Raw genomic sequence first — 124,800 nt, forward strand, 5'->3', positions numbered from 1 at the left:
GCGGCCGTGAACATTCTTCAGACAGACACCCTGATTGCTGGAGCTGCGGATTCCGCAGTTGCCGGCATGATGCCGAGCACGGGCGGATCGATCTCGTACTCGCCTGATCGAACTCGATGATCATGTCATGTGGACCAACCGCCCGAGGTGAATGTGTGAGCTTTACTCCTACTACTTGTTGCTAATTCCGTGTAACATTCCGGCTACCATCAAGCAGTTCGCCGTGCCGTGCTAATTAAACCCCCGAACTGCCGAGTTGCGCCCCGTGCTTAAAGACGGCGACTGTGATCTCGACAGCGACGGGCACGGGAGCTGGGAGCTGCGCTGCCGAGACGGCAGCCGGAAATCCCGTTGCCTTGCCCTTTCCAAGCATAAAGCCAGCCAGCCCCCGTGGCCGTGCGGCCACGAGCCCAGGCCGGCGTGCTCGTTCCCAGCTCGCTGTCCGCCCGTCCCTCAGGTTGCCGCGGAGCCGGTGTCCCGGATCAGCCCCGCACGATTTGCACCACCACGAGGCTGGCCTCTCGCTCGAACACGTTTCTTGCCTCACGAACCCATGCCCCCATTACTCTTCTACGTTGAGACCGTTCTGCGATTCGGAGCCTTCACCAACCTCGCGCTTGGCCCCACGGCCGCGGCCGGCCGGTCAGATCGCCTTCGCCGTTTCCGGGTGTTCGGGGACTGCGCCATGAATGGACCTCCGTGCAGCGCACATGCCGTGCCCATGCCTCGAGCGTACGAAGACGCGAGGCGTGCGTGCCCGGGCTCAGCACCAGCAGTCGGTCAGTGAGCAGAGCACGCACCGGTCCTTAAAGGCGACGACAGCGACCCCGCTGCTGAAACCGACCGCCGAGGGCCACCGTCCACATGACCGGGCGTCCCGGCCGCCGGTCCGGGCGTTCCGGCGAGCACGTACTAAGACTGTTCGTCCTTGGCTGTAACAAACTGGACGCGCCTGTACCTGCACTGCTCGATGCTCATGCCCGGTTGCTTTGCTTGCTTCCATACCCTGCCTCGAATTCGCCTGTCAGTCTGTGTCTGTCACGAAGACGAAGCTTAGCTGTACCCGTACTCAGCTTCAGTGCACCGCATGAGGCCCCGAATTAAAGTGCGGTTGACACTCGGCTCAAGCTGGACTCAGCTTCCGTGCTAGTAGAAAAATGAAGTGGGAGAATCTGGGGGTCCGTGGACAGCTCCTCGTTACAGAGTGTTAACGACGGTGCAGGAATTGATTCGAGAGCCTGTACGCTGCAGTCTGATCGGGCCGCGCCTGGTTCAGCTTCCTGCTTTCCCTGTGTCACTCGCATCTGCTTCCATGGGGTCTCGACAGTCACCTGCCGGTGGCCCTTACGAAGGCACAGGGCTCTCGACATTCACCTGCCGGTAGGCGGTAGCCCAAGACGTACAATCAGCATTCAGCAGCAATGCTTGCCAGATTGTTGCGTCCCGGAGACGACGACGGTAGCTCAGATCAGATCTGACAGAACGTTCTGGACGCCATTGAAAGCGTCCTGTGGTCGACGCCTTCAGTCCTTGGCGCAGGCAGCTCGATCATTCACCTCACGGTCCTCGCCACCGCCGCCTGCGCTGGCGGCGTGTCCTGGCCGCGCGACGCGACCGCCACGAAAGCCGATCCAATCATTTGCCCCCAGACCAAAGGAGCCCCGTCCATTGGCCGTGAGGCCACGGGAACGCGCGCTGATCCCCCAGTTCAGCAGTTCAGCTCCCCACCGCGACGGCATCGGATCGGCCTCCCCTGACCCCTCCCGTTCCGACGCATGCGAGCCGCATCGGCCAATAATTCCCCGCGCCGGCAGCGAGCATCCCCGTGGGCGCGCGGGGACGGACGGTCTCGGGCACCCACGGCCCGCGCTGGCTGGGGATGCAGCGGTGACCGGCCTCGGCATCTGATCCGGGCGCGGTGGTCGCGGCCGGATCTTTGCTAGCGTAGCTCGGGTGTTCGTTTCAGGAGGGAGGAGCGGCGAGCAGTCGCCGGCTCGTCGCCGTCGCCCGTCGGTCCTGCACGCGTGCCGGAGTACACGTCCAGCGCATCATTAGGCGCGTCGGTGGGTGCGTGCGTGCGTGACGCTTTGGGTGCGGCGGGTTATCATTGCCAGCGTTTGGTGGAGCGGAGCGGAGCCACAGTTCCTGGCGATGATTACCGTGGATTCGGCTTCGTCTCCGGCCTCCGGGCGGGGTCGGGCTCGCGTTCCGGCGGCCGGCCGGCGTGGGGCGCGTCCCGAGCAGTTACGGAAAGGAGCGGTGGAGCCTCGTCACGTCGTCTCTCCCCGTACGTACGTACAGTAGAGGCGATCACGGGCCGGAGCCATGATGGCGCTGTGCCGCTGGTGTCTCGGTCTGCCTCGATGCATCCATCTCGCACGGCGCATTCGCTACCACGCGAGGCGGCGACATTCCTGGCCAGGTTGGTTTGGTTGGTGCAGGCTTGGATCCGGACAGGAGTAGCTTCGGCAAGTATATTTCACGGGATACAATTTGCTCGGCTTTTCACGGAGGCCTGCCAAACAGACAACCGAACAACACACAGACCGATTGCCATGTTTTGGGTTTCACGCTTCTCTGTCAAGATAGGAGAGAGCTGGTGAGCCGCCGTGTTGGAAAATAGTTCGACGCTGCTTTCGTTCTCCAACCGCAAGGGATAGGCTCCTCATGGGCCCATTTAAGGAATGGCCCGACGATAGCCTGATGGGCTGGGCTGGTGTAGTTAAGGGCTTCGGCTCCAGAACGAACGAGATAAGTCAGCCCACCAGATTATCAATTCCCCCCACCAGCGGCTGTACAGGCCTTCGGATTGAGAACTGCGTCGTATTGCCACGCTGCCACTGCCGCACTGCGTCAGGTTTGAAACATCGTCGCTGCCTCGCTGAAGATAGCATGCTACATCTCTGATGTTAGTGTCCTACAATTTGGAGGAGAGTATTCACAAATATTATCACAACCTGACTGGGGCAAGACAAATCGATGACCCATAGGAATGAGGACATACCCTGCACTTTCAGAAAATCTCATCAAAGTATGCATGAAAAAAAATCAACCAAAAACATAAATGGACCAGTTCAAAAAAAAACATAAATGGACAGATGATGCAAAGAAACGTGCTCATGCAAAATTTGAGAACGACAAAATTTTATGCAAGGAGAAACAAAAAAAGAAAAGCATTTTATTGGGTTGGGTCTTGGGTGTGGATCCAAAACACACACACACACCCCTATTCACATATTGATTTGTCTTCTTTTTCTCATTGCATGTCTTTTTTTATTTTCAAATTTTGCAAGAGCATGTATCTTTACATTATCTACCCTTTATATTTTTGGTTGATTTTTTTGTATGTTTTTGATATTTTTTTGAAGTGGGAGTATGGGTAGGGTGCGAGGCGAGCACAGGTGGCATGGGACTATGCCACTTAAGGTTACCTGCCACCGACGGTACTTAAACTACGGAGTACTCAGCACGAGGAGATGACAATCAATACCTTGCCCACCTCCGCCACCACCTTCTTTGAAATTTCCGCTCGTCTCCACTACTACTCCCCAGTTCCCACCCACACGCACCAGTCGCCATGGATCCCAGCTCCGAAGTCATACTGGACTGCCCGTTCTTCCGCATCTACAGCGACCGGCGCATCGACCGCCTGATCGGCACGACCACTGTGCCGCCCAGCTTCGACGCCAGTACCGGCGTCACGTCGAAGGATGTCGTCATCGACGGCGACACCGGACTCTACGTTCGCCTCTACCTTCCGGAGACGGCCTCCCGGTCCGACGCCGACAGCAAGAAGCTCCCCGTGCTGGTCTACTTCCACGGCGGCGGCTTCGTCGCCCAGTCGGCGGCGTCTCCGATGTACCAGCAGTTCCTCAACTCCCTGTCCGCGAGGGCCGGCCTGCTCGTCGTCTCCGTGAACTACCGCCTCGCGCCCGAGCACCCGCTGCCGGCCGGCTACGAGGACTCGCTCCGCGCGCTCAGGTGGGCGGTCTCTGGTAAAGGGGACCCCTGGCTGTCGCAGCACGGCGACCTCGGCCGCCTCTACCTGGCCGGCGACAGCGCCGGCGGGAACATCGTCCACAACGTCGCGATGATGGCCGCGTCCGAAGGCGAGGCGGCCCCGGGCACGGCGGCGGCGGCGGCGCGGGTCGAGGGTGCGGTCCTGCTCCACGCGGGGTTCGGCGGGAGGGAGCCCATCGACGGCGAGACGCCGGAGTGGGCTGCGTTCTCGGAGAAGCTGTGGGTGTTCGCGTGCCCCGAGGCGACCGACGGCGCGGACGATCCGCGGATGAACCCCTTGGTCGCCGCGGCAACGAGCCTGCGGAACCTTCCGTGCAAGAGGGTCCTCGTCTGCGCGGCGGAGCGTGACTTGCTGCGGCCGAGGGACAGGGCGTACTACGAGGCCCTCGCTGCGAGCGGCTGGAGCGGCAAGGTGGAGTGGTTCGAGTCCAGGGGCCAGGAGCACGCCTTCTTCCTCTTCGAGCCCGGCTGCGATGAGGCCGTGGCGCTCATGGACCGGCTCGTCGCTTTCTTCGCCGGGAATTGAATGCGTCATGCGTGACAACGGCCGCGTTGGTCGAGCTGAATGGAACAACAAGCCAAGATGCAACTGATTGCTGAATTCAATAATCAGAAATTTCTGTTGAATAATTGTGCTCGGAGTCTCAGACTAATATATGTTGTGCTATCGCCTATCGCTTTTGGCTATGTTCGTGGCAGTCAGTTTTCTTCTTCCTTTTTTTTTTTGCGACGAAGTCAGTTTGATCACACAAGATTACAAAGGGCCTCTTTTTTCTATCAAGAGTCAAAATCTAGAGTTACAAAAAAGGATTTGATGTATTCTGGAAATTAAGAAAATTTCAGGCAACTGGTTGCAACACTGAAAATCATCATTCAAAACATCGAAAAATAAGGCCTGCAATATTATGGTGGGAGTTGCCGCATTATGTTTTGTTCTATTCATCTACAATATCAAAGAGCAGCATCTGCAACATAAAAGGAGCAATATATCTAAGTGTAATATCAGAGAACGGCAACTTAATGTCCTGAAAAAAAAAGAATTTTAGGCAACTGAATATAAGAGTGAAAAAGAATCGAGGACCGAAACTCTTCAGTACCCGTGCTCCACATGCACCATTTGGTTCGAGTGTGGCGGACCGTGATGGGTTGATGGGCCTGGCGTGTGCGTTGATGCGCTTAGCTACTAGCTGGTTAGATTTTTTTTAGCCTTAAGCATTGGATATTGTCGGTACATGCAGATAGGGGTACCTCCTGCTAGGGTGTCCAGGTCCTGGGACTTCTCATAATCCACGCTCCCCCTCGCCTCTGGGCCACGTGGCATACGGCCTCCGGGCCTGACTGCTGGAACCACGGTCTCCGGACCCTCCCCGTGCTCCGTGAGGTCCGGGGCCTTTGCACACCCACGTGGGCGGGAGAGCTCTCGGGTAATCCCTGCGGACCCGGCCTCCCCTGGGAGGTCCGGGGCCGCCACGTGTGATGGCCAGACCATCACAGGTCAGCCCGCTCCGGCCGGCCACGGGGGCCCCGGACCCCTCTTTCCCCCGGGAAGGGGTCCGGAGCCGCCATGTGCTGCCCGGCGGGAGGAGCGGGGCTGACCCCGCCGCGTGCCTGCGGCCGGAGGCCCCTTACGGGTCGCCTCTCCACCTACCAGCATTCAATGCGGTAGGTGAGCTGGGCGCGCCAAGATCAAAAGGTGCGGCCTGCCACTGACACACGGGGCAGGTAAGCTGACACCACGGTAAGCCCGCTTGATCTGAAAGCGGCGCGTCGTATCACCGCGCACAGTGCGCGGACTGTGTGCAGTCCCGTCACGGCGCTGCGCGTGTGACGATGGTCTGTAATAGGCGTGCTAAGGCTTGCGATGTAACAGTGCGCATGGCACGAGTCAGCGCTGGCTCGCCCCCTGACTGGAGGTTCGATCCCAACAGTGACAGCACGGCTTCACTGTTGGGCAACGCTGACACCGAACACTGTACAAGACAAGGCTGTACACGGCCGTATCCCGACTATGGATACGCACATCAACTCCCCGATCGAGAGGACTACAGAGAGGAGCTCGAGGAGATGACCTCCATATCTCTTGTAGAACAAGCTCCTGTTGGCCGGACCCACATGTCGGGGTCCCGCTCAGTGTAAGCATCCCCCTTGGACTATAAAAGGGAGAATGCACTCGCTAGAACACGGGATCAAGAACACTCACGCTAGATGTTCTAAGTTCCAGGCTGCATAAGCACAAGCTGTATGCTAAGCTTCATCCAGTCTTCAAGCAAAACAACACCAAAGTGGACGTAGGGTGTTACGCTTCGGCGGCCCGAACCACTCTAAATCTCTGTAGCCTTCCAGCGTTCATCTGTTCGCCGATCGAGCACTCCTAAGCCTCTTCCAAACCCATCCTTAACTAGGATTAGACGGGTGCTTTCCGCCACCCGGCTGGAGAAATCCTCCGACAGATATCATGAGCTATTTAGTGTTGGGCTAGTAATTTATTTTGAGAAGGGGGCCGGAACCCAATTTCACCTCCGCTGTGGTCCGCCGGTGGGTTCAACCATAATCACAGAAAACAGGGTCGGAGGCGGCGTTTGCCTTTCTCGACCAGGGAACATCAACCATAAACAGTCTTTTCCCCTGCTCCAGGCTCCAGCTAGCTAGTCATGGATCCATCCACAAGATTGGTATTCGATTCCCCGCTCCTTTCGCGTTCACGACGATGGCCGTGTGGAGCGCTTCTACGGGACGGAGGCCACCCTGCCCGGCTCTGATACCGTCACCAGGGTCGCCTCCAAGGACGTCGTCGTCGACGGCGCCACCGGCGTCTTTGTCCGCTTCTACATCCCCGACCACCTCCTCACCGCCGAGCATAAGAAGGTGCCCATCCTCGTGTACTTCCACGGCGGCGGCTTCGTGGTCGACTCGGCCGTCTCTCCGGCGTACCACAGGTACCTCAACTCCGTTGCCTCCAAGGCCGGTGTCCTAGCGGTGTCGGTCAACTACCGTCTGGCCCCGGAGCACCCGCTTCCAGCGGCCTACGAGGACTCGTGGGCAGCGCTCCGCTGTGCCGCGTCAGGCGCCGCCGATCCGTGGCTGTCCGACCACGGCGACACCAGACGTGTCTTCTTGGCCGGCGACAGCGGAGGCGCCAACATCGTTCACAACATAGCGATCATGGCAGGTGCCCGCGGTGGTTTGCCTTCCGGGGTCTCCTTGGAGGGGCGATTCTGCTGCATCCTATGTTTTCCGGAGAGGAGCCGGTCGACGGCGAGTCAAGAGAGACGAGGGAGATGACGGAGAAGCTCTGGCCGCTTATCAGTCCGCAGAGCACGGAAGGTCTGGACGATCCGAGGCTGAACCCCATGGCCGACGGAGTGCCGAGCTTGCAGAACCTGGCATGCCGGAAGCTGCTTGTTTGCTCGGCCGAGGGAGATTACTACGCGCGGGCAAGGGCCACGGCATACTACCAGGCCGTGAAGGAGAGCGGGTGGCGCGATTCGATGGAGTGGTTGGAGTCCGTAGGGGAGGAGCATGTGTTCTTCCTCCACAAGCCGGAGTGCGAGGAGTCCTTGGCACTGATGGACAGGTTGGTCGCCTTCCTTGGCGAAGACTGAATGAATCGTTGAAGCCGGTGCATGTTGCAATTCAGTACTCGACTCAGGTGTGATGAAAATTGTTACTTTGTGTTGCGATGTACCTAAACGTCGTAATCGTACTGCAGCTGTAATAAAAGCTGTTCCTTTACTTACAAGTGTAAGCCGAAGCACTACTGATTTGTGTAAGAGCTATTGCAATCAGAAGTTCTTTTGAATGAGGGGTGGAATGAACGGATGTCAGTGCCATGCCGTTGCTTTTTCTTTAATTTGAGTACAGCAAATGTAGCAGGAGTTTGAAAGAAACATCCACTGAAATGGATCCATTCCTAGTTTTATGACTCGAGCTGTCGAAATGTGAGATGAAGGTCTAGGGCTGTGAAGGCAGTGAACCAAAAGAAACAGTGTCCATCGTTTGTAAGCATACAGCTCAAAGTTAAAAAGCAGCAGGTTGCGTGCCTACGGCAGAAGTTCTTCCGGCGGCCTATGACAACTCTTGGACAGCGCTGAATTAGGCCGCGTCAGGTGCTGTCCGTGGCTGTCGGAGCACGGCGACTCCAGCCGTATCTTGTAGGCCGGAGAGAGAGGAGGCGCCAACGTTGTTCACAACATAGTGGTCATGGCAGGTGCTCGCCATGGTTTGCCTTCAGGGGCCCTTGCAGAGGGGGGCAATTCTACTGCATCCTATGTTTGAAGGAAAGGAACCGGCGGACGGCGAGACAAGGAAGACGAGAGAGATCATGGAAAATTCTACTGCATCCTATGTCTTTGGCGCTGAGGGATCAGGTTGTTGCTTTCCTTGGCAGGGACTGAATCAGAGAGGCAGGCCTGAATTGAAATTTGTAGGTGCAATTTCTTTTCCATTTCAATGAAATAAGAACATCTCCTTTGGATTGAAACTGTAATCAAAAGTACTTACTATTCGTAATGCAAGTGTGATAAAGTATGGTTCCTTTCTATCACAAATGTTATCAAAAGTACTAACCGCACTGCAACTCTGATAAAATAGTGCTCCTTTATTTACGAGTCTAAGCATAAGTACTGCCTTTTGTACTGTTAGTGCAATAAAAAAGTTCTTTCTTAACAAAGAGTGGAATGGAAGACTAGTTCGAAAGTGCTAGTCTGTGCAGGTAGTTCAAAAGAAGCATCCACTGAAATGGATCAATTTCTAATTTTATGAGGTGAGCTGTCGAATCGTGAGATGAAGTTACTGGGTCATGAAGCAGAAGGTACATTTATTAGGCGGAATTCAAATTCAAGGAAATTTTAAGCACACGGATCAAACACAGCAGGTTGGTTGCCTACTTTAGAAATTCAGTGCCATGCCAATCTCAAATTCTGAATGCGCATCAGAAATTCAGAACCAGGAGTATTGCTGCCAGATTAGACAGTTTCATTTTTCCTTCCAAATCTTGCAATCTGGCCAACAAAATCAAAATCATTATAACTGTGCCTGTGCGTATCTTTGTTGCTAAATCACACACCAGGTGCCGCCGTGCCGGACGAACAAGCAAATCAATCTCAACAGCGCCTGACAAAGTCGGCCACGACGGCGAGCTCCTTGACGGCGTTGTCACTGCCGTGCTTGGGCAAGAAGAAGACGTGCTCCTCGCCCTTGGTCTCGTAGAACTCGAGCTCCCCGTCCCACCCGCACTTCTTGATCTCCTCCGCGTACGCCCGCGCCCTCTCCACGAACCAGCACTGCTCCGCCGTGGTCACCAGCACGCGGCGGCACCCGAGCTGCCTCCACTCCTCCGGCGCCGCCATCGGGTTGATGTACGGGTGGTCGAGGCCGAACTTCCCGCCGCAGATGAACTCCCACGTGGGGTCGAAAATGGCGCGGTAACCGGGGTCCGTGGGCTCCGCGCCCAGCGGCTCCTTCCCCCAGAAGTACGGGTGCAGGAGCACAATGCCGCTGACCGTGTCGCCGTAGCCATCGATGGGCTCCTTCCGCAGCCGTATCGCGGCGTTGTGCGCCATGTTGGCGCCGGCGCTGTCCCCGGCGAGGACGACGCGGGAGGCGTCGCCGTGCGCGGCGAGCCAAGGCTCGGCCTCGGCGCCGTCCGCGCGGCACGCGGCGACGACCGCCTTGAGGGCCGCGAACGCGTCGTCGTAGGCGGCGGGGAGGCGGTGCTCGGGCGCGAGACGGTAGTCGACGGAGACGACGAGGGCGGGGACCGCGGCGGCGAGGGAGGCGGCGTAGATGTGGTAGAGCGGGGAGGCGGCGGTGTGGACCATGAACGCGCCGCCGTGGAAGAACACGACGACGGGGAGCCTCTTGCCTGGCTCCACCCCGGGCGGGAGGTAGAGGCGGGCGGAGACGCCTGCGGCGGGGTCGAGGACGACGTCCTTGGAAGTGACGCCGTTGGCTGGGTCGCCGTCGGGGGAGGGCGGGACGGTCTCCGTGCCGTCGAAGCGCTCGACGCGGCCGCTCTTGTACATGCGCATCACGCCCTGCAGCTCGAACTCGACCTCGGAGTCGGGGTCCATGGCGGCGCGGGGCTTGAGGAGGTGGCTGCGGATCGGGAGCCGGAGGAGCAGGGCGGCGAGCGCGGCGACGAGGAGTGCCAGGCAGAGCACCCGTCGCGACAGATCGGGCATCTCCTGCAGGTTTCTTCTTGTGGTTGCGGGCTGTGGTTGGTAGAGGGATTAGAGAAGCAAGCGTTGAGCACTGGGTGATTGGGGGGCGTCCTGGATCCGATGCCCTGGGAGCCCGTGACAGCCGTTGGATGAGCCCTTGACCTGCCGGTAGCCATCAGATGAAGCAAGAGCCGCAGGGTTCCAGACTTCCAGAATACAGCAGGTTGGTAACCTACCAGACGGGGCGCCCGGTACTTAGTCCACTGCAGGCGAACAAATATGCTAGGACTAGTATTGAAGGAGCCTGAGGTATTGAGGTTGCAAATATGCTAGGTTGCCCAGTTCCTGCAGTTGCTGCTTTGTGTATCCTCTTCGTAATTTTACGAGCCTTTTCAACTTCACCTCAACCTAATTTTAGAAGCTGTTTAGTTCCGGAGAGTTAAATTTTAGACCTGTCACATCAAAAGAAATTTTATCATTTAGAAGCATTAAATAAAATCCAATTACAAAACTAATTGCAGAATCTTAAGGCTAATTTTCGAGACGAATCTAATAAGGTATATTAATCCATGATTAGCGGATGGTTACTATATTACCACTGTAGCAAATTATAGATTAATTAGGCTCATTAAATTTGTCTCATGAATTAGCGCCTATGTGTGCAAAAAATTATAAACAAATTTTATTTAATACTCCTAAATGGTAAGATTATTTTAGATATGACAGGGCTAAACTTTAGTACGGGACCTTAGCTATACAAGATCATTTGACATAAAAAAGTCCAAAAAATATAGCTCTCAATTTCATGTTTCATTTCCAAACACAAATTCGGATATTTGAAACCCACAATTTCAACTTCAAATTCTCATCTCCGAACATCGAAACTTTGAAATCTTAAACATTTCAACTTAGAGGCGAAAAATTCGAACACAAAATTAGACCAACGACCCTTGGCCCTACTTTATAGAAAGTGAATACTGTTTTGCTGGGGATGCCAGCTTTATAGGAGAAAGTTCGTGAAAATAAAAGATCTACTGCGGCTAAGCCAGCAGAGACAGGGAGAACTACACTCTAAAAACTCCCTCTAAAGCACGAAAAGGAAGCGAAGAGCCACTCAAGCCAGAGCTCCCCTCGCGCCCACTTCAGACTGCCATGACAAGATCCGGGCCTTCAGCTCCTGCACCCCTTGTTCCAATCTCGTCTTGTCCTCCTCCCGGAAAAGTATCAACCACTTCTTCATAAATGAGATAATACGGAGTACAACTACATCAGGGGAGGATACAATAACATTCCTAAAGACTAAGGCATTTCTACATAGCCAGAGGCTCCAAGAAGCACAGCCAAACAAGAAAATAAAAAAGAATATGGTATGTCATCTTGCACTCTCTAAAATTTCCTCTTGAAAGTGTTCCTCACCGGTTGGTATGTTCAACCATCCAGACGCTTCTCTGCAAATGCACCAGGATGTTAGAATTTCAACATGAATTTTGAAAAAAAATGATGCATTTTGATTCGTTCCTGCTTACTACTCCTACGTACTAAATTATTAGCCGTTTTGGATTTTCTAGATTCATAGACTATGTATGCATCTAGATATAGGGTGTCTTCGTTTCCTCCCCTCTAAAGTTTAGACCCGTCACATTAAAGAGAATCTTGCTATTTAGAAGTATTAAATAAAATTTGTTTATAAAACTTTTTGCACAGATGGGTGCTAATTCACAAGACAAATTTAATGAGCCTAATTAATTCATAATTTGCCACAATGATGCTATAGTAATCATCCGCTAATCATGGACTAATATACCTCATTAGATTCGTCTCGCGAATTAGCCCTGGGTTCTGCAATTAGTTTTGTAATTAGACTTTATTTAATACTTCTAAATGATAAGATTCTCTTTGATGTGACACCTCTGAACTTTAGACCCTAGGAAACGAACACACCCATAATATATGTGTAGATGCATAACAAAAATTTTGAATGAGAACATGGGGTAGAACTAATAGTCTAGGGAGTAGAAACCAAGACTTTGATGAGAACATGGAGCAGGGCCACAGTCATTCCTGCTCCTGTCCTCCATGCCACACCAAAAGAGTTTTTCTTAGATTAAAAAATTGTTCAGGCCTCGAACATGGACTACCATTTGTGACAAGGAGGATGGCCAACACGAATACAAGTGCGAACGAGATGACATCACTTGTCTGCCATGCCTTTGACACAACAATATTGATACCCACCCCACATAAATTAGCAAAAATAGAAAAGCAAATATGAAAAACTTGCTCAAATAATTGCCGATCTAGACCACTCCGCAGAACGGTTAAGCTAGCACAAGTTGGTGTCTTTCCCTGTCCCCTTCACCTTGAGATGCCAGCGATCCACTAGGACCACCCCCCCAAGACCACCGAACAAAGGTCTCGTCACATTCCTACTCCCCGTCACCACGCGAATCTGCAATACGCAAGCCACCGCAAGCATCATCCCCAGAAGCAACCTCGCAATTTTGTATTCTATCCGTAGCGGCGGCGGATCAGCGACAGGTGCTCGTTCGTCTACCGAGCCCCGCAAATCTCACTTGTTTTCTCCTCCCCTAGCACTCCAGCTTACTCTTCCGATCCCTGTCAGGGCAGTTAGTCTTCAGCAGGTGGGGGATCATGGTGGCCAAGAGCAAGCGACAGCTCGCCAAGCTCGCGTTGCTCGCGCTCGCCCTGCTCCTCCTCCTCGCCGCCACCTTGCTGTGCGTCTTCTTGATCCCGCGCCACCACCGGAAGCCGCTGCCGCCGGGCCCGCCGCCGGGGAACGCCTCGAACCCCGACGACAGCGTCGTGGCGTTCGACTTCTCCCCGTACCTCATCATGTACAAGAGCGGCCGCGTACACCGGCTGGACGGCACCGCCCGGTGCGCGGCCGGCGTCGACGAGGCCACGGGGGTGGCCTCCAAGGACGTCGTCATCGACGGCGGGACGGGGCTCGCGGCGCGGATGTACCTGCCCCCGGCGCCCGGCGGGGCGAAAGGGAAGAAGGACCCCGGCAGGCTCCCCGTGCTCGTGTTCTACCACGGCGGCGCGTTCGTCATCGAGTCCGCCTTCACGCCGCTGTACCACGCGTACCTGAACGCGGTGGCGGCGAAGGCGCGCGTCGTGGCGGTGTCCGTGGAGTACCGCCTCGCGCCGGAGCACCGGCTGCCGACGGCGTACGACGACTCGTGGCAGGCGCTCAACTGGGTGGCCAGGAACGCCGGGTCCGGGCCGGAGCCGTGGCTGCGGGACCGGGGCAACCTGTCCCGCCTGTTCGTGGCCGGGGACAGCGCCGGCGCCAACATCGCGCACAACATGGCCATGCGCGCGGGCACGGAAGGCGGGCTGGACGGCGGCGCGGCCATCACGGGGCTCCTGCTCCTGGACCCGTACTTTTGGGGCAAGAAGCCCGTGGCCGGGGAGACGACGGACCAGGCGACGCGGCGCCAGTACGAGGCGACGTGGTCGTTCATCTGCGGCGGCCGGTACGGCATCGACGACCCGCTCGTGAACCCGCTGTCCGCGGAGCTGCGGAGGCTGGCGTGCTCGCGCGTGGCGGTGACGTCGTCGGGCCTGGACGACTTCCGTCCGCGCGGCATGGCGTACGCGGCGGCGCTCCGGGACAGCGGGTGGGACGGGGTGGTCGAGCAGTACGAAACGCCCGGCGAGCGGCACGTCTACTTCCTGGACAGGCCCAAGGACCCCAACTCCGTCAAGGAGCTGGCCTTCGTCACCGGCTTCCTGAGCCGGGAGTAGCCATGAGTGGCCTAGCAGCTAGCGAGGCAGATCGCGACATGGGCGTAGGTGCGATCGCGAGGATAGCGCTGCGGTATATGATTGATACTAGTAGAATATTGGCAGAGTAGCATGTTCTTGTTGTTTTCATGTGTTTGGATTTACATAGAGTGTTTAGTTAGACGGACTAAAATCCCTATCACACTGATGGAGGCTAATTTGCGAGACGAATCTATTAAGCATAATTAGTTATGATTTGATAATATGGCACTACAGTAAATATGTGTTAATAATGAATTAATTAGACTTAATACATTCATCTCTTAAATTAGCATTCATCTATGCAACTAGTTTTATAATTATCTTATATTCAATTTTTCTAATTAGCATAAAAAATCAATACAATGAGAATTTAAAAAATTTTAGTCCCGTAACCAAACACCCCGCTCGATTCTTGATGGGTTCTCGAGAGGTGATGATGAGCTCGGTAGATTTGGGGATCTCGCGGTCGGAGCTCCCCCTCCCGTCACCGTGACTCCGTGAGGAAAGGTGCCTGCACTGCGATGCTTTCCGTGCCTGCAGAGGTCAGGAGAATCAGCGGGAGAGTCGTTGCTAGCGTGCTTGTCTGCTTGTGCTTGGGCAGGGAATGCTCCTCCGTTAATGAAGCTTCAGTCAGCAGCACTTGCCAGAATGACAGAATCATGTTCTGGGATCCTGATTGGTCAACCTTTGGCTATTATTTGTGGTACAAGGGATAATACGGTCGATAGACCAACTATAAAGTTTTCCCTCTCAGAAAACCTCGTACCGGGTGAAGCACTTCGGTTGTTCCAGTTGTCACCTCTGCCTGTTAAAAACTCGCGACCAACACGAAGTGCGTCAGCTGTCCTGTTTTGGATGTGTTGACATCTTACTCTCTCCTTTCCTTTTTTGATTTGAAACGAGAACACTCTTACATCTTCAGAGTTCAGACGATCTATAGAAGCGTATTACTAGTACTTAGCTCTGATTATTATGGTAATTCACTTCATCTCGTGTTCAGGTGCAGAGGACGCGATGGGTAGGTAGCTGCCATTGCTTTCGGCTGCAGTAGACGGCGATTCTACGGACCTCATACCTTGCAAAGTTGCACTTTTCCTTCACGGCCATGTAATCCAGGAGGACAACAGGCGTGAACATGGACTTCTCTGGCACTCGCCAAACACAAAATGGAGAAGTACCCAGCAAGGCGAAAGTACGACACGGAGACGACATTTCACCCACCGTGAAATAATTTTTTTCTTTTCCTTTCTTCTTGAGTGGCCTTGGCTATCTGAAAAGGAACCAAGAACCTGTCGAGGATAAGATGCCACACGCACGGCTCTAGTTTGAGCATTTGACTAGGGCTGCTAGTTTGCCTCTTCCTGATGAGGCAATGATTGGCGACTAGCGAACGCCAGGGCATGTCCGAATCAAAGACCATGTCCCAATAGTCGTATGTATTCACTTGCGGGAGGAAAAAAAATTGAATGGACAAAGTTTGGTTTTTGTCAAATGTTCACAAACACCAGTGCGATCCAACATTCTCCTCCTATTGTAACACCAGTAGCAGCACGAATTTCAGCCGCAGCTAGCCCATAATTTTCAGGCACACATGTGTTTTTAATGAATATGCTTACATAGCTCACCTGACAGTTATCATACTGCGACCAGGAAAAGGAACAATGAAGTGACAAATATAACATTGAGGTGCAACAAATATGAGGAAGAGTTTGAAAAAAGTGGAGCCTGTAATCTTCTGTTCGTTGCTTTTTATGCAGCTGACATTACAATGGCAAGTCCACCTTCCATCGTCAGCGCGTATGATCCCAAGACTGACCCAACCCGGAAGCTGCAGAGGTCAAAGGATCCAGGGTGGAAGTATGCCTATTGGTCAAATCTTAGTAACAAAGATGAGGTAGCATGCACCTTATGTGGTGGGTCAGTTCGTGGAGGGATAAAAAGGTCGAAGCAGCATTTAGCAGGAGGCTTTGGAGATGCAAAGATTTGTGAGCAGGTGAGCACTGAAATTAGAAAGGAGATGGCAGCTTACTTGGAGCCAAACAAGAGAAGAAGACCATTGTTCCTTGAGGATGAGGATGGGGAAGCAGAAGTGGTGGAAGTGACAGCAGATGAGGCACAACAAAATGAATCTTCCTAAGCTTCTAAGGTTCAGCCTAGTCCAGGGACAGCGGCCAAAAGAAGGCAAGCAACCTTACCATTCAAGAGCAAGGATGATAGTAAAAGACTGCACAACAAAAGATAACCAAATCTGTTGTTGTGATGATTTGAAAATACCAGAATAAATGGTAGATGAGAGACTTTCAGGATCTTATCAGCTCATAATGAATGCAACAGCAGAAAGCAAGGAGGCTAAACTGTATGGTGGATATGCAGTGGGCCTTGTTCTTCTATGAATGTGGAGTACCTTTTAATGCAGCGGTCGCAAGACAATTTCAGGTTGTAGTTGAGACAATGGCACAGCTTGGTTCATGTTACAAGCCTCCAACACCTTATCAACTTGGGGAGCCATTGCTTAAAGAGGTTGTGAAGTCAACAAATAACATGAAGGGGGAGCATGACCGGGCATGGAAACATTATGGCTGCACACTCATGTCGGATGGCTGGTCTGATAGGAGGGGGCGCCACTTGATTAACTTCCTAGTGAACAGCCCGGGGAGGACGTACTTCTTGGAGAGTGTTGATGCATCAAGTGAAGTACATGATGCAAACATGCTTGCTGATTTGCTAGAGAAAAGAATTGAGGACATTGGAAAAGACAAGGTCATCCAAGTTGTAACAGTAATGGTGCTAACTTCAAGGCAGCGGGCAAACTTCTAATGGAGAGGATTCCTATAATATATTAGAGTCCATGTGCCGCACATTGTTTGGATCTCATGCTGGAAGACATTGGGAACTTAAAGGCATTCAAGTGTGACAACTTTCATCTATAGGCATGGGAGGATCCTTCATGCCATGAGGGAGAAGACATGCGGGGCTGATCTTGTGAGACCTGCAGCAACTCGTTTTGCAACTGCCTTTCTTACCTTGAAGAGTTTGTACAAGCACGAGGATGCTTTGAAGGGTTTATGTGCTAGTGAAAAATGGACAGAGAAGAAATTGGCAAAAACCAAAGCTGGTCTAGATGTGCATGACATTGTGCTCTCTATAGAGTTTTGGAGTAAAGTTGAAGATTGCCTTAGAGCTTCACCACCACTGCTTATTGTGCTTAGGGTGGTTGATGGAGATGAGAAGCCAACAATGCCGGAGGTTCAAGCTTTAATAAATCATGCAAAGGAAAAGATCAAGCTAAGCTTTGTCATCCAAACCAAGAAAAAGTTGCTGGAGAAGATCATTGAGATAATTGATCAATGTTGGGAGAAATAAATGGATCATCGACTCTATGGGGCTGCATTGTAGCTACATCTTCTCATAAAAAAAAGATGATGATGCAACTATTCGACAACTAAGAGGTTTCTTCCTTGATTTATTTGCAAGAATGGTGGAGGATGAGGGACCTAGACAAAAGATCAATGCTCAAGCTATGGATTATGAATATCTTCGAGGAGATGCTTTTTCAAACAAAATGGCCAAACAAAACCTTGAGTCAATGAGTCCTCGTAAGTGCTGTTTTTCAATTTTAATTTCATCAAGTATACATCACAACAATTTAGTTCCAGCAAGTATTTTTTAGTCCTAGCTCCTAATATATGATCCTTTTGTTCTTCTAGTTGTGGTGGTAGAGTTCTGAACGAGTGTTGTTGCAATCTTGTGCCTCGTTTTGGTCAGAACACAGAAAAGTTCTTGATCAAGTTTGGTTCATCAAATGTTCAGAAATAGAAGCGGCCGAAAATTCTCCGCGAATGTATCAGCAACAATCAAAGTTTCGAAAGAAAAAAAAATCCGTATGAGCAAACAACAACAGCGAATTCGCCCGCAGGTTTTCAGGCATATTCGCCGCGAATCATTGAGGATGCAACTGCTGACCCATGATGATTTACAGGTTAACAAATCTGGCAATGGCGTCATCCTGCGCGACGGCGCCGGCGCACGCGAAGTCGACGAGGTGGAAGCAGTGGCCCTGCCCGGCCACCTCCAGCACCTCCACCTCCCCGGCCCACCCGCTGGCCCCGAGCCCCTCGGCGTACGCGCGGCCGCGGTCGCGGACCACGTCCTTCTCCGCGAGGCACACGAGCACGCGCGCGCACGCGAGCCCCTGCAGCCCCGGCGCGCCGGCCGCCAGCGGGTTGACCCAGGGGTCATCCACGCCCGTGGTGCCCGGGCACACCACGCACCACATGGTCGCCACGCTCTGCGCCATCGCGGGGTCGGTCTCCTCCGACGCCACCCTGCCGGCGCCCAGGAAGTAAGGGTGGACGATGACGGCGCTGCTGATTCGGGCGCCGTGCGGGAGGGACTCGGTGCCGGCGCGCATCGCCATGTGGTGCGCGACGTTGGCGCCGGCGCTCTCGCCGCCGACGCTCAGGCGGGAGAAGTCGCCGTGGTCGGCGAGCCAGGGCTCCTCGCCGCCGGATCCGGCGGCGTGGGAGGCCACCCAGCGCAGCGCCTGCCAAGAGTCGTCGTAGGCGGCGGGGAGCGGGTGCTCTGGGGCCAGGCGGTATTCGACGGAGACGACGATGGCGCGGGTCCGCGCGGCAAGGGAGGTGAGGTACGCGTGGAAGACGAAATTGAAGGCGGTATGGAGGCAGAAGCCGCCGCCGTGGAAGTACACGAGGATTGGGAGCTTCGTCCTGCTCCCACCGTCGTCTTCGGTTTCTTTAGCTGCCGGCGGGAGGTAGAGGCGGACGGCGACGTCGGGGGAGATGGCGCGGTCCTTGGAGGCGACGCCCGTGGCGGCGTCCGTGGAGGCCGGGACGGGGTCGGAGCCGAAGTAGCGCTCCACGCGGCCGCTCTTGTAGACGCGAATGAACTGCGCCATCTCGAAGAGGACCTCGTCGTCGCTGGCGCCGGAGTCGGCCATGGTGGGTCGGGGCTCGGGGTGTGGCCTAGGCGAGGGAGATGGAAGTGCGGTTGCCGCAGGATGCACGTCTTCATTCACCTCTAGGCACCGCACCAACGGTTGGTGTGTCAGTGTGTGGGTTGAATGCGAGAGGCGTTGACAGATCAGCGGCCTGGAGTGGTGGTTGGGCCCGATTGAGCAGGGCCCATGTGGCCCACGTTCGATGTGAATGGTTCCAAACGTCAGCTCCGTCACGTGCTCACGGTCACGGGCCACCGGCCACGGCTGCGCGGCGGCGGAAGGGGGCGACGCCGATGGGTCGCCGCCGCACGGTCAAGTAAATCCAAGTCCCGAAGTAGGTAGACTGCTAGAACCAAAGAGGGGGAGAGAGTCTTACAGTTTGCGAGTTCGGCGACCCCTTCTGCGACACAGCTTTCCGATCTCCCAAACGCCATGTCTGACATCGGCGGCGGCGGCGGTGACGAGGTCATCCTCGATGCCCCTGGCTTCATCCGCGTGTACAAGAGCGGCCGCGTCGAGCGCTTCCTACCGGTGGACTTCGCCCCGCCCTCCACCGACGCCGCCACCGGCGTCGCCTCAAAGGACGTCCCCATCCTTCCGGAAGCCGGCGTGTCGGCGCGCATTTACCTCCCGGCGGCCCCCTCCTCCGGAAGCTACAGCGGCAAGCTCCCCGTCCTGGTGCTCTTCCACGGCGGCGGGTTCTGCCTCGGCTCCGCGTTCGACGCCGCGGTGCACGGCCACGCCAACCGGCTCGCCGCGGCGACCGGCGCAATCGTCGTGTCGGTTGATTACCGCCTCGCGCCGGAACACCCGGTCCCCGCGCTCTACGGGGACGCGTGGGCGGCGCTCCAGTGGGTGGCCGCGCACGCCGCGGGCCAGGGGCCCGAGCCCTGGCTGACCGCGCACGCGGACCTCGGGCGCGTCCACGTCGGCGGCGAGAGCGCTGGCGCCAACATCGCGCACCACGCCGCGATGCGCGCCGGCGCCGAGGAGCTGGGCCACGGCGTGAAGCTGAGCTCGCTGGTGCTAATCCACCCCTACTTCCTGGGGGGCGACAGCTCCGAGACGGACGAGATGGGCATGGCGTTGCTCTGCGAGCTCGTCCGGCTGTGGCCGGTGGTGTGCCCGGGCACGAGCGGGTGTGACGACGACCCGTTGATCAACCCGATGGCGGAGGGCGCGCCCAACCTCGCTAGCTTGGGGTGCCGGCGCGTGCTTGTTTGCGTTGGGGGAAACGACCCGATGAGGGGTAGAGGAAGGCTGTATTGTGAGAAGCTGAAGGGAAGTGGTTGGTGCGGGGAGGTGGAGGACTGGGAGGCAGATGGCCAGGGGCACGGTTTCCATCTCTTGTGTCCAACGAGCGCAGAGGCGGAGGCGCAAGTTGGTGTCATTGCTGAGTTTCTAAGCTATGGATGACATCTTCGTTTATCCACTACTTCACACGGCAATGGTGAATTGTTCTTGAATTTGTATCCGATTACATTTTTGGTTCTGTGTTTTGTTTAAGAACATGCTTCGTTTGATGGTTTTCACATAGATGTGTCCAGCCTATACAGACTATATGGGTGCCTTACCTTGGTGTTGAATTATAGTTAGTCTATGATCCTATTCTTATGTACATATGCCGAGGTTTATGAAAGCTTGGGGGGTGTGGGTATCATATTCTCAAATTTTAATACAAATGAGGGTCTAGCCAAAATTAACTGAGCTATATTAAATTTACCTTAAGGCTAATGTTTACCGCCAGAAGTCTCTGATTTGTTATACTTATGCTATCTGTATTTGCTATGCTTGACTTACATTTATTACAAATCATAGTATTGCTAACACTCTCTTCAGTACACCCCCGGTGACCTTGTTGCATGACATGAGCAATCCTAGCACACGTGAGGTTTCTCATGGTAGTGCAATCTTCCCGCACAAATGGGAGAAACATCTTGTAGTCTCACCTGCAATAGTCCTGAAGCAGCCACCTATGATGGATCATGACCCAACAGTTGTAAACGGATCAGTGTATGGTGAATTTCTCTTGGACCAACTTATTTGATGATATGCCTTACATTGATATCTACCTTCAGCTATCCCAGGTGTGCAGTTTTGTTTGCCGTACAAGGCATGCATGATGTCTTGGTCAATCTTTCACTTCCATTTCCTCGTCAATGGGGCTTTGAGCAGTGCTTCCTTGACTTGTCTTTTTTGCTTTCATTGACCAAACACACTTCTTCTCATCTTCCGAAGAGCATGCTGTTTGGGCAAGCAATAAGCTACGTATGAAGAAGTTGTGATATGCATGAATGGAATGGCGTTGGTAGAATTTACAGAGAAATGCTATAGCAACTTGGTCTGTTGTTGCAGTGTCAACAGTGAGTTAGGGTTGACCATGGTGCATATATCTTATCATCTTGGTGTGTTCATTGACTCATGAGGGAAGCAATGTTATCAAAAAAGAACTGCTTGAGAAGTTGACTCCAGTGGTGCCAGTATCCAAATTAGACAGCAAATTGATTTCAAACTAGAATCACTATTCACATACCTAGTAATTATTATACCGAATTTCTTGCATTTGTGAGTTATTTGCAAATCTTATACAATATCTTATAAAGACATGAAATGAAGTTCAATCAGATATGAATGAATTTCCTTTGAAACCATTGCTTGCTTCACTACAATTCGAACATCTTATTGTTAACATGATAGTTTCTCATGATACACAGTGTTGATGTCATGTACCTACCTTTTTCTTGTCCTCAAACCATGTAGCAAGTTCCATTGTCCCATATGAATATTGTTTCACCTAAGTTTGGGCTATTTGTTGTACTAATTTTTAAGTCTTAATGACTTAATCTTTATAAAAAATCACAATGAGTGAGACTAGATAATAGGCTGTCCACTGAGGAAATGGAGTAAATTAGATCTATTTGAATTTTCCTAGCACTGGAGTATTTCTACTAGACACAGAATGTTGCATACTCATCAACTCATGTAACTTTTTGGGGCCAAAAGGGTGCTCTTATGCTAAGTACTGGATCTGCAACATTTACTTTGCACAGTTATAATTCATCATTTTGTTCTTTGCTTCCTTTGAGAAATCAACCATCTATTCTTTCTATCTTTCTTGTCCAAAGAGTCTTGAACCTTAACCATGAGATGATATTCGTAGCCTGTGACCTTCCTTGACATAACCCACATTGAATTTGATTACTTTTAGCCTATGGAAACCTGAAAGTCTACAGCTTGTTCCTCATTAGCCAAGCAAAAAAATTGATGACCTTTTTTGTCAATTCATTTGATGCGGAGAATAGTATATAGTCATTTGTGTATAAAAGGAATGGGCATACCTCACCAATGACGCAACAGCTATACATTTAATAACAAAAGCTGGCATAAATCAAATTTAATCTGCTATTCTGGTTGTTTTCCGATAGCTGCATGATGTTCAAAGTCAATTTCTGCAGCAGCACAGATTCTTCCTGATTTTAACCTGAAATAACTTAATAGCTATACAGACGATCTTGGTATCTTAGTCAATCAGCATGAATTTTGTCACCTTTGACAGTGTTGCATAATTGTCGCAAGCAGCAAGCTGGATCAGGCTGAAAACTTGAAATGGAGCACAAAGGCTTGTTTTCTTTTGGTTTCAAACATGGAACATGCGATCTTGGTATCTTAGTCAATCAGCATGAATTTGGTCACCTTTGACAGGGTGGCATAATTGTCGCAAGCTAGATCAGGTTGGAAACTTGAAATAAAGCGCAAAGGCTTGTTTTCTTTTGGTTTCAAACACGGAGTTGCTACAGTTTCCTTTTCCTAGCAGCGCCTTCAGGGCATTAGTAGATCCCTTTGCTCAAGGGCAACTGAGAAAGGGATTTCTTCCCTACAAAGAGATACGTCTCTCACAAATGCAAACATCTCAGTCATCACAATAAAGAAAGCCACAATTTCCTTTTTAAGAATTCCACATTGTGTGTTTTCTAACAAGAAAAATGCATTTAATATATTAGATTCATTTTTACATCCAAAACAGAGCTTTGTTCAGTCTCAGCAACTTAACTTGTATTCAATATATGTTGTGTAATTTTTAATATTATAAGCACTAAAAAAATTACTTAGCATAGTTCTTAGGTGACTATTTGTGTTTCTTTCAAACACATGATCAAACCACCCTTAACAATATTTCAAACAATTAACTTGTACGCATGCACTTAGGTTAGATGTAGGCACCTTCTCATGGATGGAGTATTTGACAGGTTGTCATCCTGGATACGGTCCCACGTTTAAGTTGCGCATAATGACTAACTCCTGAATGTATATACCTTCTTGGAAACATCTCTTTTCTCTTTATATTTAGCCAGGTCCTGTGCCTGGCTACATCTTGAAATTTCTCATCTTGAAGCCTATTAATACTTGTTCTGTGCACATATACTTCGCCATCCTGATTGTCCTTGGTGGAGTTCAATTGCGTGAAGCCTACACTTAGACTCAGAACATGGAGGAAGAAAAATCAATCCAACCACCAACTTATGGCAACCTTGTAACAATTCTTTCCATCGATGGTGGAGGGATTCGAGGAATCATTCCAGCTGTTGTTCTCGCCTTTCTTGAATCAGAATTGCAGGTAAAGCTGTAACTTTTCAATGTAGTTTCATGTATTGTAAGATTGCCAAGGCAACACTAACATGGTCAGAGATATATGATATGATAGTTTATAACTCCCTGCTGCACATTTAGAGTTAGAATTTTTTTTCACGTGCTAGTTTAAAGTTCAACACATTTAGAATTGAACCAATTCACAAACTATGTCCCCCTTCCAGTCGATATTTCTGGAGAAGCATTGTTAACATAAACCTTAATAGATTATGCCTTTCATATCGGCGTAAATCTTGACAGCCTATCGCAATTTGCATTACAGTCAGAATTAGTACTGCCCTCCTAATTTTCAAACACGCTAAATATTCTCTTCATGGCTTCTCATATAAAACTGTTCTGTTTAATTGATAAAGAAACTTGATGGAGAGGAAGCCCGGTTAGCAGATTACTTCGATGTCATTGCTGGAACCAGCACAGGGGGTCTTGTGACCTCAATGCTGGCTGCACCAAACAAGAAGAATAGACCGCTTTTTGCGGCCAAGGATATTCAAGCATTTTATATGAACCACGCTCCCAAGATTTTCCCACAGAAGAGGTGAATATATACCTTATTGTTTTTGTTAGTTGGATTATAAACTTTTCTTATCAACCTTGTCAATATTTTCTCTCTCTTTCTTTAGGGGTCTGTTTGGTAGGATAATGAGGATATTCCAATCACTGTCAGGACCTTCTTATGATGGTAAATACCTTCATGAAGTTGTCAGAAAGAAGTTAGGAACCACCAGGCTGCGTGAGACTTTAACTGATGTGGTAATACCAACTTTCGACATCAAACGACTGCAACCAGTTATTTTCTCATCCTATGAGGTATGCCCCCCACCCCCGCGGTGTTCCATACCTGTAAATATAGTACATTTGCTATGATACACTGTATAAGTCAGAACCAAATAATTTAACTCCGCAGGAAATGTCCGGTACTCAAAAATAAAATCCAACTGTTTTTAGAATAAAGTTAAGGGTAGAGATGAAGGAATGAATAACAGGGCCATCCATTTATCCTCCATGCTTGTGACAATGAGAATCCTTTTTTCATATCATAGGTTAAGAATGACAAGTGCAACACAATGGATGCTCTACTGTCAGATATTTGTATTAGCACATCAGCTGCTCCAACGTATTTACCTGCACACTACTTTAAGACAGAAGACTACCACGGGAACACCAAGGAGTTCCATCTTATTGATGGAGGAGTTGCTGCCAATAATCCGGTATGATATTTATCAGTAATTATGCATTAGTGAATGTCAGAAATTTTGCAATTCAATCATGATGCAAATTGTTTCACAGTTCTTCTGTCTAAAACTTGCCAAGTATCAACATATTATGTGATTCAGAATTATAATAAGTTTGAACTTTTTAAGGAAACCTGATGCATCTTTCTGTTGTTTAGGCTTTAGTTGCCATCGGAGAAGTAACCAAGCAGATATTCAAGGAAAACCCAGATTTCTTCCCAATAAAACCTATGGATTATGGCCGGTTTTTGGTCATTTCACTAGGCACAGGCTCAGCTAAGTTTGAAGCGAACTACAATGCACAAACGGCTAAATCATGGGGTGTGCTGGGTTGGTTGCTTGGTAGCGGATCCACTCCCTTGGTAGATATTTTCACACAAGCAAGTGCAGATATGGTGGATATCCATATCTCTGCAGTTTTCAAAGCTTTGCATTCTGAACAAAACTATCTGAGGATTCAGGTGAGTACACAAGAAACATTTAGTTTTGCAGAGGTAATAAATTAGCTTTATCTCAAAGAGTGCTGCTTCGAAATAACAGGATGATACTCTACAAGGGACATTGTCCTCAGTTGATGTTGCAACCATGGAAAACATGGAGAAACTTGCCAGTATTGGAGATGCACTACTAAAGAAACCTGTCTCACGGGTAAACTTGGAGACTGGTCATATGGTGCCTGCTTATCATAGCACAGAGATGACCAATGAAGAAGCTCTAAAGAGGTACATCTGCACCTCCTACCAGAATATGAATTGCATTGGTCATTGGAGCAACCAATTCAAATGTACTTAGCAGTTCTAGAATTTGCAGATTTGCGAAGCTACTATCAGATGAAAGGCGAATTCGCTGGGCAAGATCGCCAAAATGAAGAAAGTCCTGTCCCTTGTGTCCATATTCCGAGAACTCCTGATGACTTCATTCATTTAGAAATTAGTTGATATGGTTTGTTGATACAAAGTTCTGCTGTAACACAATGCACTATTGTGCAGGTGGTCATACCGACACTACGCGTTGATGTTATTAGGATCTGCCTGCTTTCTTGGCATGTAAAAAAAAAATGTAAACACACTAATATTGCTTTTGAATAAATATCATCATTTAATTACTTCTACCACTGGTTTGTTAGTATTAATGGTTTTATGTTAGCTAGCGGGCAACAAGTGAAGAAAAGATTCCAGATTGGCCATGCCACTGAAACATTTGGAGCAGATAGATACCCAGCAAGCACTGCTGCATGGAACAAGTACCTGGTACGATTTTGCTTCGCTTTCTTAACCTATCTTTGCTTTGTATAAGCAAGATGAGCTGCTTTTTCAGAAAGGTTGCTCCGCCTTTAGTACTTGTATAGCTTGTGCCGTTGGCCTGGGCGGAAAGACATCAATTCCATTGGACTTGGAGCATAAACAGACTAGACAAATGTATGCAAGGGGTTTATTGGATCAAAGCTGCACATGGCATACTTTCTGAATGGTTAATGTAAGAGGTTCATCTGAGAGTATTTTTCTTCTGCTTCTGATTGAAGTTTCACCTCTTATGTTTGCTAATTATATAATTTCTGTTAACACTCAGGTCGCCGTAATCATGGTATAGAAACGCTATTCCAAGTTGGATTTCATTACCGTTGCAGTAGCCAAGGAGGACAACCTAGCTAGTTGCAAGGGTGCTGGAAGCCTCCATTTTGATATGGATACAAACCGTCCATAGCCTTCCAAAAACAAGGTAACCATGTGATGCTCTCCAAAACACTCATGAGCCCCTAGAACTAGCAGAAACGGACATCTTGTATCCATCACCAACCGAACTCGGGGCACCGAAAGATCTTGCAATCTTATGAAGCGTAGGTCAATCATGCAACTTTAGAAATACAAATCTGCCATAAACACATCTCTAGTCCTTTGTTATTATAGCTTCTCAGATGAGTGGGCAGAGACAGTCGGCATTTGGAATCAGAGTGGTGCTCCCTTTCTTTGGATGGCAGCAAATTATACTGCAATTAAGTACAAACTCAGAGCTCCAGACAGCCGGCCATGGCAGCATTTGGTCACCCCTTGGTGACCCCAGGATTGCATCCGATCGACCATCGTTCTGGAAAAGCGCATTTTGACAAGTATTTCCAGCAATATAGAATGCCGCTCGACAGGACAGGCCTGGACATTTTTTGGGAGCATGTTAGTGGCCTGCGCCGGTTGGGTGACCTAAACCGTTGGTTGGATCCTGAGCTTGTGACTTTACAAACGCCGTCGCCGGCCATGTTGTGATCTATGTTAATTTCCCCTGGGAGCGCAGGTCATAGGCTGGAAGGTTGTGAATGATGAAAAAGTGAGCTCCTAGGTCGAGGGAGCCGGGCCGCCGGCTAATGTGCGCGGCCGGTCAAAAGATGGCTGTGTGATCGACGGAGCAGGATCCAGGCCGGGACACAGATGCCATGGTCGCCTCCTCTGTTTGGTCAGCCGCGAAGATTCCCAGATTGTGCGATGCTAAGATGCAATTGGTGCCAACCCTTTTTGTGAAATCTTTTGATGGCGACATGTTAGTAACTAATGTCTTGTAAGTTGTAACCTTTTCCCTTGCGCATGGTGGTATCTTTCACATCAGTATGACAGACGACAGCATGTTTGAGAAGCTTTTTTTTTTTTCTCTTTTCAGAATAACTCGAGCTTGCGGTGTGCGCATGAACAGAGTATTTGACCGTGGGATTTTTACCATGTGAAACTAACCTCTGAATCCGGCGAAAATGACACGCAATATGCATGGTGTCACGGGCAAGGCGCTGAGTGGGACTTCCATGGGTTGAGAAATGAGAACTTGAGACCCTTGAAGACACTTGCTTTCCATTGTTTTTCATGCAGCTAGATTTCTTTAATTTCAGGCTCTGCCCCTCGTATATACAACCATTTCTTTTGGTGCCACATTGGCACGAACCAGTGCACTTTATCTCACTATAAATTGTCGCAGAGATCGCCGTCGGAATTAGACTCAAACCCAAGCTGAGAAGCTCAAGAAGATCACCAGTGCTAGCGCCACCGCTAGCGCCAGAGCACACAGCTACCAACCACTGCGGGCTGCGGCGCTCCCACCCACACTCGCGTGCTTAGATGGCCGGCCTCAGGGCGTCATGCGCTTGCATTCTGATCATCCTGATCGTGTCCAGCGGCGCCGAGGCGAGGAGGCTACTGGCGGAAACCCGCGCGGCCGAGGAAGAAGCATGCGGCGTGGGAGGTTGCCATCGTCTCCCGGCAGCGCAAGGCCGGGCAGGCCTCGCGGCGGCGACGACGACGACGACCAAGATGGCGACCACCGACGGCCGGCCCACCGCGCCCGGCCACAGCCCCGGGATCGGCAACAAGATCGCAGGGAACACCCGTTGAACGGCGGGGTCATTGATGAAACACCAAAAATCCCCAAAGTTTCTTCTTTCGTTTGCTTTGCTTGGACAGATAAATTGTTAAGCCCTTGTCGTGGATGTACATTTTCCCCTGTTCGATCTGTATGCTTGTATACTTCAAGTAGTGGACGCGTGATGGATGCATGTTTCCTATTCCTTCGAATAAAGTTGGTCAGGTTTTGTACGGCCTCTGCGTTTTTTTTATAAAAATATATACGTTCCTCTACGGGTAGTTCATGTATAGAACTATCGGTCGCTTTCGACCGAATAAAGGTCGAGGGGCATCGTAGATGTAGGTTGAAGTAGCTGGCCATACAGGGGGCTGATAGCAGCCACGCGCGCTACTGCGTGCAAGCGCATCGCAGAAGGCGGCAGCTGCTGGCCTTGCTGGGAGACGGTCCGGTGGGCCTGACCCATATGTCCGGAAGTACGTGCAAGGTTAGATTAAAAACAAAAATGATCCTAAGTTGAGTGACTAAACTATATTTTAATTGCACTATTGAAGATGAAATCTGTGAAATAAAATAATATTTTAATGTATTTGGAGATTTGATAGCTAGAACATTTTCTTTATTAAGATAGAACAAATGTTTTGCGAATCTTTAGAATAAAATTGTTCTACATCTCTAAAAAAATTATTTAAATATTCTTAAGTGTGATCTTTTTTGAAAGTTCTCATCATAAGTAATCCAATGGTGAAATCGGAATTTGATTTAGATAATCAGTTTGGTAGATATGGATATTTTTTCATCCAATCATCATTTGCACGGAACCCGGAGCACATGTCAGCTCTGCACGGCGCTGTGCTAGTAGTCTGGTTGTACATGGGCCAATAATTAATTTTAGGCCGGACCCTTCAGCGACACTTCGTCTCCGGTCCACGCGGGCGACCTGGAGTATTGGCGGCCATACATGGCATGCAACTGACAACAACGTGCACTGATGTACTCAAAACTCAAGTGCACATCCTCTTGATTATTTTTCGTCGTCCTGGGCTTTGGAGAGCAAAGAAAACGCAATGATCTAGACTAGCAAGCACTCAACTCATACTTAGATACTAACTCGTTCTTAAACGTGTGGCGTTTAGGACAAGGTAGCTAGTTCATTAAAATTAATTAGCTAGTTCTAAACATTTAAGAACGGTGGGTGCTTTGATATGATTAGTGTACGTACGTGCAATATGGCTGCTGCTTTGTCGTCCCTGTCCTCCAGGGAAAGCTACTCCCTTGAGTCAATAGTATACGCATGGTGTTTTAGACAAATAAAATGAGCTAAAAACACTAGTTTTTGTTTTCATGGTCTGAAAGGTCACGTACTAATTATTGACCGGAGGTAGTACCATGCATGGTTCTCTCAGTGCAACAACGATTACAATAACCAATCAACTGCCTTTTTTCTTGCACAAGTTTTGAACATAGCTTGGTGCATGAAGAATCCCAGGATAATATATATATCTCCAAACTAATATCCCTGTACACTTTGGTATCTCAGTTAAAAAGCACACGTACGAGAGATACTCCCACTTGGAAACATGGCATGTACTCACAGATGTAATGTCAATGCCAAGAATATCCTAATAAAGTTGAGAGCATTGGCCGGCAGCTAGATTGCCAGGGCCGTCTTTAACCTTAGTGCTCTGTGGCGACCTTTACTGGCCAGGGTTGTTTGCCTGCATCCATGCACGGTAAACCAAAAAAAATAGCCTGACGAAAACAAAGTTGGACCGCTCCACTGGGCTGCAGCTCTTCCCCTGAACCATCGATCTCATGCGTTTGTGGCGCACTTGAGCGTATAAAATGAACTCGAGGCAGGCAGGCCATCGTGTGGTACAGCTAAAATGCAGTGCCCAACCCTCCAATAAGATCTTGTCTTGGAAAATAAAAAAGCGACGGCTGAGCGATGTCTAGGTACTTGAGTTTCTCCATAAGTAGCAGTTTTAAATGTTTTTCAACTCTAAAGTTCAAAACGCTTACTTGTACACCGGTCAAAACTTCTGCACGGCAAGGAACAAACGAAAATTGAGCTCTCTATCAGTTCGGAAAATAGAAGGGCAGGTAGCCGCTACTAGAGAGCCAAAAACAAAGTTCCACCAACTCAGGGGCCAACTAACCAAACGTAGGAACAGAACAAATCTTTCGTGAGAAAAGGAAGAACTCAGTAAATTTAATAGGTTCGTTTGGTTTCCAGTCACAACATGTTATCCACGCATAAGGTTATGCAAGTCTGAGTAGCTTATTATGCATTTGTTCAGTTTTAGTGACCCGTGTGGCAAGATTCTATTTTGGAAAACTCGGTCTCGTTGGTCAATGACTCAAAAATGTGGCAAGATTCACTTAAACTTGCAAGGTAAAGCGTTGCAAAGATTTTGATCACCAATTTGATGAATTTTAAAAAAATTATAGCAGATAATGACAACATTAGTATGTATATGATGAATAGACGTTCCCTTAATATTTCCCCTGAACCTATGTGCTAGACTACTAGTACTTCAAAGTAAATCTGACAATAGACCCGGTATTGATCACTGGAGTCCCAAAAAAAAAGTGAAAGAATCAATATTCCTGTGGTTTTGAGTTTTGACTCCTGTAGAAGCATTTCAAACAAAAATTAATGGATTTAGTAATTCCTTTTCCGTGGAGAAGCTGCTCTCCACTGGCACGTTCAGACAATTTCTTTTGGCGCCACAGTGGTGCATACTAGGTCACTCTCTCCCTATAAATTGTGTCGGAGATCGCGGCTCAAATCAAACTCAAATCCCAAGCTAAGAAGCTCACGAAGAGTACAGTAGTGGCATCCTTCCTCTCGCACGCACACCTCGCACATCCTCGCGTGCTTAGATGGCCGGTCTCAAGGTGTCGTGGGCGTCCATTCTGATCATAATGATCATCATGTCCGGCGGCGAAGCCAGGAGGCTGATGGTGATCGAGGAAACCCGCACGACCGGGGAAGCATGCGCGGGTGGTTGCCGTCCCTCGGTGCAAGGCCGCGCAGGCCTCGCGGTGACGACGACCAAGATGGCGACCATCGACAGCCGGCCCACGCCGCCTGGGCACAGCCCAGGGATCGGCAACAAGATTGCAGGGAACACCCGTTAGTTGAACGGATTGTCATCAAGATATCAACAGCCGTTTCTTCGTTCGATTGCTTGCATTGGAAGTCGACGGAGAAAAGCTTCTCATAATCTCATGGACGATCTTCTTCTACACAAAACACATGCAAGTTTCTTTGTTTTTTCCTTGTTATTACTGTATGTACATGAGATAGTGCTTATGGCCGTGTGATGGATGCACGTTTTACAATTTGATGGATTAGAGTGATATAAATTATTGTACGATGGATGCAATTTACTCTTTATATACTGTGTTCTTCTCCGTGCTCACGGGCATTATAGTCTATTTGCATGCACGAATGAACCCCTGTCCCTGTCCACGAAAGAAACCATGCATGCATGATTCTGTCACCGTACGAGCAACAACGAGTATACAGAATAGTACAGAGTTAAACAAGTAAGCTCGGTGCAACGGGGAATCTTGGGATAAATATCTCTGAACTGATAGCTTGGATCTTTCTCCTGTAGTAGATCGAAAAAGCAGCGTACTGCCTGCGTTAGATCAGAGATCCTCTCCACTTGTTTTTCTCCGAGGTACTGACGTGAATATTCCAAAAGTTGGGCGAACTGGGAATCTAGCTTGTCGACTTGTCGTGGCCATCTTTGACCCTCCTGCGTGCCATCGGCCGTCGCAGCGTTCACCGGCCAGGATTGCATCATGCTCGGTCAAGCCGTACGAGAAAAGGAAAATCTCTCCACCGGCCGGCCGGCGGCGGCCGCCCCTCTCTGGACCGTCGATCCATTGCCTCCCTGGACCAATTGGGCCTATAAAAATGCAGGCGGAAGCAGAGGCAGCCGGCCATCGTGCAGTACAGCCTGACACGCCGGTGCCAAAGCCTCCAAGGAGATCTTGCATTGGCTTACTTCAAAAAAAAAATATATATTGCATTGGAAGAAAAAAGCGACGGCTCAGAGATGTGCAGGGTATTTGAATTTCTCCTAAGTAGCACTGTTAGACTATTTTAAACTCCAAAGTTCGCTGAAAAACCCTTGCTTTTCAGTATAGTTTTCCATCCGGTCCGAAATCCCTGGGCTGGCCCATGACCCGACTTTTTAGCCTGGCACGGACATGGCCTAGCATGAGCACGGCCCAGCACGAAGTTAACACATAGGCCAGCCTGGCCCGACACGATTAAGCCTCGGTCCGACCAAGCATGTGGGCCGGCTCGAGCATGGAAGGTCTGCTAAGGCCCGTGAGCCCGGGAGTCTATGTGTATATGTATGTTTGAATGTGTATGTGTGAATGAAAGTGTTTAGATTTGATAATGTATTAAGATTTCAATAAATTTTTTTGTCAAATTTGAAATTTTGAGATTAAAGAAGAGGTTAATAGCTACATGGGCTCATGAGCCGACCCGGCACGCATAGCCCGTATGGGATATCAGGCCGGCCCGGCACGGAAAACAGACATTCGTACTGTGCCTGGACCAAGGCATCGCATCAGCACGTGGCCCCGCTCGGTCCGGCACGAATAATTAATCGGGCCAATCAGGCCGGGCCTAATCATGCTGGGCCTAGTCAGGCCCATGCCGTGCCGGGCCGGGCGGCCCGAACGGCAAACTATACTTTTCAGTTCCGAATGTGCGTAGTTCCGAATGTGCGTAATGTATGACTAGTACACGAGTCAAAAACTTTGGGCACGCCAAAAACAAACCTGTGTTTTTCTAGCAGTTTGGAAAAGGAGCACGGGAAAGGAAGGGCGGAGGAAGTTCCACGGCCCCAGGAGCCAGCCAACAAAGCAGAGGAGGAACAGAAGAATCTTTTGCGCACGGGCTGAGAGCACCAAGGACGACACGGCGGCAAATCTAGTCTAGCAACCTCTCTCTTTCCCCCTTCTCTTTTCGTATAATATGAACCGGATGGCGATGGACACTTCCAAGGCCTGTCGTGGTAGACCACTGAATGTGTACCGTCCTGCACTTCCTAATTGGACCGATAGAGTGCGCCACTATGCGAGTATGGGCTACGGTGCTGGCCCTGTAAATGTGCTGTTCGCTTGCAGCTGCAGGCCTGGAGCTACCCCTGTTCTGTTGCAGCGCACGGGGCACTGCTAGTAGGAGCTAAGGGCCTGTTTCGTTTTCTCATATTACATTTTAATCCCAAAATATCGGATATTTGATATTAATTAGAAGTATTAAATATAGTCTAGTTACAAAACTAATTATATAAATAAAGATTAATTTGCGAGACAAATTCATTAAACCTAATTAGTCCATAAATTGACCATGCTATGTTACAATAAATATGTGCTAATAATAAATTAATTAGGTTTAATAGATTTATCTCGTGAATTAGCATATGCTTTAGGTAGCTCATGTTTAATTCGTATCAAGTATCTAATGTGATCCGACCTATAGTTTAGTCTCTGGATCAAACATCCCCTGAATGCTTCCGTGGCCTGGACAGGCACGTCCTAGCATGCTGATGTACCTCCAAGTAAAATCTTTCTGAAGTACTGGCACGGTCTGGCGGTCTGCTGTCTACTGGTACATGAGAAATAAAAAGAAACAGAGCGATGGAGAAGGAAGTAAGGGCGTTGACGTTGTGGCCACACAATGAAGGCATTTAACATAGCTTGGGCTTCAGTTTTGGCCCACACACGTAATTACAGTATCAGGCCCACTGCACTAGGCCCGCTGCATGGCGCCCCGTCCTTTTCTGATCGATGGAAACCTCAGAGGCTGAGACACAGGTAGGGACAGCATCCGTGCAGCCTGACCAAAAACAGATTAAAAAAGAAGAAGAAAAAACTCAGCTCCCTCGTTCCTGTGGCTGCCCTGAGAGGCTCTAACACTGCATTACCATTTACACTGAAGAATCAATCCTTCCTACTCAGAGCTCAGACACCACCACCCTTGCCACTCACTCATCACTGCCCCATGCTTGCCGTTGCTGCCCTCCCACCCTAAATCATTTGAAGCCGGAGCGACAGGCCGGAAAACACGGCCACATTGCAACTTGCAAAGCCGCGCTGCCATTCGCTCACACACCCCACATGCGTCGTGTTTGTTTGCTCGCTCGCTCGCCCGCCTGCTGCTGGTGCTGGGCGCCAACTACAATGAGATTCTCAGATTCTGCTGCTCGCTCAGCAAGGAGGGAGGGAGGACGGCGGCCCGGTCAGGCGGCCGGGCAGGCGACCTGACGCCAGCGCGAGGGGACTGCGCCGCCTGCCTGCCCAGCCGAGCAGCTTTGGCCGCTTACTCGCGGCGCCATACGCTACGCCCAGGCTGCTGCCAGGGTCGCGGAACGCCCTGACATGTGGTGGCATCCTCGGGCGCCGGGTGTGATCGATCTGTGCCCGTTTTCTATAGGCGATGATGGTGATGATGGGGTTCTTGTCCGTGGCGCTGGCCGGGCGGGGGCAGAGTGGACAAGTGCTAGAGGCTGAATCTGTGGGTGCAACTTGCAGCCTCTCAGCCGGTTAATTGTTTCCTCCGGCAGTAGTGCGTGTGGCTCTGATGCATATCCATGCGTTACCATGTTTAGTTGATTCCTACAAATGTTCAGATAATGTGCAGTGGATTGATCAGGTCCAGTAAGTGCTTCAGGACTTTTGTCCAATTTTGTCTCTTCAGTGTTTTTTTTTTCTTTTGCGAGATGTCTCTTCAGTGTTTTCAGTGCAAAGAGAGACGGAGAGAGATCAACTCGAACCCCGATGCTCTAAAATTTGTGGTTTTAGGCTAAAAAATTGCCAACATAGCTTGTTCAGCATATAACCTAATTACGGTGCCCATCTAGACATAAAAAAGAATGAAAACTATATATGAATTCTTTTTAAACCCTGGAAACTCTTTTCTTTTTAATGGTGCAGGTTGACTGACAATCCGACATGCATATGATCTAATAATAGATACTGCATACCTTGCATGCTCGTCATCTGCAACAGAAACTTCATTTCCCTAGCCAGAATCAAGCCTTTTCTTTTCACTCTACTCTGCATGTTTTCTCACTCGAATATATATGAAAATAAAAAAAAATATGTGCCCTTGTTTTTATCGTTATCATCTCGGCCGCTCCCCTGGCTCCATGCCCATCCGCACCCTAATCGAAAGTCAGAAACGACTCTACGTGTAGGCCGCAGGGGCCGGGTCAGGCCGACATCGGCGTGGATCCGGTCAAAATCCAGGATCGACGGCTGGCGAGCCGTCCACGCGCCCCATCGGACGGCTGCCGCTCCCCCATATCCTCCGCCGCCGCCTGCTTTATTTAGCCCAGCTTCTCCCCAACCCCTCCCGCGAGCTGCTCCTGCTGCTCCTCCTCTTCTTCCCTCCACTCGCCTCCAAATTTTCTCTCTCTTCTCCCGGCAGAACCACACCCCTCCCCCTTCTCTCTCTATCTCTCCCTCTCCGGTGCGCGGCTGTAGTGAGGGACCATGCAGGCGGCGGCGGTGAATGGCGGGGGCGACGTGCAGAAGCCTCAGCAGCAGCCGCAGCCGGTGGTGGTGGGGGCGCCGCATCCGCCGCCGGCGGCCGTGGTGCCGCCCCATTGGGTGGCCATGCCGTTCGCGCCGCCGCCAGGGGCCGCGGCCATGGTGATGCCGCCGCCGCACCAGATGGCGCCGGCGCCGCCCCAGTTCGCGCCCGCGCACTTCGTCCCGTTCCACGCCGTCGCGCCGCCGCCGCCGCCGCGGGCGGCGCCCGTGGCGGCCGTCGCCATGGGCTCCCCCGCGCCGCATCAGGCCGGGCAGGAGGAGAACAAGACCATCTGGGTCGGCGACCTCCATTACTGGATGGACGAGAACTACCTCCACAGCTGCTTCGGCTACACCGGCGAGGTGAGCACGGATGCGCGCGCGCGCACGCGCTCTCACAAGCCCAGATCTTGACCACGGCCATGCTGTCCCCGAGCCAGCTCCACAAAAACCCAAAAAAACTAAAGTTTCGTTTTCCACTCGCCATGATTCTTTCTTTTCTTGATGTGACAAGCCTGTGTGTTCGGCTGCGCCTCAGGGAGCTAAAAATGGCATCTTGATGCGTTCGTTCGTTTCCAAAATGTGCTTCGTTTCTTGGGCTGCGCGAGGTAGGAGAGAGAGGGATCTTAAGACACACAGGCATAGGTAGTTGCAGCGGCAGATGTGGGTACATATGATTGGGTCAGTCCGTCACTGTGCTGAAAAAGGAAACGGCTGAGCAACCGCTGGGCAAACGGCAGGCATGGATCTGCGAGCTGGAACTGAAAACTTGGCAGTGGCCTCAGACCTCAGCTCGTTTAGATTGGCGGCGGAGGTGGCGCTGCCTTCCTGTACTGCTCTGCGAAAATATTCGGCTTGATGTACAGGTTGGTCATTGGTGGCCGTGATGTACCATTGCTGTACATCTATTGCAGTCTGGATTGGTGGTTTTATTTTTAGTTTTTTTTGTGTTTTCAACATTAATTAAGGGTTATTTTCTTAGTGGCTTTTGATGATTATAACGTGTTGGTTTATGATAAAACATGCTTTATTTATTTGGACTGAACAATGATGACAGCCACAGAACCAATGCCACGGCTTCACTGAACTCTTGCATTTAGCAGACTGAATGAAAAAGAAAACAAATAATGGTGACATATTACCTCAGTCTTGCCTTCGTATTAAATGGAAGTATGAAGAAACATCGGAATCCTGGAGAAGAGTTTGGTGAAACATGGCAACCTTAGGTGTAAATGAACATGTTTATCCTGTACTTGTTTGCTTAGCTGCTGACTAAGACTTAATTCTTGGGTAGACTGAAGCGTTTCTTCTGAAGAAAATTCAACATCCTTTTCTATTTATTTGAATGTCCAAAGTCCAAACTTGCACTAATACCTTTCAATACGTTGTAGGTTGTGGCCATTAAAGTTATTCGCAATAAGCAAACTGGACAGTCTGAAGGATATGGATTTGTTGAGTTCTACAGCCATGCTGCAGCTGAAAAAGTTCTTGAAGGTTTTTCTGGTCATATAATGCCAAATACTGACCAACCTTTTAGGTTAAATTGGGCATCGTTTAGCATGGGAGATAGGCGCTCGGATGTTGCTTCAGATCATTCCATATTCGTAGGCGATCTTGCTTCTGATGTCAATGATGCCACTCTTCTGGAGACTTTCTCCAGCAGGTACTCCTCTGTCAAAGGTGCCAAAGTTGTTATTGATGCTAACACTGGCAGATCCAAGGGCTATGGTTTCGTGAGATTTGGAGATGACAGTGAGAAGACACACGCCATGACTGAGATGAATGGCGTGTATTGCTCTTCTAGGCCCATGAGAATTGGCCCTGCAACTCCCAGAAAATCATCAGGTTCAGTTACAAGTTTTCCAGTTATTGTATCTACTAACTTCCGTATCTATTTCTTGTCACTGAAGTTCTTTCACAAACCTTCTGTCTCTTTAGTTTCTGAGTTTATGCCTGTTACTGTTTCTTTGTTTTTCCTGTATAATCTGTTGGGAGTTAAAACTACATAGAGCATAGATGATTTACTTTCTGTTGTTTCAATGGTCGTTTGGAGAGTATTGAGATCCTCTTATCACTTTTCATATGACTTAAGTTGAATGTTTTTACATGTTGAGGTTCTATCGGGAGAGTGGGGAATGGGGATCATATCTATGGTAACTTAATTTGGATATTGAATTACTTTATGTAGCAAGGTTCTGCTGACTTAAGCATTCACGGATAATTTAATGAAACTACCTTTCCACATCAGTCTGCCCTTTAGCATCCCTTTTGCCTTTATTTATAAACTTCTCTTATACTCCGACTGTTTTCATCTTGTTTGATCAAATTGACTAGCCTTTTCAGTTTCAGCAGATCACGAAGTACCTCTCTGTTTTCGTTCTTATTATGTATACAGTCCTTCCCGATACTTTAATACATCACTTGCCACTCAAAAATAAAATAAACATTATCTGACTAAATTGGGTATTTAGTATAATTCTTTATTCTTTCTTTTCATGGCTGTTTTGTTCTTCTGTTCTGTTCTGGGAATGATATGATCTTGTTCTGGTAGCTTAGTTTTGTAAATTCTAATAGAAATGGAGGATATTTGTTGATTAATTCAACAGACACTTGATTTTAATCTCATGTAGGAAGGATTCATATTTAGCACTTTTTATATTAGAAGAAGGTAGGGAAAGGGAATGCTTTGGAAAATATTGAGACAAGTTGATATAGCTTATGAGATCAATGATTTACTTAGACCTAAGAATGATGGTTGAATGAAACCTTAGCTTGTGAATTGCTATAGTTGATATGAATAAAGTTTGCTTTGAGAACCATATACACTCTTTGGATAATGCCATAATGGTGGCACTTTATTTCTATTTTTTTCTAAAAAACGTATCGGTTTAGGTACTTCTGGATCAAATGGTTCATCTGCTCGATCAGATGGAGGAGACTTGACAAACACAACTGTGAGTACAGATTCATTCCCTGAAACTCATGTAGTCAATTTCTCTCTCTCTCTCTCTCTCTCTCTCTCTCTCTCTTCATTACAGTTGTTTGAAAACAAATAGGTATTTGTCGGCGGGCTCGACCCAAATGTTAGTGAAGAGGACCTTAGGCAGACCTTCTCCCAGTATGGCGAAATATCTTCCGTAAAGATTCCAGTCGGTAAACAATGCGGCTTCGTGCAATTTGCTCAGAGGTATGAGCCCATAAATTTCACATTCAATTCCCAAGATACACCTGTTTTGCATCATCCTAATTGCCCCTGTTTGTTATGAGATCCGATCAATTCTCCCTGAAGAAATATCTAATAAAATGCTGCTGTTATTACTGTCCCAGAAAGAATGCAGAGGATGCATTGCAAGGACTAAATGGAAGCACCATTGGCAAGCAGACCGTGCGCCTTTCATGGGGCCGCAACCCAGCAAACAAGCAGGTACTAAAACTAGCCCTTGAGTGACAGTTCCAGCAACCAGTCTATACAACTCTTGCAGGATAACGAAGGCAATGACCTTGACACGTCTCCTGTTCACAGTTTAGGGGCGACAACGGCAACCAGTGGAACAACGGGATGTACTACGCGGCGTCCCCGTTCTACAACGGCTACGGCTACCCTGCGGCGCCGTTCCCTGACCCTGGCATGTACGCCGCTCCGGCTTACGGCGCCTACCCGTTCTACGGCAACCAGCAACAAGTGAGCTGAGCTGCTCTGAACTGAACTGCCGGCGCGTCCCGGCCGAAGCTGGAGCCTGGAGGCATTAGGCTGTTAGGTGTAGCAAAGCTCATGGTAGAAGAAGATGAAGAAGAAGGTAGACGACGACGGTTTCTTAGGTGAGCTAGATGCGGTGACTTGCCTGTGCAGAGTGCGTTATTGTTACACGATCTAGCGCCTAGCGCCACCGAGAGTCCGGGACACCTATTGACTGGCCACGGTCTGTCGGATTCAGCGGCAAAAAAAAAAAGAATTTTTCATGACCTGGAGCTGTATGCGACCTTGAAGCAGAACAATAAGCTAATGAAATCCTTGTCTGCTATTTCGATTGGGCCTGAGTTTGCCGCGTGGATGCCACGGCCGAGCTGCCCTGCCCTGCCCGAGCAGTCGCCGTGATCTACCTGGCGCAAGCAAGCGCGCCGCGCTTGAGACGGTCCCGGGGCAGGTCGAGGCTCGACACGACGCGGACAAACATCGACCATCCTACAGATTCAAGGTCCGTTTTTAATGATTGATGAGACGGCGGCTCGTGGATGTGCTAACAATTTATACCCTTACAGGTCACAAGCATGACAGAGAGCTATGTGCATTTGTTTTTCTTAAATAAAATAGACATGTAACAGTTATATACACGCACACTTACCTCTATAAATATGTACATACAGCTCTACCTCTACGATATCTTTGAAAGATTGACCTATCAAATTTTGAGATTTACAAAGTCACTACAGACATCTCGCGATTATTGGTCAGATCGCTTACCGCCGAAGAATAGCGCTAGTTAAATTCTAAAATAAATCCAGAAAAATACAAAAACCTATACCGAGTCGAGAACTCGAACCCGTATCGAAGATTCCAACACAAAGAATCTTACTAGCTGGATACGCTCAATTCTCTATTTGCTCAATTCTCTATGGGCTCCAATTACTTTTCTTAATCGCTACATTTTCTCTTTAACAATAGTAAAATCATTTTTTGAGTAATTATTAGAGTAAAATACACAAATAGCATGATTGATCCAGCCACTAAACATTCTAGCTTCGCCTATGCTCACAAGCATATCCCGAACCACGCAATCGTACCACCATACACACAATGGTTGCAGGTTGAGATGAACATTGGCATTTCGAGGTACCAATCACAAGGATGTCCTTTTTTTTCTCAAATATAATTTGTAAACGTTAACAATCTCAATGTCACATATATTATTTTATAATTTTACTTAGGATTTTAGATGTTGTGAAGGAGAAAGATTGTTGTTTCACGAAGCCATAGTGTTATAAGCTAAATATTTAAGATTGTGATATTGAGGTCATTCGGTTATCATCATTGCACAAGTTGCTGCCATGCAACTTATAGTATTTATTTTCCTATACACATATTAAGGTATTTGCAATTGCTACAAGATAATTTAAAAGATAACTCATTATAAAGGTTATATATTAAATTATCTCAATATTATGTGGCAATGCACGACACCGACTTAGGACAATATCGATGTATCCGCCTTGCTAACTTTGAGCAACGGGTGTACTGTGTAATCATAAAATTTGTATAACTAACACAACTGACTTGACTAGTGACAGCCTAGCTGCCATCACGCCATCCTCACGTTATCCAGCTTTGTTGCTGACTGATGAGCAACCTGCCTTTGTATTTTCGTACAAAGTTGCTTCTGTGTTATAAATCACTATTCTTGTGTAAAAGGTGGGAGCACCCCTTTGAGGAAATAGTGAAGCAGTAGGAGTCCTCTCTCTGGTTGGAAAGATGGAACCATATGCCCGGCCGCCCTCACTGAAACAAATGTGAAACCTCCTGTGTATTGTTGAACATAGCCTCCCACCTGTAGCCATCGTTGAAGTTAATTTTCTATCAGAGCAAATAGGAACTTTAATACCAAAAAAATTTGTTTACAGCAGAGTTCACTTATTAGTTACCTCCATGTTTGCTGTCCATGGTCGCCATGGCTTTGTGACCGAGAGGTTCAGATCTTGGATCGTGTACCTTGTGGCCGTGAGTGGGCATATGGCATCGAAATCTCCACTGAAAGTTTGTAGGCATAACAGTTTAGTATAACGACAGGTATCTCATTACATTTTTGATTATTTTGGAGGTTTGGAAGGCCGGAGTACCTAAACAACCATATGGGCAGCCCATGCTTGATTAGCCATTTGAGAGTTGGGACCATAGAATCTGGTGCATCTTTCCAACCTAGATCTCTATTCACACAAAAGTAGTAGCATCAAGTCCCCGACACAAAAATAAACAGTAATAAATTAGTAATTCTATCTTATAGCTCAGTAAGAAACATTACACGCAGCCTCCCCATTCAGTCTTCCTAGCATGAAAAGCCTCTTGCACCACAGGATCATTGAGGTATGTCACTGTAGGATAATAGTCACATGCATTGTACCCTGGTAGCTGGATAGTTTACCCAAAAATTTAAGTATGTCAGCACATGTAGGTAAATACTGTAATGAGATTATAGGGTTCTCTTCTCTCACGTAGCTGCTGGAATGGTACGACCCATCAGGTTCGTCGATGCAGATGGGAGCGTATATGTTGTAGGGATCGACGGGGCCGTAGTAAAACCAGTCAGTTGTTCGTAAGCATGCTTCAGCATCTGAAGAGTTGAAATTGCAGTGACTGGTGACATTCGCCCAAACCTCATCAGAAAACAACCCATGGCTCCGTAGGTACTCGAAGCGCCCCTTCTGGTTCTTGTAACGATCTAGATATGGGTTGCCAACCTTGAAAGGGAGAGACAAGGTAAATCATAAGAAAAGTGTTTATTTCAACTTTATTATATGTTTGTTATGATCACGACAGAGCAAAATGCATACCAGAATGCCATGAAGGTTTACTATTGTTCTATTGTGGTAGATGTTGTGGCTTAGGATGGTAGCGGCCAGCTGCGGAACATAGTGGCCGGCGTAGCTCTCACCGGAGATGTAGAAGGCACGGGTCTTGTACTCGGGGAATCTCTCGAGCCAATTGACGAGAAAGATGTAGGCGTCCTCTGCTGTTTTTGAGTCCCCGCTCTCATCATAGTCAGAGGATGTGTTTGAGTAGGAGAATCCAACGCCAGCGGGCGACTCCAAGAAGATCACATTAGCCACTGCAATTTCCACTACCTTTTGTAACTTTTTGATAGCAACAAATATTTTGAGAAAGCAAGCTTCTTTGGGTGTTACAGGCTACCTTCGTTCCAGGCATGCTTGTTCCTGCTGAGCGTTTTGTTGTCGTTGTTCACCCGGAACGGGCCCAGTTCTAGCATCGCTCCATACCCAAGGGACGAACATCCAGGCCCTGCACCATTTGTGCAAATGACATATGAGAAGAAGCAGAGGTGAGAGAACTGCTAACTACAATCACATAAGCAAATAAGGTGATGTCTTTATTTCTGACCTCCATTAAGCCAAAGGAGGAGTGGCTTCGACGACGCATCCTGCGGCGCTTCCACGAAGTAGTAGAAGAGCGCGCGGCCGTTCTTCTCGTCGACGGTCACGTACCCGCCATACTGGTCGAAGTCGACGCCCTCTGGCTGGCCTGGCAGCGCCGGGATCTTATCGGCCGCCTTCAGAGCACTCTGGTCGGAGCCTGAGTACCCTGCCAGGAGGCTGCTCCTGACACCGACACCAGACGACCCATGTAGACTAGCCTCACTGCTGCTAGTTCTAGCTCTTCTGGACAAGATGAATTTCTCGAGTTGAGCTTGCTGTGACGCATGAGCGTGCAACACAGCCACAGAGACCAGAAGCAAGAAGATAAGGTGAGTCTGGCACGCATCGAACCCCATCTTAATGAGAAAACAGAAAAGATTATCTTTGACATGTTTCACACATTGGCAAAGGTTTATATAGGCACACGAGCTCTGAACGCGCGACTCCAAGACAAGCAGTATCTTCTGGGTACAGTTTCCGAGTGAGTTTGAGCCGGCTCTTGTTGTCATTGTCCTGTTCTGGCAAACTTTGGAGGAGAGAATCGATGCTTCGATGACTTTCATTTTTGTTGTTTCTGCTGTTGGTCCTGCACTGAATAAGAAATTTTCAACCAGTGCCGCTTGGTAGGGTGTCTTTGGATCCAATGATGCCATACGCGGCCGTTTGGTTTCCATAAACCCCAGTGATTTGGCCGGCTGGACGGACAGAGGTGGCCATTTGGATGTTTGCCATTGATAGATTTTTTTAACCTCATCAGGCCATGGTCCGTTTTGAAATAGTTTGAGCCATGGAATTGTTCACAAAATTATTGCTACAAGAAAAATAGATTTAAAATTCGAAGGATTTTTTTACTTATGAATCAAACATTACACAATTAATGAGACCTTTCATGAAAAGATTACACGTTTAAAAAATTTATAAAAGAATGACGTATTTAGCTACACATGTATAGAAACTACTCCCTCCGTCCAAAAAACTATTCGTTTAGCTTTCAAATTTTATCCCACACAGACTATTCGTTTAGATTGTAGTAAAATCCATCTAATTAAAATAATATCAATTGCCAAAAAATAATTACATAGAGAATGACATGGAGCCAATCAAATGTTAAAATAGATGTTACTTTTCAGGTTCTAATGTATTTGCATTTATTGAGGATCTAGAGAATCAAATAAACAGCGCGATCTTCAGTCACAACTACTATAGTTAATTAGAAGTAACATGGTCATTTTCCACTACCAGTAATGTGTCTGAAATTTTCTAAACGAACAGTCTTTATGGGACGGAGCGAGTACACATTTAAATTTTCATTCATCCACTTTAATCTGTACTTTTTTCTATATGTAATGCAAGAACATGTAGTTTTCTATATACTGTGTACTTTCTTAAAAATAAATGTCTTTAAATGTGTAATTATTTGTACAACCCTATAAATATGCAATTCCTTATTAGATACGCCAAAGAATATGTAATTTCTTTAAAGGAAAAAAATCTACATCACCTCCCGAAGTAACTACCTGACTGTAAAATTGGGTATTGAACACCATAAATTATTTATAACCATCTAAATAATCACCTACTCCCCACGTTCCCAAAAAAAGACTGTTCGTTTTAGCTTTCAAATTTTATCCCACAAAGAGTATTCTTTTAGATTATAGTAAAATCCATCTAATTAAAGTAATATCAAATACCAAGAAATAATTGCATAGAGAAAGTTACGAAGCCAATCAAATGCTTGTTCAGTACCAATGCATTTGCATATTTTGAGGATCTAGGGAACCAAATAAATAGCACGATCTTCAATCACATCTGCTATAGTTAATTAGAGGTAACATGGTTATTTTCCACTACTAGTAATATGTCTCAAATTTTCTAAACGAACAGTTCTTGTGGGATGGAGGGAGTAGGTGATTTTAAATGATGGTTTGCTTAGGTGGCATGCTAATATGGATAAATTTGCATACGCGGCGTATCGACATGCATAAATTTGTCTACACGACATAACAAAACATGTTGAAGCTAAATATTTGTGCCTTCTACTTTCAATATATTTACTCTCTCTGTGTCTTATATGGATGACCCACATTAAAAAAAATGGTCCCATTAGCTTATATTTATAATGTTGATGATTGAGTGACAATATAGTTATTGAGAATAATATGTTTGTGAGTGCATATCTGTAGGATCTTCAGGTTTTATGGATGAAGTACAAATCATAGTAAGATCGTGCAAAATAAGTGATCCAAATCATAGTAAATGCAAGTTATAGAAAAAAATCCGGAACCTCCAAATGACAACTAATCATGTCTAAAACACCGGGTGATCCGACGGCCTCATATTTGTATGCAGCAGATCAATATTTGCAAGAAAGAAAAAAAAGAGCAACATCCGGTGCTTTGGACATGATCAGTTGCATTTGAATGTCCTAGATTTTTGTCATAACTTGCACTTGCTATGATTTGAATCACTTATTTAGGACGGTCTTGCTACGATTTGAATTTTATCCATGGGATCTAAAAAGACTATAAATATACGTCTCCATGACTATATGCTGAAAAATAGGCCCATGAAGAGGCACATTTCAGAAATTCCGAAGTAAGAATGCATTGCATCCAGTAGTTCCATACTTGCGACGCAGCGAGGAGCCAAGTCAAATTGGTGTAAGCCTTTGCCATCTGCGAACTAATCTTTTGACAACAGTCATTAGATATTATAAATATGAAGTTAATGCCATAATTTTGAGTTAAAAGGTAGTGTTAATCCGAGTTATTTAGGAGGTTAATACTGCTAACTAGTAGGTAGCGAAAACGGTCAGCAATGGACTGCTTTCTCGTCTATAAGAAATCCTGGAGATGTCCAGAACATACACATTAAAAACCCATGAACTTCTCTTCTCTCTCTTTTTCCTTATGGTGGACAGTGTTATGATATTGAGCTGCTGAATCTCGCCGACTCTTCTCCTTGGCGTGCACTGAGGAGAAGAGTGAGCCATATCTCTGAGCTGTTGCCGTCGTGAAGCCTGTATGAGAGACGGCAATAAGGTTTTTGGATAGCGCAACTGCACGACCGCTCGAGGGTGATCTACTATGTTCTGCACTGCCTCAACTACGATTTGCATTGCGTCGCATCTTCACGAGGATGGAGTGCTGATCTGTAAGTGTGATGGATTTATACATGAGTTTGTTTCAGCTCTTTTTAATCTGTCTGCTGTTACATCTGAAATACATAGCAGTAGCATTGTTTTATATAATTTTCTTCAAATTAAAATCTGGTAGATGTAAACATATAATTCCAACACTATGTTATCACAAATTACAAAAATCACAAGTAATGATCTACTAATAGGATCATTTTCCTTACAATAAGTTCAGTTGGAACTTGGAAGACAGAATAGACAATATATAGAGTTCATTGCATTGTCTCACAACGGCATACACTCTTCGCAAGTGCAGACATTCAAAAATACACATGTCACAACATTTCTCTTGTTTCAAGTCGTATCACAACCAGAAAATCCATGCCCAGTTAGGGAACATGAACCTTTTAATTTTAACCACAACCAGCAAATGTAAAACGAACATCAAGCAAAGTTTCCTGCAGAAATTTAACATCGAATAAGCAAAGTTATACGAAATTACTAAGTGCCAGAGGCCGGCAATTCTCTGTCCCACCACAGCTCTTGTTCATTCAGTTTGCCACCGAGCAACAAGACCCTTCATTTATGAAATCACTGTTCCGGAACGTAGGGTGGGAGCATCCCTTTGAGAAAGGAGTCTAGCAATGTTAATCCTCTCTCAGGTTGGGAGGACGGAACCATGTGACCAGCTCCTCTAACGGAAGCAAATGTGAATCCTCCTTTGTACTGTTGAACATATCCTCCTACCTGCAAGCACAAACATTCAGAAGTCATGAGAATTCCAAGCTTACAAGCTTGCAGTATACATAAACATGTAATGCTCGCTTTGGAGCATGAGTTTCTCGTACTGACATTCATAAGAAACAAAGTAGTTATTTATATAGAAAATATGCTTGCATTCCAAAGTGAGCACATTCAGTATTGAAACACACCTCCATGTTTACTGTCCACGGGCGCCATGGAGTTGTGACGTGCAGGTTAAGGTCATGGATGGAATACCTCGTAGCGGAGAGTGGGCATACGGAGTCAAAATCACCACTGAAAAAAGTGCACAATTATTGCATGATGTGGGAATGTTTACATATAATTGTACTATATATGGTCCTTGGACAATAATTAATTACCTAAAAATCCAGACAGGCAGCTTCTTCTCAATTAGCCACGAGATCGTTGGCACCATGGAAATTGGTGCATCTTTCCATTCCAAGTTTCTGCAAAATCCCACACGAGTTCGAGGTGTGAAACAAGACAGTATATATTTTGTTAGCTCGCTAATATTGGATCAGCATGATGGGTCCAATTAAAAGATCTTACGCGCATCCTGACCACTTTGTCATTCTAGCGTGAAAAGCATTCTGCACTGCTGGGTCATTGAGGTAGGCGTAGGTGTAATAATCGCTGCAGGGATCATACCCAGGTAACTGTAATGTGTGGAAAATGGTTAGTGGTTTAAGAACTGTAATTTTAGCAGAATCAAAATTAAGAACCTCATCGTAGAGAAAAAAAAGTGAATCTTCGTCTTACATAGCCACTGGGGGAGTATGCTCCGTTGGCCGCATCAACACAGATTGGAGCATATATGTTGTAAGGGTCAATTTGTCCAGCGTCGAAAGCATCTGTAGCGCCATCACACACCACGCTGTCTAAGTTGTCAAAATGACAGTGCCTAGTTATGTTGGCAAAGACCTCGTCTGACATTGATCCGTGGCTCCAGAAGTAGTCAACTCGACCCTTGGAGTTCATATTCCAGTCCAAAAGTGGATTTCCAACCTTGAACAAAAAGGAATGAGGATATCCATTAAGGGCAGGTCGATTACTAATGTTGTGATGAGATTATAACCTGCAGCATATGCTGCTTCAAGTAAAAATGTTCAGGTCTCATACCAAGATGCCCCGTAGGTTTATGGCTGTCTTGCTGTTGTACGAATTCTGGACTAGAATGGTGGCAGCAAGCTCGGGCACGTAGTGTCCGGCGAAGCTCTCCCCGGAGATGTAGAATGGGCGGCTTTTGTACTCAGGGAAACGCTCCAACCAATTAATCAGAAACAAGTAGGCGTCATCAGCTGTCCGCTGATCTCCACTGAGGTCATAGTCCGAAGAGGTGTTGGAGTAAGAAAATCCAACGCCCGCCGGCGATTCCAAGAAGATCACATTAGCCACTACATTGTTTTTTCATTATCCCGTCAGAGTTTCATATATGAAAATTTTCAATGATTTTCAAACTTAAACAAAAGGGATTTGAAGACAGGTATATAAGCTGCCCAAGATACCTTTATTCCAAGCATAGTTGTTCCTGCTCAGCGTTTTGTTGTCGCTGTTTACACGGAATGGGCCCAGTTCTTGCATTGCTCCGTAGCCAAGCGAGGAGCATCCTGGCCCTGTGAACGGGAACAAGGGTGTCCTGAAAGAGCGCGCGAGACAGTGGTGTCACCACATACATGCCTATCGCACGTCGGATCCTTACCTCCATTAAGCCACAGGAGCAGCGGCTTTGTCGAGGCATCCTGCGGCGCCTCCACGAAGTAGTAGAAGAGCGCGCGGCCGTTCTTCTCGTCGACGGTGATGTACCCGCCGTACTGGTCGAAGTCGACGCCGTCTGGTTGCCCCGGCAGCGACGTGATCTTGTCAGCCGCCTTCAGGGCGCTCTGCTCCGCGCCGCCGGAGTAGCTTGTTCTCTGCAGGCTGCTGGCAATCCTCTGATCAATGTTACTCACCTTAAACGTGCCCTTATCGCTACGACTATTCCTCCTAGACCTGATGAACTCTCTCAGTTGAGCCTCTTGGGATGCATCTGCGTGCAGTGTAGCGGCACAGATGAGGAGCAACAGGTAGAAGATGGAAGCGGTGTTCCTCATCTTTACCGTGTGAAATGTGCGTCGATCTCTGCGAGATTTACAGTTCGCTTGGCAAGGGTTTATATAGGCCCCATGGAGGACTGATTTTTTTTTTCTAAAATAGCAGTTTTGGATCCTACGATGGCTTTGTTCAAGTGAGAACGAGCAGTGTGCAACGAACACTTCGTGTAGCAAGCTGTACGCATTGTACGTTCTACCGTTCTATGATTGTTGTCTCCTCTCCAGGCTTGGGTTAATAGCAACGAACAGTTTCCTTCGCGGAGATGGCAATGGTTCGACGAGAAAGGACATGTTGCCGGCTAATGAGAGCGAACCTTATGCGTAGATTAATAGCAGGCGCGGCCATTAGGATTTCTTTTTGTAGTGTAGCCTTTGGTACATTCTTTATCTACATTCTCTGTTCAAAGAGATGATTTGGGAGGTAATCGATGGTGATTTGTGTATGTTCTGTGTGTTCCAGGCCCCAACCTTTTGCTGCAGGTCGGACGCAAGATTAATGGCGAGAGATCGAGCATCCATTTGGAAATCGTATGAGGTCCTCCAATGCACATACATGCAACACAAGCAAAATACAGAAATAATGCACCCCCACAATAATAGCATCTATGCATGGTTTGTTTCTTGCTACCGTATCTGCAAAGAATGTCACAATGTGAATAATTTTTTCCTAGCACCGTAAGAACACCTATAAAATACTGGGCCGAGATCTTAAGATCAACGAAGTCACCATATATCTACGTATACAGAATCATCTACTCCCTTTATCTCAAAATAAATCAATTTCTAACTAGCTTCAGACACATTAGTATATTAAAAAACCATAATTGCTTATCACACAAGTTAAAGAGAATTGGAGTCCGTTCATGGACGAGCACTACACCACGATACTAAAATATCGTCGTACCTTAGACAATTTTCTTTTGCAAAACACAGCACAGACGCAGACAATCACATACACACACGCACACTCACTCCTACCTCTATGAGCATCTCCGAGAGGCTGAGCTGACAAATTCTTAAAATTGATGAAACCACATGCGTCTCGCTGTCGACGGGCATGTCGCCTACTGTTGAAAAAATAGCGCCAGTTAAATCTTGAAATAAATTCAGGAAAATACGAGCACCCTGGTCGAGGACTCGAACCCAGATGGGCAAGTTCCACCACAAGGGACTTTACCGGTTGAACTACGCTGAGTTCGCAAAATAGATAATCCTTGATAAATTTTCCCTTGGCAAAAAGTTTCAGCAAAAAGTTAGTCGATAATTCAACCTTTTCCAATTATCTATCTGTCGGTAAACATATTTTTCCATACTGTTCGTAGGTCAGGTGGTAAATCCTCGTACACGGGTCGGATTCTTAGTCGGCAAATAGGGTCTAGATATTTTGCCCACCCACACGCGAAAATAACCAACGCCCAACATTATAAAACCATAACCTCTCCATATTCACCTACTAGGCAACCGGCGCTCGCGCTTTTCCTCCTCCCAAATCAGCGCCACCGCGTGCGCCGCTCCCAAAACCCGCCTTGCCCAACTAAATAGTCATCCTTTTCCTCCTCGATCTGCCTGGTGCTCCTAGCCGGCATCCGCTCGCCCTCGTGTCGTCCTCCACCTTCATCTCCAATAGTAGGAGCCGCCGGATTTGCCGCTACCGAAGACCACCGCCACTGGAGCTGTTCACGCCCGTGCCGCCGCTGGAGTTGCTCGCCCCGTGCCGCCTTCCATCACCGTCTTCCCTGTTGCGCTAACCTATCTCCGTTGAGTGTCAGGGAGCTTGTCATGACTCCCTCGCCGTCTCGCGGGCCACCGGATATCCTCCACGGCTCACGGCTGGGACCTGCACATGACTTGCACTTGCTATGATTTGGATCACTTATTTTGTACGGTCTTGCTATGATTTGGATTTTATCCATGGGATCTAAAAAGACCACAAATATAGGCTCACAAACTTGTTAGTCTCAATACCTATATTGTCATAAATTACCAAAATTACAAGTAATGATTTAATGGGATCATTTTTCTTACAATATGTTTAGTTGGAACTTGGAAGACAAAATAGATAACATATAGAGTTCATTGCATTGTCTCAAAACGGGATACACTCTTTGTAAGTGCAGACATTCAAAGTACACGTCACAACATTTTTCTTATTTCAAGTCATATCACAACCAGAAAATCCATACCTACTTAGACCTCCTTCGTTTTGGTCTGGAACGTGGACTGTTCCGGCCGGATCAACATGATCCGGATCGAATTCCGATCCAACACGGAATGGCTATTCGGTTGAGACCGACCAGGTTCCAATCCGCGGCTCGTCTCGGCCATTCCATCCCCGTCGCGGCCCGGAATCAAATTTGGCCTCCTACCCTCCGCAACGGAACCGGAACCCTATTGACGTGACAGAAGGGCGCGAGGCGACGGCGACCAACGACCGCATCCCGTTCGACGCCCACGCCTTTGCCCCCTTCTCGCCGGTAAGCCGTGCCCTCCTCTCCCGTCCTCACGTTTCTTGTTCTGGTTTCTTGATTTGGAGCAGCCGCCAGCGGCAGCTAGGTCCGTGCGGGGAGAGTGACGGGGCTCTTGCTAGGGTTCCTTGCCCTCTTCTCTCCCCGGGGAGAGCGACGGCGTCCTACTCGGCGGCGAGGCCCGGCATTGCGAGGGCGGCTCCGAGTTTGATCTCCCCTGCGGAGCCCGGGGCGCGAGGATGGGGGCGGTGAGTTGGGTGGGTGTGTGGGTGGTTTGGGGGGGGGGGGAGGGTTGCCTTACCGGATTGAGAGGCCGAGGTGGAGGAGACTGGAAAGAGCAGGAGTCGCTGGCTGCGCGAGGAAACGAGGGGAAGGGCAGGGGGAGCGCGCGGTGACTGACAGCAGGGGAGAGCACCTGTGCTTATCTTCTTGCTTTAGCAGAAACCATCAGTTAATAGTAACAGCAACAAAGCAGATACACCATTTTGAAGATTGCGAGTGTTATCTGAATTCAGAAGGTCTGACTATCAGAAGTAATGAATTCAGGAGCTCAGTGCTAAACATGACTACTAAGTCGAAGGTCCTCAGACAATAAGAGAAAATTGTTTATGTGATGTAGAATATTATTCCCTCCGTTTTTATTTACATGTCGTATTATGTTTGTCCTAAATCAAACTTGGTTAACTTTGACCAAGTCTATAGAAAAATATAGCAACAACTATGCACTATCAATATATATTTTATGGTGGATTCGATGGAACAAATTTGGTATGTAAATATTATTCTTTTCTATAAATTTGGTCAAAGTTGGTCAAGTTTGATTTAGGACAAACTTAATATGATATGTAAATAAAAATAGAGGGAGTGGAACAGATTACTTCATTGCTGTTCCTTCGTTCAGACTTGTTCTCTAGAACGGAGGTATAGTCTGCTGTCTGCTCTACAGTTACTGGACTCAGCTGCTGTAACATCACTGTTGCCATTGTTTTGTGTAATCTTCATTGGACTCAGCTGCCTGATTGATTGTGCATTATTGTACCGATTAAAAAAAGATGTCTTAATTTATGTCTGTTTTCTGGGCACTTGCAATATCCATGTCTAACAGAGAACCAGACTGCATGATTTCAGTACTGAATGAATCTAAAAGCTTTCTGGCATGAATGTGAAATGTTAGTTATGTGACTACTACACCCATTTATGTGACTACACCCATTTACCCAAACTCTGAAACACTACATTGACTGGCCACCATTGTTCTTGTAAGTCAGAATTGATTGCTGGCACAAGCAAATGTGAAATGTGGTTGATTATCCCCATATTTGCAGTATTCTATTATTATTTTTCACATTGTACAACAAATCTGAAATGTCAGTTATGATAGATTTGTTACTGTAATTATTCATCTGCACCGAGTGTGACCACCTCAGAGTCAAACTTGAATAGACTTATTACTTGGCTTCTTGTAGTTATGATAGCTGTAGAATAGTATTATAGCAGGAGCTTAACAAATTATTGTGGTTCTCTAATCTGAAAATGCTCTTTCTATCAACTCTTTTTTACTTGTAGATCCCTCCCGCACCGGTTCGAGTTGGAGAAGGTGAAGCTCCCCCTTCTTGGGATCCATCTAAGTAGTCATACATTGATTTCACTGCATATTTATTGAGGTTGATCTAAGAGCAAGTTTGTTATATGTTCACTACTTCACCTGTTGCTTTACTTGATTTCACTGCATATTCATTGAGGTTGGACACATTTGCTCTACATTATTATACTATCTGATGAGTCATTTGTACATTAATATATACTGCATGGTTTTTGTTTGTTCATGCAGGTTGAGGAAAGCGATGATCTGCTGCATAAAGTAGCTACAGTGGTTTGGCGCATTTGATGAAGCGCACGTAGCCAGTAGACTAGACTTTTGTCATTTTGTGATGGCTGAGCATGATTTGGTTGTAGCTCTTGTTGAAACCCAAATTAGCTAGTTAACTGCAATGTCTCAGCTTTGCTTGGTTGTAGCTCTTGCCGTAGTATGGAATGCATTGCCTGAACTTACCAAGGAAACAAGGTTTGAAGGAGCAGAATCATTTATCTAGGAAATGAAATGCTTCCCTATTAAATTTGGCTGATGCATGCTCATGTGAATTTTGAACGGATGAAGGATCCGTGAGGAAGCCAGTTTTTTTTATTGTTGGCTTGTTTGTCTCTTGTTAAATTGACTGAAATGTATGGTAGGTAGATAGATTTAGGAAACAGCTGAAGGAAAAAAAGAAGTGGCCAGGAGCCATTCCTGCCGAACGGTAGAAAATACACACTAGAAACTATTCCGGGTCGGAATCAATCCTTGACCACGTTTGAGTGCCAGCCTAGGATCCACTCGATCCCGGCCTGGAAGGAAACCCGGTTATGAAACTGGGCTGCCGAACGAGGCCTTATAGGAACATGAACCTTTTAATTTTGACCACAACCAACAAATGTAAAACGAACGTCAAACAAAGTTTCCCGCAGAAAGTTTGACATCGGATAAGCAAATTATTACGAAATTACTAAGTGCCAGAGGCAACTCTCTGTCCCAGCATAACTCTTGTTTATTGAGTTTGCAACAAAGACACTTCATTTATGAAATCACTGCTCCGGAACGTAGGGTGGGAGCATCCCTTTGAGAAAGGAGTCTAGCAATGTTAATCCTCTCTCAGGTTGGGAGGACGGAACCATATGACCAGCTCCTCTGACGGAAGCAAATGTGAATCCTCCCTTGTACTGTTGAACATATCCTCCTACCTGCAAGCACAAACATTCAGAAGTCATGAGAATTTCAAGCATACAAGCTTGTAGTATACATAAACATGTAATGCTCGCTTTGGAGCATGAGGTTCTCATAGTGACTTTCATAAGAAACAAGTAGTTATTTATATAGAAAATATGCTTGCTTTCCAAAGTGAGCACACATTAGGCACTGAAACATACCTCCATGTTTACTGTCCACGGCCGCCATGGAGTTGTGACATGCAGGTTAAGGTCATGGATGGAATACCTCGTAGCGGGGAGTGGGCACACGGAATCAAAATCACCACTGAAAAAAGTGCATAATTATTGCATTATGTGGGAATGTTTACATATAATTGTACTATATATGGTCCTTGGACAATAATTAATTACCTAAAAATCCAGACAGGCAGCTTCATCTCAATTAGCCACGAGATCGTTGGCACCATGGAAATTGGTGCATCTTTCCAGTGCAAGTTTCTGTAAAATCCCACACGAGAGTTTGAGGTGAAACAAGGCAGTATTTTGTTAGCTCACTAATCTTAGATCAGCGTGATGGTCCAATTATTAAAAGATCTTACGTGCATCCTGACCACTCTGTCATTCTAGCGTGAAAAGCATTCTGCACTGCTGGATCATTGAGGTAGGCGTAGGTGTAATAATCGCTGCAGGGATCATACCCAGGTAACTGTAATGTGTGGAAAATGGTTAGTGGTTTAAGAACTGTAATTTTAGCAGAATCAAAATTACTTAAGAACCACATCGCAGAGGAAAATTGTGAATCGTCGTCTTACGTAGCCACTAGGATAGTATGCTCCGTTGGCCGCATCAACACAGATTGGAGCATATATGTTGTAAGGGTCAATTTGTCCAGGATCGAAAGCATCTATAGCGCCATCGCACACCAGGCCGTCTGAGTTGTCAAAATGACAGTGCCTAGTTATGTTGGCAAAGACCTCGTCTGACATTGATCCGTGGCTCCAGAAGTAGTCAACCTGACCCTTGAAGTTCATATTCCAGTCCAGAAGAGGATTTCCAACCTTGATCGAAAAGGAATGAGAATATCCATTAAGGGCATGCAGGTTGACTGTTAATATTGTAAGCTTATAATAACCTGCATGTTGCTGCAAGTAAAAAAGTTCAGGTCATACCAAGATGCCCCGTAGGTTTATGGCTGTCTTGCTATTGTACGAATTCTGGACTAGAATGGTGGCAGCAAGCTCGGGCACGTAGTGTCCGGCGAAGCTCTCCCCGGAGATGTAGATTGGGCGGCTTTTGTACTCAGGGAAACGCTCCAACCAATTAATCAGAAACACGTAGGCATCATCAGCTGTCCTCTGATCTCCACTGATGTCATAGTCCGAAGAGGTGTTGGAGTAAGAAAATCCAACTCCCGCCGGTGATTCCAAGAAGATCACATTAGCCACTACATTTTTTTCATTACCCCGTTAGAGTTTCATATATGAAAATTTTCAATGATTTTCAAAAGGGTATGTAAGCTGCCCAAGTTACCGTTATTCCAAGCATACATGTTCCTGCTCAGCGTTTTGTTGTCGCTGTTTACACGGAATGGGCCCAGTTCTTGCATTGCTCCGTAGCCAAGCGAGGAGCATCCTGGCCCTGTGAACGGGAACAAGGGTGTCCTGTAAGAGCGCGCGAGACAGTGGTGTCAGCACATACATGCCTATCGCAAGTCGGATCCTTACCTCCATTAAGCCACAGGAGCAGCGGCTTTGTCGAGGCATCCTGCAGCGCCTCCACGAAGTAGTAGAAGAGCGCGCGGCCGTTCTTCTCGTCGACGGTGATGTACCCACCGTACTGGTCGAAGTCGACGCCGTCTGGTTGCCCCGGCAGCAACATGATCTTGTCAGCCGCCTTCAGGGTGCTCTGGTCCGGGCCGCCAGAGTAGCTTGTTCTCTGCAGGCTGCCGCCAACCCTCTGACCAATGTTACTCACCTTAAACATGCCCTTATCGCTACGATTGGTCCTCCTAGACCTGATGAACTCTCTCAGTTGAGCCTCTTGGGACGCATCTGCGTGCAATGCAGCGGCGCAGATAAGGAGCAGCAAGTAGATCAGGGAAGCGGTGTTCCTCATCTTTACTGTGAAATGTGTGTCGATCTCTCCGAGATTTACAGTTCGCTTGACAAGGGTTTAATGGTTTATATAGGCCCTCATGGAGGACTGATTTTTTTTTTTCTGAAATAGCAGTTTTGTATCCTACGATGGCTTTGTTCAAGTGAGTACGAGCAGTGCAACGAACACTTCGTGTAGCAAGCTGTACGCATTGTACGTTCTGCCGTTCTATGATTGTTGTATCCTCTCCAGGCTCGGGTTAATAGCAACGAACAGTTTCCTTCGCGGAGATGGCAATGGTTCGACGAGAAAGGACATGCTGCCGGCTAATGAGAGCGAACCTTATGCGTAGATTAATAGCAGGCGCGGCCATTAGGATTTGTTTTTGTAGTGTAGCCTTTGGTCCATTCTTTACCTGCATTTTCTGTTCAAAGAGATGATTTGGGAGGTCATCGATGGCAATTTTGCGTATGTTCTGTGCGTTACAGGCTCAACCTTTTGCTGCAGGTCGGACGCAAGATTAATGGCGAGAGATCGAGCATCCATTTGGAAATCGTATGAGGTCCTCCATGCAACACAAACAAATTACACAAATAATGCACCCCCACAATAATAGCATCCATGTATGTTTTTTTTCTTGCAACCGTATCTGCAAAGAGTGTTACAGTGTGAATATTCTATTTCCTAGCACCGTAAGAATGCCTATGAAATATTGGGCCAAGATCTTAAGATCAACAAAGTCACCACAGATATCTTATTATCCATATACACAATCATCTACTCCTTTTATCTCAAAATAAATCAATTTCTAGCTAGCTTCGGACACATTATTATATTAAAAAGAAGACCTCAATATCCTCCATGTATATTGTGTTACTTTTTAAGACTATTGTGATTAATGCTGACTGTAAGGTGGCCACAACAATCTATAATTGCTTATCACACTGAACAATGCAGGAAGTTGAAGAGAATTGGGTGATTGTGGAATCCGTTCATGGACGAGCACTACACCATAACGCCAAAATATCGTCGGACCTCGATCGGTAAAAATAGATAATCACTGATAAACTATCTGTTGGTAAAAAAATTCAGCAAACAGTTAGTCGGTAATTCAACCTTTTCCAATTATCTATCTGTCGGTAAACATATTTTCATATATTTTCACCTACAGTTGGCGAGTCGGTTGGTAAATCCTTATATAGGGGTTGGATTGTCAGCTGGCAAATAGAGCCTAGATATTTGGTCCATTGCCCAACACTATAGAACCCTAGCATCTCCATATTCACTAACCAGCGCCCGCACTTTTCCTCCTAAAACGCCGTCATGCCCAACCTTTACTAAAACGCTGTTGTACGCGCGTGCCCCTAGGTAAGGTTATATGTGACTTGCGGTGACGAAGTCGGATCCATTGCTTGAACCGGCCCACGAGCGGCCCAATAGCCATCTTCCTCCTCCTCGGTCACCTAGTGATCCCAGCCGGTGCCCGCTTGCCCCCACGTCGTCTTCCACCTTTGTCTCTTACGATAGGAGACGCCGGATTCACCACTACCGACTACCGTCATTGGAGCTGCTCGTATCTGCACCGCCATCGGAGTTGCCCCCACGCCGCCTTCCAACACTGTCTCCGATGGCACCACCGTCGAATTCGCCGCCACCAACACCTACCGCCCTAACCTATCTCCATTGAGCGTCAGGGAGCTCGTCGTGAGTCCCCCGTTGCTTCCGCAGGCCATCGGATATCCTCCACGACTTGTGGCTGGCAGCATCCACCGTCCCACGTGCAACCGGAAATAATCCATGTCGCACGCGGGATCTGGAGCTGATCCATCACATAAGGCGGAATATATTTTTTATTATGTTGGAATGATTGTTCCAGCTTAAAATAAATATTCCACGTTCAAAAAGTATTCTACCAAAAAATCATCCAAATGTGTTCAAGTGTGATCTTGTTTTGAAGATTTCGTTGCAAGAAACTCACTGGTACAGTTGGATTTTGATTTGGATATATAAAATATACCTTTTTTCTTGTTTGGTTTCTTCTTGGACCACGTGCTGCGACCGGTCGCGTGCTCGGGTGCGTGCTGACTGGTCGCAGAAGCGTTTCCTCTGCGTGGCCCGCTCGCTTTTTGTATTTTCCGCCGGCCCAATATGTGATTTAACGCCCAGCTTTCTTAATTTTCTTCTTTCTTTCTTTTTTCTTTCCTCCTGCAACTTCTCTCGACGCTAGAACAATTGTTCCAGAAAGCGGAATATTTTTTAAAATATTGAAACAATTGCTCCAGAAGGCGGAATATTTTTTCATTATATTGGAATAATTGTTCCAACTTAAAAAAATTGTTCCACGTTAAAAAAATATTTCCACTAAAAATCATTCAAATGTATTCAAGTCGGATCTTATTTTAAAGATTTCATCGCAAGAAATACAGTGGTGCGGTCGAATTTAATTTGGATATACGGTTTGGAAAATATTTTTTTTCTTCTTTAATTTATTCTTGATCACGTGACCAGCTTATTATTACTTTGACTTCCGGTCGCACATGGAACTCCTAGCAGCACCCTGCAACCCCCTCCCCCCACCCCCACCCAAAAAAAAAACAGACCTCCCCAAGGCCCTAAAAAAGGCCATCATTGCGGGCTGCGGAAATCTAAGATGGGCCGAATACGGCTTCAGCCGATGACGCGCTTTTATAGCTGGAGCGATGTGTCCTCGTCGTGCCCCCTCCCAAAATGCTGTCGCGCGCTCCTCCCTCTCCCTTCCAATCTTGCTCGCCCACGCATCCAATTCCTTGCACACGCTAGCCACAAGTCCACCTCAATCTCACCTGCACCATCCACTAATCCTCACATCCACCAACTTGCCAGAGCCAAATCTCGCACGCCCTCCCAAATGTTGCGCCTCCTTGCGCCTCCCGAAGTGGGCTACTCGTTCTCCCCCAAATTTGCTCTGGTGCTGCAATAGTACTAATTTGGTGTCGTGGATATTGTTATTCTTTTTTATAAGCTTAGTTAAACTAGAGATGGTTCAACTTAGAACAAAACTAGAAAAATTTATATTTTGACATGAAAGGGGTAACAGAAAAGTCAAAAATATCAATATGATTGACATGTTCTGAAGTGCAGGACTTATACGATGTACCATGAACACATGCTCTACAGCATTGGCAGATTGCCATTTTTATCACATTATCTTGGCACTTAATGCAAGTTGTGAAACTAATGTCAAACAACAACAATCAACATTCAGAACTCCATTTCGCAGAAAAAAAAGAAACACTGAGAACTCCATAAAAGGGTTACATTATATTTGCATCCAAATTACTGCTCCATTACATAAGGCGGTAGCTTTCCTTTTAAGAAGGAGCTGACCAGCACTAGCGATCTCTCTGGCTGGAAATAAGGAACTTGATGGCCAGCTCCCCTCACTGAAACAAGCACAAGACCTCCCGTGTACTGCTGAACATAGCCTCCAACCTGCAAGGATCCACCCAAGTTTGTCACTGTTGAAAAGAGAAAAACAAAGAAAGAAACAAAGTGCGGGCCGGATTGAAGTGTTATTTACCTCTTTGTTTGCAGTCCAGGGGCGCCATGGCTCCATGACCGAGAGCTCGAGATCAATGATGGAGTACCTTGTCGCAGTGAGCGGGCAGATGGCATCAAAGTCGCCACTGAAAACATGTTCCCTCCCACGTTACATGCCTTGCAGTATGCAGATTTTGGGTGTCAATTCAGAAACGTGACGCTCAACTTACCTGTATAGCCAAACCGGCAGCCCCTGTTCCAGAAGCCATTTTATGGTCGGCATCATGGACACTGGAGCATCTTTCCAGTGCAAATCTCTGCAAAAGGAACATCAGTTAAGGAGAACTGGTAGTAAGTGGAAACGATTCAATTTCCTGTTTGAAACTTTTGCTCCCAGAAATTAAGCAATCTTACGTGCAGCCTGACCACTTTGTCGTTCTAGCATGGAAAGCCTTTTGCACCATGGGATTGTTCAGGTAAGAGTGGATATAGTAGTTGCTGCATGGATCAATTCCCCGAACCTGTAGAATTTAGAACAGAAAAACTGTTCATAATCTTGCAAAAAAGAAAAGAAATACTCTTCATAAAGCAAACAGACATGCAAAGTCACCACGGAAAGTGACTTAGAGTTAATAAATTAATAGCATATCAGCAACAAGAAGTCTAACAGAAATGATCTTATAACTTCTTATAAAACATAAAGAAAGAATTGCTCTTACATAGCTGCTGGGGTAGTAGTTTCCATTGGGTTCGTCAATGCAAACAGGAGCGTATATATTGTACCCACTAATGTTTCCAGAATCATATGCAGCCATAGCATCAGAGCATGTGATACCATCCGAAGGACTGAATTTGCAGGTCCTGGTAATGTTGGCCCACACCTCATCTGATATCACTCCATGGCTCCACAAGTAGTCGATTTGCCCCTTTGTGTTCTTATTATCGTCAAGATATGCATTGCCAACCTAAAAACATAGAGATTCCTCAACTCTTGCACTGAAAAATATTTCATCATGAATCTCTTCCCTACGGTACTAAAAAAAGGAGTTCCTAAAAAAACAAAAAAGGAAGAAAATTGTAAGCTATAAGCTTTTCTGTTCTGGGTATTGACTAATCATTGAGTATTTACTCACCAATATAGCCCGTAGATTTATGATGTTACTTTTACTATTCATATTGTAACTAAGGATAGCCGTTGCGAGCTGCGGAACATAGTGTCCGGCGTAGCTCTCCCCGGAGATGTAAAAAGCACGCCCTTTGTACTCAGGGAACCTCTCGATCCAATTGGTCAGGAAGACGAACGCGTCGTCTGCTGTCCTTTGGTCACCGCTCTTACTGTAGTCAGAAGATGTGTTGGAGTAGGAGAACCCAACACCAGCAGGTGACTCCAGGAAGAGCACGTTGGCCTCTGCAATTTTTTCACAATTGAATATACCCAGTCCGAAGGCAGGCTACTATGTGATAGTTAGGAAATGGAAACAAGAACACTGCTAAGATGTTACAACATCTCACCGTTGTTCCAGGCGTTCTCATTTCTGCTCAGCGTTTTGTTGTCACTGTTTATGCGGAATGGGCCGAGTTCTATCATTGCTCCATAGCCGAGCGATGAGCATCCAGGACCTGCACTGCATCAAGATTCAGCAAAGATCAAGCAAAGCAGGTGTGCACATGAGAGATGCTTCCCAGTTGAAGAAGAGACGTCTCAGCAGCCTGACCTCCGTTAAGCCACAGGAGTAGCGGCTTTGTCGCTGCATCGCTCGTCGCTTCGACGAAGTAGTAGAAGAGCGCACGGCCGTTCTTCTCGTCGACGCTCACGTACCCGCTGTACTGGTTGAAGCCGGCGCCGCCCTTAGGCTGGCCGGGGAGCGCCGTGATCTTGTCGGCCTCCCTCAGAGCGCTCTGGTCAGTAACAGAGTACTCTGCTCGGAGGCTTCTGGTGATCCTGAAGGCCGGCGCATTTGCACTGGAGGCACTGCTGCTCCTTCTCGATCGGATGAATTCTCTCAGACGAGCCTCTTGTGACGCATTTGCGCGCGGCGTAGCCACGCAAACGAGCAGAAGGAAGCATATGGAAATGCTTCTCATCTTGTTTTGTTTTTTTCCTGACGACCAAGATCGGCCAGATGCTGAACGCCAAGATGATCAAGCCTAGGCAGGAGTTTTGTACACGTCCAACCGATATTTTACAGTGATCAGGGTTACGTCACCGAAAATACTTTTGAAACGATCAATTTTGGAACCTTTATCATTAGCAATTTGGGATCTTGAGAAGATTTGGTCTAGCCATTGACCATTGAATACTACATTCGGCGGCTGAATGTCGTCGGGTTCCTTCTTGTACGCATGCGTAACAAAGCTTACAATCAAGAAGAAAACATTTTGGCTTGTAGTCCTAAAGCTGTACAAACAAATTTATACAGTACATGCACACATATTCTTGGCTTGTCCTTACATTTGCTAGAACAGATGCCCAAGAAGGTTCCAGTTTGACGTATAGTTCTTTTGCTGATCAGTCCCTAACTTTCCATAGAAGACGACGGTCACTACATAGCTGTACTCCATAATGATTGAACCATAAACTAGTATATTTAAGATGTATATCTTATGTTCTAATCTACAAGTTTTTGTCCAAATGTTCGAGCAATATATCTACAAACTTTGTTCAACACATGTGCATTTAATGTTCCAATATACTTTTCATCTATTCTAATATTTGATACATGTTTATAGGTTTTTCTTTCAGTTACCCAAACTTTTTTTCAGGCATAAAAGAGTTTGTCCCCGATTGAAGACTTAACATGTATATCTTTTATTTCAGGTAGACAATTTCTTGTTTGAGTTGTAAAAACTTTTGTTGCACATATATAAACTTTTTTCTTGGCTTTTATATTTAACATTCAAATATATTTATCTGTTAATATTTCCTGCATATTATATTATTTGTTATATGTCCATAATGTTCTTGTTTCTGGTGTACTACCTTTTCTTCCGGCTGTAAATATCTTGTTCTACGTATTCATCTAATTTATTCTTGGTGTATAAATTTTTATTCCAGTTTTTGAAAAATTTCTTCATAATAATTTTTTTGCAAAATGTCTCTTAGATTCTTCTCTTTTAATATCACATATAGAAAACATTAATTTTCATTAGCAAAATATTTTAATAAACCTTCTCTACTATTGTGTTCAATGAAGCATTTTTCTTAATTTTGCGGCTAGACCTTTTCAATTAACATAGATCAATGATAAAAAAAAGGTAAGTACAACTTTATGTATATAGGCTTACTGGATGGGTAGACCCATGTAGATTGGTGGAAGAAATGAGATGGGCAAATAAGAACATCGAGAGCGGGAGCAAACAAGTCTATGCACACATTGTTGAGGAGATCAAGACCAGTGCAAGAGCCTTTTGTGTCCGTTGAGTTTGTTCATAAAGGTCGAACATCTAACATAGATGCTCATAATTTAGCTAGAAGTTGGTAGGTAGAATGATGTGGTTGCTGTCACCATCCGAAGGCGTTTGTATCTCGGTTTCTAGAGTCATTAATCAATAAAAGTGATAATTTTCCTAAAAAATAATAAATAAATCTGAACTAACTACCTTCTACTGAAGTTTAAGTTTAGTTCTCCTATTTTAGTTTTTTTAAGAGCCAAACACATAGACTAAAAAGAAGATTTTAGTCCACTAGTTCTTAAGAGGTGGCTAAATGGGACTATAAATGGGACTAAAGCCCTATTTTTCCACCCCGCCCCTCCCCAGCGACCCTATCCGATAGCCTCGGTCTCTCCCCCTCGCTCCTCTGCTCTCCCCGCCGCCGCCCCGTGCACCCCCGCCGGCCACGCAACCCCAGGCCGCGTCCCCTCGCCACCCGCCGCCGCCGCCACCCGCAACCCGCCGCCGCCGCGATCGCGGGCCCATTCTCCGACGCGTCGCCACGGGACTTCCTGCTTCGCCCACCGCCGCGCTCTCCCCGGACCTGAACGGCTTCGCGGCGGCCCTCGGCGGCGCGCCGGGCTTCTGGCCCGGGATCCTCTCGCCCGCCGCTCTCCCTCTGGCGGCCTCCACGGGGCTGTTCTCGCCGATGCTGTTCGACCCGAGCTGCCTCTCGTGGCTGGGCGAGCTGAGCCCGTTCCACCCCTCCGCCGGCACCCGCGCGGAGCAGGCGCCGCCGTTCGCGCCCAGCCCGCGCAGCAGCCTGCTGCTGGCCACGCCCACCATGCCGTTGCCGCCCAGTCTCTGTGCTCGAGTTCTTCAGCAAGGGCAGCAGAGCAAGGGCCGGGGGTGGGATAACTGCTGATTGCCCTCCATCCAAACAGAGTAGGGATAGGGACTAAACTTGAGTCCTTAGGAACTAAAGGGATCCAGACAAGGCCTAAATAAGTTGTCTGTAATAATTTTATCTAATCTTGTTGCAAGGATTCAAACTCGAGGCTTTTAGCTTTAATACCATATTGAGTTGAAAGTACCGAGGAGTTCAACCCAAAAGACTAACTTTATGAAGAAAGATGGCCAATTTGTCTATATTTCAAACGGGTGGATTGCCAAAATGGGCTTAGCGCTACAAGTGCTGAAAAGAATTTGTAGTGCGAGCGATGCCTAATGGCCCCCAAGTTATGGGCTAACCAATGAGTAGATTTTAGGCGATGGGGTAGTACAACATTGTCTGTCGTGTCAAACATTTCAACAGCAAGGTTTATGGTTTAATACAAATCGTCACAAAAGTTTGTGTAAATAACCAACTACTGGATTTCCATGATCCTGCAAAAGGCAGGAGGTGTGGTTGCCTTTATTCCTTTTCAGGTGAACACCACCCCACTAGAAAGCTTCTCAACACACATGTGCATGTGTTAAGTCATAAGACCATGAGCTGAACGCCTGAACTTAAACGAGACATTGTGAGGAATTAAAAATCCGATCCGATCGATCATCCCGAGGAGAACAGAACTGGAAATCTGAACGCCAAGATCACTTTGGGATGTCAGCAGGTGGGAGCATGTTCTTCAGGAAAGCGTAGAGAAGGACAAGTGACCTCTTAGGCTGGAAAGTAGGGACCAAGTGACCAGCTGCCCTCACTGACGCGAACGTGAAGCCTCCTTGGTACTGCTGAACATAGCCTCCAACCTGCATCCGTCAGAGCATTCCGCATCAAACTCGATCTTCCAAATCGCACCTGAACTATTTCTACTATCTACGCTTGTGCAGATCTCTTACCTCGCTGTCAGGGGTGTACCAAGGGCGCCACTTGTTCGTGATGGTTAGATTGAGGTCATTGACAGAAAACCGCGTCGCCGTAAGTGAGCATACAGAATCAAAATCACCACTGCAAAAGAGTTGGGAAAATAAAGAGTTATGGTATTTCTAATGTGCAAGATCTGAAACAGTTTATTTTCAGTTTCATTGTGAATGATTAAAGGCCCCAAATACAGTACCTATAGATCCATACTTTCAACCCGTTATTGATCAGCCTTTTGATGATCGGCACCATGAACTCTGGGGCATCGTTCCAGGCCAAGTCTTCACTGAAGACAGTATACGGACATCAGCTGATTGGGGTGAGAATGCAAAGGCGCATAGCCAAGCACTGGGTCGGCACTTACCTGCAACCTGTCCAATTCCTGTCGACCCGAGCGTGCAGAGCTTTCTTCACCGCGTGGTTGTTCAGGTACGGCTCGATGTAGTGGTAGCTGCACGGATCGTAGCCGGGCAGCGACTGACAAGCCAAAAATTGCAGTACACTCAGTTACCGACATCACTACTGCCAATCCAACAAAGAAGATCGAGATTGTTTGAATCGATGCATGTTACGTACGTGGCTGCTGGAGTAGTAGGTGCCGTTGCGCGCCTGCAGGCAGACCGGGGCGTAGATGTTGTAGCGATCGATGTTTCCTTTCTGGAACGAGTGCGCCGCCACGAAGCACGGCCAGTCGTCGGATTCGGTGAAGGTGCAGTTGGCGAGGATCCTCGCCCAGGCCTCGTCGGAGATCACGCCGTGGCTCCACAGGAACTCCAGGTTCCCCTTCCCGTTCAGGTAGTCGTCGAGCAACGGGTTGCCGAACTAGTTGGAGCGCAAGATTGCCAGTTAAGATGGGCTTTGCGTGGATGGCAACAAGACGACCGACGACGAAGGGCATGCAATTTAGTAGGCACTCACGAAGATGCCTTGGAGGTTGATGCGGGGCAGCAGGGCCGGGTAGCGGTTCATGGACATGATGACGGTGGCGAGCTGCGGGACGTAGTGGCCGCCGTAGCTCTCGCCGGAGATGTAGAAGTCGCGGCCCTTGTACTCGGGGAACCGCTCCAGCCACTTGACCAGGAAGACGTACGCGTCCTCGGCGGTCCTCCGGTCGCCGACGGTGTTGTAGTCGGTGGTATTCCTCGAGAAGGAGAACCCGACGCCGGCCGGCGACTCCAGGAAGATTACGTTCGCCACTGCACGCCGTCATATCCAATCAATCCACTGCCAAACAAAATACTTCCACGATGCGCATACAAGTACGATCACGAGCTCCCCTCTTCACGTACGGTTATTCCAGGAGTGCTTGTTCCTTCTCAGGGTGCCGTCAGGGTTGACACGGAAGGGGCCGAGCTCCTCCATCGCCCCGTACCCCAGCGACGAGCATCCTGGCCCTGCACACCACGAAACATCCGGTGAGATGACTCGTCGTCGTCCTGCACCCGGGAGTTGCCAGCAGGGCCGTGTGTTTAATTACCTCCGTTGAGCCAGAGGATGAGCGGCTTGGAGGCGGCGTCGTAGGGGGACTCGACGAAGTAGTAGAACAGCTCGCGGCCGTGCTCCTCGTTCACCGTCACGTACCCTGAGTACTGCCGGAAATTGACGCGCGGCGGCTGGCCGGGGAGCCCGAGGACCCTGTCGGCCTCCTTGCTGCCGCTCGGCGGGCCCTTGCAGCGCTCGGGCAGGTGCGCGAAGGTGCCGCCCGGGTCGGCCCATGGGTCGGATTCTTCGGGCTCGTTCGCTGCTGTGGGCCTGTTCTCGAGTCTCTTCAGGGCCCTGGATGACATGAACTTGATGAGCTGGGCCTCCTGAGACACATGGGTAATGGCAAGTGAGGTGCCCAAGAGGAAGGCGAGCGAGAGGAGGAAGAAAGCGGTGGTGCCCCTCATCTTTTTGAGAGGAAATGCTCCAGAGATGTTGGCGAAGATTAGCCGTTCTTGAGGCGTTTATATAGGCAGCTTCAGAATTTAGTAGATGGGAGAAGAAGAACCAAGGTATCTGACGCATGCGATGCGACTCGGATTCTCCAAAGGAGTTGCCGGGTCTGGAGTCTACGAGGAGAGTTTTTAAGTAGCTGTCCATGGTCGATTTGGGTTTACCCGTCGTGATCAAATAACAAGGTGATCTTACTTGCACTGTTATGTTACGGTCAAGCAAGCCGTCACAGGACAATACAAGATTTGGTAAGGCCAAGGTGGAGTCTCTCAGAATCCACGTCCTAGTGTTATCATCAACGTGCTACGGCTTGGGTTTTGCGTCACTGCTTTTGGCAATGTTACGGGCGCTACCGAAAAATTTCATCATGCTTCCTCCGGTCAAAAACAATTGCTGGCCCCGGCCTAGATTGCATTTTTTTTCGAAAGGACGGCAAGAGCTTTGCCTAGATTGCATATGTGGGGGGGGGGGGGGGGGGGGCAAGAACTGTTACGTTCTTGCCTAATAAACAGAGTAAGATGCATGAGAGCTCTCTCTCCACCATGGCACCATGGACTCCAGTACTCAAAACCGGACTCCATTTTCGAAATGTTTTTGCCTTTGAGAAACTCAGTAGCAAAGTAGCATAACGTAACATCCAGTTCCTGCAGCTGCAGGTAGGCGGCCTTCACTTGCTTTCAACTTGTCCATTTTTACATGCAGGTTGACAAGTTCATCTTCCTCAAAAGTTTTCTAGCCCGCTAGTGGACTCTCCGAATTTGGCTCTAAGAAATGGGAAAATTTGGCTACAGGGCACTCCAAATTTGTTGGATTTGTGAAAAGGCCATGCAAATTTAGAACGCTTGTAGAGCCAGGCAAACCACCTTTTTGTGATTCTTTCAGCATATGCAGTTATGCCCCATATGAATGCTGCCAAGATCCAACTACTTTTCACTGCGGCCTAATATTTTTATGAATTTGGACTTGATGCCATTTAAAATTTATGTAAGTAGGTTTGTGATTGAAATGATTTAACATTGTTCTATTGTTTGACTTGTAATAAGTTATATTAGAATAAAATTCATTTATAATAATACCTTTGCGATCATATCAATAACTAAAATAATACTCATTGCTGAGTGACAAAATATTGTGACGTAGACCATAAATACTAATTTGACACACAATATATTGTGAATGTGTAATATTTATTTTTAATGTGAGAAGAATCGGTCCTCTTCATATCAAATTTTTTTTATAGAGTTTGCATTTTTATCTTTTCCCTGTATAGCTCAAAGTTACACTTTCGAACAAAATCATGCCCAGAAAAATTATTATGTGTTTTTTTCTCATGTCTTTTTTTCCTAGTGCCTAGTGATAAGACACTTTTCTCCTTTCTTTAATGCGATGGCATAAATTTTTTTCCAAGTTGTCAGGAAAACCATGTCGAGAGAAAACACTTCATTTCAATATAAATAGAGTGGTAAGAATGAAACAGTTTTTTTAACTCAAGACACCACAAAAATTTCAGGCAGATATCTCTAGATGTTGTTCTCTTTATTATTTTTCATGTCAACATCAACCATTACTATAGTGCTTCCTAGTAATGAGAAAAGTAAAGCTAGACACTAGACTGTGACCAGAATGACTTGCTCAGGCTTCTTGTCTGCAATCAAAGATGACAAGGGAGAATGTGAATGCTCAGTTCACAAATTAGAAAAGTGAATGCTCAGTTCTTCGATCAGTCCGGGATGTTAGCCGGAGGGAGCATGTTCTTCAAGAAAGCGTAGAGCAGAACGAGCGATCTCTCTGGCTGGGATGCAGGGACCATATGACCAGCTGCCCTCACTGACGCCAGAGTGAAGCCTCCTTGGTACTGCTGAACATAGCCTCCAACCTGCACCCATCACCGTTCCAATCAAAATCTACCAAATTGCACATGAATTTGAACTATTTCAACTATGTTTTGTCTGTGAAGATTCTTTACCTCGCCGTTTGGGGTGTACCAAGGGCGCCACTTTCTCGTGACAGCGAGATTGAGATCCTGGACAGAGTACCGTGTCACGGTAAGTGAGAATATGGAATCGAAATCGCCACTGCAAAAAGATTCAGGTGTAAAAAGGTGTGCAGTGAGTTGTTCAAATTTATGAGGAACTATTTTTCAGGTTGGGCAACCATATGTTGAAATCTCATTGTGCATGATGGAAGGCATAAAGTCAGACACCGTACCTGTAAATCCATACTCTCAGCCCAATATCGACCAGATATCTGATGGTTGGCACCATGAACGCAGGCGAATCGATCCGGGTCATGTTCTGACTGAAACAAACAGAAGTAAATTCCATGTCAGGTAGTCCCAATAGGGTGAGAATTCAAAGCAGAAACCAAGCACTAGGTTGGTGCATTACATGCAAGCTGATCAGTTGCCGATCCGAGCTTGCAGAGCCTTTTGCACCTCGACATTGTTCAGGTAAGATTTGATGTAGTGCTCAGTGCACGGATCGTAACCGGGTAACTGAAAAAAAATGACAATTGCAACACTCAGTGTGAGTGTGTGCGTGACCAGTGACTGCAAGATGATCTCACGAGAAGAGCTGCTGGATATAGATGGCAATGGCATGGTGGTGTTACGCTTACGTACATAGCTGCTGGAGTAGTTGGTGCCGTTGCGCGACTGGAGGCAGACCGGTGCGTAGATGTTGAAGCAATCGATCTCCGCTCCCCGAAACTTGTGGTCATCCAGGGAGCACTTCAAGTCGCCGGGCACGTCGAAGCTGCCATCGGAGAGGATATCAGCCCAGACCTCGTCGGAGATAACGCCTGGCTCCACAGGAACTCCAAGTGCCCCTTGTTGAACAGGTCATTATCGAGCAACGGGTTCCCAACCTGTTAGTTCGAGCACAAGATTATTGCTTGTTTAATTGCACAAATCATCGATGCCAAGAAGGCGAGTGAAAGCTTGAAGCAGGATTAGGCACTCACGAAGATGCCGCGGAGGTTAATGGGTGTCTGGTGGCGGGGGAGGCTCCGGTTCATGAGCGCGATGACGGTGGCGACCTGCGGGACATAGTGGCCGCCGTAGCTCTCCCCGGCGACGAAGAACTCGCGGCCCTTGTACTCGGGAAACCTCTCCAGCCAACCGACCAGGAAGGTGTAGGTGTCCTCGGCGATCTTCCCGTCGTGGACGGTCTTGCAGTCGGCGGCGTCCCGCGACACGGAGAACCCGACGCCGGTGGCGACTCTAGGAAGATCACGTTTGCCACTGCACATCCGGTCAGTTCAGTACCAAATACTCGTGCGACGTACGGAAGGTGACAAGCTGCAGTCACGCACGGTAGTTCCAGGCGTGCTTGTTCCTGCTCAGCGTCTCGCCGTCGGGGTTGACACGGAACGGGCCGAGCTCCATCATCGCCCCGTACCCCAGCGACGAGCACCCGGGCCCTGCACATGTCCACGCAACGGCCGGTGAGAGTGAGACAAGACTTCGCGTCGTCCTGCAAGATTACTGACCACATGTTTACCTCCGTTGAGCCAGAGGATGAGCGGCTTGGAGTCGGCGTCGCGGGGGGACTCGACGAAGTAGTAGAACAGCTCGCGGCCGTGCTCCTCGTCCACCGTCACGTACCCGGCGTACTGCTCGAAGTCGACGCGGGGCGGCTGGCCGGGCAGCCCCGCGATCCAGTCGGCCTCCTTGCTGCCGCTCGGCGGGCTCTTGCAACGCCCGGGTAAGGGAGCGATCCTGGACGCCATGAACTTGCTGAGCTGAGCCTCCTGGGACGCATCTGCGAGGAGGGATGATGCGCACGACAGGGTGGCGAGCGAGAGGAGGAAGAAGGTGGGTGCGCTCCTCATCTTTGTCAGTGCAGTGCGGGGAGATGCTGGCCTGCGGTGAGGTGTTCCATTGTTACACTCGAGCCGGACGAAATAAGTGCCGTGGTGATGCTCCTCGTCTTGTTTTGTAGCGGGGCAAAATAATACCTGCCGCAAATATTTTCGCATGATATTATATGGTGAAGTCTTTCTCTTGAATCGACGTGTGAGTGACATCTATGAATTGAAATTTCACGTCACCTTTCTTTATAGTGTGTTTTGGAGCTAGCGATGTGCCTCCGGGATAAAAAAATATGAGTGAATTTCGGACCGTGTGGGCCTTTTCCCTTTTACCAAAAGCAAAAAAGAAAAGAAGTTATGTCTACACGTGTTTTTAGGAAGTTTATATCAACTTGATGTATAAATCTTGAATTAAATAAAATTCCCTTAGGGAAACATAAAAAATTAATTTTAACTACAGGTTGGTTTTACTCTTCTTGAAAAGTGAAAGTGGTAAAACACAGTTGGTATCGAACGAATACGAAACCACACTACAAGGAAATTGGAAATTTAAAGGAATTGCTCTTAACTATAACTCAACAATCCTAACATCTATTAAAGGGTAAGGCTCGATTTATAGGGATGTGAAGACACTTTTCTCTTACCTTTTTGCGTCTAGCTATCAGACGTGTTCAAAAAGGTGCTGTGCAAAAAGATCAATAGAACAAACGTGTTCAACTTGGTGTTTCCTTCCTTGATCACGCTATATACGTCTTCCTTCACCAACACCTTCGCTCAGACGGAGGGGCTGGTGAACCTGAGGGATTCCTTGAGCCAGCTTCCAAGCCGGTGATCTGGGTTCGAACCCCGGCGGTGGCACCGGGAGGCCCCTCTGCGGCCTTCCCTCTGGGAAAAAAACACCTTCGCTCATACAACCTTCAACTGGCGGTCTTATTTGGTGAGCCGGTGGATCTGTTCGAAGCCATACCATCTAAAGATGACTTTCCCAGTTGTCGTTATCTAGTTTTGTAGTACCTTATTTTTAAAAGAAAATTCCCTATATAATATCAAAAGATAGCTTAATTCCTTCCTTGGTTCTGGAAAATTTTCGCTGCCTCATATGACCTTAAATTTTAGTTTTGTTCCTCCAATGACACCGCCATCCATTTCATCTCACGTTCCCATGAGTCCTCCTAGAAACCTTGTTAGAAAATAGACGAAGGGACGAAATTACCTCTGAACCTGAAAGAGGCAAATCAACTCAGCTTCTACCCTCTCCTCGGGCGCGTCGGCCGGTTGCCCCTCAGGCGTGGCGGCTAGGTGCACGGCGGCCGGCTGCCTCTCTGGGCCGGCGGGCACGGGCGCAACGGGTAGGGGTGTTGGGCCCACGAGCGCCGAGGGCAGGGGTGTCGCGGCCTGCTGGGCACGCGGTAGGAGGCGCCGTGGCCGCCGTGGCGCCGGGTTGGCGGGCGCCAAGGTCAGGGGTGCCGAGGCGAGGGCAAGGAAGCTATGGCCGTGAGGGTCGTTGCATCTGCAGAACCACAAGCTAACTTCACGGTGAATAGTAGGCTTCATGCTGATCAGTTAGCTTTATTATAATTTCAGAGCAAATTAGTCTTTGCACAGTCCACTTCACGTATTTGGGCACCAAACTGACGGCAATATTATTGGAGGAACAAAACTAAAATTCAGAGTCATATCAAGACAGCAAAATTTTTTCAAAGCCAAGAAAGGAATTAAGCTATCTGACATCTGACATCGTAGAAGGAACTTTCTCTACTTTCAATGCTAGACTGTAGCCTGAGTGTTCCTGCATACACACAAACAAACGAGTCGCACGGCAACAATACTCATATTTATTTCCTTGTTGGAGGTTAAGGCCCATCGTGGTTCGTAGTTTGGACTTCTCCACATACCTTCAATCTATATATCTCGCAGAGTTTTGATTCCCTACTCAGCCATTAGGAAGTGACGGGTTACCTACTATTCAATCACTAACAAAAACGTTGTATCTAAAAAGTTACTCCCTCCGTTCTTGTTATAGTTTTGTAATATACCAAAGGTCATACTTTTGAGAATGGATGGAATCACTTGCAAGGAACTCTAAAAAGCTCAAACGGTACACCAAAATAAAGCTGGAGCTGGATTCTTCACTTCCCAACCAACTGCGTAAAAGAGGCCTGTTAGAATAATAGCGCGGAAGCGATACGTAAGAACGCAAAACCAAATCACAAGATTACACCAAACGAGAACAACATCCAGGCACAATATTTTTTAACGAGGCAGCGATGTGACTACATCCTCGGAGCATGACTACGGGCGCTCATGCCCATAAACAACAGCTACACCGGCATCCGGGCACCACTGCGACCTCGCTGCCGCCCACACCAGCTGCCAAGTCGTCTCACGGTTACAACGGTAGTGTCCTTATATTTATGAGGCCCAAGGATACAAAGTCAGACTCAAATTCTATCCCTAACCTACCAATTATACCTCAAGTCCAATCGTAATCGGACTATACATTCGATACATATTCAACAAACTCCACCTTGGGGAATATGCACGCCACCTTGAAGCCATCTAAGCTCGAACCTCTGTGTACTAGAGTTGAGTCGTCTCCCTTTGCTACTCACATAGAACAGCCCGGCGAGGCCGATCCTGTCGCCTCGCCGACCTCCGAACAGAACACCACCACAGCTGCATAGCCGTCCATGACTCCACCTTCAACAATGCTTCCCATCAGCTTGTATTGGTGTGCACTTGACTTCTCACCAATCATGTGTGTCTTGCCTTCCCGCGTGACTCTCAAAGTCTTCTTATCAGGCACCGCCTGATACAGCCATCCTTCATCATGCAATAACCCAAGCGAAATCAGATTCCTCCGCAACCCCAGCACATGCTTCACACCCTTGAGTAGAATCTCCTGTCCATCATACATCTTGAACTTGATATCACCCATATCTTGAACTTGATATCACCCACTCCTATGATATGGTAGCTCGAATCATCTCCCAAGTGAGCAAGACCACCATCCTTCTCAATGTATGACGAGAACCACTCCTTTGGTGTTGCATGAAACGAGCTAGTTGAATCCAACAACCACACTTCACAGGACTTCTCATTTGATTATGTGAGAACATCACCATCACTATCCGAGTCATCCTGCTTCTTAGCAATCACCACACTTGTGGTTCCTCCATCCTTCTTCTGTTCCGGACACTCGGCCTTTTAATGCCCCCATCCCTTGATCCGAGTCATCCTGCTTCTTAGCAATCACCACACTTGTGGTTCCTCCATCCTTCTTCTGTTCCGGACACTCGGCCTTTTAATGCCCCCATCCCTTGCACTTATAGCACTGTGGCCTCTTCTTCTTCGTGTTGCCCTTCTTATCTTCACCACTGTGATCACCCCCGACCAGAAAGCACCTCTAGAAGGATCTTTAGATAAATTGTTCTTCCTCCTTTGCTCATGACCGAGTAAAGCCGTAACAGTTTCATCCACCTTAACATCATCCTTGCCATACTTCAGTGTCGTAGTAACCAAGTGCTCATAAGATCCCGACAATGAACATAGAAAAATAATAGCCTTGTCTTCATCATCAATCTTCACATCGATCTTCCTAAGATCAGCAATTACTTGATTGAAGATACTAAAATGCTCAGCAAGATCCGACCCCTCTTGCATCTTCAGCCCGTACAACTTCAGCTTCGGATACAACTTCCAGGTCAATGTCTTGGACATAAACTGCTCTTTCAACTTCTTCCAAATATCCTTCGGTGATGTTTTATCTATTACATGGTACATGATTCTGATATGAGACACAACCTTCTAGCAAACGCTTGCGTCTGCATCTCCTCCCACTTATCATCATGCACTTTCGCCGGCTTCTTCTCGTTGGGAGCCCTCGAGATACCCTGCCGAGCCAACAGGTCCTTCACTCTCATCTGCCGCAACCCGAAGTTACCGGTGCCATCAAACCTTGCCACCTCAAATTTGGAAGCCATCGACGCCATCTGCCTGTTGCCACAGATCGTAAGAACCTTCACACACGTGCACTACACGCCTCTGCCCGCTGCCTTCACGTGTTGAAGCTGCGTGCCTCCTGTCACGCCCTCGCGCCCTCGTCGGACGCAACTTGCTGCGCGCACACGTCGCCCAGCTCCACACGCCACCTGCGCGTCCTGCTGCCTGTGTGTCGCCGCCGCCGTACACCGTCTCTGTACAACCACGTCGCTCGCGAGCCTTGTCGACCTCCACGCCGTCGCACGCGACTTGCCGACCCGTCCGAGCGCCGCCCGCTGTTCGCTGCAACTGCCGCAAGCTGCAGTTTCACAAACAGCCAATTGCACTTGGATGCAATCTACGTGGACTTTCCTTTGTTTTATGGAGACTAATCTATACGGCAAATCAAAGTCCAAACAGAACCGGATTCTGATCCTCCTGCCGCACGCCGTTGCTTGTACTTATGCCTTCTCCTGATCGGTGTTCTTTTCCATGCAAAACCTGATCGGACTCTTGCATCAGTGGGCCCACCATGTGTCCTATAGCAGCACGTAACAAGAAACAAGTCCCACGCAAAGCAAGTTTGACCAAGAAAAATAATTCCACATGCATGCATGCATGCATGCATGTACGTATCCATCTCTAATTAACCTGCCACCGCAGGAGTCCTGGTCCTGACCGTCACGTGCTCACGATGGTCTACCTTCGCTTCCAATCCCAGGGAACCAACGCTGTGCCGTAGCCGAGCCAACTGCACCGCGCGCCGCCGGTTTTCAACCTCCGTAATCCGCGCTACTGCTCGTTTGCACCCATCTCTCCAGATCATCGTGCATACCCTTCGACAAGCCACCTCCGTCAACCCGCCTGAGTCCACCATGGCTCTCACCACCATCGTTGCTGCTCCATACGAGTCTGCAACGACCACCCCAATCATGACCAACCGCCGGTCAGTCTGATCGCGAGTCGAAGCCATCGTCTTCATGCGCGACGTCTTCCAGCCGCACCATCGAACTTGGCCGTCACGTCTAACCGGCCCCTATCGAACAGCAGCCACCTGCCCGAAGTGTCCCACGCACCAATCGAGTCGTCGATCACCGCTATGCTCCACCTTGCGCCCTGTTCCTTCTCGGACAGCTTGTGCGACCTTGCGCGGTGTGGAACATGTCCATCACGTCTTCACGTGGATCTTCTCCATAGTTTCTGATATCATTTGTTAGAATAATAGCGCGGAAGTGATAATCCAAGAACGCAAAACTAAATCACAAGATCACATAAAATAAGAACGACACCGAGGCACAATATTTTTATGAGATTCAGTGATGTGCCTACATCCTCGAGGCATGACTATGGACGCTCCTCCCATAAACAGCAGCTACACCGGCATCTGGGCACCACCGCGGCCTCGCCGCCACCCACACCAGCCGCCAAGTCATCTCACGGTTACAACGGTAGCGCCCTCGTATTTATGAGGCATAGGGATACAAATCAGACTCAAACTCTATTCCTAACCTACCAATTACAACTCAAGTCCAATCGTAACTGGACTGTACACATATTCGACACATATTCAAGGGAAATTTGTAGGTAGAATACCGTAAAAATGTGGCTTTGTGTGCAACACACCGTAGCATCAGATTTTGTCTCAAACACACCGTGAATGCGTGATTTGACGTGCCACACACCACGACAAGTATAATAACCATTTTCAACTGAGCGGAGATGTAAATAGACCACTTTGCCCTTGGACCCACCTGTCATCTTCTTCCTATCCCCTCCTTCTGTCTGCCCTTCCGTGTTCCGTCTACCCTTCTCTCTCTACCAGGTAGCGTGACCTGAGGCCTGGGGCGGATGACGGCCTCGAGGAGCTCAAAGGCTGGACAGACCGGGGCTTTGGTTCCGGCTCGATGAGATCTCCATGAGCCAGCGCCTCCTCGATGACGGGCACCAAGCCGACCTGCACGTGCAACCGACGTTGCCGCCGGCGACGCTGCATCGATCGCCAACTCAAGATCTCCAGCTGCTAAAAAACGCATGCATCTGAAAAACTCGTACAAGATTTGGATTGCTCGGTCACTGGGTAAAGGCAACTTATCCAACATCAAGGCGGATTTTTTTTCCCTTCTCGTCATGCAACCAACAATGCCCCACTCGTCGACGTACAGGAGCAAAGCTACAGCACACACATAGACAGACATACGAGAGCTCGTGCATGGAGGTAGAATGGAGAGTGGCCAGCAGAGCGGAAGAAAGGATGGTGAGAGAGAAGGGAAGGACATGTGGACTTGAGGGTAAAATGGACCTTTTATACCACCAATAAGCTGATAACTATTATTTTACTTGGTGCGATGTGTTGCATACCAAACTGAGTTTTCACAATGTGCTGAAAATAAAATCTCTTTTGTAGTGTGTTCCACACAAAACTACTCTTTCGTGGTGTCTTCTGGACAAAATTCCCCATATTCAACAAGGCCAATAAAAACTAGAAGAACGAGCCAAGGGCAACTCCAACAACAAAGGCCTCTCTGTTCTACAAATAGCATAAAGTCACATCAGAGTTAGCCGAATCCTGTAGTGGACGTGCTTCCATCACTTGCTTTTAACTGAGACAGGCGGTTTTCTTATCCTGATCGTCGCCATTTCGCTCACTTCCAGCTTAGCACCTTCCTCTTCCTAGCTTGAGATTTTCTACCGCTAGAGCACTGCTCTCAAGATTTGGCTCCAATAAATAGGCAAATTTGGCTAGCGGACACTTTAAATTTCTAGCATTTGTTGAAAGTGTCACAAATTTAGAAGGTATGTGGAGCTGAACCATATTTGTGCGGCTCTATCAGGATACATCACGTATTAAGAATGTCTTGTTTCCAAACTAGCCAAATAAATGTTGTCCGACATATAAGCCAACTGTTTTTCATTTTGGTCTGATGATAATTTTAATGAGCCTTTCTTTGTATTCTCTATGTGTGCTTACCGTAATTTTAATGAACTATGACTTTATGCCATTTAGAAATACTAGCCTATCAACCCGTGCTCCCAGAAGAGCTAATTAGAAAAAAAAAATAAAATAAGGCTTATAACTAGTAATTATAATTATCTATCTCACGCCTCTTTCATCTATTATATATTCTAATACATACTCTAAAATACATATTTATCATTATCTAGTTGCAATAAATTTTATTCTACTTCACACGTCCATGTGTGTTTGATATATATTTAATTGAACTATTTGTTTGTGAATGAATTAGTATTCTTATCTCTTTCATCATACATGAATACATGGTGACACATACCGTGGATAGTATTTTATATAAATAATAATATAAATATATATTAATAATGATATAATTGGATAATTTATATGCAAATTTAGGGGGTTATTTGTATTATTTTTATAGTGGCATAGGTGGGTAATTTAGATACATGTTTAGGGGTTATTTTAGTCTATTACAATGGTAGAGGTGAGTAATTTATTAGAAAAGATAACAGATCCAGTGACTATTATCATTAGAGTTGTCAGATTGATGATCGAATGTTTCTGATTTTTGTGAGAATTTCTCTATTTTTTTAGAGTGTCCACTTAGGATCCTAGGTGGCTTCACGTGGAGGCTTTAAAAGGAGACTCCAACTAGTAATAGTAAGATGATGATTTTATTACTAGATTTGTAAATATCTTAGGTTAGAATTCAATAAAATGGTACCTTTGAGATTGCATCAATACCAAAATAACATTATATTATTTTCAGGAAATGGTACAGATAATTTGTTCAAGTAAAAACATACTTGTGTCGGACTAGAGACTAGGTTGAACACTCGTGAGGCAGGCCATATAATATTATTTGTATCTCTCTCTTGGTTGTGGACTTGTGGAGCCATAACTTTTGCAGAAAACAAGCTCTTCTTACGGCTGCCATAGTGAAACTGCAGGTGGGAGCACGCCTTTCAGGAAGGAGTAGAAGAGAACCAATGATCTCTTAGGCTGGAAACTGGGCACCATGTGGCCAGCTCCCCTCACAGATGCAAACGTGAATCCTCCCTCGTGTTGCTGAATATAACCCCCAACCTGCAGAAAAGACCATGGCAAATGAGCTCATAAAAATCTTAGTACATCTTCAGTCTCATAGCGTAAAACGTGTGTTATTGGGTCCTTAATTAATTACCTCGTTGGCAGGGGTGTACCAGGGACGCCATGGCTTTGTGATTGTCAGATTGAGATCATGAACGGAGTACCTCGTCGCAGTAATCGGACAAACGTCATCCATGTCACCACTAACAACGATGTACCCATGTTATTGTAACATCAAACCGAACCATTTGACTCTTTCATCTTTTTTTTTAGTTTAAACAGTGTAGTAGAAGTATAAATATAATGAAGGTTTATATGCATGCACCTGTACAACCAGACTCGCAATCCGGTGTCCACAAGCGACGAGAGAGTTGGCACCATGGTCAATGGGGGCTTCTTCCAGTTCCCGTACACTTGCATACTGACCAAAAATTACATAAGGTTTTAGGTAGGCATACGAGTTTGCCAAGATCAATGAGTCGATGTGGGTAATACCACGCCTTCTACTTACCTGCAATTCGACCAACGTGTATTGATCCGCACATGAATCGCCTCCTGCACATCAAGGCTATTGAAGTAGTTGGTAACGTAGTTATTGATGCACGGATCATAGCCAGGTAACTGTCCAATATCAGGAGCCAGTGTGTCAAAAATCGACCAACGAGACTTCTTCTGAGACTTTATTTAATTATCATGAGACGCACAAGAAAAGATTGATAATTCATAAGAAACAAAAACATTTAGTCATTAACTCGGTAATAATTCTTCTGATCATCATCGACAACAGTAGCCATTTGTGAGTTGTGACACCTAAAAATTTCTAGTTTTGCTTATCAATAAATAACTGATAATTCACTAATTCATAGAAGCATATATAACAATAGTTTGGTATATCTTTTAATAATAAAGGCAACATGTGATTTGATCTAGTTCGGTACTTTAATTTGGTTTTTAATAATGACAAGAGTTGCTAATTTTTTTTAGAAACACACACTCATAAACATGAGCACACACTCACCCCTACTATATATATATATATATCCAACCCCTATGAACAACTCTAAAAGATTGCTCCGACATATTTTGAGATTGTCAAAGTCTTCACAATGCAAGCACGTGTTGTTGATGGGCACATTGTTGACCAATGAAGAAAATTAGCAAAAAAACATGAGCACCTGTCCTGAGTTAGAGGCTGGATTTTATAATTTGATGGATATTTAGGTACTTTAGCTTATTTTTTATAACAGGAAAAATAAAAAAATAAAGTTATGGTCTTAGCCTAGAACCCTGCGAGAGAGATTTAGGCCAAAATATTTTTAAAAGTTTTCCATGTGTTTTTGAAATCAAAGTTCAAATTTTATTTTAATCCACTTCTAGTATTCTTAATATAGAAAAAGCAAATTCAAGATATACATGAATATGAATGAGGTATATGTTACTGTCAAAGATAGATACCCAGGTACAATCAAGGAAACAAGAAGTTAGACATCTACTAGAATTCCTCTGTAATCATATCCCGTAATTCTACTAGGATTCATATCTTGTAACCAACTAACCCGCCCCCTAAATATATAAAAGAGTGGGGTACGTAGATCGGCAGAGCAGCCAACAGGCAACTCAAAACCCAAGCGCATGGCATAATATACAATACCTTAAACAGGATATAGGGTATTACGCTACTCTGACGGCCCGAATCTATCTAAATCTGTATCCTGTGTCCTCGCTTTTGCCTTTAAGTTTCGGATCCGGCGATCCCTCACCAAATAATCTTCTACCTTAGGGTATTCCTAGGTAGGTTGATGGTAAAAATACCGACAGTTGGCGCCCACCATGGGGCATATCGTCGAGATAATCGGGCGAGCCTGAAGGACCTCTTCATCAAGATTATCCACTCCATGCGACGGATCAATTCCGAGTTCAAGATCGGATCTTTGAGCGGCGACTACATCAACCTCGACTACTCAGCTCGACTCCAGCTCGCGCCGCATCATCCATGAACCAAGCTAAGTTACTTATTCCTTTTCGACTTGTTCTTCACAGGATCGGCTATTATTTTGGGTATACCTCTCGACAGGAATTATCCTCGGAGGCTACACCATAATCAACTACTTCTAAGATTTGCTGAATAACAACCCACACGCTTGGTACATCGAGTTCGTAGGGCACCGCCCATGCGCCTGGTACACTAAGTTGTGTTAGGCTCACAACGGCTACACCCTATGGACATGCGCGCTGCAACGCACGCTCTCGCCGACTACTTTATACCAACGATCATTCTCATTATTGCAATGCCGACTTCTTATTTTTGCATTCATTCTCTTCTCTTAATGGTAGCTAATCTACTCGAATAGCACATGCCTTAATCCGTGAAACCTCAGCACTTCTATCACGTCTAACGCCTCTATGCGTACACGGGATAAAGATCTCATACACGTTATGAGCAACGGTTAAAATAGGACTAGGTGCTTAAACGTAACAGGCGGACTACTCAGGAGATTTATATGGCCTAGACAAGAGCTCGATACAGCAAGTTTATTTTTACACCGAACATAACGTATGCATTGTCTTTTTTCAAACCGAGCTTCGGCAACAACTCTCCAGTTCGCTCAGCACATCTACAATGGCTCTGCTAGTTCCCAGGCTCGGAGGGCTGCCGCCAAAACCACTCGACATGGCTCCTACAACTCACCTGGCTCATAAGCTTGGAGGCTGGACACCGCAAAACTACTCGAAAAATATTCTACAAATGAATGCCACGTTCTTTTAGATCTTTTTACCAAACTTTGGATTTGGATTCAAGGTTGGGGGCTGCAGGATATATGTCATCAGTGACTTGTTTTTCAAATTTATTTGGAAGACAAAGAAGGTTCAAGATTCAAATTGGAGTCTCAGCCTGATTCTTCGATTCAATCTAAGACTCGGGGGCTACTCCATATGGAGTGTGATTTTTATCGCACCCTGTATAGAAGATTATTTTTGAAGATTTAAACTACTCGGGGCATGAACACCTCGTAGCCTCGAAGCAATTAGGAAAGTACTCGGGAGGACACATTCTAGATGAAATTCAGAAGAACTTGAAGATGACTTCAGAAGTACTCGGAAGCCTGCACTACTCAGCTACAAAGAGCTCGAGGGCTTGCCAGTCATAGATCCTCAGGTATCCACAAAGAAAGAAGATGTCAGACTCCTATTAGAATTCCTCTGTAATCCTACTAAGACTCTACCCTGTAATCCTACTAGAACTCCTACCTTGTAACCGACTAGTAACCCGTCCCTTAGGATATATAAGGGAGGGCGGGGGTATCTAGGTCGGCAGAGCAGCCAACAAACAACTCAACACCCAAGCGCAGGACGCAGTATACAACATCTCAAATAGGACGTAGGGTAGTCTGGCGGCCCCAACTTATCTAAATTTGTGTCTCGTGTCCTCACTTTTACCTTGAAGTTACAGATTAGTGATCCTCACCAAATAATTTTCTACCTTAAAATATCCCTAAGTAGGTTGGTGGTAAAAATATCGACAGTTACATGCAGGTCGTGTATCCGCTTATGCATGAAGCAGGAAGCGGTGAACATATCGATTTCCATACTAAACACTTACTCACTCAAGCTAAGGTTTTAACTAAACACATCTCCAACACACACGAAGTTACGACAAAAAGAGAAAAAACAAAAAGAGAAAAAAAACTATGAGTGTGGATGAAAAAGCATATGGAGTATTTGTATGTAAGTCTAGCGCAACCGGATAAAGATTTAAATGTTATATTAGAATATGAAAGAAATGAAAGAGCAAAGATAAACGATACTCACTCCATCCTAAATTATTACTCATTTTGACTTTTCTAAATGCATAGATTTTGTCATGCACCTGAACATAACATATATTTTATATATCTAGATGCTATATATTTAGGAAAACCAAAACGATTAATAATTTAGAAGGGGTGAGTAGTATTGAACAGCTGTGAACAATACATATCAACAAACTGTTAACACTTAGGTGCTGTTTGGCACCGCTTCTGGCACCGCTTCTTAGCAATTTTAAGCCGCTCCCCAGCCAAACGCTCCGCTTCTTGAAGCGCTTCCCTCGCCAGCGCTTCCCCGACCACGTTCAGAAACCCGCGTTAACGAGCAGCGGGAGCGGACCAGCTTCTGCGCCACTTCCCCGCGCCGGCCCCCTTCCACCCCCCGCGCCGGCGCCCCTGCGCCGGCCCCCGCACCGGCCCGCGCCGCCCCCCGCCCCCGCGCCGGCCTCCGCCCCGGCCTCCGCCCCCTTCCTCGGGACCCCGCGCCGGCCTCCACCCCCTGCGCCGGCCCCCTTCCGCCCCCCGCGCCGGCCCCCTTCCCCCACCCCGCGCCGCCCCCTTCCGCCCCCCGCGCCGGCCCCCTTCCGCCCCCTGCGCCGCCCCCTAGCGCCGGGGCTCTGTTCTTTCCCCCTCTGAATGTGATCGATGATGCATCATAAACTAAAAAGGCAAAAAATTGAAGATCAAAATGGCTAATCAGTCTCTGTTATTCGACTAAGGAGCACTATGTACAATAATTAAGTTATCATTAAGAGTAATTTATGATTAAGCAGGAAACAGTCTGGCTTCTGAACTTTTTAACAGGATTTCAGCCCATTCAACAAGCAGTCTGCCAAACATTTAACTTCTACGACCAGCTGCTTCTTTAATAAGCTGCTTCTCTGGCCAGCTAGCCACCAGCTGGCTTCTGAACAAGTTTCAGCTATGCCAAACAGGCCCTTATTTCTCTTAATTGCTAGCCCAGGCAATAGCACGATTGAAAGTAGTTTACTGGAGTAGTAGTAGTTAGGATTTAGGAGCTTGAGAAAAGAACAGATCATAGTTCATAGACATAAATACATATATGTACTTACGTAGCTACTCGAGTAGACCGTTCCGTTTGGCGCCTGGATGCACATCGGAGCGTAAATGTTGTGCACATCGATGTTGCCAACGATTTTAGCGAAGTTGAAATAGAATGCCGTCGTCGCCGCATCGCACGAAGACGAAGTGCCATCGGACGGGCCGAAGCTGCAGTGCTTGGTAATGTTGGCCCATATCTCGTCAGACATCACCCCGTGGTTCCACAAGAACTCGAGAGAGCCCTTGTCATTATTCTGGTAATCAAGTAACGCGTTGCCAATCTGAAACAGATTGATGCCAAAGCGATGCAAATAATATTATCTTGCTTGTAGAATGAGTTGCAGCTGAACGAAGTTTTCCAAAATTGTCACGGTCAATGGCACGCGATCGACTTACGAAGATCCCCTTGAGGCTCGTGGGGTCCTTGCCGGTACGTTTGCGGACAGCCACGTTTGCGGACAGCCACGATGACGGCGGCCAGCTCCGGGATGTAATGCCCGGCGTAGCTCTCGCCAGCGATGTAGAAGTCTCGGCCCTTGTACTCGGGAAACCGCTCGAGCCAGTGGAGCAGGAAGATGTACGAGTCCACCGCCGTCCTCTCGTCGCCGACTACGTAGTCCGAGGAGGTGTTGGAGTAGGAGAAGCCAACTCCGGCCGGCGACTCCAGGAAGAGGACGTTGGCCACTGCAAGTCCTCATCACAACGAAGGTAAGTGAGACGGAGCCAGTCTCTCATCGTGTCGCACATGACTACATGAGCTCGTTAACTATCGCAACAGCAAGATTCCAGCGGTATTATTGATCGAGCTCCGCCACACACGTCGTCGTGCAGTGCATACCGTTGTTCCAGGCGTGCCGGTTCCTACTCAGGGTCTTGCCATCGGGGTTGACACGGAACGGGCCGAGCTCCGTCATCGCGCCGAACCCCAGCGACGAGCATCCCGGCCCTGCATGCGCGCGTGCAAGAAATTAAAAACGGTAAACAAATTTAGAACATCGCTCGCGCCGAGCGCCAGAACGAACGCGCGCGCATACGGCCGGCAAACACCATTGCGATACCTCCGTTGAGCCAGAGGACGAGGGGCTTGGATGTGGCGTCGTAGGGGGACTCGACGAAGTAGTAGAAGAGCGCGCGGCCGTGCTCCTGGTCCACCGTCACGTACCCGGCGTACTGCTCGAAGTTCACCCGCGGCGGCTGCCCCGGCAGCGCCACGATCCTGTCGGCCTCCTTGCTGCCCTTGGGTTTCTTGCAGTACGTGGGCAGGTGGCCGAAGCTGCTGACCGGATCAGCCCATGGGTCCGTCTCGGCAGGGCCGTCGGCTCTCTGGGCCCGGCGGGACAGGATGAACTGCCTCAGCAGCGCGGCTTGATCCAGGGCGGCGTTCGGGAGCGGTAGGGCGTGTAGAATCGCTAGGAAAATGCAGAACCAGATCTGGTTCCTCGTCATCGTGATTGGTCTGCAGGAAATCGATCCTGCGACCTCCTTGCTTGCTGAGAATGCAAAGACCACTAGGTGTTTATATTGTAATGTGGCATGGAGTAGTTCGGACCAACTGGAACTTTGGGTTCGGGTGTTTGGGTTCTCCGGAAGACGAACTGCCTGAGCTAGATATGTACGTCAACCGGTCAGTCTTTTACAGTTCTGTCAGATGTAAATGTTTTAGCAAGATTGGCATAATGAATACTTAAATTGCAATACTTCCTCCTTCTGGATAGCATTTTCCTTAAAACTCCAGTTGTCTGGCATAGCCGACGTTCAGCATCCCAGTTGATGTGGACAAGGATTTTGTCTCTCCCGCCGGCGCCGTCAGTACCGAGGTTAGGTAATGACACCTCTCGGCAGCAATCCCAACGATTGGATCGTGATAGGGGGTGGTGTCATTTCAGACGACAGATTTTCCAATCGTTATCTGAAGAGGTGCCTCCTTCCATATGGGTCAAAATTAATTATAAGACCAGCTAAATTAATATTACAGCATCCTTCAATCATTACATGATGGATCATCAGCCTACCAATGTAGCCCGCGTGCATGTATGCTGCCAAAAAAAAGAGAGGAGAGAGAGATCTGCATGCATGGAGAAGAGGAAAACGATCGTGACGTCACCCACATGCATGCAAATCCGAAACTCAAAAGTATAACGATTAAACTGAGCATCCAAATTAAATTTAAGTTACACCATTATTTTTTTATAATAAAATCTTCGAAACAAGACCACACTTGCCTATATTTGCACGATATTTTTTAAAAGCATTTTATTTAATACTAAATAATTAACTTCGGATACCGGGAACAAATATTTTAACAATATGAACAAATAATTATTTTTAAAAATAAAAAATAACTATAACGAACAAATAATAATGTACAACGAACAAAACATTAAACATCGACGAACATTTGATTGTTCAAAATAAATAGTGAAAAATAAATATCACGAACAAATGAGTCAACATTGCTGAATAATTTAATCTAAAAAGCAAACAAATAATTTAATATTGCGAACAAATTAGTTACATGCAGATAGATAACTTTACATAAAGAACAAAGATATCTACATCAATCAGAAAACACAAGCTCATTTTTCGCTCCTGCCTAAATGAATTGCATAAGTATATAAAGAAACAAATTTATGAAATAACTCTACATGACGCGTACACAACTTACATAAATTCTATAACATGATTAACAAGTCCGTTAAACAAAATATGAAAGAAAAAAATAAAAAGAAGGAAAAAAGATGAAAAATTAGTATCACCAAAAGGAAGAGAAAACGAGAATAAGAAAAGTAAAAATATATTATCTCTCATCATATTTGGATCGCGAACGAATGAATCTTCATATGAAAATAAATATACTAAGTAGTAACAAATATAATAAATCCTGTAGTGATAAAATATATAATTTTTACATTAAAAATTTAGAAAATAAAGTGATAGAAAAGAAAAGAATTTATAAGTTTAAAGTCAGTCGTACGAGCAAATTAGGATACAAAGTAACCTACCGTACGAAGAAAAGAAATAGAAAAGATAACCAAGAAAAATCACCATAAAATACAAAGGAAGAAAAATAAAAATAAAAGGAAAAAATAAATAGAAGGAAAAACATGTTAAAAGTGAGAAGGCAAAATACTAAAAGAAGAAATATGGAAGAAAAAGTGTTGTTACAAAAATAAAAAAATTAAGAAAATTAAAATAATAAACACAAAATGGAAAACATGAATAAAATGGATAAAACCAGGAAAGATAGAAATAAAAAACTAAAATGGAATGATGAATTTTTTTATTATGAGATGATAGAATTAGAAAAAATAAAAAAGAATCATAAAATAGGAAAGTAAAACACACGGCAAGAAAAAGAAAGGAAAAAAATAAAAACAAGAACAAAAAGGTGGTTGGGTCATTTATTGCTCCGCATGGTGTCATGCAAAGGTCACGTGGTAATTCATATCAACCTACAGTATGTGGTGATTTAGATTGAGATTTAGGGTTGCTTCAGGTTAATTTTAATAATAATTTATGTGGGGTAATTTAGATGCAAATTTCAAGGGTTATTTAAGTTAATTTTATATAATGACATAGGTGTTATTTTAAATTATTTTCATAATACGAGAGGTGGGTAGTTTATTTATAAATTTAGATGTTGTTTTAAACTATTTTCATAATGACATAGGCGGGTAACTTAGATATAAGCGGTCATTTTATACTATTTTTATATTATCATAGGCGGATAACATTTTAGAAAATATAGTAAAACCAATGGCTATGATAATTAGAGTCTACCAGATTGATGGTAGGATGTTTCTGATTTTCAAGAATTTTAAGATAAGATATATATTTTTTCTAGCATTTTCTATTGGATTAACGTAGAGTCTTCAAAAGGAGGCCCCAATTAGTAATATTAAGATGGTTATGATGATTAGAGTCTACCAATTAGTAATATTAAGTTGGTCTGAATTTTGTTAGAACTTTTAGGATATTTTTTCTTCTACCGCATGTCATGAGGGTTAATGTGTAGCCTTCGTGGTTGTGAAAATCTAAGAGGGGATATCGAAGTTATCAAATAGCTTAAACAAACTCAAGTGCTATACATATTTCATATTTCAATACAACAATATCTCCTTAGGCAGGAAGATGGTACCATTAAAACATCTGGAAAATATAAATACCCTTTCTCCAGGCTAACATGAGCAGGAGTGTCTCAAGGGGGGAAAAGGTGGTACACATATGTTGTTGAAGAGGGAAACACTTGTTAGAGATCTAGATCGAACACTCGTGAGACAGGTGATATAATTTTATTTAGAGTAAATGCAACGATGGTCATACAGGGCCCAGGCCTCTTCGTGCTCCGAGGCTCAAGGCGCTCTCCATAGCGGGAGTCCATGGTATCCATGTTAGAGGCAGAGACCACAATGATGCTCGTGCTAGCCAGGGTCAGGGCAAGGCTAATGTTGTTGAGGTGATGGAGATGGAGGAGCGGGTGACCAAGCTTGACAAGATAGGGCATGTTTGGGACTGCTCTGCTCCCAGTTTTGTAGCTATGCTTCACCAACTCCACTATGGAGTAGCTCCACTGCAGAAGTTTTCAGAGCAGCTCCAAGTGTTTGGCTAGCAGACCAACTCTAGCTCCAGAAAATTGAGATTTTGATGTAAAATGACTCTAGTACCCTTTACTTGATTACAGTGTTGTGATTAACCAAGTAGTATTACAATAGTCTGATGCACATGAATAATAATTAAAATTCAAATATCATTACAATAGTCCGACGCACATTAATAATAATTAAAATTCAAATACCATTACAATAGTTCGATGTTCATGAATAATAACTAACTTCTGCATACCATTACATAAATATTTCAAATGATAAATTCACTTCTATTACATGACTAGATCCAATTCATACAAATAGCCGTCGCTATCTCATCACAAAAATTATCCATAGTAGGTGCATTAGGCATTGAAGTTGATCCATCGGATGGCGCCACATACTTGTTGTATCTTTCCGGAATTGTAGGCTCATAATCATCATCACGCTCCACACGGTCAAAATCCAAATCACCACTATTGTGCTCACGAATAAAATTATAACCACCATAGTTCCTACAATTTTCTTTTTTTTTTTGCTTCCCTATAGGATAGATCGGCATTTTGTAAAGAATGTGCCACTTCATTTTTCATACTCCAAATGACCTCTCAATAGAATTACATACACGTGCGTGAATGCGATTAAACTTTTCCTTAGGAGTATTTGGCTCCATACCTCTATGCCATTCCGGCAAATGATATCTCTCACCCTTGTATGGTGCCAAGTATCCAATGCGATTAGGATAACCCGCATCAACAACATAATATTTACCTAGAAACAATGATATAATTAGATAGATACTATAGTAACCACTTTTATAGAAATGAAATTATGATACTTCATACCTTTGGGAGGGTGTGGGAAGAAGTCGTGGTCCACATGCATTGCATCATACAAAACACTTGTATCATGCTTCAATCCCACTTGACCAACAGATACATAAGTGAATCTCAAGTCAAAGTCACAAATAGCAAGAACATTTGTTGTTGGAATCCCCAATTTTCCAATATATCTCACTTGCTCATTTGGATGGAGAGCTACTCTAATATGTGTGCCATCAACAGCACCAATGCAATCCTTAAAGTGAGGGTATGCTTGTTTATCATCCCGGATTCTCTTATGAACCGTTGGAAAGTTGGCATTTTTTGGAACAATGAAATGTTCAGCCATAAGCATCAAGGCTTCAAGAACCTCATCAAACTTTCTATAAATTGTTTCACCTGAATGATTGAAATGGTTTTGAGTTTTTCTATTAGACTCATTTCCCGCACAAATGAATAGAAATATTGCAAGAGCCTCGTAAGTGTTCATATGCATGGATGGTTGGAGCCCGTACCTTAAAACTAACAAATTATGAAGGTCCATGAATATTTCTGTGCTCATACTAAGTTCATTTTGACATTCACCCGGTGTCCTCAATGTTTCTAGCAACCATCCCATACCACTGGTATTTTGCTATCCTTGGAGGATTCTTGTCAAGGTATAATGAAAAGTATTGTTCAACAATTTTAACACCACCCAATACAATTTCCCAAAACACCTGACTATCATCATCAGAACTGTCACTATCACTCTTACAAATCTGCAAGTAGACAACATGAATTCAAACTAAAATACATCAAACTAACATAAATAATGTCATGAAAACAAACAAGAAAAGAGTACAAGCATCAATGTTCAAGGATACATCAAATATTAGACACTCCCATACTTATCATTGTACAGCCTGGTAAGCCAATCGAACCTAATTTTGTTAGTTGGAAGGGTCAAAAATATTTCTCTTTGATCCTTTTTGACAAACAATTGTGTAGCAATGTCATGCTCATTGCTACCATAATCAGCCCCACACTCCAACACATGTTGCATCACTTCCTTAATTGAAACTTCAGCCTCCTTCCTTGATGTGAAAGACGCAGCTGACTCAGCTATTGTTGAAATCTTTTCTTGAATAATAAGAGTTGTATTGGACTTTGCCTTCTTCGGTATTTCTAAGACAACACGAGGTCTTTTCTTCGCATTTTCAGATGTAGGTATGATCTCTTGGACATCCTCCTCCTCTTCCTCTTGATATGCCCAATCATGAATGATATCTTCATGATCTTCCTCGTTAGGCATATCATTAATCCCATCAACAGTGAAAGGCTCCACATTCTTTTCTGGCACAACAGGATTGCTGCTCATGAGATTCCAATGATCTGTTTCTTCACTAGAGATATCGCCAAACATCTCTCTTAGTTATTCCTCACACTGAAGTGATTTCTTCTTGAATTTTCCACACCCAGAAATATCCTGCACAACACCATTACTTTCGATTACAACATAGATAAGATGTGAAGAACATATAGATGCCTCTCAAAATCATAAAAACTAACATTTTTGGTCTTTCTCCACCATTCATTGTCTATGACAATGACCCCTTTACCACTATCCCAACCTGTCCCCGTTTGCAATCTCATCAACTTCTGCCAAATTGTCCAGTCTCTCTTTAATTTATCCCACTTGTTCTTTATTTGTGTCTTCGTCAACTCAATACCGGTCATTTGAAAGAACCTATCCGATACCTCATTGTAACCTAGAGTGTTTAGATGGGTATTTGGTCTATTTCCCTTTCTTACTTGTTCAGCCATCAAATCACACATTATGCGGAGATACCCATCTGTCCACTCCATGGAATCTCCCTAACCATGCCAAAAAATTCAAGCATACCATACTTTAACAATCAACTTGAATCAACAATAATTTTATGTAGTTCACATCCGAGCAACAGCAACACAAAGCATCACATACCATCGTATAACATATTTGAGCAACATAAAACATCGCATAACGCATACCTTAGGAGCTGGTGCACGTCGAGCTCCCTGAACAGCAGCCAACGGAGCAGAACTCCCGCCGTTACCATTGCCATGGCTCTGGCCGCGCCCTGCAGTGGACTGTCGCGGCCTGCTGCACCAGCTGGAAGGCCATGGCCGCGCCCCTCCGCGCTGCCTAGGAAGCCATGGCCGAGCCCCGCCGCGCTAGCCGGCTAGCCGCGGCCGACCGTCGCCACGCTGGTTGGGAAGCTCTGGCTAAGCCCCGCCGCGCCGGCCGTCTGCCCGCGGCTGAGCCCCGCCGCGCCGGCCATCTGCCCGAGCCCCGCCGCGCAGGCTTCGAAGCTCAGGCCAAGCCCCGTCGCGCATGTCGGCTTGCCGCGTTTGGGATCCGCCCGTGCCCCGCCGCCCATGGCAGTCCTCCCCTGCGACGTGCGACGAGCTGGCACCGCGGCCGGCAGATCCGCCCCCGCGCCCGAGTATAGATGGCAACGGGTAAATTCTGCACGGATACTAACTCTGTAAATCTATACTCGCGTACTAAAATTCGTACCTGCACCTGCGCCCGCAACCCGCCACGGGCACGAAACGACGCCCGTAACCGCTATTCGCGGATATCCACGTACCTGCGGGCACACCTATGTACCCGCAAGATTTAGAAAATCAAGCACACATTATATTTCAATAGCAAATAAACACATTTATTTAAGGAAACAAATAAATCTGAGCATATAAATGAACTAATCTCATACATGAATATATGATACATCACACATTAACATAAACCCTAAATGAAGTCGGTTTAGGACCCACATGTCAGCCGTTAAATCGGGTTTGGCGGGTTTACGGATGCGGATATTATTTTTTAAACCCGTTAGCAGATATCCGTCGGGTTTAAGGTTGTACCCGCGCCCGCGCCCAGGGCATAAATGCAAACCCGTATCCGCGCCCGTCGGATTTGCTATCCGCGGGCACGCGGATATTTTGTACCCGTTGCCATCTTTAGATCCGAGGGATTGAGAGAGAAGCGGGAGATAGATGAGATAGGAGACGCACCTTGTATCATGTCAACATTACATGCGTGTATGAATAAGTACGGACCTGCAGCGAATTACTTAAAAAAATTATGGACCCAGAAATATAGTTTCCAAGTGGATGGATCTAAGTGATACACTCTCGCGAGTTTAAAGACTACCGATGCATTTTATACTTTTATTTATTATATCTTCTTTCTTGACTCTGGACTTGCATAAAACCAGCTCTACTTCTCACGGCTGCCGGAATGGAACTGCGGGTGGGAGCACGCCTTTTAGGAACGAGTAGAAGAGAACCAATGATCTCTTAGGCTGGAAACTGGGTGCCATGTGGCCAGCTCCCCTCACAGATGCAAACGTGAATCCTCCTTTGTGTTGCTGAATATAGCCTCCAACCTATGAAAAGATCGCGGTAAATTCGCTCATAAAAATCCTAGTACGTCTTCGTTCCCAAAGCTAAATACGAATTTATTGGTTAGTTACTTACCTCATTGGCAGGGGTGTACCAGGGGCGCCATGGCTTTGTGATGGTCAGATTGAGATCCTTGACGGAGTACCTCGTCGCAGTAATCGGGCAAATGTCATCCATGTCGCCACTGAGAAAGAGTTATCCATCGATCATTGCCAGATAACAACTGAATCACTTGGTTCTCAGTTCAGTTCGCCCTGTTGGCAGAAGCACAGATGAGGATGATGGGCACGATACCTATACACCCAAACTCTTAGTCCGGTGGCAACGAGCCATGAGAGCGTTGGCACCATGGTCAACGGGGCGTCCTTCCAGGGCAAGTCGTCACTGCCAAATTTAGGCTATGTTTGGATCCAAGGGCAAATGGCAAAAGGGCAAATGGTAAAACTTTTACTCCTGTCACATCAGATATTTGGACGCTAATTAGAAGTATTAAATATAGTTTAATTAAAAAATTAATTACATAGATGAGGACTAAATGACGAGACGAATCTATTAAGCCTAATTAATCCATAATTAGCAAAATTACGGTAGCATTTGCTTTTTTGCACTTTGGGGTGTTTGGATCCAAAAGTGCAAAAAAAGTGCAAAAGAGCAAAAGTTTTGCTCTTTCTCTTTCTCTTTTCATTGGATCCAAACAGGCCCTTACAGAAGCTTTCAGGTCCAACTGTCGATGGGTTTGCAAAAGATCCAAGACCAAGAGCTGGTGAGGCTGTTATGGCTGCTTACTTGCAAATTGACCAATCTGTGTTGATCTGAGCATGCATCGCCTCCTTCACATCACTGATATTGAGGTAGACCTAGACGTAGTTGTCGATGCACGGATCGTAGCCAGGTAACTGCCCCAATTACAACAGTCATCGTGTCATGCATGCACAGATGGACCAAGCAAATTTAGTAGTCATCACCGGCCGTGCCTGGATTCCTCTGCAGTACTTACATAGCTACTGGAGTAGGTTGTCCCGTTGGACGACCGGAGGCACACGGGAGCGTAAATGTTGTACGGATCGATGTTGCCAGCAGTGTTCACGAAGTTGACGAGGTCGAACGGCGACTTGGCCTCATCGCACAGAACGCCATCGGACGGGCCGAAGTTGACCTTGCTTATAGAATGAGTTGTTGCAGCTGAATTTTTCCTAAATTGTGATGGTTAATGGCACGCGATCGATCGACTTACAAAGATCCCCTTGAGGTTCGTGGGGTCCTTACCGGTATGCTTGCGGACAGCCACGATGATGGCGGCCAGCTCCGGGATGTAGTGCCCGGCGTAGCTCTCGCCGGCGATGTAGAAGTCGCGGCCCTTGTACTCGGGAAACCGCTCGAGCCAATGGAGCAGGAAGATATAGGAGTCCGCCGCCGTCCTCGCGTCGCCGGTTTTGTCATAGTCCGAGGACGTGTTGGAGTAGGAGAAGCCGACTCCGGTCGGCGACTCCAGGAAGATCACGTTGGCCACTGCATGTGCACACAGAACCATCGCCACTATTATGTCATTGCCTCCTACATGAACCTGTTAACGAGTCACATACCGTTGTTCCAAGCGTTCCTGTTCCTGCTAAGCGTCTTGCCGTCCGGGTTGACACGGGACGGGCCTGTTAGAAAATTAACAGGGATTAAGATTAATTTGTACAACCAGAGCAGCGTACGAGAGAATATATATTTGCTAGTGTTAATATGAATAGCCCTAGTACTATACAGATCACGATGAATTTGTGAAAACTATACATCTAACATAAACAGACACCAGATCTAGCCATAAGATCATCATAAAAGAATTGCAGGGAACACTGATTTAACTTACAGTGGATCCCACGCGATGCAGCGAAGAAACCGTCGATGAAGAGGAAGGACGCGAGCGGATGTGCGAGCGCACTTCTCAGAAACCTGATTCGCCGGCACCCGTACAGGTCCTCAGATCGCCGGCGCCGGTTCGGAGACACCGCTCTCCCTCGATCCGCTGTACGGTGGAGGAAGGGACAGCAGGGCTGAAAGCGGCGGCGCAGAGAAAGAGAGAGAGTCAGATGCGAGTCACCGGTCACCTCTCCGTATACAGGACATCTCCCATATTGAAGCATAAACTCGCTCATTTGAGTTCCTAATATTTTTCCTAATATTAATCAAATTAGCATATTTCTTACTTTAGAAAGAAAGCCTTTTCCTTTTTAGCAAAATTTTTTCTATTTCTACCTGCTCAAGGTATTCATCGTTCCAGTACAACCGTTGCAGTAGAATGACAACCGACTCGTAAAAATCTAATTAGGTTCATTAAGTAATAGAATATTGAAAAGAAAGAAAGATGAAAGAAGGAACTTGGGCTTGTGTGTGTTCATAGCACAACATCTTTCATCCCTTTGTCTCACATGTGCAGAGACTCACAAAGCCCCACATAAATGTTGGTATATGTTTTATCTAAGTGAGCAATGTGGAACTAAAGTCCCACGTACCACTTCTACCTCACCACGTTAGCTTTCTATATGGAATTGGGCCACCCATTCACTAGCAACATATGAGCCTAGTATAGGCCACGGTTCCAGGGCCGAGCTCCTCCATCGCTCCGGCTCCCAGCGACGAGCACCCCGGACCTGCGCGCGCGTGCACAAATTACATGGCGCCGAGCATCAAAACGAACGTTCGTTCATACGACAAATACCATTTACCTCCGTTGAGCCAGAGGACCAGGGGCTTGGACGCCGCGTCGTAGGGGGACTCAACGTAGTAGAAGAGCGTGCGGCCGTGCTCCTCGTCCACGGTCACATACCCGGCGTACTGCTCGAAGTTTACGCGCGGCGGCTGCCCCGGTAGCGCCGTGATCCTGTCGGCCTCCTTGCTGCCCTTGGGGTTCTTGCAGTACGTGGGCAGGTGGCCGAAGCTGCTGACCGGGTCGGCCCATGGGTCGGTCTCGCTGGGCAAGGGCACACTCTGGGCCGCCTGGGACTCCATGAATTGCCTCAGCAGCGCGGCTTGGTCCAGGGCGGCATTCGCGAGCGGTATGGCGTGTAGGATCGCGAGCAGAATGCAGTACGAGATCTGGTTCCTCGTCATCTTGATTGATCAGGAAATCGATCTGCGAGCTCCTTGGTGAGAATGCAAAGATCATTTGGTGTTTATATATAGTCTACTGTGGCATGGAGTAGTCCGGACACATTACCAGCTGGAATTCGAGGTGTTTGGATTATCCGTAAATAGTTTGGCAAGATTGGCGTACTAGTCATCAATACTTAAATTGCATCACTTCCTTCAGGATCCGGATCTCCAAATATTTTCCTTGAAACCCCCGGCCAGGTGTCTAGCATAACCGGCATTCAACATTGCAGTGGATATTGACGACAATTTGTGTGCCGCCAATCTTACTGTTACTAATTAGGCTTCTTTTAAAACCTCCACGTTAAGCCATATAGTATCATAAGTGGAAACTCTAAAAAATAGAGAAATATTTTAAATTCTCACAAAAATTAGAAATATCCGGCCATCAATCCGACAACTCTAATCATAATAGTCATTAGATCTGTTATCTTTTCTAATAAATTATCCACCTCTACCATTATAGAAAATAGACTAAAATAACCTCCTAAATATGTATCTAAATTACCCACCTCTGCTATTATAAAAAATCTAAAGTAACCCCAATCTTCGTGTAAATTACCCATCTATACTATTATAAAAATAATGCAAATAACTCCCTAAATTTTCATATAAATTATCTAATTATATCATTATTAAAAACTAAAGTAAACCCTAAATTTGAATCTAAATTATATAATTATAATAAAATATTAAAATGCACCATTATAAAATTCTAAATTACTATTTCTATCATTATCAATATATTATTTATGTTATTTTTTATATGAAATACTACCTACAATATGTATCACCATGTATTCATGTATGATGAAAGATATAAGAATACCAATTCACAAATAAATGGTTCAATTAAATATATATCAAACACACGTGGAGATGTGATGCAAAATAAAATCTATTCCACTAGATAATGATAAATATATATTTTAGAGTATGTGTTAGAATATTTAATAGATAAAAAAGGATGTGAGATAGATAATTATAATTATTAGTTATAAATTTATTTTTATATTAATTTTAATTAGCCCGTCCATTCAGCTAGAGTATGAGAAGTTTGGACGCCACGTCGCAGGGTGACTCGACGAAGCAGTAGAAGAGCGCGCGGCCGCGCTCCTCGTCCACCGTCACGTACCCGGCGTCTACTGCTCGAAGTTGACGCGAGGCGGCTGGCCCGGCAGCGCCTCGATCCTGTCGGGCTCCTTGCTGCCCTTGGGGTTCTTGCATTACGTGGGCAGGCTGGCAAGTCACAACGTAACTGGCGCATCATCTGGTCTCTCCATTCTCCATCCTACGGTTCACAAGGATTCAAAGCATTTAATGGTTTAAGGGACCCACGTACGCACGCAACTTGGCTATCGTCTTCCTCAATCTCCTTTCTCTCTCTGTCCGCTCAGATAATCAGCGACGCCGCCGGCCAAATCCATCACCGCCGGTCTGCAGTTTGCACCAAGAATTAGTAAAATCGATTGCCCGTGGCCTTCTCTTATCTCATGCGCTTTCAATTTTGTTGGTATGGCTTAATTTTTCGTTCGTTGCTGCTGCTTTCAAGTCGCTCTGTTCTGACAGCTAATGGCGGACACGCAGAGGCAGGCAGGCAGCGAGCAACTACGTCAGCTCTCATGATGCGTCGTGCCGCACGCCGGCCGCGAGCTAGACTGCCAGTCCGTCCATCCGAGACCGGTTCGCAAGCGTGCGCTCCGTAACGCCGATGACGACCGTGGCAGCTAGCTGCGAGATTCTGCACCAAGTCGCGCAGCGCTCGGCGAGTGCCCGCGGCCAACAGGACTGAACACGGAGCAGCCGCGGGGCAGGGGGCGTTCCGGCGCGGCGCAGCAGATGAGCCTCACGGCGTGGCATTTTCACCAAATCCTGGAACTTTATGCTTTAAATCATTATGAGCCATAGGATGGAGAATGGAGAGATGAGATGAGGATGCAAGTTACGTCGTGACTTGCCGCTGAATCTGGCTCCGTGGGCAGGTGACCGAAGCTGCTGACCGGGTCGACCAATGGGTCCGTCCACCAGGCAGGGGCACGCTCTGGGCCTGGGACTCCATGAACTGCCTCAGCAGCGCGGCTTGGTTCAGGGCAGCATTCGTGAGCGGTGCGGCCAGTAGGATCATGAAGAGAATGCAGTACAAGATTTGGTTCCCCGCCATCTTGAGTTTTTTTCAGTAGATTAGTCTTGTGAGCTTCTCGTTGAGAGTGTAAAATTGTTTGATGTTTATATAGTGCTGTGGCATGGAGTAGTCCAGACATGTGACCAACTGGAATTTCTTGGTGTTTGGATTCTCCGAAATCCGAGCAGCATGAGAGCAGAGAGCTCGCTTTACCAATACGTGAATGGATCAGACAATGTGTTACGGTTTATTGTTCTGTGAATGGTTTGGTAAGATTTGCATTGCAAAATTTCTTTAATACTTCCTTCCGGATTTCCATGCATCTCCCTTAGAAACCCAGCTGTCTGGCATAACCGCGACCGGCGTTCATCGACGATTTAATTTTGGATATCGACGATAATTTGTCTCTACCGGCGACATCGTCGATGCCGAGGTGACATCTCTGATCTCTCCGCAACAATCCAAACGATCAGATCGATGATCAAGGGATCGAGGTGGAAAATTTGGTCAACCTGTGTTTGAAATAAGGACGACGAGTTCCAATGGGTTAAGTAAACGTTTTATGGAATTAGTCAAAATGTGTGGTGATGAAACCTTCTACATAATGATAGATAGGTGGTGGTGGTGGTGCCTACCAGTACTGTAAGGTGAACTAGTCCATCAACCCGTGCTCTTGCGCGGGCCAGAATCTTAAGAGACATAAGCATTTACTGCAACAGAAACATTCCTTTTACAAGGCATATATGTGTTAGTCCGAATAAATGTTGTTAAGGTCCGTACCAACGCTTTTGATATGCATTGCAAGAAGTGGCGATGCAAGGGTCTATTGCAACAAATAGATATGCGTTGGTAAGTCATACTTGTAAGCGTTGGAAAGTAGCAACAGATAATGTTGGATACTACAACGCTTATATACGGTGGAGGTCTTAATAGAGGAAACATATTTAGAAAAATTCTAACCCTGTTGATATGCCATACTCTACTCGGTCGAATTAGTTTATAGAGCCCTCAACCTTATTAATTAGCATTCATATAAGAGAGCATAATAAGATAACAAGAACATATATATATTTCAACTAATTCCATCATCAGTTTGCTTTCCAGTTTATTACAGTAGAAGATATGTTCTGCACCCATATCACAGTATACATATACAGCCCAAAAATAAAAATCTAAAAATATCCAGCCATCTATTAAGCATCACGTCTTCCTACTGCAGCCAATCTATCAAATATTATTTCCTAGCCTCTTGGTGATATCCAAATATAAGAAATATTCAGTTGGCTTTTTGGACCTACAATGACAATATACTTTGTAGGTATGACAAGTTACATGGAAAATTTTTACATAGCTATGAAAATAGATTTGAAGTACTAAACTTCGGTACAATTATTTACAAATATGTGTCTTTTGGTGTCAGACCTGCAACAAGAATTAGAAATCATTCAGCAGTAGCAAATAGTTAAGTAAGCTTATAATTAACTCATTTTATTTCATTAACAAAGTTACATTATGCTACCAAAATTGAACTTAAACTGCCAGTCAATGCAACAGATGATGCAGTGTTTTCACCTAATTTAGTTGCAAACAGGCATTGTCTAATAGAGTCAGTTCGACCCTTTTCACCTGCAAGAAAAATTACTATATTTTACCAATAAGATGGAGAAAAAAGCTAGTGGACGCAAAACTGATTATGGTGTAAGTATATTTTATATCCTAACTAACATGGGCACTAAGGCAGTACAACTCAAAATAATACATCATTCGGGAGATTTTTGTTTGACCATATTTGGATCTGTATGGAAGCCATCTTCCCACAAGTATTGTATTCAATCTGCACTGGTAAAATTTCAGCATCGAATTGCTGAAATTTGTGGTTACATTGTATCCTGAGGTTGGCTTACCCTCATCTAAGAAATAGATAAATCTGATTTGAAATACAAGAATATAATAATTTGACAGACAAACACAAGATCCCCAATATGCAGACAGAGGATTAATCTAAGTGTGAAAAATGAAGACGGGAGTTGGATAGGATGGGGCGGAGGTGCCTAACCTCCTGTGTGGAACCACAGGCTGCCCTGCAGATCTCTCGACGCTGCCTTCTATCCGTCAGGCACCGCCGTTCGCAATACAGGCCCGAGCGCCGTCGTAGCGTACGATGGATCGGAACCGGTGATGCCATCGCGTGCCTGATCCAATAAAACAAAATCAGTTACGGTGGAGAGAAAGGAAAGATAGATCAGAAGATCAGAATGGGGAGGTGGAGAGAAAAGATCAAAATGTCGACACCTAAAAATCAAGATTTGGGAGTAGCGCATCTAAAATAGATTGAGGCTCCCTTTTGGTTCCGATTCTGGTAACAGATTCGTGTCACCGAAGTTAAAATCCGAACCAAATACCTCCATCCATGGAAGCCATTCCCAAAAATCTACCGATTCCGGCCGTTCAACGTGGAATCGGTGCCACCCAGATTTCTACCGATTCCACCGCCTATTTACCCGCGTGCCACTGGTAAAGCGAGCACGGATTCGTTTCTATTTCTTCCGCCTCCCTGTTTCTTCCCCACGAGGCCATCTTCCCCACCGACGCGCCGCCCGCCGCCCCCGGGCCAGCCCCGGGGCGGGTTGCGCGGAGCCGCAGAGCGGGCGAAGCGGCTCAGCGCGGGGGAGCAGCACGGCGCGGGCGAAACGACTCGGGAAGAGCGGCGCGGCGCGGCGCGGGTAGAGCGGCACGGCCAGAGCAGCGCTGGCGGGGTGGGGCGGAGCAGGCGCAGGCGAGCGCGCGGCGGAGCCGCACCGCGTATCTGGAATCAGGGCGAGGCACCAGCCTTTTCCCAGGAATCCGTTTCTGCTGCTGCATCCCCACTTCTCCGCCGGTGAGCACTAGCCTTTTCCTTGATGCGCATCTCTTAAACTTCCTCAATTCTCTGCTTGTTTGTGTTTTTCTAATATTCCTCTGCTCTTCTTCTGGCTGCTGCTGCTGCTGTTCTTCTTGTGTTACTAGGATCGCTGCAAGATTCTCGGACATGTCGGACTCTGAGGAGCACCACTTCGAGTCCAAGGCCGACGCCGGCGCCTCCAAGACCTACCCGCAGCAGGCCGGGACCATCCGCAAGAACGGATACATCGTCATCAAGAACCGCCCCTGCAAGGTACAGTGCCAATGCCTCCCCCATCTCTGCTTGATGGGACCTGGGGTTAATGGCAGCGAAAATTGCTCTTGTTCGTGGATATAGAGCTTCTGTAGACAAACTGCTATCTTTTTTTCTTTGGATTAAGAAACCGCTATCTTGTTGCCATCTATGTTATTTTGCTGTACTGATTTGTGAACTCTGAAACTTGAGGTTAATTGCGGGTTCAGAGGTTTCCCAAGTGTTAGATGGATCCACTAGATTCACCCGCAAGAGGACTTTGCAGTGTAGTAGAAAGCTTTGATCTTTTCATGCGCTTTGTAAAGTTTCAGCCTTGTCATGATTTCTACTACACTGCAAAAAAGTTTCTATCTGAATTACGTGATCTTGGGGGCTGCTGAGGCGTCGTGACGGTTTCCCCGTTTTGGTTCTGGATATCCTCCTTTCAGTCTATCTAGACAGTTTTTCTGGTTTTTGATGGTTGGACGACAAATAAACCCTGCCGATCAACAAGATGCCCGTCTTAAAATATCATGTATTTACCTTACGTTTATGTTTCAGTTACATATCTATGATTCAACAAAATCCCGCAAGGTTCTTTGGAGATAGCAAGAGAGTTCATATATGTTTCCATGGATTTAATATTCCTTCACTGTTTATTCTGCGGTTCTGAAAGATATGTTTAGTTCTGCAATGCTGGTTAAACTAGGCACTATTTCCAAGGAGTTCTTCTTTTTGCTTCCAGCACCTTTCCATCCGAATATGTAGGTGCTATTTGTTCCAGTATCCGTCATGGATGAATTAATGTTTGAATTTATTATCTGTTCATGCTGGTATGAGTCGATACTCGATAGGCCATTATACTTTGTGCCACTAGTGTCTTGATGATTGCTTATACATGTTTTCATACTGGACATCAGTATTTCTTACTACCCAAAGTTTGCTTACCAGGAGCTGTGGATGATAACTAGAGTGCCTTTTTAATGAATTCCTTTGTAGTTTGTACATCTGATAGCCATCCATATCTTCTCTTTAGATCTAACAATAGTTAGCATGGTGCTCATGTTTGCACCAACAAGTATTGATCTAACGATAATTTTGGTATACTCTTTTTTAAAGGTTGTTGAGATCTCTACTTCCAAGACTGGGAAGCATGGCCATGCCAAGTGCCACTTTGTCGGCATTGTCATTTTCAATGGAAAGAAGCTTGAGGATATTGTTCCTTCATCTCACAACTGTGACGTAAGCTATCACATCTCACATTCTGATTCAGTTACAACTTACAAGTGCATAGAATTTGTTTTAACCTTTTGTTTCCTGCTTGCATCTTACAGGTTCCACATGTTGACCGCACTGAGTATCAGCTGATTGACATTTCTGAAGACGGATACGTATGTTTGCTTCCAACACCTAGCCTTTCTTTCATTCAACTGTCCTTTTGGCAATGCCTTCCTGTTTATAACAAGTGGGGAGGTCACTTTACATGTTAGCCTTTTGACGGAGAATGGCAACACTAAGGATGACCTGAAGCTTCCCAATGATGAAAATCTGCAAGCCCAGGTCAGTGCACTAGCTCAAGCAGGGCAGAGCACCACTGGGGTGCTGTGCTGCCAGCAGGTGCGCCCGTGCGGCGTCCGCTGGCCGTCAAGCAGAAGCAGCGCACGGCGAACGCACGAAGGCAGAGCAACACTGCAGAGGCTAAAATGAATTCGATGGGAAAGGCATATTGCAAGGCTAAGGCCAAATTGATCTTTTTCACATCGTCACAAGCATTTCAGTACTTTGCAATAGGCATTTTTGTCAAATAGTGAAGTATTTTCAGTACTTTCCTATAGGTAATTATATCAATTGCTAGAGGCATTTCAGTACTTTTTCAGTAGGCAACTCAGTGCATTTATCCAGGTAATAATATGTTAAGAACATGGCAAACTCAGTGTATTTATCTTGGCAATTCTTCTGATTTTTCAGATATGCAACTCTGCAACAACTAGGTAGAATAATGCAAGTCTTTAGGCAATATATCTCTCATGCACACTATTTTTCACTACTACAAGTTCTCTAATCAAATCATTATTTTGCAGGTATCCAGTAGGAAAGAAAGGAGGAAGTACCGGGAGAACAAGACGTGCAGATTTGAAGCAGATCACGTAGATAAAGCAGGACAAAGTAAATACTTATGTGGAGTCATGTTGTGCAGCCGATTTTGTGTGGACATACGTACCTTTGTCTATTTGCATCGATCTGTTTTGTTCTTTGCTGTACAATTTCGCATTCGCTTTGAATGGGGGGCAGATTTGCTTTTGGTTTTGTGCCGTATGGGAGACGCGAGACGCGCTGGTTTCTAGTATTTCTAAAAATAGCATGGCCGTACGGGGAACCTATAATACGGCCGGCCGTAAGTTAGCGTGTTACAAGACGATGCTTTTGAGAAATGTGATGAAGATGAGAACTATATACCGCGAGATGAGGACGACACCGAGGAATAAGAAGAAGTGGCGCAACCACAAGTGGATGAAATTCTTGAGGAGGAGAATGAGGTTACCATGAACACTGTTCGTGATAACATAGCTAATGCTTTGGTTAGTTGAAGATAATATTTTAGTTAGGTTGAGATGGATCTATATATCTTTTATATTAATTATATATGTGAAACAGTTCTACTTATGATAATTTTCTTTCCAAAATGGTCTTCTACATATCCTTACAGTTAATCAGCATATAAACAGTCTTATACAGTCTCAGGAGCATAACTGATATTTCTTATAGAATCTCATAGTTGACAGCTGTTTTAGCCAAACAGCTTTCAGTTTTCCCACAGCTGTCAGCTCACGGCAGCTTTACCACAGCTGATTCTAGAAATCAAATTTTCAGGAATCCACGGCTGAACCAAACACGACCTGAATTGCTGGGGAGACGAGGAGGCTGCAAAGGTCGTTTCTATTAAATGGGGGCGTGCGCAGGGGAGTGGGCCAGGTTTTGCGTTTGTCCAGCTATGCGATGCTAAAAGGGTGTTGGTGTTGTAGTGATTAAAAGTTTATGAAAAATATTTATAACCCATACCTAATCAAAATTGCTTATGTGCTGTTATCTTTTTATTCATTTTCACAACATTCATAGAGATGCTCAGTAAACTCTATTCGGTTGTGATAAAAAAATGTTTACCAATTGCTTTATATGTCTGTTCATCTACAACAATAGTTTTTCTCCTTTGCATCGGACCACCTTGCTTTTTCAATATGTGTTTAATTAAAACCTTGCCTTGATTTGTTTCATGTCATGTTGTAGCACATGTGTCATCACCTAGTGTATCTATCTTTAAGCTTTCTAATTTTTATCTTATTTATTGTTGAGTTTTTCTTCATATTTTAATTCAAAACTCTAGCGCTAGCTAATTGCATCTCTTATTCAAACTCTCATTTCATTCTTTTTATTAGAAATATTGGTTTTAGGACCTAGTTGCACCTTCAGTTATTATGAAGGAACAAACTTGCGTTTTAGCCTGCACTGTGTAGTTCTCAAGTGTCGAATTTCCTCTTTCAAAGCATTACGAATGTACAGTGTAGTAGGATACTCCCTCCATCCACAAATGATCTTAGTCCAATAGAAAACACAAAGATCATGGAAAGCAATTAACGGACCAAATGCCCATTTAATATTACGAATATTGTCGTGAAAGTAGTGCCATCATTTCCTACTTGTAGCCTCTCACCCTAGAAGTTGTCGTCTCCATAGAAAACCAGCAACAGTCAACCATAACCATTTTCTAAACAAACACTTAGAAATGTCTCGATTTATTTGTTTCTTCTTTTTGGCTGTGAGCTTCGAGCGAGCCGTGACTTCTTCAGAAAACTAGCTCTTCTCACGGCTGCCACAATGAAACTGCGGGTGGGAGCACGCCTTTCAGGAAGGAGTAGAAGAGAACTAGCGATCTCTTAGGCTGGAAACTGGGTACTAGGTGACCAGCTCCCCTCACCGACGCAAACGTGAATCCTCCCTTGTATTGCTGAATGTAACCTCCAACCTGTGTGACACGCCATCGCAGTTCATCAGCATGTATAGCGATCCTATTTCATCTTTATTCTCAGAGCTGAATTCTTGTGCTTACCTCGTTGGCAGGGGTGTACCAGGGGCGCCACGGCTTTGTGATGGTCAGATTGAGATCCTGGACGGAGTACCTCGTCGCCGTAATCGGGCACACATCATCCATGTCACCACTGGCAATGAATTAGCAGAATCAAATCATTCGATGCTTTTTCTTTGTTCAGTCTGCACAGTGTGGAAGAAGCGCAGATGGAGGTTACCTGTACAGCCACACTCGCAATCCGGTGTGGACAAGCCACGAGAGCGTTGGCACCATGGACACCGGAGCTTCTTTCCAGTTCCAGTGCAGGTTACTACTGACCAAATTACACGAGGATTAAGGCATACAGGCCAGGTTTGTTTAGACCATGGGTTGGCTGGCTTAGGTAGTAGTACTAGTACTTACGCGCAAGCGGACCAATGTCTGTTGACCCGAGCATGGATCGCCTCCTTCACCTCAACCCTATTGAAGTAGGCTGGGACGTAGTGGTTGATGCACGGATCGTATCCAGGTAACTGTCTCATTTTCAGCAGTCCGGTCAGCCAGCATGTCACCGATGGACCCAATTTATCAACCGTCGTCAGTGCCTGGATTCTACAAGGAGACTAAGAGAAGAGCGCATCTTATGTACTCGTATGTACTTACATAGCCACTGGAGTAGGTCGTCCCGTTGGGCGCCTGGATGCAGATCGGAGCGTAGATGTTGTAAGGATCGATTCGGCCGGCGGTAGTGAAGAAGTTTCTCTGGTTGAACGGCGACTTGGCCTCTTCGCACGAAACGCCATCGGACGGGCCGAAGCTGCAGTGCTTGGTAATGTCGGCCCACATCTCGTCGGACATCACCCCATGGTTCCACAGGAACTTGAGAGAGCCCTTCTCGTTCTTGTAGTTATCAAGGAACGGGTTGCCAACCTAAAATCGATCGATCGAGGAAGCGACACAATTAACTAATATCTCGCTCGTAGAATTATTTGCAGCTTAGGTTTGCTCGAATTTGCCATGGTTACTGGAAGCCGATCGACTTACGAAGATTCCCTTGAGGTTCGTGGGGTCCTTGCCGGTATGTTTGCGGACAGCCACGATGACGGTGGCCAGCTCCGGGACATAGTGCCCGGCGTAGCTCTCGCCGGCGATGTAGAAGTCGCGGCCCTTGTACTCGGGGAACCGCTCGAGCCAGTGGAGCAAGAAGACGTAAGAGTCCACCGCCGTCCTCAAGTCGCCGCTTTTGCCGTAGTCCGATGACGTATTCGAGTATGAGAACCCAACTCCGGCCGGCGACTCGAGGAAGATCACGTTGGCCACTGCGAGTCATGAATGCATGGTCGATCGATCATCAGCCACTGCGAGTACGTGGACTTGTAAGAACATTGATCGATCATTAGCCACGTACGCACCGTTGTTCCAGGCGTGCCTGTTCCTGCTAAGCGTCTTGCCGTCCGGGTTGACACGGAATGGGCCGAGCTCCTCCATCGCGCCGGCTCCCAACGACGAGCACCCTGGCCCTGCGCGCGTGCGGGAAGAAACAAATTACATCGCGCCAAGCCCCAGAACGAACGCGCCTACGGCGAACACCATTTCCATGTACCTCCGTTGAGCCAGAGGACGAGTGGCTTGGAGGCGGCGTCGTACGGGGACTCGACGAAGTAGTAGAAGAGCGCGCGGCCGTGCTCCTCGTCCACCGTCACGTACCCGGCGTACTGCTCGAAGTTGACGCGCGGCGGCTGCCCCGGCAGCGCCGTGATCCTGTCGGCCTCCCTGCTGCCCTTGGGTTTCTTGCAGTACGTGGGCAGGTGGCCGAAGCTTCTCTCGGGGTCAGCCCAGGGGCCCGTCTCGGCAGGCCCGTCGGCGCTCTGGCCCCGGGACCGGGACCTGATGAACTGCCTCAGCAGCGCGGCTTGGTCCAGGGCGCTGGCATTCGTGAGCGGTGCGGCCAGTAGGAACGCGAGCAGAATGCAGTAGGAGATCAGGTTCCTCCCCATCTTGGTTTGTCAGGAGGGTTATTAGTCTTGGAGCTCCTCGCTGAGAATGTAAAGGTTGTTTGGTGTCTATCTATATAGTACGATGGCAGATGCTAACCAGCACCGTTGAACTAGCACGTGAAGGAAACCTTGTTCACGCTGGAATGGGAGCTTGGATTCTCCGAAATACGAACAGCATGAGCTAGCTGCACGTCGCTCTAATCGACTAGCGTTTGATCTATTCAACCGCAACGTGAAATCGCGTTACTTCCTTTCGGAAATATTTCCAAGCAGCTTCCTTACAAAACTCCGGCTGTCTGGCACAACCGCCAACCGGCGTTCAGCAATGGAGCTCTCGATATCGACGGGACGACGGCAAATTGTCTCTCCCGGCGACGCCGTCGATGCCGGGGTGACATCTCTCCGCATTAACCCAAACGATCACATCGATCAGATCGATGCATGGAGAGACCGAGGTCACATTTATGTCAACGCGCAGGCTCGATTCTACTGCATTGCTGATATGATGCCAGCTGCTCTACCTGTATCTGCCCCGGAATTCTAGAATATGCTATATTGCCATGTTTCACCCCAAAAAGATATCAATCAAATGCAATAATGAAACAACTATGTGGTGTTTGGGCAGCTTGGCCGGTGCTCAACACAATGATATTGTGGTCTGAAAGTTTCAGCTCATGGGATAAAGTCACTCAACCAAGTCAAATGTTTCTGTTATTCTACCATTGTTGATCACGTGTGATCCAAATTTGGTAAAAATCAATGATTAGTACAATAAGCATCAGTTCTATTAGCTTGTAAGCAAGTATGATTTTGGTGCAGCTTATTAGCCAGAACCCTTCTTTCTTGACTGATTTGTTCATATAAAGCTTAATCAGGGCCGTCTCCATGAATTTGGGGCCCCGGTGCGAAATGGAATATAAGGCCCTATGCTTAATACAACTAAGATATATTTTCACACAATATATAACTCAATTAATTAAAGAACTAGCAGTCTTCATAATTAATTTCATAAACCAAATAAGAGTATTTTGAATTAATTCGAATAGCACATGTATATGTACAAAAATTAGATGTGCTGTTTAGAGCTAGGTATGGTCAAAATTCAGCTTGAATCATATTTTTTAACTCAGCTCAGTACCTCGCGTATTTACCTTAGTACCTCAAAATTCAGCTTGAATCATATTTACTGCCGTCACCCTTGCAAATTGTGTCCGTGAGTCCATAAAATGCTGAGGTCTGAGATCAAAGATCAGTAGATCGCCTGGCACCTACATGGCTGCATGGGCTGCGTCAAGGCAGGGGGCCAGGGGCTGGATGCCTGGATGGGAGGGGACTCGTCATAGGCAACGGCAGCGGCCTACGGGATTGACAATCGATGATCACGAATCGCAAGTTCGCGACGGCCAATGACGACGCCGAATGAGGAAGGGACACAGTACTTGATGCGGACGATGCTCGCCGCAACGATTCAGTTGCTATAATGTACCGGACAATTAATAGAGCGTGATGGATGGATTAATAGGCCATGGACTGTCAAGTTTTGGGGGCCCTTCCTTTTTGTTCCCCGGAGTGGTCACCCGCCTCGCTCATGGCCATCAATGGGCCTGAGCTTAATGTAGTAGATGTTCAAAACTGTATGACCAATAAATTCGTGTTTACTCCATTCATCCTAAAATGTAAGGGATTTTGATTTGTCTAAAACCATAAATTTCACCAAGTTTATAGAGAAGAGTAATAATATTTTGAAAGTCAATTAAGAATAATTAGATCCATTATAAAATATATTTTCATAATTTATTTATTTGATGTCTTAGATGTTAATATTTTTCTCTATAAATTTGATCAAATTTAGACTATTTTGACTTGTGACAAAGCAAAATATCTTATATTTCATGCCGGAGGAAGTATTAGCCGGAACCCTTCTTTCCTGACTGATTGTTCATACAAAGCTTAATGTAGTAGATGTCCAAAACTGTATGACCAATTAATTCGTGACACATTGGTAGGAGCCTCTTTTCCCGACTTCCTAAAAAAATGTGAGACGTTGTAATTTCTGTCATTAGCATAGTCACTAAGGAGAGGATTAATACTATTTCAATATTGAAAAATTACATACATGCTTATGTCACAACTCAACATATCCCTGTGTGAACAGACAGGCTGTCACAATGTATTATTATTTTTCTTCTCATGATTATGTTCCTTCGATTAAAATAAAATATAAGTATTATTCCTGACATAAATCATCTGTTTTTTGCTCTTCAAAGAGCATACTCGGGGAACAATGTGTGCATGGATATAAATTGGAACTTCTGAAATCTGTATCAATAATGTGCCTGCATTGTGTTTGCTCCAGGATGGACACACAGGCAGCATTGTTCTATTGTTTATCTTTCTATTCAGGTTAAATAACTGAAATGCTAAGATGTTATGCCTTGTGTTACAGAGACGAGGCTGTCTGAGAATAACCAGACCAGAGAACAGCACGGTGACAGAATTTGTTGTTTGCTGATTGTTCAGATCATTGTACATTTCGCTTGAATATGATTTTGCATGAGATTAACCCATTAGATGATCTTTTTGTGCCATATCTTTTTTTTCTTTCCGAATGATATGTGGCGAGGCTTCACTCATCGCATGATAAAACTTATATACTATTTCTCCATCGAATTCTCAAGCATTCGAACCTCACACAAAATTATCATTGGCCGGCATCAAAGATGGCGGTCCATGGATTTCTAGTACTTTTCAATTTCTCTGCAAAAACTAAATGCTCACTCTAAGAGCCTATTTGGCACGGCTCGAGGTCCTGCTAAAATGGTTCTGGCTCTAGCTTTTACGATGAAGTGGCATTTCTAACAATAACTTATTTTATTTGGAAAATATTTGATAAAACGGTTTCTTCTTCGCTTTTAGAATGGATAGTGAAATATCCATAGTGCCCTTCGCTTCTAGAATGGATAGAGAAGGTGAAATGTCCATAGTGCCCTTCGCTTTTTTTCTTCTTTCTCTTTTCTTCCTATTTATTTCAGTTTTATTCCTTCCCATTTATATTTCCTCTTTTCTTTTTTTCCTCTCCTTCCCACGCCTTTTTTCTTGGTGGTCTTCCCTGGGCCTTCTAGTAAAAAGGAACGTGGGCCTCGCTTCTCTTTCAATCTCATTCTGAGCCACGAATACTTGCATCTCTCACATCTCTCTGTTCTTTGCCGCTGAACACCGGTTGGCTCTGCCCGCCAGTGCGCTCCGCCGCCGGTCTTCCCCTCGCGGCCGCGCGTCCTGGCGCCGTTCCGCTCGCCGGCCCCGTGCGGCCGCGCCGTGCCGCCCCGTCAGCCCCGCGGCCGGTGCCGCCACCAGCGTGACGCGCACGAGAGAGAAGGCCGACGAGAGGTACGAGTGGTGGCATTTTTTGCTGTAATTTCGGTGAACTTGAGCAGCAGTGGCATATGTCTTGGCTGCGGAAATAGGTGAAGCCGGGACGAGCCACTTTTTTTGGCTCACGGTGCGCAGTTCATTTTTTCAGTCGGCTTATGCTGGCTTAATTTTGTGCTGAAGCCGGTTTGATTTGATTTGTTTGGGGCTTGGGCATGAGCCGGTGCATATTCTTCTTCTTGCTCGCGACAAAGCCTCGGCCATGGCGATGAACTTCATCTTGCCCACCACACTCCCCACAGCCTCTGCCTCCCTCCCCTCCCCCCTCAAGCCCAACCGCTTCCGAATTCCACCCAAACCCCCACGCTTCTCCAGAGTCCCCTACTATATCTCCCCCTCCCTCAAGACCCCGACTGTCGGCGTCCTCTCGTCCGTAGACTCAACCTCGAGGACCCTCCTATTCCTGCTCGCCGCAGGCCTCCTCTCCCTATCCGGCGTCCGCCCGCTCCCCGCCCTCGCCTCCGCTCCCCCGCCAACTCTGCAGCCACAGCAAATCGAGGGGCAAGACGACGAAGACGAGCAGCAAGAATCCGAAGAAAGGAACCAGGAGGTTGAGAAAGCAGAGGTAAAAGAGAAAGAGGAGCAGCACGAGGATGAGGACGACGATGAGATGCGTATGTATTCGGCGATTCTGAGCCGCAACCCCGGCGATGTGGACGCGCTCAAGTGCGCGCTGTACGCCAAGATGAGGCGCGCGGACTGGGGCGGCGCGCTCCGGTACGCACGGCGGCTGCGTGACGCCGAGCCCGGCGTGGTGGAGTGGCGGCTGATGGTGGCGCAGCTGCACGAGCTCAGTGGGGACCTCGCCGAGGCCGAGCGTCAGTTCAGGGAGGTCCTAGCAGAGGAGCCCCTTCTCGTCCGTGCTCTCCATGTGAGTATAACATACATGCTCTTTCTGATCTAAAGTATCCACTAACTGCAATTGTTCTTGTTGATATGGTTACATTTGTCACGTTAATATATCAGATTATGCTATGATTATTGGTTTCTGCTTGCCTTGGTACTGATCAAAGATCGTACATGTAGCAGTTGCAATAGGTTGTTAATGGTGATGGAACAAAAAGTCGTGCCACAATTCCATTAACATCTTGGCAGTTTACTGCAGCTATTTCTAACCTATGCTAGAGTTGTCCTAAGACTCCACCTAATGTTGTCTTAATGCTTTGTGAGAATGGAACAGAAATACATTTGGCTACACACTTGGTAACCAGTTCACGTGCTAGCAAGTTCAAATGCAACAGGAATTGGAGGGTTGTGGCACAGCCCATGAGCCCTTCCCATAAGGTGTATTGTGACGAATATTGTGTAGGTTTCATTAACAGTCAAATTTTCATTTTAAGATGGTAGGAAGTATTAACTATGTATGAGGAGGCTTTCTCAATATTTATTGTAGGGGTTATATAACTTGGTTAGTCAAGTGTTGTAAATTAACTGATTGATTTGAAAAAAGAACTGATTATATCAAACGTTGTGAATTTCACTGGGTAAAATGCAGCTACAAAAAAGAAGTGATTTTGTGAGGAATGAAGCAGAGCAAGTTCTCTACTTCTTGATCTATCTGCTCAGCATTTTGTGTTCAGGCATGTGCAGCAGATTCTGAACCCAATTCTAGTCCTTAAGACATTCTTAGAACATGCTCTTTCTTATAGCCCCATTCATATGATATTTCTAGGTAGTTGGTATTTCCTCATGATCTGGTAACACCTCACACACTTGCAGGGACTCGCACTGTGTATGCATAAGAAACTCGAAGGCCCTGCTGTTTTTGAAATGCTTGAGAATGCTTTGCAAGTTGCGATTTCTGACAAAAGGGTCCTGGAATAGCGCAACATAAAGCTTTTGATTGCACAAATGTGTGTTGTCATGGTAACAAATACTTCAAATGGCATGGAGTTCTGAATCCGTGGCAGTTTGTTGTTGTCTAAATGAAAGTTTTGATGGCACACAGGGTCAGTTAGACGTTGCATCTGAGAAACTACAAAATCTTATAGACGAGGATCCTCGAGATTTTCGGCCTCACCTTTGCCAGGTACTACTCTTTTGTCTTCTGTGGATTGTGATTTGTCCTGATTCCTGAAAGTATCTTTGTTTTGATTCTGACTCTGGATTTTACTTTGTCTTGCAGGGCATTGTGTATGCACTTTTAGACAGGAAAGAAGACGCAGATAAGCAATTTGATATATACAGAAGCCTTGTGCCAGATGAATTCCCAGATAAGAGTTTTATTAGTGATGTTATACTAGCAGCTAAAATGGAGTCAGATGATCGGATACAAAAGGAATTGGATCAAAATTTCTATCAAAGAAATGATCCATTAGAATTTTCATAGCTGAATGGATCATTTTTTTTAGATGAAATTAGGATTGTTGCAGATGAAATATAATAAAGGGAAGTGAGTGAGAGGTGCTTCTCCCAGCACTATTTTTCTTTGCTCCTTCTCCGCCCCTGCTGTCACTTTGCATTAGAATATGATGATGAGAGGTGAAGTATTTATGTCCACAGAAAAAATCTGCTTGAAAGTTCATACTGAAAGAAGTGTACATTGTGAGCTCACTGAGTTGTGAAATGATATACAGGTGTACATACTGAAAGAAGTTGTAAATTCTGTATCACAGTGAAGTATTACCTCCCCTGTTTTGCACTAGCATATCCTCTTAACATGCATTCATGTTGAATTCCATTCACACAACTTCCAAACACCTTGTCTTATCACATACCTCTAGTTTCCAGTCCTATTGCACATACGATCCTATTCATACGCTTCCTTATCACTGTGCTCAATCTTCAATTCTCGCTTTTCAAGTGAGTATGATACTTGCAAAGGAATCTTCAAAAGTCTCTACCCTGAGTGAGAGAGTTAGAGATACACTCAGAGTGTGATTTAGCAGTTCCAAAAGCCAAACTCTACCCTGAATAACTCACCGTTGCCTGTTGGCTGTCCACGGTCACGTACGAACATTTCTAGTATCTCCGAGAGGCGGCGGAATTTACATTTCTTCTTATTTTCTAGGCTGAATTCTACATTGGGATCCGGCATGTAAGTACAAGTAAATCCACATCCATTTCATCTAAAAAAAAGTGTACATCCACTTTTGTGCATTAATGGTAGCCACTCAACTTCAAAGTTGTATGTGCATGATAAGGCTGAAGTTGTATGTGCATGATAAGGCTGCTTGGACCGATTCACAAGCTGATTTCCTACTATAGGTGTGTTCGTTTGCCATTAGAGCCCTCTAAAATTTTTAGAGTGCTCCCCCCTCTAAAGAATCGCAGTTTTATTAGAGGCCGAATTAGAGGGCTGTTTGGTGCCGGACCTCTAAAGTTTAGATGTTTCGGGTTCTAGAGGGGTGAAACGAACACACCCTATATAAGATTACAACAAGAGGGGGTCTGTTCATCCGAAACAGACGTCCGTATCAATAATGCAGGCGCTGGTACGGTGGTACCATCAACTTCGTCTTCATGACAAACCTGTCGCGTCGACTATTGTCTGTTTTCCTCAAATAACGCCCAGAATTTATTAGTCCGCTTCTGCATGCCTTCCAAATCGGCAATCTGCCAGTGCGGACAGTGCCCTCCCTCGCTTTGTCAGCTCCTGCTTGGATCTGCTGACACGTTTGTGGTGTACATTTTTGGAAGGTTATTGGTTCTGGCAACAAGTGCTCCCTGTCACCTTCCGAGCTGCGATGGTCAGTGGTAAATGCTCGTGAAGAGCAACATGACGAGGAGAACTCTGCATCCTATCGAGTGTCGAGGTAAAAGAAAAGGATACTACCGTGAAGATGAATGGAGCTTTCGGATCTCAGACTTCACTAGAGTTCGTGGCTTGCAGGGTGGCAAACTGGCAATGTGGAGCATGGCGTCTTCAGAAGTGCGATCCAGTGGCATGCACATACACTGATACAGAGATGCAGATCTTGTGGTGGCTGCACCATCCAAGTACTCAACATCCAGCACCGCAGCACCGCACCAATATGAAAATCGTCATAGGCCATATCATGGATCCGCAGCAACAGAATCTAGCCCGGTCCTAATCTTATCCTGCGTCAACAAAGCCTTGTCTGCCAGGACGGCCGGCATTAACCACACGTCCGCACCCCTCGCCCTCCGCTGAGAAATGAATCACAGGTCACGCAGCACATGCATGCCCTGCAACCACCCAAGCACACACATGCCACGATTCACCACGAGGCGACGGATCCATTCATGCACTGGCTAGCGCATCGCCGGAATGCCGCGAAGAGCTAGGGCACCAGCAGCCACCACTCCAGGACGCGATCAATCAGGCAGAAGTGAACCGGCGGGCAGGAGGACAGGCCTGCCGCCGGGGCCGGGGCAGCCTTTCCGGGCGAGTGGGCGACGCCCGAGAAACCAACTACCGTCTTCTCGGCGCAGATTCTAGCAGCGCAACGGGAGGACGAAAAGGAGGATAAATCATAGGGAAGCCGCTGCTCGCTTTCCTCCGCTGATTTGAAGGCCACTGCAATCTGTCTGCTGGTGGATTGGATCAACGGACAGCATGTGCCGCCGTACACACATGGTTCTCTAGATATATATAAAAAAACCCATGCACAAGCATGACAAACGGAATAGTATTAGACTCTAGCTACTCCTGTGTCTAATAAGGACGAAGTGACAGTGATCAGTGGCTAGATGATTATACATTCGTCTGGCGGTTTGCGGTGCATGGAAAGATGCCTCCTCATGTCTGAACCTATCTATTATTAATAGTGTTAAAAGAATCCACGTGCGCCGAGAGGATATAGAAATTTTTATATTAATCTAAAAAAGAGAAAAATTTGCACCGTCAGATTTTATGAAGATTTAACTGTTTATATTAACCTGAAGAGTCCATGCCAAATACGAATTATAAACATAGCTAGATTAGGAATCTAAAAATAGGCAATTCATCAGCGTGACACAGACTGTCTCTCTCTGTTTCTTTCTCTCTATATATATCCCTCCCCCCCCCCAAGATGTGTATGCTATGTAGTAGATATATGAGATGAGAACTGAGTTTGCTTATTTTTAGGCCTGAACACAACTGCGGCTAGATATATGAGATGATCTCCATGCAGGCCTACGGAACACAAAAGATGTTCGGCATGTGAAAGAAGTTTTGATCAGCTTGCACGCTGCTAGGCCATCTTTTGTGCGCTCAAAGTTCCATGCAGGATACAGTGCGACTCCATTTGCAAAGGCAAGGCTGGCAGGCTGGATGGATTCTAGAATAATCTCTAGCTACTACGATTACAAGCATGGAGCCACGAGCTAAACTGCGACTTATATTGTCATTATACATGAATATACTCTGTACTAAAATATTTAATTAGCCAATTAAGAAATATTAGGCTTTAGACTAACTATTAGATGTCCATTGAAATTCATTGATTGTGTTCCGTCCAACAAAATTAATAAGAGAATGTTAAAAAATTACCATGTTCGCTGAGAGGTATAGAAATTTCCATATTAATCTAAAAGAAAGAAGGATTTACACGTCGAATTTTATAAGATCTAACGGCCTATATTAACCTGAAGAGTTCACGCCAAATATGAATTATAAATATAGCTAAATTAGGAATCTAAAAATAAAAATAGATACAAAAGGCTTATGTTGTCATTATACATGAATATACTCCATACTACAATATCCAATTAGCCAATTAGAAAATATTAGGCTTTAGACTAACTATTGGCAGTTCATTGAAATTCTTTGATTGTGTTCGGTCCAACAAAATTTAACCTGGATACGACAGGAGAGAAGAACAAACGTCACCTTCACCTGATGGCCTGGACATGAGAGGAGATTGCTGTCGTGGGAGCCTCCTGACATTGATACTGGATGAATCAAAATCAATATTGATGAAGTTGTTTCCATGCATAATCGCAAAGCTGGTATTGGCATTGTGATTAGGGATCACACATGTAAAGTCCTACTTTCAGCCTAAATAGATTTTTGAGTCCGACTGTATGGCGATCATTCGCTATCAAAATAATTCTAGAAGCAAGCGGCTTGCTATGCTTATTCTGTACGTTATTCACCATCCAAGAAGCTACATATCGCAAGAATGCTTCAAAAATTAGTGTCGAGTAGTGTGAGAGAGAGCATAACAATATCATAAATGAGCTAGCTTAGACCGTGAAGCTGCTAAACTATAGTGTAGTATGGCAGCATCGCTTTCCAAAGTGTTAAAAGCAATAAATTGCTCTTAATTGCTTGGATAGTATAATCGCTTTCGTAAGTGTTAGAGCAATTAATAATTTTTTCTCTTCACTTACATAAGAACATGAAACTAAAATACATTTTAGCTTATTTTTTGCAGGTACATTTTTAGCTTCTATAATTGAGGAGCACGCACACCCATAGTAGAGATCCATGTAGCATTATTCCCAAGAATCCTAGGCGCGAGGAAGCTGCCTTTGACCAACATGGGAAAGTTCATCTATGTAACTCTTTAAGGAAGAATAAGAATAAAAACATTTCTATTTTGCTCCGGATACAACGATCCAATTTTCAAGATGGCACCGCTGCATGTCATAACTATAAAAAGAAAAAGGAGAGAACAATTGTGGCATCTTTTAGAAAAAGGAATAGTCACTGATCTCTGCGACTGTACACAGCTAAGTTGTTACATCATTCTCAGCTCAGAACTTTTGATCACGAATGAAAGGAAAAGGTATACAGAAAACAAAGAATACAAAAGAAAAATATAGTATCGTTTCTCCATTTGTTATTGGGAAATATATACATAGCGACTACCTCCAACGCTTTGTTTGCTGAATGGATATTTCCCTTAAATCCTCACATTGCAGTAGGGATCAAAATCGCAGCCAAAACATCTCCTAAAGACAGTCTGCATAAAAACCGGTACACCATTTTTTCTCGAAACCAACAATGGTTTGGTGTAAGTATTATGGAGATGCAATGTGGTTTCAATCTTAAAGGCAATAGGATTATGCACAATTTTAAGAGGGGCTAAGAAAAAAGTTATTCGAGCGATTATGGAGACTTGGAGAGGCACAACTTGATGGCAGCACAAGGGAAACAAATACTTACAAAATTAAGAAATTAAGGAGAAAAAAGTGTGAGCATGGCATGGCCATGACAGAGCTATGATGCAACAACAATCTAGATGACGATAGGGTCAGATTTCAAGAGGGTGATGACAACCATGATGAAAGCAATATGTTAGCCATGAAGGACCTTAGTTGGAGAGCAAATTTGGAGAAGCCTCCATGATCAGAAGATAGAAGAGGAAGGGCATTAGGGCTAAGAAGTAATTTCAATCTAGAAAGTGATAAGAGTTAGCGTTCGATTTGGAGAGCGCACGTCGCAACACAATCCCTACCGTCTCAAGAGGTCGTGTATCACCCTAACACAACATAGCATCGATGTAGTCACTGAGGAATGGTGATGACCACCGACAATGATGAGAGGCGACATGACCACATGACCTGTTTGAGACTGCTTCACTGCAGTTTTCAGTTTTCAGGTCCACTCCAGAAACTCCATGGTGGTGTATCTCCACCAATTTCTAAAGCACCACTTTACCTGCCCTTCAAATCCACAAAAATACATGAACTAGCAGGGGGAGACCTCCATATTCATGGAGTCGGCTACTCTAAAGTTTTGTGGAGTTCGGGTGTTTGGGAGCGACTCCACAACTGGAAGCTGGAATATCTAGAGTGGAGCAGTCTTATATTAGTTAGGAAAGGGTTGTGTCTTACCGGTACAACGGTGAATTTGTTAACCCTGACACATGATTCATGGTGGAAATAGGTACAATAACCGTAACAAAAAAAAGATATTTGAATATGATAAAAGCTAAAGATGATGTATCTGGATCTTCTTTTAATAGTCTAAGGAAAATATACATAGCCAGCTAATAAATAAAAAATATACTCATGTCAAAAAAAATTAAAGTCTATGTATTAGGTTCAAAAAATAAAAAAAATGGTTTCTACATATGTTCCTTTTTCTCCTGATCCATGTTACCAAAAGAATAAGGCACAAAATATGATGGTGAAGAAAATATAGGCGATTCCTTCCTTCTAGATCATTAGGAGTAGGACAAAATAATTTCTAATAGGATAAACATACGCACGTTTCTTCAAATAATTAAATCTAAATATCAATATAAAAAATGCTAGCTACCTGCGCAATTTGCGCGGGCCACCTTCCCAGTTATATTAATAAGGGAGTGTTAAAAGAAGTCACCATGTTCGCGAGAGGGTCTAGAAATTTCCATGTTAATCTAAAAAAAGAGAAGAATTTGCACCATTGAATTTTATAAAGATCTTACGGTCTAAACTAACTAGAAGAGTCCATATCAAATTCAATGAAGATGCAATATTCTAAACAAACCAGAGTTCGTATCCAATTAAAGCTAAAGCCCTAGCAAATACAAAATGCATGACATAAGAACCCATGTTTCCATATATATCTTGGTTGACACCATATATTAAAATATTCCACATTCTATAACCTATACATAACTTGCGTGGGGAAAAGATAAAGAAGGAGCAAAGTTGAATGGATAAGGTAGAAAAAGAGAGAAGAGAAAAGAAAGGTAGGAAAAATGACAAAAGTGAGGAGAAAAGAAAAGAGAAATTATTGGTTTATTCTATAATTATATTCATTACTATGTTATTTCATATGAAATTATATTATAAATTGTAGGAAAACAATAAAATTTATGTGTACACTCGTTAGGGGCGTGTTATTGGACGTTTGACATCTTCCATATACTCATGAAAAAAATAGAAGAAGTCGTTCTACCAAATGTTTTTCAAAACGGCTCTGTCTCTATCAGAGAAGCTACTCCATCAAAGAAGCTATAGCCGGAGTTGTTTCAGCCACAGCTGGAGTCCTGCCAAACTAGGCCGAAGTCAATGGCCTATGATACACAAGAAATGATTCAAACAGTCGTCGTTGCTCCTCTTTGCTCAAAACAAATAGCAAGCTCTGACTATACAGGGAACTTCTCCATTAGGTACATTAGATGCGAAACACACTAATCGATTTTAAATGTGTGGAGAAAAAAAAGAAAGATGGAGAAATCAGCTGAAATAGCTCGAGAAAATAGATGCCAAAGAAAAGAGTTACAAGCAACAGCGAATACATGCCTAGAACTATACATCGCTGAGATGGCAAAAGTCTGAAGTGCTGCCAGTTAGATGGGCTGAAAGTAAATAAAAAATATAAAGTAACTAAAGTGGAAAAAAATACCAATAGATTCAGCTGAATAAAAAATTAAAACATATGTATATAAATTAATATAGCATATATATAAGTTTTGTATGGACAAGTGAAAATAAATAAACATAATTTTTATTTAATCCATGATTGTTTTAATTTTATTTCATAATAAGTCAGATCTAGATTTGTTGGATGCTAACCAGGTATTCTAACAACTAGACTAGAGATCCTTTCGCTAAATAACAATTAAAATATTGCAAGGCACAAATCGACTTCCAACATCTACTCAAGGTGACCCAATATTACATTCAATCCTCAAATTTATATTTTGCATGTTTATGTATTAAAATATGCAATAAAATTGATGATTGATTGATATGAACTTCTATACATACAAAACTATCGGTGGTATTTAATGACGCGAATGAGAGGTAAATAAAATACTAAATATATCTCTTCTGCTAAGGTAACCCCCACCAAAAAAACTGGCTACCCGCGCTATTAGCGCGGGCCATCTTGCTAGTTTTTATGATCAAGTGCAGGCCGCTGTCAGCAAAAAACTAGTCTTGAGATCAGCTGCAAGCCATGTGACAAGGTTAGCATCTAGAATTAGGAGGGTTCGTTCCGTACCACCACCCTGATATTTTTCAACCGTGTACCGTGCGGCAAGCATATTCGATCGAGGGCCTAAATAAACTAAACCTTTGCCTAATCGGCACGCAATAACACTGCACGAGCAGTCGTGCATCGGAAGGAACCCCCGGGCACGTGCACGAACAGTCGCGCGTGTACCGCTTCTTCAGTGCAGCGCAGCGCCACTTGCAGTTCGCACGGCGAGGTGCCGTGTCGCTTTGGTGGGGCAGTAGAAAGTGTTTGAGTTAATCTTAAACTGGATGTAAATAATTCTTTTATTAATAATAATGAACAGTGATTATATATTTATATGGACCACAAGGGAACCAACACGCCGGTTAGGAAGGGACACGCCCCTTCCGAACGGACCTCTGTTTATGGACGCGTTCCGTCATTAGCAACCGCTAATGATGGGTTAACTGACTAATCCATGTGTTAATCATGTGGTTAACACTAATTGATCACACACTAATAATTTCTAACAGAAAGGAGGGAGGAGGAGTTTCCCTGGACTAGCACGCGGTGAAACCAGATGAGGAGGAATCAATTCGCCAATCCAGTGAGCAAAATGCACCACTTGTCTGTCTGAGGGCCACGCACGGATGGCAAGTTCCCTAGCGAAAGTACAGGCGCCGTTCACTCGCTCCTTGAGATCGATAATCGCGGCAGCATTAATCTCATGCATTCATGCCGTTCAAAACAAAACAAGATCTTTCATTTTGTCTTAGTTTTTCTGAGACTAGATATTGTTTCTTCAGCAAAGCAAAAGGTGAGCAGGAGAAGCTTCTGTTGCTACACATATAGCGTGCGGACTGCGTGGCACGCTCTCTGAAGTCTGAACGCTGGCATCCATGCATGGTTTATCAGAAGGCACTGAGCTTAGAGCCCTGCTAATCTGATGAATTGCAAAGGGAGACTAGGACAGAGCCGGCGGTCGCGTCGTTCAGGCCGTTGTGCTCTCCACCTCCACTCCTCCACTGTCACCGTGTGACGAGACGCGCATAGCTCTGCCGCGCTGCGTCCTCCGTGATCGAGTCCAGCCTAGTAGCTACCAAGCAGCTGCAGGGGGGCGCAGCACAACTCCCCCACGGGCCACGCCCACGTGCCTGTGGTCTTCCCCTCTCCTTGCCCCTTTGCCCATCGCCTCGACCTGGTGGGTAGCCGCGGCAGCGGCACCGGCCGGCCGAGCTCATCTTCCGCTCCCATAAACCCTCCAGCTTCCTCGATCCCGACCATGAAATCAAGAACGGAAATGAATTTCGGGCCGAACGCATTTTGCCATCTAAGCGTTTTAACCTGTCGTACAGGCCCACGCAATAACTCGTAACCAATCTTATCTCTCAAAAAAAATCCTTTTCATTTGGTTGGTTGTGCGTCGCGTGTTCTCCTCCCATAGTCCCATGTCCCACTCCCATCCCGTTCGCTGCCATGGCCACAAACGCGACCCGTTTGTTGGACGCGCGCGTCGGCCAACTGATCGGCCAGCCTTGGATCCCGATGCGAGACGGCAACCCCGCCGTCCGCCCGCGGGCGGGCGCGCGCACGGCCAACGCCCAAAGCTGCCAGCCGCCAACCACCGGAGTACCGGACCCCGAGGCCGCGGCGAGCGGGGTCACGACAGCGCCAGGCCTTTTCAGCCCGCCAGGAAACTGTCAGGACACGGCTAGGCGAAAGCACCGGGGCGCGGGGGCGCCTGCCGCCCGCCCGGCCGCTTCGCGAGCTTTCGACCCGGACAACCGCGGCACGCATGCGCGCGATGGCCGGGCTCGGGGTCGGGGCGTTCCGTGGCGCGCTTCGATGGCCTCCGTTGGCAGGCAAGGCATGCCGCCGCCGTGGACCACGGCCGGCGCACGCATGATCTGGGTTGGTTGGATCTGGCTAGATCGGTGGCTCCTCCGTTCGTTCCTGCTACAGTGCGCGCAGGACGGTGACCCTTTTTTTTCTGTCCATGTGCTTCACGTACGGCCTCGATAACTTGTGCTCTCATGGCTGTGATGTGCAAGCGAGAGGAGGAAACGAGCAGCGGTGGTGTGGCTTTTTGTGCCCGGCGCTAGGCTAGTCAATAGTCATGCAGCACTTGCTTTGCACCCGCCGTCACCTCCCTTTCGTGAACAGTTTCAGTCTTTCAGAGTCCAAAACAGGAGCCTCACCTACAGTGATTCCCGGAGTGGTTACCGTACGTGGAAACAGAAGATCTGCCGCCGATCCCTCCAAAATCCGGCCGACCTTGCTGGGCGCGCGACACCATCAGTGCCGTGGAACGGTCGCCGGGGCCTTGCTGCCACGCACCTGAATACCTGATCGGTCCGGTGCCGCCGCTGGCCGCTGCAGCCGTGGGGCTGCAGGCTGCTGGCAAGCATACTCTATCGTGCTTTCGTGCGTGCCTGCCTGCAGGGCCAAGGGACGGGAAAAGGCCGCAGGCTTTTTCAGAAAAAGCGACTCCATGATTTGGGCAGCCATGGTGGTCTGACGCGGCAGCGCCCGGGCCGGCGTGACTGCGCCAGCACCGGCGGCTTCTGCTTCGAACGGTCGAGCCTAGCGTGCACTGAGAGCCTGGCACGCTCGGCCATCTGTCTCCGGCTGCTTTGTCAGTGACGACAATGGCAGATTGGCAGGTTGGTTGGTTTCTTCTTCCTTGTTGATTTTTCGAGGACCTAGATTAGCTCGTGACGGACAAGCAAGCAAATCGTGACCCTTACCCTTGAAGACGGCGTAGCCGCTGTGATACGCACGGCGTACGGGTCTACGGCCTTCAGGAATGAATGCCCGAATGAATAAACTGCCGCCGTGTCCACTTCCGTCTGTACGAACGCATGCGTCGTCGTCTCGGTTGGTACATGCTGAGCACCGTAGGCCTGAAGAAAGCACCGCGAATTGTGAACAGAAGTCTGATCACGTAGAGAACCTCGACGTACTAATCCGACGCCACGTCCACGTGGCCGGTGCGTGGCACGAGGACAAAAAACAAAGCCGCTGCCGCACGGCTGATTTTTTTTTTTTTTTTTAGCAGCTGCGGAACCGAGCTGTATGGCCTGGATAAAGCGAGGCCGGGAGGGATTGCTTGCACGCTCCGCTATCGGCATGTCATGATCGACCTCGACCTCGCTCTGTCGCTGCTGCCACCGCTTTGGACGCCCCGCGCCAATTGGCCGTCCGGTTCCTACTCATTCTGCCAGCGTTCATACGACCTTTCCTCCCACACAGCTGCTCCTTTTCACAAGGATGGGCAATTGGACACGAGCCAAATTATTGTACGGTCAATTTTGGTTCGGTTGCAAATCCTGCAGGGCTCGTACTGGCACGGCAAGCGAGCAGAGCAGGGCCGGAAGAACTCTCAGACCAGTGCCAGGCGACGTTGCATCGCGTACCATTCGGTAGCGTGTTACCGGGCGGGCAGTAACTTCGTGCAGCCGGAGAAATCACTGTGAGAACGAGCAGAAGCTGATCCAAGGTGTACGGTGTGCCTGCTGCACTCCATTATCCGTCCCACCAAGGTGGAAAAGTGGAAAGGTCCCCCGGGCGCGCTACTCTGTACTACCATTTGCTGCGCGGCCCGGGCCCGTCTACCGCCCTCTCCGGCCGCCGACAGGGGGCTGCGGGCCCCGCTGGGCCTAGTTGGTAGGAAAAAAAGAAGCCAAATGATCCGTGGACCGTGGACCGTGGCCTGTTCCTCTGTAGCGTAAGAAATCCCGTCACTGACCGCTGGGCCCAATGCGCGTCCATCGGATGTTCGGATCGGCTAGCATGTCATGTCACTGGCGATTCTTTAGCAGCCGTGCGAGAGCTGCGCAAGCGTAGCCCGCAGGCCGCAGTACCCGCCGCATTGCGCCGGCCACCGGCTCCGCCCGCAAGGCCGCAGGCGGACAGTTTCCCCCGTCCATGCATGAATTGGCACACAGTTTCTGAATTCACTGGCGGCACCGGGATTGCTGCGACATTGCACGTAAAGCCCTACAGTCCCTTTCTGAGTTGTCCTACGTCCAACCGATCAACCGTAGTCTAGGTTTCCTGTGGGGTTCCCTCGAGAGTTGCACTAGGCTCGCGAGGCTGAGCTGTAGTACAGTAGTAACAGCCAAAAATGGTACAAGTGTAGTATGTCACAAGAGACCAACGGTCACACTGTGATCTTCAAGACTACACTGAAGTTTAACTGCACCTCATACTTTGGCACGGACAGAGGCAGTATAATAACTTTGTTTTCGTGGAAGGCTTACATCGCATGCATACATGGCGCAACAAGACTAGAGACCACCATTACAGATTGAGTAGTGTAACAAAACTGCAGTATTACTATTATCTTTCAAAAAATAAGTGTAGTATTATCTTTTTCTTACCAAAAAAAAAACTTTGGGTAACCATAACAAAACTTTGGATAGCCTCCAGAACCATCTTTCACCCCCATTTCTTTTCTCCCCCCACACATAAAAGGATATCCATGGCTGGACCTTCATGCCCTTCCTCTCCTTGCGGTCTTTGTCCCATGAGAAAAAATGGATCGAGCAGTGTGCGCAAGCCGTGCACGGGGTATCCATAGCCCCTCCTCCTCTCCGGCCCAATCCAAGCACAAAGTTAGAGTCCCCACAATCTCCTTCTCCCTTCCCTTCTATTTCTTCTTCTGTTCATCGTACCATGTGTTGGATTCTAGAAGAATTTGGGTAGCTTAGATTGTAGAATCTTATTGAAGAA

At 46.4% G+C, this 124,800-nt stretch overlaps 15 protein-coding genes, 1 long non-coding RNA gene and 3 pseudogenes across 34 annotated transcripts; 10 read left to right on the forward strand and 9 right to left on the reverse strand.

Annotated features, from left to right (window-relative positions):
- Positions 1–3,487: 3,487 nt before the first annotated feature.
- Positions 3,488–4,707, forward strand: LOC112879417 (tuliposide A-converting enzyme 1, chloroplastic-like). The gene has a single exon (XM_025943660.1). The coding sequence runs from the start codon at positions 3,578–3,580 to the stop codon at positions 4,544–4,546; it is 969 nt and encodes a 322-aa protein (XP_025799445.1). The 5' UTR covers positions 3,488–3,577; the 3' UTR covers positions 4,547–4,707.
- Positions 4,708–6,527: 1,820 nt separating this feature from the next.
- On the forward strand, positions 6,528–7,844 carry LOC112882153 (annotated as a pseudogene).
- A 1,033-nt stretch (positions 7,845–8,877) lies between these two features.
- LOC112881753 (probable carboxylesterase 7) lies at positions 8,878–10,233 on the reverse strand. The gene has a single exon (XM_025946605.1). It carries the CDS (start codon positions 10,200–10,202, stop codon positions 9,123–9,125), a length of 1,080 nt encoding a protein of 359 aa, XP_025802390.1. The 5' UTR covers positions 10,203–10,233; the 3' UTR covers positions 8,878–9,122.
- A 2,066-nt stretch (positions 10,234–12,299) lies between these two features.
- LOC112882009 (probable carboxylesterase 12) lies at positions 12,300–14,176 on the forward strand. 2 transcript variants are annotated; one of them, XM_025946957.1, is made up of 2 exons: positions 12,300–12,719; positions 12,810–14,176. In XM_025946957.1, the coding sequence occupies exon 2, from the start codon at positions 12,834–12,836 to the stop codon at positions 13,950–13,952; it is 1,119 nt and encodes a 372-aa protein (XP_025802742.1). In that variant the 5' UTR covers positions 12,300–12,719; positions 12,810–12,833; the 3' UTR covers positions 13,953–14,176. The 2 variants fall into 2 exon arrangements, with proteins under 2 accessions (XP_025802742.1, XP_025802741.1); XM_025946956.1 differs by having other exon boundaries at positions 12,301–12,719; positions 12,805–14,176.
- A 3,531-nt stretch (positions 14,177–17,707) lies between these two features.
- Positions 17,708–19,218, reverse strand: LOC112882011 (2-hydroxyisoflavanone dehydratase-like). Its single transcript, XM_025946960.1, has one exon. The coding sequence runs from the start codon at positions 18,928–18,930 to the stop codon at positions 17,947–17,949; it is 984 nt and encodes a 327-aa protein (XP_025802745.1). The 5' UTR covers positions 18,931–19,218; the 3' UTR covers positions 17,708–17,946.
- Positions 19,142–20,516, forward strand: LOC112882010 (2-hydroxyisoflavanone dehydratase-like). Its single transcript, XM_025946958.1, has one exon. It carries the CDS (start codon positions 19,363–19,365, stop codon positions 20,344–20,346), a length of 984 nt encoding a protein of 327 aa, XP_025802743.1. The 5' UTR covers positions 19,142–19,362; the 3' UTR covers positions 20,347–20,516.
- Positions 20,517–20,739: 223 nt separating this feature from the next.
- LOC112882007 (patatin-like protein 2) lies at positions 20,740–28,360 on the forward strand. Of its 7 annotated transcripts, none has more exons than XR_003226570.1 (12): positions 20,740–23,545; positions 23,931–24,112; positions 24,198–24,384; positions 24,618–24,785; positions 24,968–25,270; positions 25,350–25,531; positions 25,620–25,678; positions 25,799–25,868; positions 25,956–26,059; positions 26,127–26,285; positions 26,379–27,356; positions 27,456–28,360. XR_003226570.1 is itself a non-coding variant. In XM_025946955.1 (8 exons), the coding sequence occupies exons 1-7, from the start codon at positions 23,417–23,419 to the stop codon at positions 25,675–25,677; spliced, it is 1,209 nt and encodes a 402-aa protein (XP_025802740.1). In that variant the 5' UTR covers positions 20,740–23,416; the 3' UTR covers position 25,678; positions 25,799–25,914. The 7 variants fall into 7 exon arrangements, 2 of the variants coding, with proteins under 2 accessions (XP_025802740.1, XP_025802739.1); XR_003226571.1 differs by having other exon boundaries at positions 25,960–26,059; XR_003226567.1 differs by having other exon boundaries at positions 25,620–25,868; positions 27,456–28,357.
- Positions 28,361–35,553: 7,193 nt separating this feature from the next.
- On the forward strand, positions 35,554–39,736 carry LOC112883289 (polyadenylate-binding protein RBP47-like). Its single transcript, XM_025948571.1, has 6 exons — positions 35,554–36,077; positions 37,106–37,559; positions 38,607–38,668; positions 38,771–38,901; positions 39,042–39,138; positions 39,238–39,736. The coding sequence occupies exons 1-6, from the start codon at positions 35,676–35,678 to the stop codon at positions 39,403–39,405; spliced, it is 1,314 nt and encodes a 437-aa protein (XP_025804356.1). The 5' UTR covers positions 35,554–35,675; the 3' UTR covers positions 39,406–39,736.
- Positions 39,737–40,833: 1,097 nt separating this feature from the next.
- Positions 40,834–48,848, reverse strand: LOC112881112. The gene is made up of 16 exons (XM_025945814.1): positions 48,458–48,848; positions 48,264–48,371; positions 47,878–48,152; positions 47,518–47,763; positions 47,308–47,414; positions 47,118–47,204; positions 46,926–47,031; positions 46,589–46,740; positions 42,823–43,448; positions 42,616–42,723; positions 42,258–42,532; positions 41,919–42,164; positions 41,729–41,835; positions 41,547–41,633; positions 41,352–41,457; positions 40,834–41,257 (listed from the first exon to the last, which is right to left on the reverse strand). Exons 1-16 carry the CDS (start codon positions 48,846–48,848, stop codon positions 41,105–41,107), a joined length of 3,180 nt encoding a protein of 1,059 aa, XP_025801599.1. The 3' UTR covers positions 40,834–41,104.
- Positions 48,849–51,233: 2,385 nt separating this feature from the next.
- On the forward strand, positions 51,234–53,430 carry LOC112882164. Its single transcript, XR_003226615.1, has 3 exons — positions 51,234–51,322; positions 52,880–52,977; positions 53,145–53,430. It is a non-coding gene; the product is annotated as an uncharacterized LOC112882164 (long non-coding RNA).
- Positions 53,431–53,935: 505 nt separating this feature from the next.
- LOC112881113 lies at positions 53,936–61,756 on the reverse strand. Its single transcript, XM_025945815.1, has 16 exons — positions 61,387–61,756; positions 61,184–61,291; positions 60,805–61,079; positions 60,391–60,636; positions 60,086–60,192; positions 59,902–59,988; positions 59,712–59,817; positions 59,483–59,623; positions 55,783–56,218; positions 55,589–55,696; positions 55,228–55,502; positions 54,871–55,116; positions 54,658–54,764; positions 54,470–54,556; positions 54,278–54,383; positions 53,936–54,091 (listed from the first exon to the last, which is right to left on the reverse strand). The coding sequence occupies exons 1-16, from the start codon at positions 61,754–61,756 to the stop codon at positions 53,936–53,938; spliced, it is 2,961 nt and encodes a 986-aa protein (XP_025801600.1).
- A 1,234-nt stretch (positions 61,757–62,990) lies between these two features.
- LOC112881114 (classical arabinogalactan protein 4-like) lies at positions 62,991–64,194 on the forward strand. The gene is made up of 2 exons (XM_025945816.1): positions 62,991–63,083; positions 63,447–64,194. Exons 1-2 carry the CDS (start codon positions 62,991–62,993, stop codon positions 63,966–63,968), a joined length of 615 nt encoding a protein of 204 aa, XP_025801601.1. The 3' UTR covers positions 63,969–64,194.
- Positions 64,195–64,636: 442 nt separating this feature from the next.
- On the reverse strand, positions 64,637–66,691 carry LOC112881437 (serine carboxypeptidase-like 28). Its single transcript, XM_025946117.1, has 8 exons — positions 66,382–66,691; positions 66,194–66,298; positions 65,823–66,100; positions 65,481–65,726; positions 65,269–65,381; positions 65,101–65,190; positions 64,883–64,991; positions 64,637–64,792 (listed from the first exon to the last, which is right to left on the reverse strand). Exons 1-8 carry the CDS (start codon positions 66,689–66,691, stop codon positions 64,637–64,639), a joined length of 1,407 nt encoding a protein of 468 aa, XP_025801902.1.
- A 1,645-nt stretch (positions 66,692–68,336) lies between these two features.
- Positions 68,337–70,722, reverse strand: LOC112881436 (annotated as a pseudogene).
- A 7,806-nt stretch (positions 70,723–78,528) lies between these two features.
- LOC112879541 (serine carboxypeptidase II-3-like) lies at positions 78,529–84,791 on the reverse strand. The gene is made up of 9 exons (XM_025943815.1): positions 84,620–84,791; positions 84,400–84,507; positions 84,022–84,245; positions 83,958–83,984; positions 83,573–83,842; positions 79,205–79,314; positions 79,019–79,114; positions 78,788–78,896; positions 78,529–78,690 (listed from the first exon to the last, which is right to left on the reverse strand). The coding sequence occupies exons 2-9, from the start codon at positions 84,473–84,475 to the stop codon at positions 78,529–78,531; spliced, it is 1,074 nt and encodes a 357-aa protein (XP_025799600.1). The 5' UTR covers positions 84,476–84,507; positions 84,620–84,791.
- A 7,434-nt stretch (positions 84,792–92,225) lies between these two features.
- On the reverse strand, positions 92,226–97,101 carry LOC112880266 (annotated as a pseudogene).
- A 2,864-nt stretch (positions 97,102–99,965) lies between these two features.
- LOC112880263 (eukaryotic translation initiation factor 5A-like) lies at positions 99,966–103,805 on the forward strand. 8 transcript variants are annotated; one of them, XR_003226277.1, is made up of 7 exons: positions 99,966–100,538; positions 100,667–100,814; positions 101,913–102,035; positions 102,128–102,184; positions 102,279–102,353; positions 102,875–103,372; positions 103,665–103,805. XR_003226277.1 is itself a non-coding variant. In XM_025944793.1 (6 exons), the coding sequence occupies exons 2-6, from the start codon at positions 100,689–100,691 to the stop codon at positions 103,136–103,138; spliced, it is 645 nt and encodes a 214-aa protein (XP_025800578.1). In that variant the 5' UTR covers positions 99,966–100,538; positions 100,667–100,688; the 3' UTR covers positions 103,139–103,467. The 8 variants fall into 8 exon arrangements, 4 of the variants coding, with proteins under 4 accessions (XP_025800578.1, XP_025800579.1, XP_025800581.1 ...); XR_003226278.1 differs by having other exon boundaries at positions 102,875–103,330; positions 103,665–103,800; XM_025944793.1 differs by lacking the exon at positions 103,665–103,805 and having other exon boundaries at positions 102,875–103,467.
- An 847-nt stretch (positions 103,806–104,652) lies between these two features.
- LOC112880265 (serine carboxypeptidase II-3-like) lies at positions 104,653–106,637 on the reverse strand. The gene is made up of 8 exons (XM_025944797.1): positions 106,460–106,637; positions 106,269–106,376; positions 105,901–106,175; positions 105,520–105,786; positions 105,280–105,389; positions 105,095–105,187; positions 104,899–105,007; positions 104,653–104,814 (listed from the first exon to the last, which is right to left on the reverse strand). Exons 2-8 carry the CDS (start codon positions 106,342–106,344, stop codon positions 104,653–104,655), a joined length of 1,092 nt encoding a protein of 363 aa, XP_025800582.1. The 5' UTR covers positions 106,345–106,376; positions 106,460–106,637.
- A 3,358-nt stretch (positions 106,638–109,995) lies between these two features.
- LOC112880262 (protein SLOW GREEN 1, chloroplastic-like) lies at positions 109,996–112,912 on the forward strand. Of its 5 annotated transcripts, XR_003226275.1 has the most exons (5): positions 109,997–111,153; positions 111,778–111,862; positions 112,002–112,135; positions 112,231–112,311; positions 112,408–112,467. XR_003226275.1 is itself a non-coding variant. In XM_025944790.1 (3 exons), exons 1-3 carry the CDS (start codon positions 110,485–110,487, stop codon positions 112,609–112,611), a joined length of 954 nt encoding a protein of 317 aa, XP_025800575.1. In that variant the 5' UTR covers positions 109,996–110,484; the 3' UTR covers positions 112,612–112,912. The 5 variants fall into 5 exon arrangements, 3 of the variants coding, with proteins under 3 accessions (XP_025800575.1, XP_025800576.1, XP_025800577.1); XR_003226276.1 differs by lacking the exon at positions 111,778–111,862 and having other exon boundaries at positions 109,998–111,153; positions 112,408–112,459; XM_025944790.1 differs by lacking the exons at positions 111,778–111,862; positions 112,002–112,135 and having other exon boundaries at positions 109,996–111,153; positions 112,408–112,912.
- Positions 112,913–124,800: the final 11,888 nt, after the last annotated feature.

This window comes from Panicum hallii, chromosome 2 (assembly GCF_002211085.1).
Source record: "Panicum hallii strain FIL2 chromosome 2, PHallii_v3.1, whole genome shotgun sequence".
Lineage (NCBI taxonomy): Eukaryota > Viridiplantae > Streptophyta > Magnoliopsida > Poales > Poaceae > Panicum > Panicum hallii.

Excerpts from the sequence above, each read along its gene's own strand:
- LOC112881113 (XM_025945815.1), bottom strand. The coding sequence starts at position 61,756 with ATGAGAAGCATTTCCATATGCTTCCTTCTGCTCGTTTGCGTGGCTACG. Across the intron at positions 55,503-55,588 it reads CATGTATGCTTGGAATAACG|TGGCTAATGTGATCTTCTTG; the intron begins GTAACTTGGGCA and ends AAAAAAATGTAG. Across the intron at positions 54,557-54,657 it reads ACAGAGTGGTCAGGATGCAC|AAACTTGCACTGGAAAGATG; the intron begins GTAAGATCTTTT and ends GGGATTTTACAG.
- LOC112882010 (XM_025946958.1), top strand. The coding sequence starts at position 19,363 with ATGTCTGACATCGGCGGCGGCGGCGGTGACGAGGTCATCCTCGATGCC.
- LOC112882007 (XM_025946954.1), top strand. The coding sequence starts at position 23,417 with ATGGAGGAAGAAAAATCAATCCAACCACCAACTTATGGCAACCTTGTA. Across the intron at positions 23,546-23,930 it reads TTCTTGAATCAGAATTGCAG|AAACTTGATGGAGAGGAAGC; the intron begins GTAAAGCTGTAA and ends TAATTGATAAAG. Across the intron at positions 25,532-25,619 it reads AATGAAGAAGCTCTAAAGAG|ATTTGCGAAGCTACTATCAG; the intron begins GTACATCTGCAC and ends TAGAATTTGCAG.
- LOC112880262 (XM_025944790.1), top strand. The coding sequence starts at position 110,485 with ATGGCGATGAACTTCATCTTGCCCACCACACTCCCCACAGCCTCTGCC. Across the intron at positions 111,154-112,230 it reads TTCTCGTCCGTGCTCTCCAT|GGTCAGTTAGACGTTGCATC; the intron begins GTGAGTATAACA and ends GATGGCACACAG. Across the intron at positions 112,312-112,407 it reads TTCGGCCTCACCTTTGCCAG|GGCATTGTGTATGCACTTTT; the intron begins GTACTACTCTTT and ends TTTGTCTTGCAG.
- LOC112881437 (XM_025946117.1), bottom strand. The coding sequence starts at position 66,691 with ATGTCATCCAGGGCCCTGAAGAGACTCGAGAACAGGCCCACAGCAGCG. Across the intron at positions 65,727-65,822 it reads TCAACCTCCAAGGCATCTTC|TTCGGCAACCCGTTGCTCGA; the intron begins GTGAGTGCCTAC and ends CGCTCCAACTAG. Across the intron at positions 65,382-65,480 it reads CCTACTACTCCAGCAGCCAC|TCGCTGCCCGGCTACGATCC; the intron begins GTACGTAACATG and ends TTGGCTTGTCAG.
- LOC112879541 (XM_025943815.1), bottom strand. The coding sequence starts at position 84,475 with ATGACGGAGCTCGGCCCGTTCCGTGTCAACCCCGATGGCAAGACCCTG. Across the intron at positions 79,315-83,572 it reads CGGTCTACTCGAGTAGCTAC|TTACCTGGCTATGATCCGTG; the intron begins GTAAGTACATAT and ends GATATTGGACAG. Across the intron at positions 79,115-79,204 it reads ACACGTTGGTCGAATTGCAG|TATGCAAGTGTACGGGAACT; the intron begins GTAAGTAGAAGG and ends ATTTTTGGTCAG.
- LOC112880263 (XM_025944793.1), top strand. The coding sequence starts at position 100,689 with ATGTCGGACTCTGAGGAGCACCACTTCGAGTCCAAGGCCGACGCCGGC. Across the intron at positions 102,185-102,278 it reads ACATTTCTGAAGACGGATAC|GTTAGCCTTTTGACGGAGAA; the intron begins GTATGTTTGCTT and ends GTCACTTTACAT. Across the intron at positions 102,354-102,874 it reads ATGAAAATCTGCAAGCCCAG|GTATCCAGTAGGAAAGAAAG; the intron begins GTCAGTGCACTA and ends ATTATTTTGCAG.
- LOC112881112 (XM_025945814.1), bottom strand. The coding sequence starts at position 48,848 with ATGAGGAACACCGCTTCCATCTTCTACCTGTTGCTCCTCATCTGTGCC. Across the intron at positions 47,415-47,517 it reads CATACTCCCCCAGTGGCTAT|TTACCTGGGTATGATCCCTG; the intron begins GTAAGACGAAGA and ends CACACATTACAG. Across the intron at positions 46,741-46,925 it reads CGTGGACAGTAAACATGGAG|GTAGGAGGATATGTTCAACA; the intron begins GTGTGTTTCAAT and ends TTGTGCTTGCAG.
- LOC112881753 (XM_025946605.1), bottom strand. The coding sequence starts at position 10,202 with ATGCCCGATCTGTCGCGACGGGTGCTCTGCCTGGCACTCCTCGTCGCC.
- LOC112881114 (XM_025945816.1), top strand. The coding sequence starts at position 62,991 with ATGAGATGGGCAAATAAGAACATCGAGAGCGGGAGCAAACAAGTCTAT. Across the intron at positions 63,084-63,446 it reads CCAGTGCAAGAGCCTTTTGT|CCTCGGTCTCTCCCCCTCGC; the intron begins GTCCGTTGAGTT and ends CCTATCCGATAG.
- LOC112882011 (XM_025946960.1), bottom strand. The coding sequence starts at position 18,930 with ATGGCCGACTCCGGCGCCAGCGACGACGAGGTCCTCTTCGAGATGGCG.
- LOC112882009 (XM_025946957.1), top strand. The coding sequence starts at position 12,834 with ATGGTGGCCAAGAGCAAGCGACAGCTCGCCAAGCTCGCGTTGCTCGCG.
- LOC112879417 (XM_025943660.1), top strand. The coding sequence starts at position 3,578 with ATGGATCCCAGCTCCGAAGTCATACTGGACTGCCCGTTCTTCCGCATC.
- LOC112880265 (XM_025944797.1), bottom strand. The coding sequence starts at position 106,344 with ATGGAGGAGCTCGGCCCATTCCGTGTCAACCCGGACGGCAAGACGCTT. Across the intron at positions 106,176-106,268 it reads CAGGCACGCCTGGAACAACG|TGGCCAACGTGATCTTCCTC; the intron begins GTGCGTACGTGG and ends CATGACTCGCAG. Across the intron at positions 105,787-105,900 it reads CGAACCTCAAGGGAATCTTC|GTTGGCAACCCGTTCCTTGA; the intron begins GTAAGTCGATCG and ends GATCGATTTTAG.
- LOC112883289 (XM_025948571.1), top strand. The coding sequence starts at position 35,676 with ATGCAGGCGGCGGCGGTGAATGGCGGGGGCGACGTGCAGAAGCCTCAG. Across the intron at positions 38,669-38,770 it reads GAGACTTGACAAACACAACT|GTATTTGTCGGCGGGCTCGA; the intron begins GTGAGTACAGAT and ends GAAAACAAATAG. Across the intron at positions 39,139-39,237 it reads GCAACCCAGCAAACAAGCAG|TTTAGGGGCGACAACGGCAA; the intron begins GTACTAAAACTA and ends TCCTGTTCACAG.